The sequence below is a fragment of the Dendropsophus ebraccatus genome, chromosome 8 (assembly GCF_027789765.1).
Source record: "Dendropsophus ebraccatus isolate aDenEbr1 chromosome 8, aDenEbr1.pat, whole genome shotgun sequence".
NCBI classification, from domain to species: domain Eukaryota; kingdom Metazoa; phylum Chordata; class Amphibia; order Anura; family Hylidae; genus Dendropsophus; species Dendropsophus ebraccatus.
Genome location: NC_091461.1, coordinates 59775360 through 59919538, shown reverse-complemented (window position 1 = coordinate 59919538; position 144179 = coordinate 59775360). Strand labels below are relative to the sequence as shown.

The following is a 144179-nucleotide window of genomic DNA, read 5'->3' as shown; positions in this document are numbered from 1 at the left end:
ACAAAAGATGATGATACCAAATGCCAAGCCGCTAGGGATGTGATAAAAGAAAACAGCTGAAACAAGTAATTATATTAACATGTCACATTCCTGAAATATAATAGTGATCCTAACTAAGAGAGGGAATTTGCACTAGAACTAAATGTTGGCAATTTTGAAAACCGAGATTTTATGTATTTGGCTAAGGTATGGAAACTTGTGGCCTGAACTGTGTAATTTACTCATCACCTAAAGAGCTCTTGTACACAGGCGTATTATGTCTCCGTACAAGCTCAGAGTTGTAAGGACATGTATAATGACAACCATAGCAGTCTGTGGAGCCAGTCTGTATTTCCATATATCTCCAACGTCAGTATGTTGAGAACAACCACATTAGGCCTTAGCTATCAGGTGTTAATCCATCTGGATTCCTTGCTTAGACTTTTAGCATTAATACATTTTAGTTTCCTTTTCTTTTCATTGAGCAGTTCAGTAAATGACATACAGTCACTTAGGATAGAACGTTGATCTAGGGATTTATTCTGATTTCCATTTTGGAGCCGGGAAAGCATTTTTCTCCCTGTGATGGGGCAATTGGCATCTGTCTCAATTCAATTAGATTTTTTTTAACCTTATTAAAGTGTTACCTATCGTAAAAAAAACTTTTGACATGTCATAGAGACATTTCAAAAGTTTTGATCGGGAGAAAGAGCTCTGTGTAAAAAGCTCCATAGACTTACATTATGAACCTGACTCTTTTTTTTCTAACACAGAGCGGGAGTTGACTGAGTTGCAGCGCCGTCCCTTCCCGTTCTGTCTCCCAATCGGTACGGGTCTGAACACCCTGAACTGAACCGATCAAACTTGTGACATGTCTTTATGATATGTCAAATGTTTTTACAAACGATAGGCACACTTCAACCCTGTTACTATGTTACTTGCATGGCATAATGTAAGATGAGTGGACGTGAGTACTTTTCTGGAATTGACCTCAAAATGCTCTATGTATTAGTTTACCTTATGCTGCGTTTACACGGAACGATTATCGTGCAAATTTGCACGATAACGATCGAATTTGAACGATAATCGTACGTGTAAACGCAGCGAACGATCAAGCGACGAGCGAGAAATCGTTCATTTTGAACTTTGAACATGTTCTAAAATCGTCGTTGGTCGTTCGCAAAAAATTTGCAGATCGTTCCACGTAAACAGTCGTTCACTGATTTAACCTATGTGCGAGATAGGCTTAAACGATTGCAAAATGATTTTTCTGTACGATATCGTTCCGTCTAAACGCTGATCGTTATAAAAAAAAAATTGTACGATCGGGCGAATTATCGCTCCTTGTAAACCCAGCATTACAGACACAATTGCGTTTTCATATTCAAGTTAAGGTTGGTTGAAGGTCTTTAGAGCAGCATTATGGAGACATCTGTTTTGTGGTTGTGTGGAGATTAGTCAGAGCACATTGGACATTGGAGCACATATGGGCTTCACTTGATGACATCTCTGTTACTCTGCTTCAGAACTTGTCTCTTGTCTTAACATGAGGTTCTATCAGTGTGAATTCTAGCACGTAGAACTGTATCTATTAGATAAGGCAGCTGATGTTTTCTCTTTGACATGTACAATCTAGTAGCCCAGTTATATTGTCTTTATAATCATCAACCTACTGATCATGTTTATCACACTAATATTAGTGGTTTTGAATAGGTCTGGTAAAGCAAAGGCATATTCGTCAGTCAAGTGAATTAATTAGACACCAGAGTGTTGATTTCACTGCAGTTTTGATGCGTTTTCTTATTCCTAAGTGAACATTTTTTACAGAAATATTGCCAAAGGACAAGAGTGATTTGACCTATAATAACAATTGAGGTGTTTTATGAAGACTTTTGAAGTCTTTAGGCTGTGTTTACATATTGATTTGGATTTATAGGCTTATTGATGACCCTTTTAAATGGGCTAGTTATCAGGAACAGTACTTCATGTAACAGCTGTGCGTTTAGCATCAAACACTGGAACCAATGGATTATGAGAAACCTTTCCCAGAAACTGTTGAGAAAATTTTCCCAATCTCCTTGAACAGGACCTGATACTGTAGCACCTGTCTGTCCAGTCAGTCAGTGAACACATCACTGTCTAGTCTTAGGGTGCTATTACACGGGCCAATGGCGGCCCGATCAATACTGTAAACAAGCGCTGATCTGCTAGATCGGCGCTCATTTACTGGGCCTATTACGCAGCCCGAAGATCGTTTAGCAAGGTTGCACGGACATCACTAGCAATGCAGCCTTTGTCCAAACAGTTTTACATTACCTATGCACATTCTCAGTGTTCTCCTTATTCACCCAAAAATTGGCCCATGTTAAAGGGCCTTTACATTTTGAGCCTATGTTCCCACAACGTCTTTGTGATAAAGACGGGCTTTTTTAATTATCATGATCAATAAAAATATCAGTCCTTATCACAAGGTAGACAATTTTCAAAAAAAAAAGATGCTGAGGGAACACAGCCTATGATTAAAAATAAATTTCTTAAAGGAGTCTTACCCAGACAGCCATGGTCCATAAGGTGTACAAACCCTCCCCTGGTTGCACATACAGTATGTATACTCTGTCCTCAACTAAATAAACAACTTGTACCTATTGTGTCTCTCCTCCCATTCCATTTACATTGTTATCCGGGACCTTTTGGCTCATTGTTTGATGCTCATTTGTTCACATCACTTGTTGTTTTACTTGTTTGTTATATCTCCAATTGTAAAAGGCTGCAGAACATATTGGTGTTATAAAGAGATTGCTACTGTTATCTATACTGTGTTCGGTGAGTATGCACTTACACTGCGGCGCCTATTAAACTCAATAGATGACCATATAATACAATCCCCATCGTTCTAATAGAGTGAGAGGATGGTTAAGAGCAGGGGACCTATTCTTTCCATCTTTATACCTTAATGTTCACACACCATACTTTTTATGAAAAATTGGCTATTGTTTACTATTAAAATGCCGGCTGTTCTTTTCATAGTGCCATGATTTGCATTGAAGTCAATGCAAAGAACGGTCATTGTCTTACGCAATAAATTGACCAACAGACGCTGTTTGGCTTGGGCCATGGAAATAATGTTCATGATTTATTTCCGGCGGTTGTCTATAGACTTCAATGCAATTTTTCATTTAAAACAATGGCCGTCGTTTGAGGCTATGTTGACATACAGTATTTCTGTCAGTCTTTTTTTTTTTAACCAAAACCAGGAGTGGGTTGAAAACACAGAAAAAGGGCAAACTTATAATGGGAAGATGTGCACAGTCAATTCCACCCCTGGATTTGGCTACAAATACTGACCAAAACATGACCAATATGATGTGTGAAAATAGCCTGATACTCAAAACAACGGCCGTTGAGTGCCAAATTACAGACGCTGACTATACGAAGTGGAAACAGAGCCTAAAGGGACCCCTTTAGCTTAAGGAAGAAATTTCTAAAAGCTTTAATGTAGAATGAAAAAATTGCAAATAACAGCAACCCCCCCATGGAAATAAGTGGATGTTTCCTGTAAACAAGGGGAAAACAACTTGTGTTACTCTAGATGTATATTGCAGCAGCTAATAAACAGTATGCTTCTTCCAAGAATCTGGGATCGAGTGCAATGGAAAGAAACATACAGGTCAAGTATATCACGTTTCCATGCAATGTTAGTGGACCAAGGAGTTTACAAGTGTCTGCCTGCAAGGTCTGTAGTTACAAGCAGGGCCGCTTTAACCAGAGGGCACATGGTGCACGTGCACCGGGCCCACTGGTTAAAGGGGCCCCCCCCGAGCAGGCCGGCCGTTGCTATGTGCGACCAATGCGGTCGCACAGGGCTCCGGCCACCAGCCTGTCAGGGGGGAGCGCCATGGATGGGTAATCTACTTACCCCTCCATGGCGCCCCCTGCAGGGCCCCCCCGTCCGCCGCTGCCCCCGTCCGCTGCTGCTGCGGCGCTTCAGCGCTGCAGCAGCAGCGACACTGACAGAGAGAGAGCCATTGGCTCCCTCCCTGTCAGTCACTCTTGTGGCCGCACTTCCTGCGGTCACAAGAGGCCGCACTCTCCCTCTAGCGGCCGACGTCACTGGAGCGTCGGCGCGAGGGTAAGGGGAGTGCAGCCTCTTGTGACCGGAGGAAGTGCGGCCACAGGAGGGAAGAGAAGAGGAACGCGTGGACCCAGGTGAGTAACAGTGTTTGTTTTTTTCAATGTTATATGGGAGGGGGAGCTATATACTACGGGGGGGGGGGGGTTAGGGGGGGCACAGGGGGCTATATACTATGGGGGGGCACAGGGGGCTATATACTATGGGGGAGGACGGGGCTATATACTATAGGGGAGGACAGGGGGCTATATACTATGGGGGAGCACAGGGGGCTATATACTACTGGGGAGCACAGGGGAGCTATATACTATGGGGGAGCACAGGGGGGCTATATACTATGGGGGAGCACAGGGGGCTATATACTATGGGGGAGCACAGGAGGCTATATACTATGGGGGAGCACAGGGGAGCTATATACTATGGGGAGCACAGGGAAGCTATATACTATGGGGGAGCACAAGGGGCTATATACTACTGGGGAGCACAGGGGTCTATATACTATGGGGGAGCACAGGGGAATATATACTATGGGGGAGCACAGGGGAGCTATATACTACTGGGGAGCACAGGGGAGCTATATACTACTGGGGAGCACAGGGGAGCTATATACTACTGGGGAGCACAGGGGGCTATATACTACTGGGGAGCACAGGGGGCTATTTACTATGGGGGAGCACAGGGGGCTATATACTATGGGGGAGCACAGGGGAGCTATATACTGTGGGGGAGCACAGGGAGCTATATACTACTGGGGAGCACAGGGGGCTATATACTACTGGGGAGCACAGGGAGCTTTATACAATGGGGGAGCTTAGGGGGCTATATACTATGGGGGAGCACAGGGGAGCTATATACTATGGGGGAGCACAGGGGGCTATATACTATGGGGGAGCACAGGGGAGCTATATACTATGGGGGAGCACAGGGGACCTATATACTATGGGAGAGCACAGGGGACTATATACTACTGGGGAGCACAGGGGTCTATATACTATGGGGAGCACAGGGAATCTATATACTATGGGGGAGCACAGGGGGCTATATACTATGGGGGAGCACAGGGGGGCTATATACTATGGGGGAGCACAGGGGGCTATATACTATGGGGGAGCACAGGGGAGCTATATACTATGGGGGAGCACAGGGGAGCTATATACTATGGGGGAGCACAGGGGAGCTATATACTACTGGGGAGCACAGGGGAGCTATATACTACTGGGGAGCACAGGGGAGCTATATACTACTGGGGAGCACAGGGGGCTATATACTACTGGGGAGCACAGGGGGCTATATACTACTGGGGAGCACAGAGGGGCTATATACTATGGGGGAGCACAGGGGAATATATACTATGGGGGAGCACTGGGGAGCTATATACTATTGGGGAGCACAGGGGACTATATACTATTGGGGAGCACAGGGGAGGTATATACTATTGGTGAGCACAGGGAGCTATATCATATTGAGGAGCACAGGGGTCTATATACTATGGGGGAGAGCACAGGGGGGCTATATATTATGGAGAGCACAGGGGGGCTATATACTATTGGGGAGAGCACAGGGGGCTATATACTATTGGGGGGAGCACAGGGGGGCTATATACTATTGGGGGAGAGCACAGGGGGGCTATATACTATTGTGGGAGAGCATAGGGGTCTATATACTATTGGAGAGCACAGGGGGACTATATACTATTGGGGGAGAGCACAGGGGGGCTATATACTATTGTGGGAGAGCACAGGGGGGCTATATACTATTGTGGGAGAGCACAGGGGGGCTATATACTACTGGGGAGAGTGCACAGGGGGGCTATATACTAATAGGGGAGCGCACAGGAGGGCTGTATATAACTGGAGGAGCACATGAGGGTCTATATACTACAGGGACACCTTAAAACTATGGAGGCACAGAGGGGTGTAACTATGTCGGAGTACAGAGGGGTGTAACTACTGTATAGGGGTACAAGGGACCTAACTACTGGATGTGTTGGAGCCTAAAATATTTGTCTGGCAGATTCTGGAGAGAAGATTCACAGCCAGGAGAAGACTTCAAGGTGGCCCAGGCTGGATGGAGAGAAAAAGAAAAGGTGACAGACTCTGATTGGAGAAAACACCCCCGGTGAGTCACTGGATGTAACTGCACTCTGTTATAGGATTGTAGTGTTAGGGGTCATGATGTGGCGGTATTATGTAATGGTATCATTGGTAATATCTTTCTGTTTTGTTTAGTGCAGTTTTTATGTAATAGTTAATCACTGTATTGTGGAAATAGTGTTATAAGGTAACTACTGTATGTATTGGGGCTCTTGATACAGTGTGGGGGCAAATTCAGTACATTATACAATGTGCAGAAAGGTAAGGGGGGGGCCACTCTTGAGGGCTGTGCACTGGGCCCACCAATGTATTAAAACGGCTCTGGTTACAAGAGCAATAAATAGAGTAGCACTTTATTCAGCTACAGGAATACAAAATGTGCACAGCGTCTTTCCCACTGCTATCTCTTTCTCCGTCTGTTCTGTAGTGCTCTGGAGCCGCCCCATCCCCCACTTTTCATAATTCCTGTCTTTTTCAGCTCACAAGGAAGGGCTGGCCTGTTTGCTTATTGGAACTGGTTCTGGCTGCTTCTGTCTTATGTAGGAAGCTGCCAAAAAGGGGATTTGTATGGTAACAGAAAACAAAAAAAAGTACCCATGGCAAAGCTGTTATCAATCATCTGGAAACTTGCTGAGTGTGCAGTTATGTGATCTCCATCCCATTCAGAGCGGGGGCAGTTTTCATCCTGCATGTGATAAAGGACGGGCAGTAATTGCTCATAGAGTTTTCTGCGCTCGGTAACCTGAGCCAGTGTTTAACTCTCTCAAAAATCTGCACCTCTGTTTATGCGAATTTACATTTTACAGGCATTTCTTCACTTTTTGTGCTAGCTTAGTCTGTTATTATGGAGCTGGCTGAAGTTGCAGCATGTAGTGCACCATGTCCTATAGATCCAAGTGTTTTGTTGTCCTTTGTTGTTACGTATGTAAAACAAGGAAATGAATAATTCTAATCATATTTTTTTGCAGTTGAACATGATTTAGTGCTCTGTGCTGTCGGTCTGGTTTCTTGGACCTCTGGAAATTAGTTATACCAGTTCAAGGATTTAGCAGAAATACTTAAAAAAAACTGTTGCCATAGCTATTGCAGTATCCAGCATGCATATGAGCATCTGTTTATTCAATATGTTCCAAGTTTTTTTTTCCCTTTTTCTTTTTGGGTGTTTTTATTCAAATTTGTTGTTTTTGGAGCATTTGAAAAGGTGTTTTTCATGCATTTTATAGAATTTTTTTTTTTTTTGTGATTTTCCACTGTTAAAGGACAACTCCCACGAAAAATTTTTTTAGCTTATTTAACACACATTACAATATATATAATTATATAACTTTGTAATGTGGTTAAATACCCGGTCTGGCCCCCTTCCCCCACTTTCGGACCCCCGACCCCCTCGCCCGGAAGTTAAAGAATATATACATTACGTATTACGATCGTCACGGTCCTCTTCTCCCAGGCGGCGACGACGTCAGAGCCGGGGGGCGGTTCGGGTCTTCTTCCTCCTCGGCGTCTTCATAGAGAGTGAATGAGACGGAAAAGGCTGCTGGTGCACATGCGCACCAGCAGCCTTTTCATTGGCTGGAGCGCATCACATGGCTTCCAGCTTCGTCAGCCCTGATTGGCTGAGGTTGCTGGAAGCCATGTGATGCGCTCCAGCCAATGAAAAGGCTGCCGGTGCGCAAGCGCACTGGCAGCCTTTTCCATCCCCAGGACCCGGAAATCAGAGACATCGCTGAACGGCGGTGACGGTGAGGCGGACGGCGGGCGAATGGAGTGGCGATCGTCACCGGAGGGATGGTGAGTATGGTGTCTGTGTGTGTCTGTGTTTTTTTTTTTTTGGGGGGGGGTCCCGCGGGAGTTGTCCTTTAACTTCAGACAACTACTGGACAAACATATTCATGCTAAAAAACAAAACAGTCTAGATCCAAAATAAGTATGCCACTTTTTATTTATTTTTATAAACTATTTATGAGCATAGTGTTTTCAATATGTCTATTCGCTATGCCAATTCGCGAATGGCGCAAATGAAAAGAGGGAAAAAAGTGCCAGGATTGCAGATTTTTTGTTACATTATATATAAAAAAATGTTTATAAAAAGTGATCGAAACAACCGGTCTACACAAGTATGGTATTAATAAAAACTAGAGATCATGGCGCAAAAAAAGTAAATTTTATTACTAATTAATTGCAAAAAAAATAAAAATAACATAAGAGAATCTGTGTAAACCTGCATATGGTTGTGTTCGGACTGACCTATAGAATAATGGTATCATGTCGCTTTTATCGTATAGTGCATTACGTAGACACAGGAACCCTCCAAAAGTTACCATATTGCATTTTTCTTTTTTTGAAAAAAACAAGCCCTTACATGGCCCTGTAGATAGAAAAATGAAAGTGCTAGAGCTCTTAAAAGGGGAGGAGGGAAAAATGAAAAACGCTAAAATGAAAATTTGCACAGTCCTCTGGGTCATTTTGGGCCTGGTCCTCAAGGGGTTAAGGAATTGCCTTTTTTTGCAAACACCTTTTAAAAAAAATAAATAATAGTTCAGTTTACATTGTGTGCAAAGATGGCTTTACCTTTAGTAGAAGGCATATAATCCACACACACATCACCATGGATCTGTCTTGCAGAATGCACACAGACTTTGAATAGCTCATTCATAATGTGAACATTTTGTGCTTCGATCCTAAACACCTGCACTATCCCGGGGACAGGAAATATGGGACACCTGGTGTAAACACGCAGCTCTGCTGAACAGTATGTGCTTGTGTAGGATAGCAATTGTATGGATGTGTGCGCACTTGTCAGTCAGTTTTGTAAAAGTAGAGGAAACTTAAATAAAGGATACATTCTGACTGCCGCTTAGTGGTGCTCCTTTGTTCTATAATGGAATACCTGAGCCTCTGACTGTGGATTATTGTATCGGGGAGACTTATCATTAGTGGTGCAGAAGTAATGAATCACATTCCAGCTCGCTGTGTTCCAAGACTTACCTGTGGTGTTACTGTCGTTAGCTTCTCCCAAAAAAATATTGTATATATATTTTTTTGCACGGCCCTTCATTGTTTTTTTTCACCCTTACCTTGTTCATGTTATGTGAAGAATAATTACAATAAAAGGCCCATTTACACACATGTCACAAAAATCATTGATCACTCACACTTACAGACTACCTGTCTTTTTAAAAAAACCTTTGAAATTTTGTCAAAAGTTTTGATCGGTCATGGTCTGGGTGTTCAGACCCATACCAATCAGAAGAACGAGGCGGGAGAGGACCACGCTAGGTGTCATGTGTCACATGATTAGTTGGGCTTCACTGTACACGTGACACAGAGCAGGTAGCAGATGTGCTGTAGTGCGTTCTTCTCCCAGCTCGTTCTCCTGATCGGTACAGGTCTGAACACTCAGACCCAGACCAATCAAAACTTTTGACATGTCTCTATTACATGTCAAAGGTTTTTCTAAACGACAGTGACATTTTAAAACTTGGTACAGTTTGTGAAGCTGATAAATGACATAGTAATTGTGTTTGTATTATATTGTGTTTGAATGATAAATGTAAGGATTTGATTGGTAGTTTGAGTGTGTAATAGGTGGCATATGCTCACCGTGTCCACAGGCCAATTACTGAGGCACCCTGTCCTTCCCCCACGTCCTGTTTTCAGTATGATAAAGCTTGAAGCCCTGCAGTCTAAACAGTGCGAAAATCCCAGAACATACATTGTTCTGTTTGTTGCAAAGTGTTTACGCCACATGTGAACAGACCTAAAACAGTCCACAGCCAAAATACGAGAGATTAAGAGGAGATGAAGCCCTGCTTTCTGTATCAGATTGCTACAAGACTGTTTTATGAGCTAGCTGTAAATCCAGTGGGTATGAGTTAGTTTAACCCCTTCGTGCTGCAGCTAGTTTGGGCCTTAATGACCAGGCTAATTTTTCAAAATCTGACCTGTCTCACTTTATGCTCTTATAGCTCAGTGATGCTTTAACGTATGCTAGCGATTCTGAGATTGTTTTTTCGTGACATATGGCACTTTATGTTAGTAGCAAAATTTGGTCACTACTTTGTGTGTTTTTTGTGAAAAACATCAAAATATCATGAAAAATTTAAATTTGCATTTTATGAACTTTGAAATTCTCTGCTTCTAAAAAAAGAAAGTCGTAGCACATAAATTAGTTACTAAGTCACATTACCAATATGTCCTCTTTATTCTGGCATAATTTGGTAAACATATTTTTACTTTTTTAGGTTTTATGGGGCTTAGAAATTTATCAGCAAATTATCACATTTTCGTGAAACTGATTTTTTTAGGGACCAGTTCTTTTTTTAAATGGATTTAGAAGTCTGGTATTCTGAAAACCCCCATAAGTGACCCCATTTTGGAAACTACACACGTTAAAGAATTAATCTAGGGGTATAGTGAGCATTTTAACCCTACAGGGGCTGGAGGAAAGTATTCACAATTAGGCAGTAAAAAAATGGAAAATTTAAATTTTCCAATAATATATACGTTTAGATTAAAGTTTCTCATTTTCAAAAGGAATATGAGACAAAAAGCACCCCAAAATTTGTAATGCAGGTTCTCTTGAGTACAACGGTACCCCATATGTGGGCGTAAACCACTGTATGGGCACACAGCAGGGCTCAGAAGGAAGGGAGCGCCAATTAGCTTTTCCAATGCAAATTTTGCTGAAGAAGTTTCTGTGCGCCAGTTTGCAGTGCCCCTGTAGTGTCAGCAGAGAGAAACCCCCCCATAAGTCACCCCATTTTGGAAAGTGCACCCCTCAAAGAATTCATCTTGGTGTGTGGTGACCATTTTGACCCCACAGGTATTACAGGAAAGTATTCAAAAGAAGACAGTAAAAATGAAAACCTCGAATTCTTCCAATAATATGTTTGTTTAGTTTGAAATTTCTCAATTTCACGAGGAACAAGAGGAAAAAAGTACCCCAAAATTTGTAACGCAGGTTCTCCTGAGTACAATGGTACCCCATATGTGGGCGTAAACCACTGTATGGGCACACAGGAGGGCTCAGAAGGGAAGGAGCGCCAATTAGCTTTTTCAATGCAGATTTTGCTGCAGAAGTTTCCGAGCGACAGGTGCGTTTGCAGTGCCCCTGTAGTGCCAGCGGAGTAAAATCTCGCCATAAGTCACTCCATTTTGGAAAGTGCACCCCTCAAAGTATTCATCTTGGTGTGTGGTGACCATTTTGACCCCACAGGTATTAGAGGAAAGTATTCAAAAGTAGACAGTAAAAATGAAAAACTCAAATTTTTCCAATATTATGTTCTTTTAATTTGAAATTTCTCAATTTTATGAGGAACAAGAGGAAAAAAGTACCCCAAAATTTGTAACGCAGGTTCTCCTAAGTGAAAAGGTACCTCATATGTGGGCATAAACCACTGCATGGGCACACAGGAGGGCTCAAAAGGAAAGGAGCGCCAATTAGCTTTTTCAATGCAGATTTTGCTGAAGAAGTTTCTGAGCGCCAGGTGCGTTTGCAGAGCCCCTGTAGTGTCAGCAGAGTAAAATCTCCCAATAAGTCAACCCATTTTGGAAAGTGCACCCCTCAAAGAATTTATTTTGGGGTGTGGTGAGCATTTTGACCCCACAGGTATTTGAGGAAAGTATTCAAAAGTAGACAGTAAAAATGAAAAACTCGATTTTTTCCAATAATATGTTCCTTTAGTTTGAAATTTCTCAATTTCACGAGGAACAGGAGAGAAATGTCACCCCAATATATGTAAAGCAGGTTCTCCTGAGTAGAACGGTACCCCATATGTGGGCATAAACCACTGTATGGGCACACAGCGGGGCTCAGAAGGAAGGGAGCGCCAATTAGCATTTTCAGTGCAGATTTTTCTGAAGAAGTTTCTGAGCGCCAGGTGCGTTTGCAGTGCCCCTGTAGTGTCAGCAGAATAGATTCCCCCCAAAAGTCACCCCATTTTGGAAAGTGCACCCCTCAAAGAATTCATCTTGGGGTGTGGTGACCATTTTGACCCCACAGGTATTAGAGGAAAGTATTCAAAATTGGCCAGTAAAAATGAAAAACTCGAATTTTTCCAATAATATGTTGGTTTAGTTTGAAATTTCTCAATTTGACGAGGAACAGGAGAGAAAATGTACCCCAAAATCTGTAACGCAGGTTCTCCTGAGTACAACGGTACCCCATATGTGGGCATAAACCACTGTATGGGCACACAGCAGGGCTCAGAAGGGAAGGAGCACCAATTTACAGGAGCAAAACCGCAGCTAGTAATGGTTATTAGAATAGCGCAGTTACTAAAATAAAATAAAAAAAATGAGATTACAGGTAATGTGGGGGGGGGGGTTACGGGCAACCAGGGGTGGTTATGGGCAACCTGAGGTGGTTACAGGTAATCTGGGGTGGTTACGGACAACATGGGGTGGTCACGGGCAACCTGCTGTGGTTACGGCAACCTGGGGTGGTTACAGGCAACGTGGGGTGGTTACGGGCAACGTGGGGTGGTTATGGGCAACGTGTGGTGGTCACGGGCAACCTGCTGTGGTTACGGCAACGTGGGCTGGTTACGGCAACGTGGGCTGGTTACAGGCAACGTGGGCTGGTTACAGGCAACGTGGGCTGGTTACGGGCAACCTGCTGTGCTTACAGACAATCTGGGATGGTTACGGGAAACGTGGGGTGGTTACGGGCAACCTGCAGTGCTTACAGACAATCTGGGGTGAATACGGGCAACGTGGGGTGGTTACGGGCAACCTGCAGTGCTTACTGACAATCTGGGGTGGTTACGGGCAATGTGGGGTGGTTACAGATAAACTGAAGTTCTTATAGGCAATCTGGGGTGGATACCTGTAATCTGGCATGGGCACCGCAATCTGGAGGGGGTCATTGGCAATTTGGGGTGGTCAGAGGCGCTGTGGCGTGGTCAGAGGCAACGTGTGGTGGTCAGAGGCGACGTATGGTGGTCAGAGGCGACGTGCAGTGGTCAGAGGCGACGTGCGGTGGTCAGAGGCGACGTGCGGTGGTCAGAGGCATTGTGGCGTGGTCAGAGGCATCGTGGCGTGGTGAGAGGCAACGCGCGGTGGTTACGTGCAATCTGGGGGGGTTACATGTAATCTGGCATGATTACGGGGAACCTGGGGGGGTTATGTGCAACCTGGAAGGGTTACAGACAATCTGGGATTGTTACTGATAAACTGAAGTGCTTATAGGTAATCTGGGGTGGGTGCATGTAATTTGGGGTGGTTACGGGCAATCGGGAGGGGGTCACTGGCAATTTGCGGTGGTTACGGGCAACTTGCGGTGGTTACGGGCAACGTGCGGTGGTTACGGGCAACGTGCGGTGGTTACGGGTAATCTGGGGAGGGGTTAGGGGTAATTTGGGAGTAAACTGCAATTATTACTATAATAAAAAGTGTGTGTTTTATTTTTTTGTATGTTTGTCACTTTTTGTACTTTACATATTCATTTTCACTGTATTACTATGATTACTGTGATATTTTCTATCTCAGTAATCATAGTTCAGTGACAGAGACCAAATTGGTCTCTGTCACTTTAAATTTTCAGAGTTGGCTGGTTGTGGAGCGCATGTGCACTTCATAACCAGCCAGGACGTCGAGGAGGACGGAGCTCCAGGATCAGGTGAGTATATGGGGAAGGGGGGGGGGGTGACTGGGGGACGGGGGTGACAGGGGGGGTGGGGGGACATCACTTTTTATCCCCTGTCACCAATCATTCATGGTGACAGGGGATAAAAAGTGCCTGGAGCACATGGTACAAGCGATCAGCGGTATATAGTATATACCGCTGATCGCTTGTACCGGGACCCAACAGGGGGGTCCCCGATGACTGCCCCATGCTCTCCGCTACCTCCGGTGGCGGAGAGCATGGGGCTTTCATTCATTTTAACTTTTCCATCGCTGTGAACAGACATTAGTCGGTTCACAGCGATGGCGGCGGCCATCTTGGAAATGATGGCCGCCGGGGGAGAGGGGGTTAGTGATCGCCCTACTAGGGGGGGCTGATCTGAGGTCTGGGGGACACTTATTTCATCTCCCCCCGCCGTAGATTCACGGCGGGGGGAGATGAAAGGCGGCGGCAGCACCGATAATCCCCTTTACCGACGGCCGCCGCTATAACGTTAATAGTGGCGATCGTCGGTTGGGGGGGGGGGGCCGGGACGGACCCCACACACTGCCCCAACCCCTCAGCTACCTCCGGTAGCCGGGGGGATGGGGTGGGGGCCGTCCCGGCCCCGCAGCCTTATTCTCTGCCATTGCCGTAAAAAGCCGTATCGGCGGTCACTAAGGGGTTAATTTAGTTTTTGCAAATTTATAGTTTCTTGTCTCCTATTAGCTGGAAATATACACTTATTGGTATGGGCAATATGAAAGATATACTCTTGTACTGAAAATCTGTTAATTTTCATTAAATTAGAAAAGTGTGTGAAAGTGTGTAAAAGAACGTTAACACTACAGAATCCATGTGGATAATATCCCGCGGATGCCGCCGCTTGCCCCCCTCATTCCCACTTGACTCTCTGCCTGTGCCATAGATTCCATTCTATGCTCGGGCAGATTCCGCTGGCTGCCCAAAAAATTTACATCTGCCTGAGCATATTTCCGAACTGCCTGCACTGCGCAATTTCCGGCAAAAAGCCATATGTGAACACTATAAATTTTATTCGTTTTATCGAAAAATTATCTACAGAAACAGTCATAATATCCTCCACACAATAAAATTCTAACCCTTATTAGGGGCCAATACTTGTATTACTGTGGAAGTAACATTATTAGTGTTTAGGAGGCACAGAAAGAGAATTCATACTATGTAAGAAAGCAAAGCTGGGCACCTTCAATAACTCAGTTCAGGGGTGTAGCTAATGTCTCCTGGGCCCTGGTGCGAGAGGCCAACTTGGGCCCCCCCCCCCCCTCCTTTCTCCTTTGCTATTGGTGTGTGTATATATATATATATATATATATATATATATATACACATACACACACCAAGACAGATATTACCAATAACACCAGCATATTGGAAGAGAAAGTATTATCACCGTACATATTACCGCCATACTGTTACCGACCAAATCCTGGAAGGAAGGAAATGTTACCGCCACACCACAACCACTACCATCACCACCATATTGTTACTGACCAAATCCAGTATACTAAATCACCTCATCCAGTCATATAGAGGTGGCCCCAGCTCTACACAGGTTCTATACACCATATACATTACAGTGCAGTTATATCAGGTGACTCACAGGAGACGTCTTCTCTAATCGGAGTTCTTTCCTTTTCATCTTCTCCATCCGTCCTGGGCCTTTATGAGAACTTCTCTGAGCCACGAATCCACAGAATCTGCCAGACAGATAGTTGGCCCCTTTTCCCCCACCCTCATAGCTGCCCCCCTTTCCTTAACTCACCTGACAACGCGCTCCCACGTTGATCCTCTCTCCTCCTGGTCTGTCCCCGGCTGCTGCGCGGCTGCCGGTGGTGTCGCGTCTTATCCCCGAGCTCCCTACGCGCCGGAACTGGAAGTCAGGGCCCAAGGCGCGCAAGGAGCTCTGGGATGCGCGCGCTGCCGGGGATAAGACGTGACACCCCCGGCAGCTGCGCAGCAGCCGGGGGAAGACGGAGCCGGACTCTTGTGACCGCAAGCAAAACAATACTTGTGGTCACAAGAGTAATTGATCGGGGGGCCCCGCGGTAGCTACGCCACTTACTCAGTTATCTCACCCACCCGCCACCTGTCCTCCCCATACAGAGGAACCTTCAGCACAGCTCAGTGGTCCTGTTTTTGCTATGGGGAGAGTTAGGGTAGTATTACATGGGCCGATGGGGGCTAGATCGTCGCTCGTTTACTGGGCCTATTATACAACCAATTATCGTTTAACAAGGGCTGCATGGACAACATTACCCTTGCTAAACTGGCATATATTACCTATGCATGGTCCAGGGCTCCTCTTGTGGTCCACTTCTCCCCGGGTCCTGCGCGCTGCAGCTTCAGAGCGTCCTGTCTTAACTGACAGGCCCCTCAGCCAATCACTGGCCGCGGTGGTCCCGGCCTGTGATTACCTGAGCGGCCTGTCAGCTAAGACAGGGCGCTCTGAAGCTGCAGCGCACGGACCTGGGGAGAAGCACAGTGCAGGAGGAGCCCTGGACCATGGATAGGTAATGTATTTACTTTGCTAATCGTCAGCCGCTTGCTACACGTAGCAGTGCGTGGTCGGTGGCTGACAATTATAGGTCCAAACCTATATCAACGATCAGCTGATGACAACGATCATTGGCTGATCATTGTGTTTATTACACGGAACAATAATTGGCCGGATAGGGCCGATTATCGTTCAGTGTAATAGTACCCTTACTCTGCAGCGAGATAGCTCTAGATGTGGCTTATCTTTCCCAAGACAAAGGGGTTGGGTGTGATTTTCCATCAAACCTGATCTCTATCTTCACTGACCTCATCTGTCAGTGGATGGTAGGGAAAGCATCATACACCTTAGGGTACTATTACACGGAACGATAATCGGCCGAATCGGCCCAATTCGGGCGATTATCGTTCTGTGTACTAAAGACAACGATCAGCTGATGATCGTTGTCATCGGCTGATCGTTGATATAAGTTCAGACCTATAATCGTTGGGCGCCGACCGTGCACCGCTACGTGTAATAGCGGTGCGCGGCCGACACTGACGATTAGCAAAGAAGAATACATACCTAATCCATGGTCCGGGGTTCCTCTTCCTCAGAGCTTCTTACCGGGTCCCGTGCGCTCCGGCTTCTCAGCGGCCTGTGTCAGCTGACAGGCCCCTCGGCCAATCACAGGCCGGAACCGCCGCAGCCAGTGATTGGCCGAGCGGCCTGTCAGCAGAGACAAGCCGCTGTGAAGCTGAAGTGCGCGGACCCGGGGAGAAGTTAAGAAGAAGAGGAACCCTGGACCATGGATTAGGTATGTATACAGTTTAAACAAAGGCTGCAAGGACATCGGTAACGATGTCCCTGCAGCCCTTGTTTATCGATTATCGGGCCGTGTAATAGGCCAAGTAAACGAGCAACGATCTAGCAGATCGCTGCTCGTTTACAGGTATTATCGGGCCCCCATCGGCCCGTGTAATACCACCCTTAGACTGTCAAATCTGCTGCGACTTTTTTTAGTGGTACAAGAGACTCTATTACCTACAAAACACCCACTAAAGTTAAGTTATCATTTGATTATACACAGTAGAGTACATAATGCAAGCAACATTGGCAAAATTGTGAAGCTATTGAACATCATGTGCAAGCTTGGTTTTGCCTGGACTCGATTATTGGGATATACATTGGCACCTTCAAATCTTGAAAGGTATATACTTCCAAAATGTGGAAATACAGGAAGGGATCACCAAGGAGCAGATGGCTTGATGTCTTTTGCTCCATAGACAACCCCTCTAATGAAGATAAGTTTACCTAGAGACGCTGGAGTTCATTTGTTCTTTATGGCTGTCTGGGTTAAATAGAAAAGACGGGAAATGTAAATGACCCCCATAAGAGAAGACATTATCTGTGAATGACTGGATACTGTAATCACTTATAAGATTTGCAAAGTACCTTTGTCTAGGGCTGGTACCTACCACTGTATGGTGGTAATATTGTTTTTTATGGTGTTTTTTATTCATTTATTGTATGGTAATATTGTGTCGCTGTAATGTTAGAGGTTGTAGTGTGACAGTATTATATTGGTTATTGGAGAGGAGCAAATTTACAGTACGTTTGTCTGAACCCGAACCTGATCACTCGGCCGTTGGATCCTGCTGCTTGGGGAAGATGGATGCAGCCCTTCGGCTCCCTGGAAAACTACCTAGGGCTGTATCCATCTTCTGCAGGCAGCAGGAGTCAACAGCCGCGTGGTCAGGTTTGGGTTTGCTTATCTCTATTGGTAATTCTCTTTGTATAGTTTGTTTTGTTCCGTAACAATATGGCGGTAGAATGGTACAGTAGTATTATTAGTTAATAACAATATATGTATATAATTCTTTTTTTTTCCAAGCACAGCACCAAGATGTCTCCATTCAGGAGATCCAACATTATGAAATACAGTGAGGCACTGTACATCTCAGCTAGAAAACTCCTTCGATGAAATGGTTTGGGTGTGAACAGTGTTGTCCCGAGCTCTTAATCCCCTTAGCCACAAACAAGTCTGTTTTGCCATAGCAGAGAGCTGTTAATGCTTCCACATGCTCTCTGCCAAGTGCTTTTCATCCACATTGTTTGTGTTCCTCGGAGCAATGAGTGACAGGACTGAAAACAGAGCACACCGCCACGCTTCACCGCTCCGTCTTGTTTAATAGGGCAGCCCTATTTCAGCATTAATGTAATTATATGGCAGCCAGCATCAGGTGACGACACTGGAGAGTTCTATGAGGAATGTGGCATTAAACCTGATGTTTATTGCAGTTCTATCATTTTCCATAAGGCAATGTTTTTCCCAGAATGTTTTGATGCTGTCTTCTTTAGTAGAGTGCCAGTTGGCCATTGCATTGATACAGCTGACAATCTCATTTCCTTCACATGTTCATTTAAGGCAGCGGATTCTGATCTCACCAAAAGCACTGTGGATTTGGGATAGAGCGGAGGCCACATGGACGCCCAAGCGGACCTGAATGTCCTCGGAACATAGGAATAAGACTGTGCTGTGGGAATGTGATCAGTCTCGGTGAGTATGCGCACAAACTTACTGGTGGGGGTGTATTAATCTGTGTGCATTGCCTGATAGAATACAGAGGGTCCAGTACTGCTTGCAATTGCGGACAGTAAGCAGACTGAATTCTGTGGTAGTAGGCTGGTTTTACACAAACAATATAGACACATTTTTCTTTCCACATTAGAGAGGCCCTGCTCCAGGCCCAGTCACAGGTCTAATGACCCCAAATTATGCTGCGTTTACACGGAATGATTATCGTGCGAATGTGCACGATAAAGATAAAATTTAAACAATAATTGTACGTTTAAACGCAGCGAACGATCAAGCGACGAGCAAGAAATCGTTCATTTTGATCTTACATGTTGTAAATTCGCCATTCATCGTTCGTAAAAAAATAGCAGCTCATTCCGTGTAAACAGTCTTTTACCGATTTTTCCTATGTGCAAGATAGGCTTAAGCGATCGCAAAACGATCGCAGAACAAATTTTCCATACGATATATCGCTCCGTTTAAACGCTGATCGTTATAAAAAAGAAATCGTTACTTCGAAATCTTTAATCGTACAATCGGGCGAATTATCGCTTTGTGTAAACGCAGCATTACAGCTGTCAATTTGGGTCATCAGACACACAGTTGGGGCGTGACATGCCACCATAATACTGATGCATTACTGGTGATGCATATGCAACAATGTGTCCCTATTACGCTCATGTGCAACTGGCCTTTGGCACATTTGATGAGGTTTTTGCAGATAGTGACATTTTTGCTGTGGGTGTTCCAATAGATCCAGTTAGCACTGAAGCTAACCCATGGTTTTTAGCTGCAGAATCTATGGCAATAGTGAACTTGAAGACTTTGCACAAAAAACGAAATGTGCTGCCGATTGTAGTTTTTCTAGAGCATGTGAATGGGGTATAAAATAACTATGTTTATGACAAAATAGGAACAAAGCTCTGAAAAGAGAAGTGAGGGACGCTCTCTTAGGGCCCTATTCCACCGGGCGATTATCGTTCGCATAATCATTAACGATCTCAAACTACCGCTATTGCGAAAGACCTGAAAACTTTCACTCATTTCCATGGAACGATAATCGTTACTTATGATCGTATTTGCTTCGCTATTTCTTCACTATTGCGTTAGTATCTACTGCGAATGACCGAACGACGTCTTATTTAACGTGAACGTTTGGCGAACGAGCAACGATAAAAATAGGTCCAGGTCTTATAAAGCGATCATCGATTTCTCATTCGGTTGTTAAGCGTTAACTGCATTTCAACTAAACGATTATCGTTTAGATTCGAACGATTTAACGATAATCTGAATGATAATCGTCCGGTGGAATAGGGCCCTTAGTGTAGTAGGCTCCTGTAGCAAAGTGATGTGTGAACACTCCCCAAACCAAACACACTCACCTGGTGTGATTGTGCATTGGATAGGCGCAATGCTACAGTACATAGAAATGGAGAAATGGGTCAAATTGCAGCCCTCAAAGGGTCACCAGCGGTGTGTCCTGCGGTTGTAAGTCTGTGGAGAAGGCTCACCTGGACCAGGTAAGTATGAAAGAACAAAACCTTCTAGGATCCAGCACATATGAGCAGCTGATTCTTACAAGAAAAGCTGCATCGCTGTGAACAGAGCAGACAGGACCAGAGAGGCAATATACTCATCGGATGCCTGAAAAAGGCTTGTAACCCTCCAGCCGAAATGCATTGCTTTTTAAGAAGAATTTGGTTCTGATATTGCCTGTGTGGCCCTGTCGGCTCTGGTTCACACCTTAGCGGCTTTTCTTGTTAGAATAGTCTGTTCATATGCGCTGGATCCTAGGAGGTCTTGTTCTTTCATACTTGTCTATCCTGGTGTGGGTAAGCCTACTCTACAAAATAGGAACAAAGCAATATGGAAACTTTTCCCATAAAGTTGTTATTTTAACTCCACTAATAATGGTGATTACGTTTACCAGCTATTTGTTTAGCCTCCACCTTTTAATAAGCAGGTACTGTATGAAAGAAGATTGTGTTTCATGCCCAGGATTGTTGAGACAGTTACTTGCCTGGTGTGGAAAACAATGACTGGAGAGCTGCAACCCATGGAAATCCCAGCCCAAGGCATTCTCTTCTAGTTGAGGATTTGTGTGTGGGGCGTGCCCTAGACTTTTACTTATTAAAGACAAATTATACTGAAGTATCAATCTAAACCCACATATGTAATTTTATTTTTTGTAGTGCTTTTATGAGTGCTGACATATGTGCCTCCAGACTCTCTATTCTCCCCTAGTGACTTGTCCCAGATCCATGTTAAGTTGGAAAGTGCATTGTAGTAGTTATTTAGGATTTTACAGAGGTCCCATCCATCTTTGCTGATGCTAAGCATGTATAGATTGGTGCCAATATTCACATGTATGCACACTGTATCTTGCTATGATTGACCTACATGGGGGCTAGGGCTGTTTCACTTATGTGCACACAGTACATTGCACTTGACTCTGCACTATGCTTTGGCCTCTGGATCTGGCTCAGATATCTTCCATCAACAAGCTCAGGGGACGCCTTAATGCTTTGCAGACCTCAGTGTATTCAGTGATTAGCTGGTTACACACACCATGTCATGTATGTTGTGTTTAACAACCACGTGAGTCAAAGCGATGTCAGACCACCTCTACAGTATCCACTCCAAAGGTGGCTCTTAAAGGAAAAGTCCATTATTATTTTTTTTTTATTATTTTTTAGATACCAGATCACAGAGCACCACCGGCATAAAATGCTTCATAGAGTTGTAAACGTGTTGCCATCCATTAACCCCTTCAAGACCAAGCCTATTTGCACCTAAAAGACCAGGCTCATTTTTCAAAATCTGACCTGTCTCACTTTATGCTCTTATAGCTCAGTGATGCTTTAACGTATGCTAGCGATTCTGAGATTGTTTTTTCGTCACATATGGCACTTTATATTAGTGGCAAAATTTGGTCACTACTTTGTGTGTTTTTTGTGAAAAACATCAAAATATCATGAAAAATTGAAAAAATTAGCATTTTATGAACTTTGAAATTCTCTGCTTCTAAAAAAGAAAGTCGTATCACATAAATTAGTTACTAAGTCACATTACCGATATGTCCTCTTTATTCTGGCTTCATTTCATAAACATATTTTACTTTTTTAGGGTGTTACGGGGCTTAGAAATTTATCAGCAAATTACCACATTTTCGTAAAAGTTTCCAAAACTGATTTTTTTAGGGACCAGTTCTTTTCTTAAGTTGATTTAGGAGGCTTGTATACTGGAAATCCCCATAAGTGACCCCATTTTGGAAACTAGACACCTTAAAGAATTAATCTAGGGGTATAATGAGCATTTTAACCCTACAGGGGCTGGAGGAAAGTATTCACCATTAGGCCGTAAAAAAATGAAAAATTACAATTTTCCAATAATATATACGTTTAGATTAAAGTTTCTCATTTTCAAAAGGAACATGAGAGAAAACACACCCCAAAATTTGTAACGCAGGTTCTCTTGAGTACTACGGTACCCCATATGTGGCCGTAAACCACTGTATGGGCAAACAGCGGGGCTCAGAAGGAAGGGAGCGCCATCTAGCTTTTCCATTGCAGATTTTGCTGAAGAAGTTTCCGAGCGCCAGGTGCATTTGCAGTGCCCTGTAGTGTCAGCAGAGAGAAAAAACCCCATAAGTCACCCCATTTTGGAAAGTACACCCCTCAAAGAATTCATCTTGGGGTAGGATGAGCATTTTGACCCCACAGGTGTTAGAGGAAAGTATTCAAAATTAGACAGTAAAAATGAAAAACTCGAATTTTTCCAATAATATGTTCCAATAATATGTTCCTTTAGTTAGAATTTTCTCCATTTCACGAGGAACAGGAGAGAAAATTCACCCCAAAATCTGTAACGCAGGTTCTCCTGAGTAAAAAGGTACCTCATATGTGGGCATAAACCACTGTATGGGCACACAGCAGGGCTCAGAACGGAAGGAGTGCCAATTAGCTTTTTCAATGCAGATTTTGCTGAAGAAGTTTCTGAGCACCAGGTGCGTTTGCAGCGCCCCTGTAGTGCCAGCAGAGTAAAATCTCGCCCATAGTCACCCCATTTTGGAAAGTACACCCCTCAAATAATTCATTTTGGGGTGTGGTGAGCATTTTGACCCCACAGGTATTAGAGGAAAGTATTCCAAACTAGACAGTAAAAATGAAAAACTCGAATTTATCCAATAATATGTTCCTTTAGTTTAAAATTTCTCAATTTCACGAGGAACAAGAGAAAAAAAGTACCCCAAAATTTGTAACACAGGTTCTCCTGAGTAAAAAGGTACCTCATATGTCGGTATAAACCACTGTATGGGCACCCAGCCAGGCTCAGAAGGGAAGGAGCGCCAATTAGCATTTTCAATGCAGATTTTGCTGCAGAAGTTTCTGAGTGCCAGGTGCGTTTGCAGAGCCCCTGTAGTGCCAGCGGAGTAAAATCTCGCCATAAGTCACCCCATTTTGGAAAGTGCACCCCTCAAAGAATTCATTTTGGGGTGTGGTGAGCATTTTGACCCCAGCGGTATAAGAGGAAAGTATTCAAAAGTAGACAGTAAAAATGAAAAACTCGAATTTTTCCAATAATTTGTTCCTTTAGTTTGAAATTTCTCAATTTCACAAGGAACAGGAGAGAAAATTCACCCCAAAATCTGTAACGCAGGTTCTCCTGAGTAGAACAGTACCGCATATGTGGGTATAAACCACTGTATGGGCACACAGCCGGGCTCAGAAGGGAAGGAGCGCCAATTAGCATTTTCCGTGCAGATTTTTCTGAAGAAGTTTCTGAGCGCCAGGTGCATTTGCAGCGCCCCTGTAATGTCTACAGAATAGACCCCCCCCCCCCAAAAGTCACCCCATTTTGGAAAGTACACCCCTCAAAGAATTCATCTTGGGGTAGGATGAGCATTTTGGCCCCACAGGTATTAGAGGAAAGTATTCAAAATTGGCCAGTAAAAATGAAAAACTTGAATTTTTCCAATAATATGTTGGTTTAGTTTGAAATTTCTAAATTTCACAAGGAACATGAGAGAAAACGTACCCCAAAATCTGTAACGCAGGTTCTCCGAGTACAACGGTACCCCATATGTGGGCATAAACCACTGTATGGGCACACAGCAGGGCTCAAAAGGGAAGGAGTGCCAATTTGCTGGAGCAAAACAGTAGCTAGTAATAGTTATTAGAATAGCGCAGTTACTAAAATAAAATAAAAAAAATTAGATTACAGGTAATGTGGGGTGGTCCCGGGTAATTTGGAGGTGGTTACGGGCAGTCTGGGGTGGTTACGGGCAGTCTGAGGTGGTTACGGGTAATCTGGGGTGGATACCGTCAACATGGGGAGGTCACGGGCAACCTACTGTGGTTACGGCAACCTGGGGTGGTTACAGGCAACCTGGGGTGAATACGGACAACCTGCTGTGGTTACGGACAATCTAGGGTGGTTACAGGCAACCTGCTGTGGTTACGGGCAACGTGGGGTGGTTCCAGACAGTCTGGGGTGGTTACAGACAATCTGGGGTGGTTACAGGAAACCTGCTGTGGTTACGGATAAACTGAAGTGCTAATAGGTAATCTGAGGTGGGTACCTGTAATCTGGCGTGGTTGCGGGCAATCTGGAGGGGGTCACTGGCAATTTGGGGTGGTCAGAGGCAAGGTGCGGTGGTCAGAGGCGACGTGCGGTGGTCAGAGGCGACGTGCGGTGGTCAGAGGCGACGTGCGGTGGTCAGAGGCGACGTGCGGTGGTCAGAGGCGACGTGCGGTGGTCAGAGGCGACGGCGATGTGCGGTGGTCAGAGGCAAGGTGCGGTGGTCAGATGCGACGTGCGGTGGTCAGATGCGACGTGCGGTGGTCAGACGCGACCTGCGGTGGTTGCGTGCAATCTGGGGGGGTTACATGTAATCTGGCATGATTACGGGCAACCTGGGGTGGTTATGCGCAACCTGCGGTGGTTACGGGCAACCTGGAGGGGTTACAGACAATCTAGAATTGTTACGGATAGACTGAAGTGCTTATAGGTAATCTGGGGTGGGTACATGTAATTTGGGGTGGTTACAGGCAATCTGGGGTGATTACGGACAATCTGGAGGGGGTCACTGGCAACGTGCGGTGGTTACGGTCAACGTGCGGTGGTTACGGGTAATCTGGGGGGTTGCGTGCAATCTGACGTGATTACGGACAACCTGGGGTGGTTATGGGCTAGCTGCGGTAGTTGCGGGTAATCTGGGGGGGTTAGGGGTAATTTGGGAGTAAACTGCAATTATTACTATAATAGAAAGTGTGTGTATTTTTTTTTGTATGTTTGTCACTTTTTGTACTTTTCACATTCTTTTTCACTGTATTACTATGATTACTGTGATATTTTCTATCACAGTAATCATAGTTTAGTGACAGAGACCAAATTGGTCTCTGTCACTTTAAATTTTCAGAGCTGGCTGGTTGTGGAGCGCATGCGCACTTCATAACCAGCCAGGACACCGAGGAGGAAGGAGCTCCAGGATCAGGTGAGTATATGGGGTAGAGGAGGGTGACTCGGGGACGGGGGTGACTGGGGGGGTGGGGGGCGACTGGGGGGGTGGGGGGACATCACTTTTTATCCCGTCACCAATCATTCATGGTGACAGGGGATAAAATGTTCCGGCGGCACATGGCACAAGCGATCAGCGGTATATAGTATATACCGCTGATCGCTTGTACCGGGACCCCACAGGGGGGGGTCCCCGATGACTGCCCCATGCTCTCCGCTACCTCCGGTGGCGGAGAGCATGGGGTTTTCATTCATTTTTACAAAGAGATCACTGTGAACAGACATTAGTCTGTTCACAGTGATCGCGGCGGCCATCTTGGATCTGATGGCCGCCGCGGGCACTAGGGGGGCTGGTCTGGGGTCTGATTTTAACTATTTCATCTCCCCCCACCGTGGATTCACGGTGGGGGGAGATGAAATATAGCGGCGGCACCGGCCCATTAGTGACCGCCGTTTCGGCGGTCACTAAGGGGTTAATGGGGGTCAGCTGCGGGATCGCAGCTGATTCTCATTATCTCCGGTGCCTCACTCAGATGAGAGCGGGATCGCTGTCCCTGCAGCGATCCTGTTCTCATCACAAACCCCCGTCAAAGCAGGAACGTATATGTACATTCCTACTGCACGGGGCATGTGCAATAAGAACGTATATATACAGATGGCTGACGTGAAGGGGTTAATGAAGACATTTTTGCAGCTGTCCTGTTCATCAGAAATATCTCCGTTCAGATGAGTTTCAGTCACTTAAATGTCTGCAAATTGGCCAAAATTCTGGTGAATTTGTACTAGAGATGAGCGAACCGGGTTCGAGTTCGAGTCCATCCGAATCCGAACGTTCGGTATTTGATTAGCTGGGGCTGCTGAACTTGGATAAAGCTGTAAGGTTGTCTGGAAAACATGGATACAGCCAATGACTATATCCATGTTTCCACATAGCCTTAGGGCTTTGTCCAACTTTAGCAGCCACCGCTAATCAAATGCCGAACGTTTGGGTTTGGATGGACGCGAGCATGCTCGAGGTTCGCTCATCTCTAATTTGCACCACTTTCACAACTCTCACTTGGTCTGACAAAAGATGAATGGTCTCTAAGTGCTAAAAATGCTCCTTAACTATGGCATACAATTCTAGTTTGAAACAGGACAACTAATCAGTCTAAGCTGAGACTTGGCTGTCTTCAGATACATGGTAATAAATATGGTGGAGTTTAAGGGTGCCTTCACACCTACCGACTCGCAGCGTTAATAACGCTGTGAGTCGGCTAGGTCCTGGCAGATCACTGTCAGTACATACACGCAGCGGTCTGAACGACCGCTGCGTGTATGTAAATCCGCCGGCCACTTAACCCCTTCTGATGCCGGCCGTCCGCCTCCCGCTCAGCTCTGTATACATTACCTCCTCGCTCCACGGGGTCCCGGCGTCCTGCTCTCCCGCCCGGCCAATCAGTGGCTGCGGCAGGGCAACACACTGATTGGCCGGGCGGGAGAGCAGGACGCTGGGACCCCGTGGAGCTAGGAGGTATGTATACAGAGCGGAGCGGGAGGCGGCCGGCTGGCATCAGAAGGGGTTAAGTGGCCGGCAGATTTACATACACGCAGCGGTCGTTCAGACCGCTGCGTGTATGTACTGACAGTGATCTGCCAGGACCTAGCCGACTTGCAGCGTTATTAACGCTGCGAGTCAGTAGGTGTGAAGGCACCCTAAGAATAGTTTGCACAAAGAATAGGGTGGTTTTAGTAAATGTGGACCTATTTATTTTACCATTAGAGATGAGCGAACCTTGAGCATGCTCGAGTCCATCCGAACCCGAACGTTCGGCATTTGATTAGCGGTGGCTGCTGAACTTGAATAAAGCCCTAAGGCTATGTGGAAAACATGGATATAGTCATTGGCAGACAACCTTAGAGCTTTATCCAAGTTCAGCAGCCGCCACTAATCAAATGCCGATCGTTCGGGTTCGGATGGACTCGAACCCGAACCCGGTTCGCTCATCTCTATTTACCATCCATTCTCCACACGATTTGGTGATGTTGAGGATCTTTAGCTGTGGAAAATCTGCAGCATTTATAACATGTATGAAGACATCCTAAATAGAGAAGAGCGAACCTCTAGCATGTTCAGGTTTGTCCAAACCCAAGTGTGTGGCATTTGAATACCAGTGGCTGAAGAATTTGGATGCAGCCCTAGGGAGTCCTATGGCTGTATCCATGTTTTTTAGGCAGCCTTAGTGCTGCATCCAACGGTAATCAAATTTTGCACGCTCGGAAATTTCCCATTCTCCATAGCTGGTTTTCCTCTGGAGGTGCCAGCATTAATCTTTATGCTGTTTCAAAACTTACAGTACATTTGTGTGATAAATGTGTTTCAAGAGTATGAAGATCTACATGTTTTGCTGCTAAAGAAATAGTTGTTTGGTTTTCTGACAAACTTTTTTAAAACATTTTTTTCTCTTTACAGAATATTTTGTTTGAGATGCAGAACCGAATACTGCAGACTTGATAACTGGGCATGGTTAGTATGAAATCTATTGACCTTCTGTTGGTCTTATCCAACCCCAGAAGAAACTCTGCACGGCCTGTAGCTGGTTCTATTTTCAGCCCATCTGGCTGGTGGATAAAGTTATTTGAGACCAGACAATGCATTTGTCTGAGTGATCTGCTATATACTATTCTGAAGTCTTCACTATGTGTTTACAATAAGATGAATGTTGGGCATGCTGTGTGGACCAGCTGTCAACTAACCAAGAATAGGAGTCCAATAATAAGAGAGATTGAAATACATTTCTTCATCTACGCATTCCCCATGAAACATAGTTGTAATAAATTATGTGCATGAAAACATCCAAAATACACAGGTATTGGTAAATGTAAACAAAACTATATTATACATTATATATATATATATATATATATATATATATAACTATATATATATATATATAGTTATCACCAATAGTACTTGGCTTTAGCATGCTTTTACGTGATTCATGACCAATACTGACAGGAAGTTGAACATAGAAGAATTACAAGATGTGTATTATCCCCAGCTCTACCTTCGCTGTAGAAACACAGCATCTTTTGATGTCGCAGGAGGTGTGGTTGGTAACTGCTCAAGCAGAAACTATAGAACCAAGACCCCCAAAACATATAGAAGAAAAAATATATAATTTTGCGTGACCATAAAAATCATAGTTATTGGCCACACATCTCTCTTCTTAAACTGGAGATGTGCAGTTGATTAACAATGTACTTAAATGGTTCCACAAATAAAGCGATTGTTTGTGCGGCCCAGTCACACGATTAATTGATGAATCAGCTTGTTTGTCTGCCCTCCGTACAAGCTTTACTATAGCAATCACTGGATGACTCTGCTAACATTGTATGCCCTGTTGCAAGGTTTTAGTAGGAAAAGCATTTATTTTTATAGTTGTGTGAATGAAGCACCGCCTGGGAGAGGCAGGATCTGTGGCAAGCACGTCACCCATGCTGCCTTGGCTGATAACTTTAGTGAGCAGGGAGGAAATAAAGGTGTTTTACACATGAAAAACTTCTGCGGCCATATGCTAGCTAAAGGTCAATAGGCAAATATTCAATGCTAATACCTACACTGCTTTTTTTTTTTTTTTTTTTTTTTCCTACAAAATGCGGCATGCTGTAACTAAGGTTTATTTATTTATTTTTTCACCCAGTTTTATGTTCCTGCATTGTTGCAGTAACATAAGGGGCTTTTTTTGCCATACTTTTATAAAAATCACTGAAAACATGTGTAGATATAAGTGTACATTGCTGCTTGTGATTTGTGAACCAAGGGTGTTAAGGGAATGGGTGGATCTGTGCACTAAAGAATGCAGTCCCATGCCCAATGCACCAAACTGTCAAATTTGCATATTAGTAAAAACTCTTCTTTCTATTCTTTCACAAAGACCAAAGTACCAAAACATGATGTATTCATTTCTGAGAATTGTGATATTACCAGCCTGAGGGCTCTATTACGTGGAGTGATAATCGGTTGTATCGGGCCAATTCAGACGATTATCAATCCGTGTAATAGAGACAACGATCAGTTGATGAAACGATCATCGGCTGATCATATGTTTAGGTTTGGACCTAAAATTGTTGGGCGCCGACCACACATTGCTACTAGAGATGAGCGAACCGGGTTTGGGTCCGCGTCGATCCGAACGTTCGGTATTTGATTAGCTGGGGCTGCTGAACTTGGATAAAGCTCTAAGGCTGTCTGGAAAACATGGATACAGCCAATGACTATATCCATGTTTTCCACATAGCCTTAGGGCTTTATCCAACTTCAGCAGCCACCGCTAATCAAATGCCGAAAGTTCGGGTTCGGATGGACTCGAGCATGCTCGAGGTTCGATTATCTTTAATTGCTACGTATAATAGAGATGCGTGGCCAACGATTGCCCAAACACCTGATACCTTACCTCTCCCCGCTTTCTCTCCTGTGCTCCACAACTTCCTGGTCCCCAGCATCAAGTCAATTGCAGGCCAGCACCGCCAGAACCAAGAAGCTGCGGAGCCATGAGAGAAGACCAGGAGCAGGAAGAAGTAAGGTATCAGGTGTTTGGGGAAGGGCTGCATGGACATCGCTAACGATGTCTATGCAGTCATTGCTGCAAGATTATAGCGCCGTCTAATATGTCCAGTAATCAAGAGTTTCGTTTACGAAAGTGATTGGGCCGTAGTCCCAATCGGCCAATGAACTAGTACCCTTATATTGTTATCACTGCATACCTTGTCTAGCTACAGTATTCACAAATTATGAAAGTCAATGAAAAAGCTGAACAACTTGTATGAAGTTTGAAGATGAATTGTGTTGTAAAAAGTTGTAATCTGCCTTTGTAAGAGTTAACTACACAATCATGAAAATGTCAAAAATAATGCCACATCATCACTTACAGACAACACTGACTATTTCCTAATCCGGGGTAGTTATGCTCTATCTATAGTAGTGTTTCTTGATTTTAGTCTTAATGGCCTCCGCACAGGTCATGTTTTGAGGATATCCCCCGTGATTTTAAGTACAAGGACCTCTTAATCCCCACTGAATGGAGCTGTGGGTCGCAGTACCATTCACTCTCTATAAAACAGACAAATGGCTGTGAGCTTTCTTGAGTGGGCCTGAAGGGAATGGCCTACAGTGGGAATTTCTGTGTCAGCAGCATGTCAGCAGGTTAAAAGTTTCCTTTAATATCAAATAAAGAATCAAAATCTGCAGCACCCTAAAGCTTCCAGTACAAAGGGCAGCATTTCAGGCACCTGACTGTACAGTGCTAATGGTCAGATATGTACATGATACGGCATAAGGAAATCTCCATGTAAATTTGGGTTCATGACAGTGAAAGTTTAAAAACCAAGGGACATGCACTGGACCAGAACTGTTGTGAAATACATGCTTGGGAATCATATGCAGAATCTGAGATTTGCCTTAGCATTAGAGATGATCGAACAGCGGAAAATCTTGGGTTCTATAGAACTCGAACCTTGTCGAACCTTCCGCATTTGATTCCCGATGCCTTCCCAGTCCGTGGGGAAGGAGGAGACAGCCAGGGTACCGCCTGGAATTCTGGGAATCAGCCTAGGTAATAGGCTGAATCTAAGATTTTCCGCTGTTCGATCATTTTTACTTAGAAAATGATCTCCTATACTTTCTCCTAAAAGCAAACCTTGTGAAAAAGTACACATTCAAATTGTCTCTAAATTTATTAAATATACTTCGGTCAGATGCAATTATCTTAAATATGAAAGACTCAGCTTTTGGCCAACGCCAACACAAAGATTCACACAATGGTTTAAATAGAGGAGCAGAGACCGGCTAAACGAATTCATCCAATATCTGCAGAATTAATTCTCTTGAAAAGTACAACATATATACAGCTATAAATTAATTCTAAATAGATTTTATCTTTTCATCTCTTTGTTCTAAAAGTCTTCAGATTCTGGTACGGTTAGTTTGAATGATCAGGCCACAGTCCTGGGGATCCGGCTTGTTGGTGCACAGACTGTCAGTTACATCCCAACTGCAGCACAGCTTATATTATCCTAGATGAGAGGGTAATGTCTATGGGCAATGTATTGGGGATTGTGGGAAGAAGCCGAGAGGAGGTTGAGTCCTGCTTCAATAGCGGCCAGTGCCCAAAAAACGTCAAGAGGATTGTGCATTGACGTTTCTGAATTTTGAAATCACGTTGAAGAGTCAGTAACGCACTAGGAAACAATGCGCTCCAGGCCCCCCATCAGGAATCGAGGCCACGTGTCTCTTGGAACATGGTATATTGCCAAAGATTTCCAGCTACTTCGAATATCTGCAAAGAAGACAAACCGCTTAGCATGTACTCAAAATGGCTGACAGCACCTCACTTTAACACAGTGTAAGTACATTTGTAAAAGTAACCTGTCACTAGTTTCACACTGCCAGAACAGGAGGCAGCATGAAACCCCCAGGCTTCCTTATAGCACAGATGACTCTGAATGGCCATGCTATGCACAGTAATCATTGCTGAATCTTTGAGAAAAGTCATTTATTCATGGTGGGTGGTCTTACTCAGTGATTGACAACTGTAAACATAAAGAGAGCTGTCAATCACCGAGTAGGATAACCCACATGGATTACTTAGGGTCCTTTTACACATACAGAAAAATCACTTAATCGCTCGTTTAGCGAACAAGAAGTGTTTTTTTTTTTTTAGATGAGAAATCACTGTGAAAAGTCTTTAATGTGATCATAGTTGCATTTGTATATATAATCTGTGAATATTCTTAATTGTGTTCATATCTATATACTGTGAACGATGAGTGTTTACACCAAAAGACATTAACAATGATTTTGAGGTCAAAAAGATGCGATTAACGACATACAAATTTTTGTTGGTAGTTTGATCATTGCTGTATTTACCTCAGAAGATTATCACTTAAATTCAAACTATTTTTTCGTACGATAATCATGCTGAGTAAAAGGCCCTTTAGCCTGGAATAACGAGGGATTTACATAAATAAATGATAAGTTATCTAGGAACCTGTCCTGCAAAAAAAAATAATCTGTCTGCAGATTACAAATCATGTGATAGGTTCCCTTAGAAAAAAATATAATAATAATTTCCTGAAAATATATTTCCTCCAAAGAAGATCTAAAGAGACTATAATCTCTGGAAAAACTAACGGAAGCCAAAACTACCTAAACTAGATTCCAAATCTGCAATTTTGATACATGCTACATGCATTCCCATGCTGCATAAGCAGATGCGCAATTACAGACAAATTTGGGGCACATTGATTTCTATTGGAATATTCCACAATCCGTGCCGCAAAAAATAGGACATGTCCTAGTACGGGCTGTAATTACAGCATAGATTCACCCATAGAAGTCTATGGGAGAGAGTGTAATTTTTACAGAAGAAACATCCGTTACATCTGCAAAAAATATGGATTCTGGATGCACTACAGACAAATTTTTTGTGGATAGTGGACAGCAATTGCAGACATAATATACGGTCCTTGAAAAATGCTTTGTCGTATTTGTCAGATGAATTAGAACTGTGTGAGCATGGCCGTAGTGATTCTAGCCAGTCAGTGTGTACGCACCTGTGCTTATTCCATTGTGCTAAGCAAACACTAGCCATGCATTGAGGCCTGGACTTCAGATAGTCTGTTACAACTGGGGGTACCCATCCTTTGTGCTCTCTGGTACAGGTCTGAGTCTCCAAAATACCGAGCTCTGTACAGTAATCCTTCCTCTGAAAGTAAAGGAGAGAAGAGTCACCCACACAAAGAATTACACAGCTGAAAATATTAGAGAATCTGTTAACAAAATATGGTCTATATATCTAGCCAAAGCTAATGTATCACACAGTTTACCTTGCAGACAGGTCTGTCATGTGACCTTACATTTGCAACTCTGCAACAGTAAACTTGACTTGTGGGATCTGTCACTTTTAAGGCCCTATTACACAAAGTGATTATCTACCAAATCAGGCAGATATATTTGTGTGTAATAGAGCCAGCAATGAACTGAAAAGTAACCATTATTTTTTGCTTGTTGGCTGATCGTTGTCTTTTAGGGTAGCTTCACACGTACCAGATCCCCAGCTGATTTCACACTACGAGTTTGCAGCAAAATCCGCTGCGAATCCTGGAACAGTGAACTTCACTAGGATTACATACCCACAGCGGAATTTTCATTCCGCTACGAGTATGTAACCTGGCCCCTTAACCCCCCGCAGCATACATTATGGCCTATGGGATCACATACCTGCAGCGGAATTTTCATTTCGCTGCAGTTATGTTTATCCCTCGGCTGCCCGCAGCCCCAGCCCGAAGCAAGCAGGAGCCTGGAGCAGGTGATGTATGCTCCAGGGCTGCCCCCGGCCCGGAGCATAGATTATCTGCTCGATGCGGCGGCTGTGTGATGCTCCTGGCTCCCTTTGCTCCTCATCGGCCAATCAGTGTGACCGTGCCACCGCATCGAGCAGGTAATGTATGCTCTGGGCCGGGGCTGCGGGGGTTAAAGGGGGGTTATCAGCTGCGGATATGTTATCCATAGACCTTCATACTACATGGATCCGCAGCGGATTTAGATGCAAGCCCGCAGCATAAGATCCGCTGCTGATCCGGTACATAAGAAGGCACCCTCAAACATGTTAAAAATATTTGTCCACCAGCTGTGCATGGCTCTGTGTAATAGCTGATACCCAGCCGTCTGCACAATTTTTGATCTATGTAATATAGGCTCAGTAAGTGAGCGCTGATTTGCTAGACCCCACGCGTTGGGCCGTTTATTACGGCCTTTAAAGTGTCATTGTCCTTATAACTTTCTAAATCAACAGTAGATGTGATATAAAGAAAGTTTGCAATATATATTTGTTTTTTTCAGTTATCATGGAAAACACGTCACTTTCTGGCTTCTAAAAACATGAAGTCTTGTGTTTTTCAGGCCATCTGAGTGCTCACAGAGAAGGCAGTTATTTGATTGACGGACACATTGAGGCGTGACTCTCTGTACAGGTCAGACTTTTTCTGTTAAGTATGTTTTTTTCAAATCAGCAAAAGTCTAAAAATCTGCCTTCAGGAGACTGGACCAGAGTTTCTAGTAAGTACAGCTTTGTTTTATAGCATGATAACAACAAAAAAAAATGTACATTGCAAACTTGCTTTATTGCACATCTACTGTTGAATTAGAGAGTGAAAGTTATAATGACAGTGACACTTTAAGCTCTTGGAGCTCTAGCCATGTCTTCACTTGTACAGTACTTACTCTGTTGCTTCTCCTTCCAGCAGTTATTCCTTAGATTGGCTATAAAGTCTTCTTCTACGCTCCTTTCTACATTTCTTAGATTATTGCCAGTATATTCCTCTTCAAAGCTTTCAGACACAAAATATGGGACCTTAAGGTGCTCAGTGATCCTCTTGTGTATATGACCCACAGACCTGCATATAAAAGAAATAGCACAATGAGTTTATAGCATTAAAGATGATCCCAACAAAAACTTAACCATCCCTGTACCCCCAACTTATTGTCTACCGCACTCAACTTCTTTTATGTATATTTCACTCCCTTCCATAGAGTTCAGCAATCTTGAATTTTAGATTTCACCCTTCTGCTATACTATCAATTTTATAATAGCTCAGCACAGCATAGGCAGAAATGCCATCTCCTATATTATAACTGTGTGACAGGAGGAGCCAGAGTGGTGCAACTTTTCTCCCTTCTCCTGCGGACCGTGCTGGATAATATTCTTTCGTCATGCACCACCTGTAGAAGGCCTGCTGCTCAAGCACAGACTGTCACCTCAAGCTGGAGAGCGGGTACGTTATGTACCCGGCTCTTCTAGCTGCAACATCACAGCCTGTCTGAGAGATTGCCCACTCAGCTAGTCAGTGACTGGAGTGGGTCATTAGCTGAGCGGGCAATCACTGGGAATTGACTTTGCAGCTAGGAGAGCTGCAGGACACCATAGGCTGTTAACAGGACCCCAAAGCGGTGCTACAGGGCACAAAGTTAAGTTTACATTGTTTATTATTTTCCTGCTTATTTTTTACTTTGGTGGGACTTATCCCTTATGTATAATGCAGCACTAATTTTTTCAGTACAATGAAGAACAAAACTTGGAAACTCATGAATTTCATGGTCCTCGGGTCTTGGGGACTGTTGTGTGACAAATCCAGCACACTTGTTTATTGTCCGAACTGATGATGGAATTATGAGCAGAACTCAACTGGCATAATTTTTGTACACCTCAACCCTAGGTCTCTTTCCTTTCTTATGAATTTACTTTACAATAAAGAAGCTCTCCACTTGTTCTTTAATTGCAGTTGGCAGCAAGCTTGTGTATGTATATAACATAGTGACTTCAGACCTATATAGCCTCTGGACAGTCAGATGAGTGGCCACAGTGGTGCCATCAGGACCTGAATGACCTCGGAGCATGGACATAACGCCGCACTGCAGGAATGGGATCAGCTGGGGTGAGTATACTTACATGCTTGCTGCCAGAGCCCCAATGAAAAAAAAAAAAAAAAACACAGCGGACTGCTTCTGTAATTAAAGACGTATACAGATACCTTTATATTTAGGCAGAAGAATGAGTTTATGTTTTGTCAACAACAAAAAGAAAAAAAATTGCTACGTTTGTTTCTCTCAACAGGAACCTGACTGACCGAATCAAGATAAGCTGGATCCATGTCAGTGTGAACAGGTTCTTAAAAATGTTGTCTATATTGATGCATACAAGATATGCTGACATCAGCAAATAAGAGAACCCACTGTATGTACTTACGGTCTGTGGCTCAAGCTGTAAGGCGGATTGGACACCATCATCTGACTTAGGGCAGACACAATTATCAGGATCAGAATGGGCATCAACTGGACAAACATTCCCAGACTTCCCTGGAGAGAGAGAGATCAAATGGTATATAGCATATGAACAATGTGGTCTGCTCATACAGGCAGTCATTATGTTTAGCGCCTAAGGGCCCTATTACACGGGATGATTGTGTGAAAAATCATTATATCGTTCAAATCTACACAATAATCGTTCTGTGTAATTGCAGGCAGCGGTCGAAATATTGTTCGTATGTCGTTGATTTAGATCTGAACCTAAAATTTTTGTAATCGTTTGCTGTAATTCCACATTCGTTCACTCAAGTTCCGCATTTGTTCACTCAAGTTCCGCATTTTTCACTAATCGTTCAGTGTAATTGCACATTGTTTAGCTGGGATTAGAAGGAGTAAATGATCATACTAACGACCGCGATAACGATCGCAGTAACTATCGTAACTAACGACCACCGCTCTGTGTAATATGGTGAACCATTTCTGGTTAACGATAAACAATCTCGTTTGCGATCGTTTATCGCAAGTCGTTAAATGTTAAACATCGCTCCGTGTAATAGGACCCAAGAAGCTGCTTTGATTCTAGCCGTGTCACAGAGGGGAGAGGACATTGTCACACTGGGGGTGGCGGGCGCATCTTGATGCATAGAGACAAAACGGTGCACGGCAAAAGAACAGTGTTTATAAAAAAAAAAAAAAAAAGGACTGCGCCAGTGGCAATTTGCCTATGTAAAAAAAAAAAAAAAGTGATGCACCTGATGGTACATTTGCTTTAGGGCACCTGCCTATGATTTAATTTCATGGCTGAGACACAGCTGTTATACTGGAAGTGAAGGATGAGATTACAGTCTATCCTGACCATCTAGCATTAGTATATCTGTGCTGTTTTCTATGCCTGTCATTGAGCTCCCCCTAGTGGCAAAACAACTGACTTAACCCAATTCCTGAAAATTTCATCATGGTAGGTGAATTCAACACACAATACTTACATCCCCCTGGTGTTCTCGTCTGTCCTGTCTCTGAGAGTATGTGTAATGCATTCGGCCATTGCTGTATACATGAACATTACCTGAAAGCAAAAAATAAATGATTAATTCTCTCTACACAGCCATTATGCACTATGGGGGGAATGTATCACTGTAATTAGGTTTTTTTGTTTTTGTTTATAATTGTTAATAATTGTATAAAAACTCTTTAGGATGAAGTCACCTTAGCTTTGACTTTACAGTGGGAGACAACTTATGAAATGTGACACTTTTAAATTGTCGCACAGTTCTGCACAACCTCACTCCAGCCCAGATGATTGCTCGGACGATAGTTTTTGAAGGGGTATAAGCACATTAACTTAGCTCTAAGCCTTTTGGTTATTTATGTATTTATATAAATGTGCGCCATTTTGATATGTCTTCCCACGCCAAACTTGACATATGGCTTAAAAAACACTGGGAAAAATTACTTCAAAACACACAAACAGGCATAAATACCCCTTATACCTCTATACAGCTAGACATTGTACAAAAAAAATAGCTTACTAGAAGGAAAGCCTCCCCCAAAGAACATATTGAAGAGGTCCTCAGGGGAGATATCAGCCTCAAAGCCTCGATGGAAGTCGGAGTGTCCATGTCGCGATGCGCTGACCTTCTCGTCTCCAAACTGGTCGTACTGCTTTCTCTTTTCTGCGTTGCTTAACACTGCATAGGCATTCCCAATGGCTGAAGATAAAAGCATTAGAAATGAGCGAGAGCAGATATGTAGAGAAAACAATACAACTACCTGTACAGCACAATTTAAATATTAAACATCAATGACCAGATGTGCAGATATCTCCATAATGGAGTCAACACCAGTGGTTATAGTCTTCTCGAGTCATACTTAATCACAAGTCAGAAATCAAGATCTACAAATTTCTAATAAGGCTGAATGCATCAACAAGAAAGTACAAAGTCCGGTATCATGGTTCTTCATCTCGCAGTCACACACTTCATTATCTATGTATTTTATCTTAACTTTCTACTATACAGCCACAATGGTGGACATCACTGATCCTCCATGCACATGGTCGCCAGCTATCTATTTATTATCCCATATCTATCATCTGCTCAGAAGTGACTGGAGTAACATTGAGTCGTACATGTAAAATGCTCAGGAAACAATAAAGGACATAGGAGGGCCACAGGAATAGAAGCTCAGCCACCCCCATAGAAGGCATATGTTTATCAAGCTAAACATACAACTAAACATACAACTAATATATCCATTATGGGTTATCTAATGAGTGGGATTAATAAATAAATCTTCACTCACAGGACCTGTACATACAACACGGATCTCTTTTTACTAAAATTGCCAAAGCTGCCAGAAGTGGACAGGAAATCAGACACCACAAAGGCAGATACAGTGTGCACAACGCCCATTGAAGATAATGGGATTTTCACAAAGAGCCGCATACTGTATGCTACACTGTTTTCCCTAACTCCCAAGTTAGTACACTATTTCTACAACTCCTTTCAACGTGAATGGGAGGTATACAGACTGCATAAAAGACTGACTCTGCATGGAACTGGGCTGTGACAGATCTATGGTAACCTAACCTTATGGTGATAGGTGGGGCTGCATGCCAATGAGAGCTAGCTGTAATGTGACAGGTACCTTTAAGTACCTGCATCTATCTCCAGAATGGTGGACCCCAGTTATGAGAAAGGAGACCCTCCTCAAATGTTCTTGATGCTAAATCTATCTGAACTAAATATAACCGCGGGCTCGCTCTCTGAGAAAATCATTTAAAGGATGTAAAAGGGCATAACTTTTTTTCCCCCAATAAACACAGTGGTATCTCTATGAGCTGAGCCTCATATGGAAGTTCAGCTCTATTCACTTGGCTGGGATACTAGATATGGCTCATGGAGAAGAGTAGCACTATTTCATCCCTGCGTTGAAATCTTTTAAAGGAAGACACTTGTGAAAAATGAAAAATCTTATCTGTACCTGGCACATGGCAGTGATATTACTGTTTTACCTTTTCTCTGATGAGTAGCAGCTACAATTTGTAGTCATATATTGACCTCTAGGGCTGCAGTGGGTGACAGCACTAATGTTGTGTGTTCAACCATTGTTACTCATTCTTCAGAGTGCTTTTTTTTTTTCTTTTTTTTTTTACACAACTTTGGTACATCTTAAACGTACAGTGTAAAAAACAACAAAAAACAAAAAAAAAACAACAACTGATACTCACCTACCACTATCCTACGCAGCTGCTGTTTAGATGACTTCTTGCCCCCGCTGACTGAGGCGGGTCACTACTGCGGCCGGTGATTAGCTGAGCAGGCAGTTCCTGCTCAGGCAACACGTCATAGAAACAAGGAAGCAGCAGTCAGAATAGCATCTGCGGATCAGGGTAAGCGAGTATCACTTTATTTTTAACATTCTCATCTATCTATCTATCTATCTATCTATCTATCTATCTATCTAGAGAGAGAGAGAGAGAGAGAGAGAGAGAGAGAGAGAGAGAGAGATAGAAAGAAAAAATATACATGCCCACTCTATATTGTTTTAAAAAATTTTTTATACAATAATATTCCTGTAGTCTACTTATGAACATAATAGAGCAACTCTTACTATATGTGAACTCTTGGGATAAAATGGATCCAGTAAGACATACAGTAGCTATTTTCATGTGACTAACACCTCTGCCCATTGACATTTTCGCACTGATATGTCATGAGCCTATGTAAACCTATTGCTTGCAGTAACCCTTTCATGGTTACACATCCTAACACATTATGCTAGTGGCTCCATGTAAATACACGAGTAAGATAGACAAGGTTTACCTCTGGATTACAATCTCATACTACGTCAGAGTAAGAGAAGAGTAAACACCTTCGCTAAGCTCTTTAAACACTTCCCTATCTCTAGCATTAACTGGCCTGCACAGGGAGAACTGGCTTGCACTGGGAATACCACCACATGTGTTCAAAATGGCTTAAAAATTGCATACCAGGACAATACTACCTAATCCTCTTGTTTACCATCAATCCACCTAAACCCTCAGCAAACAGACCTAATGCAAGCAAGAGGAACACTACGCGCCAGTTGCCAGTCTGCACCCTTCAAGGCCCTGGATATGGATAAGGACCTCGAACTGCTTTGGATGATAAACTGATGATGTGGAATACGGCTGCCAAAACTCCAGTGACCAACATGGTGCAGAGTGGTGGTACTGGGGAGTATTGGCAAGTATTGGCAGACACTTTTGGTGTTCAGGACCGGGCTGTATATTTTAAAACTGACCTTTCACTGTATGTTGTAATAACTGCAAGACGGTTAAACTTCACTTTAAACTCCAAGTGATTCTGAGATTGTTTTATCATGGCAAAATGTAATTCAGATTAGTAGTAAATTTTGGCCTATACATTTACCCTTTTTTTGTAGAAAAATTCTAGAATGTCATAACAATTTGAAAAATGTGTTCCGCTAGATTTAAAAATCTCTGTGTGCAACAAGGATAGTCACACAATACAAATGAGATGATAATTCACATTTACAATTTGTCCACTCTTTGTCACTATATTTAGTAAAGGCCTTTTTACTTTTTAGTATGTTAAAGGGCTTTAAAATTCAGCAGACAATAGCAGTGGCAACAATCACGTACAGTAACAGAAGCGACAATCAGATACACTAATGGGGTAAGGATCATGTACAGTAACAGCTGCGAAAGTTTAACTCCTTCATGTTCACATACATGTACATGAGGTTACACTCAACAGTCCATGAATGTGAATTTGCAGGAAGGCGTTAAAGAGGAACTCTCACCACTCCTGGACTGTTTGTTTTAGCCAATACATATAATGCCCATAAAACAACAATTCTAAAATATCTTTTCTCATAGCTGTGCAATGTGCCATTTCTGTTATTCCTACGAGAAATGTATGATTGAATAGCCACCTGGGTGTCCCTACACTGTCTGGAGTGGTCATCTCTGACTAGATAGTGTCACACAGTAGGTAGAAACACGCCCCCAACTGGTAACACAGAGTTGGTTATTCAGCTACACAGAGGAATGGTACATGACAGAGCTAGAAGAAAAGATATTCAAGAATTATGGGCATTGCATATACTAAAACAGACATGCCAAGAGTGGTGACCAGTTCCCTTTAATCTGAATGTTTGGGTAGTGGTAATCAGAGACCTTTGCTAATGGTCACTGTATTATAGACAGCTAGTATGATTCATTGTCTTAGTTATATACCATCATGTTCTGGTCTTCGCTATATACAATCATGTTCTCATTCTGTTCTAGCTGTACTGTCAACACTACATAACACTACATGATGGTGGCCAGTAGTTGTTCACTAACGGCTCTGTCAATCCTATAACATGAGAGTAAGTAAATCTGCTGTACTACCAGCTGAGAGCTCACTAAGCAGATTTATGCTGGACTTTATCCTGAGATCATGCCAGGCGCTTATCCTAGATGGCAAAACTACAGCTTATGGGTTATATGCAGATGTCCCAGAAGGTACGTCCCTTAAGGAAGCAAACTATCGCGAAACATGCATCGGGGTTCCAGTCTGAAGTGACAGTGATGTGTGAGAAATGATGGTATTTATGTAGGAGCCGTGCAATGATTGATATGTGTAATAAGTATACTTAAGTGCAATATGGGAACCACCGAGTTGATATATGGTATCTGAATGTCATTTAGCTCTGCACATGCAGCGCCAGTGGCCAATTATGATATAGAGATTGTAATGTGAATTATGTCTGGCAGCTCCAGCACTATCCACTGTTTCTGCCGTCTGATTCTTGTTTGGGGTTTGCTTCTTTATTTTATTTTAATAGTTTCATTGAAGCACTTAATAAAAGCATTAATTTTATACGGCTTTGTATCCAATTTTTTGTTGTGGTTGAGCTTATGGGTTAACTGAGAACTAGATCTGGATAAAACACTGCAAAGACCTGGTGATACAGTAGTGGAAACAAAAGAAAAAAAACACACAAAATATATCAACAATTGGTATATTTTATTGTACAGTCTCTATAAATTTACCATCAAGCCACATTAATCCATGAGCTGTGACTGGCAGCTCATGCCCATCTGAGTGACTGAGCTACAACATTAGGCACAATCCATAGACCGCAGTGGCACAGTTCCTGGATGGGACCTTTTCTCTATCCTGATCACTATTATCTAATAGCTTGTAAATTGGATGCAATTCCCTTACAGATAAATAAAAATAATTTTAAAGTTCTTTAACGCAGCATCAAGGGGGAACATCTAAAAGACATGCAGCGCAAAAAAAGGACTCGGGCTTCTATTTGAGGTAGGCCTTATTCTGTTCCATAAATAACAATCCCATTCTTGTATCACACAGAATAGAATTTCCTTTTTGAACTCATGTTATCTGGGAGTAAGAGATGAGCAAATCTATTTGTAGATTCAGCCCAAATCTGCGGACTCTGGGAGCTACAGTATGCCTGTTCTCGGTCTCTGTTATGTCAGTGACTTCACGTGACATAACCTAGCACTGGAGGCATTAACTGTAACTAGGGCTTATATTTCAAGCCTACTCCAAAAACCCTGCAAAATAAAGCTTATTCTCAGGGTGGGGCTTATTTTTGGAGAAACAGGGTAGATTTTCTTGTCCATCAAAGTTTCTGCTATGTCTGAACTTGTGTTTGTGTATATACCAAAACATGTTTTGTTTACAGCTCTGTGTAAAATACATGAGTAACCATCAGACTATGTTCAGCCATTGCTGATGCTGTGAATTCAACACCAAGGGTCTGCAATGAATTCACAGTACAATGCTAGTCAATGGAGAACTACAAAACTCCATTCTTATATAGTGAGTTTTCTGCTGTGGAAGGAAAGGTTGCAGTGTTTTTTTCCTGTCAAGTATGTCTTCTATTACAGTACCTGGCAATGCAAAGAAAAACCATGCAGATTTATTATACTGTGTCTGAACCTACCCTAGCAGCAGGCACATTTTAGGATAACTATGTGATAGGCGCTGCTAATGGGAGTTTCTGTCTTCCTCCTGTGAAGAGTTTGTGGGGGATAGTCAATATAGCTTCATTATATATGAAGTTCTGATGGCTGAGATGACCCATTAAGAGCACAGAAACACATATAACCTCCAGAGTTTACTATGAGATCACATGAGCCAACTAAATAAAATGACTCCAGGAGCTAAATGGGGTAATACTAGCTGGTTTTCAAGACTCCTTAGGGCTGCATCAAACTTCATCTACTGGTATTCAAATGCCAAGTAATTGGACTCAAGCATGATTAAGTTACGCTCATCTGTAGTTTTGGACACCCAGAATCAAACCAATTAAAACTTTTAAAATGATCATGTGCTCATTTAAAAAATACATTTAGTGCCCTACCTTTAAATGCTTCAGTAGCGCCAGGAGCATGGTTTTTATCAGGATGAAACTTTAATGCTAGCTTTCGGTATGATTTCTTCAAGTCTTCTTCTGATGCTTCTCTTGTTACTCCTAAAATTTCATAATAATCTTTGCACTGTTTTATCCTAAGTAAAAACAATATATACATATTAGGCAAGTTAAGCACTCTTGTACTTTTCTACACTAGATGCTTCCAGTAGCTTTGAATGTGCTTTGCTTTGTCTCTAAATGCTGTCAACACAAAGAAACTACAGTGAAAAGCTGTGGAACATGATAAATATACCCAGGACAAGGTGTCACTAACTTAGAATCAATAACCATTTCTTTTGACATGACATCAGGCATGTGAAAAGTTACTGATCCGGTGGGTCTCACTGCCGAGCCCTGCTGTGATCAGGAGATATAGTCGGGGAGAGAGCACTGTAGCCATGTCATCCGGGCAGTAGATTTCACAACCGCCATGCTCACTCCCCAACTACATCTCCTGATCGCAGCAATCAGTAACTTGTGTGGCTACCTCCTGTTGACTTGCACTTCACCCATCTCCTGTGGGTGTTTTAAACAGAGTTTAATTGGATCCTTCCGGGCCAGTTTTGTAGGCTTAGGCCTCAGTCACACATCCAGTGATTTTTAAGGACCGTGATTTAGTCCCACTAGCTAGATCCAAGATCCCTGGAAAACCATCTGTGAGTGCATCCATTTTTACATCCGTATCTACGTTTTCCATTAATGTGCATTTGCAGGCCCCCCCACAGACATCAACACCATGAACAACCCCTAGGACAGCACCTGCGCCTCCTGACCCTTAAGCCCTGTGTATACAGAGTAGGGGTGTATATGCTACTGCAGTGTTCCCATCCTGTGCAGAGGAGTGCTAGGTACCACCTTTATATTGCCCTCCCTTCTGTCTAGACCAGCATGGGAGGTGGCAGTCAGGGCTCAAGTCTTGTTAAGTGTGTCAGGCAAGGAACCGACATACGCATATTGACTTCAACCAGCGTAGTCCCCCAGCTTTGTTCTCTAAATATTTCCAGGCGCCTGTACCTGTAGCACATTGTAGAGGAGCTGGTGAATGCAGCTGAGTGCACCCGACTGGGGCTTTGCGCTGCCAGTTCTCCCTACACCGCTAGAAGCGGTGACCGTGACATGGGATCCCTGTTCTTCACGGACTCCATGCCGCAATCCACCTCCGTACTATGACCCGTCCTATTTTCCCCCAGAACAAATGGTATAAATAGACTAAAATGAAGACCCTAAAATTGTCCATGGTTGTGGATCTGCGACCACAGACAATTTCACGGGCCATGTGAATAAAGACTTATCCTCACTCACACGTCCAGTTATTTTTAAGGACTGTGATTTAGTCCATACTAGCTAGATCCATCGTAAAAACCCTCCATGATTGCAGTATGCAGTATGTATTCTACTATGTGTAGGCATCATGCTGAGCCCTGTAGTCCCCCTCTATGACATACTGAGCCTTGCTGTCCCCTCCTCTGTCATGCTAAGCCTTGTACCCTCTTCCATGGCATACTGGTGCTTGCAGTCCCCTCTAACGCTGCGTATCCAGCAAACCAGAAACCCCCCTCCTAGACAGCTGCCGGCAGTGCATTGTGCACAGCAGTCGGGGCTGTCAGGTTAGGAGACATGGAGTTGGCATACCCCCAGCATCCATTCTCCCAACTTACGGCATACGTGCGACATCATTCAGGCGCTGAAGTGCCGGGAGAAGCAAGCAACGGTGGACAAAGCTGGTTCAGGTCAATATGTGTATGCCTGCTCCAGTGACAGAGGTGCGACAGTGAGGGAAGGGAAGAGCAGACCAAAGGACACATAAGGAAACTGGTGCAGATTGCGGGAACCAGGCGGTATATATTTTTTTTTTTTAAATGGACTGTGCCACCTTGATGTACGCGCCGGCGCCGACTAGGTAGTATAACAAAAAAAATTGACTAAGTAAAAGGTGGTACATTTGCTTTTAGAATTTCCTGTTGCTTCAAAGTCTTTAACCCTTATAATAAGTAGGTGTGCAGAATTCAGTAGAGCCAAAGGCATAAAAACCGTTGCCCCAGATCGACAGATGAGCGCAGCTTGCAGTTACGTCTGTGTCTAGTTGAAGGTTATCACAGGCACAGCCACTGGCTCTCTGCTCCACAACCACCACTTGTAGGTCACTGGTGCAAAACATGGGCATATTAGTAGTGAGGGAAGCACAGTATAGAGGCATATAAACAGCGTGAGGGTGTGTGTGTGTCTTTCACCAGTTTCCATTCACACTAATATAATCCGTTAGACTGTTTTATGGTTACTACAATCTTTTCTTGCAGCGTTTCCATTACCTGTGTGCCCATCCCTCATAGTGTTACAATTACTACCATATTTTATTATTAAATAAAGGACATATATAACCGCAGAAAGTCCCTGTTACACAATGTACTGAAAAGACTGGAAATCTCTTCAAAGATCTAAGTGATCTAATAACTTTTGTTATAAACTACAAATGTTCCTTCTGAAATGCAGCGTCTACCGCAGTACCATCCACCTACACACTGTTCTGTACTAGTGTGTGTTACTGTGTGCACAAGTCACATATAGCTGAGCTATTAACTGATGCTAGCTGCCTGTGCATCTGCAATTTCTTCATCAGATCATAATACATTATGGAGATGGGTCATCTTGAAGAAAGCTTAAAGCAAATAAACTAAGATCAGCCGTTTTGCATCTACAGCCAGGCACGTCCACCCACTGCCAAATACATGGAGCTGGAAGGCATCACCTGTCAAGCACACATCAGCTGTCACATAATGATAGCTCCTCTGCTATTCACCTCTGTAAAAGATTTTCAAATTAAATGGTGTCAGAAAGTTATACAGACCTATGAATGACTCCTATTAAAAAAAAAAAAAAAAAAAAAACCTCAGGTCTTATAGTACTTATCAGCTGCTGTATGTCCTGCAAGAAGTAATGTATTTCCAGTCTATCACAGTGCTCTCTGCTGCCACCTCTGTCAGTGTCAGGAATAATCCAGAACAGGAAATGTTATCTATGGGGATTTGGTCCCGCTATGGACAGTTCCTGACATGGATAGAAATGGCAGCAGAGAGCAGACTCTCGCTGATCACTAGGATTACAGGCAATGTGGTTTTGACATACAGTGAGGCTATAACTCCCCTTCAACTTAATTCACAAAAAATGCCAAGGTGCAACAAGTCACAGCCACTTGTCTCTGGTGCTTTGTGGAGGTCTCGGCTAATGGACCACGATAATATATTCTGAAAATGGCTTAAGTCAGGGTTAGTCACCTCTTAACAGCATCGAGCTGGTCTTGTGTGTAACTCTTTGCAGTTTCCCCTCCGGCCTCTCCGTTTGCAGATGGACTTGGTTCGGCTACATTCTTCCGGTGGCGAGGATTTGGGGTCTCTGTGCCGTTTGGCTGGCTGTTTTTTGAGAGGGAATCCATTAGCGCTGCATAAGACAAAAACAGAACAAGATCAAGTAAAAGAAACCAGTTCACAGAAACAAAAACTATAATACAGTCCATACAGAGACTGAACATGCCAGGATTCTGTTTCTTTCAGACTGATAAGACCTCAACACTAGAAACCTCCATATAAAATCAGGGCTATAAGTAGGTACAATAGAGGTCCTATCTACTTATATGGCAGCCTTATTATGGCTCAAAATGGAGCTGGAATAGAGATACAAGATAGCTGGATCCTTGACCTGGCCTATATGATAATATTCCTCTGGTTCTCTCCTGAGAACAAAAGAATCAGGCAGATAACATCCAACGTGCCTGACCCTGCTGTACCCCAACATCTGTCAGGGACAGCTGAGTGACTCCCCACATACACATTAGACAGTCGCTTGGTCAAAGTCGATAGTTTCAGTTGACACCTCAAAGTGTATAAAAGCTTAGGCCTCATTCACAGATCAGTTTTTCTTCTGAGACCTTAGAAACCAGGATCAGTAATGTCCAGGAGAAATTAGTTTTTGCAGATCAGCAAAGCAAATAGGAGAAGGATAATAAAATGACAGAGGGTGGAGCCTGCCTACTGTTTGCTAGGCAATGCGCCAGTAAAAAACGGACGGCAAAGGATGGTGCATCCATGTGTTGTCTGTTAAAAATGGATGTGTGGATGACCACAGTGAAATCAATGGGTGCTTTCTGCCCTGAATTACGGACAGAATATACTGATGTGTGGATGAAGCCTTAGACCAGTGCTTCTCTAACTGTGAGGCGGGCCTTACCAGTAAGACGCCCCCAAGTTGCTGGTGAGGCACAGCTTGGGAGGCAGTTCCCACAAAAGTGACCATAAGCTGCACATCCCTTTGCCTGACTGCAACAATCTCTGCTTAAAGCCCCTATTCCATGGGCCGACTAAGAGGAGCAAATGAGCGCTATCAGCGCTTGTTTTCTCCTAGTGCCCTGCTCGCTGCCGCGACTATTCCACGCGGCAGCAAGCAGGTCCGGGTGGGGCTGCCCGGGTGAGAGCTAGCTTATATCGGCCGAATACGGCCGATAATTGTTCCGTGGAATAGGGCCTTTAGGAATATCATTGACTCATTTTGTACTTATTTTATGTTATACAGAGATTAGGAGACAAATGGAAGGTAGACTGAGCATTAGTGTTTATATTTGCATGTACTTCTACCATAGATGGAGAGGCCCCAAGAGGCCCAGGCATCATTTTGTCTGTTGGGTGAGGGTCCAGTAGAAAAAGTTTCTTAGACGAAGGATTGCATATACTGTACTTGTTCTATACAGAAGCTGGGAAATATCATCATAGCACCTGTACAATGTATGTACTATAAATGCAATAAGAAGTACATACAATACAAAAAATACAAATAATGACATTAAAAACATACAAAAAAAACCTATTCAATTAATAGCATAAGCCAAAAAACTGAAAAATACAGTAATAAAGTGCAAATGTCCTGATTGTCAGTATGTTAATCTAGATTATCCATTAACATGCAGGTTCAGCTTGACCAAAGGTACATGTTATTAATATAGCAGGATGCGTGGGTGAGTGATTGTTCAGCTCCTTCACAGCTGCTTTTCCTCATGTTAATATCATTTGACTTTTCAGATCAAGTACAGTTAAAAAAAAAAAATGGGATCCCATGTTAGAAAGAAAAAAAATTATGGAATCAGCAAACAAACAAACAAAAAAATCCCAATAAGTAATTTATTGCCCCTCCTCAGCTTATATGACACTTTGAGGAGTTGTCAATGCAAAGTAATATGATGCATCAAGTTTCTATATCTAGCTGTTAAGGTAACGTTCTTCATCTCTACTGGTCTACAGCATAATTTATCATATAAACCTATCATAAATAAAGTCATCTCCTTCCCAATACTGATTGAGAATTCCTCACTGATGATCCTTTTCATCCAATCCTCCACACTCCATGATCGCTTCTCCTTCTCCTGTATAGATGTTAGCACTGGTTTTTATTTGGCTTTTCTATAGGTAAATCTCATTAATTCAGCCTAATTCTTAGCGAAAGAAGAGCCCATGGAGCCTCATCAAAGAGTCTCGAAACACAGGACTAGACAGATATCCCTCTGGGAAGGACCCAGCCAAGGGGTGGCTCCTGTAAGGAAACCACCCAAACCACCCAGGGGGCAATGCACCTAGGACTTCACTGCATTGAGCGCTTTCACTAGCAGCCGGCAGTGTTGTCGTTGGCTGGTCTCCCTGAGGTCAGCGATTTGTTTCCTGTATGGCTCTACAAGGCATTGCTCCTACCTAGCCAGAATCCTGCTCCACACTGATGAGGGGCAACACCCCGAAACAGCTGTATGTGGATGGATACCTAGCCTTGGTTTTTCCCTTGTCATTACATTGACTTATAGGTCCACTTAATATGGTGGTTTTGGTGGTTTCCTTACAGGAGCCACCCCTTGGCTGGGTCCCTCCGGGAGGGATATCTGGCCAGTCCTGTGTTTACGAGACTCTTTGATGAGGCTCCACGGGCTCTTCTTTTTCATGTTTCCCAGGGGGCAATGCACCTAGAACTTCACTGCATTGAGCACTTTCACTAGCAGCCGGCAGTGTTGTCGTTTGGCTGGTCTCCCTGAGATCATCGATTTGTTTCTCTTACAATTCTTAGCGAGGCACTGTTGCAAAAAAAAAAAAAAAAAATTTTTAAGAAATCAACAGGGGTTGTGATCGCAAGCAGTTTTACAATAAACTCTCTCTCACTCAACATCACCCTCCAACTTCCATTTGGACAATCCCTGCCTGGTCCCGGCTTCCCTTCTCTCCTGGGGCTGGTATTTTGGTAAAGAATTTCTTTTATTTTGGCAATGAGACAGGGCCTGAAGCATCTGTGCCCTTAGCCTGCCTGAGATAAATAACCAGCCCAGGGGCGTGCCAGAGAGGTACCGCAGGCCTAGGGCACAGATGCTCCAGGCCCTGCCTCTGACACCATGCTACCGGAATAAAAGAAGTTTATTTTCCCTGAATACCAGCTCCAGAAGACAAGGGAAGACCGGGACCAGGCATGGATTAAGAAGAACTACCAAACAGTACTGGAGGTTTGGGGGGCGGTGTTGGGCAATACAGATTCGCTTTAAAGTGTCACTGTAGTTATATTGTTCAAAATCTAAATCAACATATATAGCAAGTTTGCAATTCACATTTAATATATATATATATATATATATATATAGTTATAATAGGAAACATGGAACTTCCTGTGTTTCGTCTCTTTGACCCTGTCATTATACACTCACCGGCCACTTTATTAGGTACACCATGCTAGTAACGGGTTGGACCCCCTTTTGCCTTCAGAACTGCCTCAATTCTTCGTGGCATAGATACAACAAGGTGCTGGAAGCATTCCTCAGAGATTTTGGTCCATATTGACATGATGGCATCACACAGTTGCCGCAGATTAGTCGGCTGCACATCCATGATGCGAATCTCCCGTTCCACCACATCCCAAAGATGCTCTATTGGATTGAGATCTGGTGACTGTGAAGGCCATTTCAGTACAGTGAACTCATTGTCATGTTCAAGAAACCAGTCTGAGATGATTCTAGCTTTATGACATGGCGCATTATCCTGCTGAAAGTAGCCATCAGATCTTGGGTACATTGTGGTCATAAAGGGATGGACATGGTCAGCAACAATACTCAGGTAGGCTGTGGCGTTGCAACGATGCTCAATTGGTACCAAGGGGCCCAAAGAGTGCCAAGAAAATATTCCCCACACCATGACACCACCACCACCAGCCTGAACCGTTGATACAAGGCAGGATGGATCCATGCTTTCAAGTTGTTGACGCCAAATTCTGACCCTACTATCCGAATGTCGCAGCAGAAATCGAGACTCATCAGACCAGGCAACATTTTTCCAATCTTCTACTGTCCAATTTCGATGAGCTTGTGCAAATTGTAGCTTCAGTTTCCTGTTCTTAGCTGAAAGGAGTGGCACCCGGTGTGGTCTTCTGCTGCTGTAGCCCATCTGCCTCAAAGATGCTCTTCTGCCTACCTTGGTTGTAACGGTTGGCTATTTGAGTCACTGTTGCCTTTCTATCAGCTCGAACCAGTCTGCCCATTCTCCTCTGACCTCTGGCATCAACAAGGCATTTCCGCCCACAGAACTGCCGCTCACTGGATGTTTTTTCTTTTTCGGACCATTCTCTGTAAACCCTAGAGATGGTTGTGCGTGAAAATCCCAGTAGATCAGCAGTTTCTGAAATACTCAGACCAGCCCTTCTGGCACCAACAACCATGCCACGTTCAAAGGCACTCAAATTACCTTTCTTCCCCATACTGATGCTCAGTTTGAACTGCAGGAGATTGTCTTGACCATGTCTACATGCCTAAATGCACTGAGTTGCCACCATGTGATTGGCTGATTAGAAATTAAGTGGTAACATGCAGTTGGACAGGTGTACCTAATAAAGTGTCCGGTGAGTGTATATTACAATACCTAGGGTACACAACGAATACAGTTACAAGTAGACTACATCTGGTGTTTTTCACAAATGTATGTATTATATCTGTGGAACATAAAAACATAGTAGACTTCGCTTAGTTGCAGTGCTGAAGTGCTTATGTTCTGACTGAGAGCATATTGTTAGTATTTGCCTTCTATATTGGCAGCTGGACCTCTAGCAATTACTAGAAAACATGGCAGCGGGACTAGGGGACATCCATACCATTTTTACTCCTCTGCTTTCCTTGTCTAGAGGCTGCAATGCTGGCCTAATAAAGTCAATGGGTCACCATTTTAAAATGGCAAATCCAACCTGTTGATAGCTTTCTTTTGCACAGGAGGTGCTGAGGATGAAGGTAGGTCTCTTACCTTCATCCTTGGCGTTGTTCCAATGCACTTAGTCATTTACTCCACGGTCCAGTAAGACCGTTTGGAGCACTGAAACACCATTAGGACCACTGTCGCGCCCCCACAGCGTTGATCAGCCCCCGGAAGTGCTCCTAAAGGAGTAAACATCTAAGTGCAGGGGAACAACGCTGAGGATGAATGTAAAAGACATACCTTCATCCTCTGTGCTCAGCAGGTTAGGAAATCTCAGGAGTCTAGAATTTTGTGCTTATTACTGCTTTCTTTTCAAAAGGGAACCTGTCCCAGTGAGAATACAGTCCAATCTGCAGGCAACATGTTGTAGAAAAGAAGGAGCTGAGTACGATGACAAAGCTTTGTGGGAATACTAATAATTTATTCATGTAAATTCCTTCTCATTCTTGGGTAAGTAGTCAAGTGGGTGACCCTGCTCAACAACTGACAGCTCACTGTAATACAGATGGCTGTCAATCACTGAGTAGGACTGCCCACTTGACTATTTAGCCCTAAATGAGATTTAGAGATTTACATAGATAAAACATAAAAAATAAAGCATTGATGAAAACAACACTGTGTTACATATCCAAAAACAGATGTCTCAGCACAGATGAAAACAACAAAATAATGGAGTGGACTGTAGAGGAAACCACATAACGGACCTCTCATGTGCTAGAGTCATGTGCATGGGGTGGAGGCATCCATTTACTGGGCTGGGCTGTTATTTTTAGACTGCAGCCTATAATTTCACTGGGAGTCATGAATCTTAACCCACACGCAGCTATGTGATGATGCTTCTGCTGATGTAAAGGAAACTAGTGGCTCACATACTATTCAATTAGGCAAAGTGTCTATACGTCTATTTCTTGCAATGGCAGAATAAAGTGAAGATGCTGTGGAGACGGCGCTGAGCATCCTTTTATTCACGTACCTGCAAAAAGACAAGAAGAAAAACTGCAGGCTGGATACTTTGGTTTTCCAGCCCGAGTTATGATCTTTTTTTTGGAAAGAATATAATTGGAGGAGGACCCATTGTCCCAATAGCTTGTCTACGCCTCTTATACACTAACAGACTCTTCCTGGCAGACTTGAGATCACAGTATATACAGCTCATCTGTAGACTTTTGTGATGAAAGTGGTAGAAACAGGTTACAGAAACTTGGCCGATTACCGGACGTTCCGGATGATAATCGTTTGATGTAATAGCAAGGTTATGGCTGATCGTGTTCTTCAACAGGTTGAAAAATTACGATAATGTCAGTGACGGTCTGACGCGCGTCGCTCTTTGTAATAGGAGTATCGGCAGCAGACCACCACTGACTTCAATGGTCCACCCGAACAATCTAAGGATTGTCCGAAGAGTGCCTTTTGCAGTTCACTGTGTTACAGTTTACCAAAACATCCCACTGCTAAAGCAGAATAATAAGGCTGTAGATCCTAGTAAGGCAACACTTTCAGGTGTTAGAAGGAGGAAATGGTTTTCTTTGTGTTTTTTTTTTACAGGGAACAAATCACTTAAAAACGGCAGCACCCAGCACACTTCCTAAACCTGCTTCTACACCCCCGTCCCTGGAGTGTACAGCCCGAAAACTTACTTTATAAAGTTGGAGCTCTGTTTGTAAATTACCCCCAAGTAGTCACAGTGGGCGGTGAGCTGCGGCAAGTAGTCACAGTCCCTGGGCGTCCCGGAGCAGTAATCACGCCCCTCTGGGCGTGATTAGCCTGCATAATTTTGGCGACGTCACCGAGAGGCGTGCTGACGTTAGGGACAGAAAGAATGACGTTAGGCACAGAAAGAATGTAGGCGTGCTGACGTTAGGGAGAGCACGGCTCTCTGTGACGTTGCCACAATTATGCAAGCTAATCACGCCCTTCGTGTTCCAGAACACCCAGGGACCTTGACTACTTGCCGCAGCTCACCGCCCACCGTGACTACTTGGGGGTAATTTTCATACAGGGCGCCAACTTTATAAAGTAAGTTTTCGGGCTGTACACTCCAGGGATGGGGGGGTGGAGAAGCAGGTTTGGGAAGTGTGCTGGGTGCTGCTACAGCACATTCCCATAGCAATATAGCTGTTTTTTAAGTGATTGGTTCCCTTTAAGTGTTTGCCATCAGAAGCGTTCCAGACACAAATGCTAGAAGAACAATATGAATATCAAGTGAATATGATGAGGTGGTACAATTGTTACATTATTGGCACTGGCATTATCACACCAAGCAGAACATATTATAAAAAGCTTAAAGTATGCCCTTTGTCACTCCAGGCCAGCGAGGTGGAAAGCAGCTGTGGGAACCAACCCTGTGACCAGTTACCCTGTTCCTGGCCGCTTTTGAGACTATGATTTCTCGGGAACACTCCAGCACTTCTGAGTAAATCCTAGTATGTGTCCCTGTGTACCCTTTCTGCCAGGGAACCTGTCATGTTAAAAATGCAGTCTAATCTAATCTGCAGATACACAATGGAGTAGAAGCTGGCACTGCTGAATATCATGGCCCACAAGAAATAAGATAAGTCCCAATCTGCATGGAGTGGCTGATGTGCCGTTACATTTAGGGATGCTCTCCAGAACAATCCTCAATATTAGTCTCAATAGAGAAATAAGAACATAAGAGGCACTCACCAGTCAGGAAAAACTTTTTTGGCAACATCAAATGAACAGCAGTAGAGAAAGGAGATGATCACCACAGAGCGTTGGTCGTTCACCACTCAGATGAAGCATACGTGAAATGGCCGTCGCTCTGTGGGTTCCCACTTGCCTACTTAGCCCAAAATGAGTAGAGGCTAGTTTCCTCCAAAACTATACATGAATCTGCTCAGCTCCTCCTGCCCTATAACAAGATGCCTGCAGATGTGACTGCTGTTTACATGTGACAGGTTCCCCTTAAGAAAAATAAACACACAGTAAACAGACCAAACTGAAAGAAAAAAACCTGTCTGCCAAGATAGATCCAGAAGCACAAACATAGCTGCCCACTGGGACTCAGCCACATGACTTGCTGGTATCTTTAATGTTGCAGTACTTTTACACTTGCTACAATAGTTGAAAAGAGAGAAGCAGTGTACTAGTGCTGTACTAGCTACATAAAAAAATAAATTAATGTCTAGTGACATACTGGTATACTGTATGAACCAGATGGAGTCCTGGTATTATGACTTGTCATGAACACTAATGTTTTTTTTGCAGAAATCAGGCGATTTTAAGAAACTTTGTAATTGGGTTTATTAGCCGAAAAATGCATTTTTATCATGAAAAAGCAGTTTGAAGCTCTCCCCTGTCTTCATGGTTCTCTATGGAGAGGGGAGGGGTGGAGGGAAATGAGGCACCAAAATAGAACAACAAAGTTTATTTACAGCTTCATCACCAGGCTCTCTCCTCTGACGTCAGCACTGACCTCTCTGACCTCTGAATAGGGGCTCCAGCGGCTCCCCGCTGTGTAATCCCTTGTTCTCTGCTCTCTGCTGCTGACTAATCTCCCTCCTCCCCCTTCCATAGAACACGCAGGGCTCGACTGATGTAAAAGAGTAGAGATTTTCTGATAATGAGCAGTGGAAGACAGAAAGGAGAGGGGGGGGGGGGGAACCTAGGGAAAGTCTTTTTAAATGCAAAAAAAAAATTGCATATCTGCCTAGTAAACCCAATTACAGAGTTTCTTAAAATCGCCTGGACGACAGTGACTCTTTAAGAGGGTGGTTTATGACATAAGGATTCACAAATCATTAAAGAATACAGGTTTCTTAACGTGGGCCAATCATCAACCAACAGAGCATAGATATGTTCCCTATCACTACTACTCCATGTAACAGGCACTATGATCAGCCGGCAAATATGCAATTGCTTGTTCGTTGGAGGATGAATGGCTGCAAGAATGACCATAGGTTACAAATGATTGTTTGACCAACAAAACACAGTAATCACTGAACTCAAGGAGAACAGTGAAAAAAAAAAAATCCAATGAAGTACTCAATCAAGAGTCTCCACTGATGCCCCTAAAAATTTAAATATGCAAAACAAGAGTCCGTGGAGTCACGGTTGCGAGTCTCAAAAGACGGGATAGCCAGATATCTCTAGCCTGTTGCCACGGGGTGCCTCCATGATGGGGAGAGCACCACACCACCCTGATAAATAGCCCCTTAAGTCCCACTCAGTTGCGAGTATTGGAACACAAACAGGGAAATACCATTGGAGTTTTTTTCACGGTTCTCCTTGAGTTCAGTGATTACTGTGTTTTGTTGGTCGATTTGTTATTGCCCCTACTAGCCAGAATCCTACTAGCCAGAATCCTACTCCACACTGACGAGGGGCAAATACTCCGAAATGGCTGTCTGTGGATGTATGCCTGCCTTGGCAAGCCCTTGTCATGATCGCAATACTCGTACCTTGAGTTAGACATTGACAAAAGGGGCCACCCTGGTATTTCCCTGTTTGTGTTCCAATACTCGCAACCGAGTGGGACTTAAGGGGCTATTTATCAGGGTGGTGTGGTGCTCTCCCCATCATGGAGGCACCCCGTGGCAACAGGCTAGAGATATCTGGCTATCCCGTGTTTTGAGACTCGCAACCGAGACTCCACAGACACCTGTTTTACAAATGATTGAGCAGCCACTTAACTGTCCAACAGCTGCCCAGTGTAAATGGTTCTTTTACCAATTGCTATGATATGGACTCATAGTTGGGCCTGTATAGAGTATGTGGATTCGCAGATTCTGACTTCTGCAGATGCAGATTTTGTTGATGCCATGGTGATCCCCTATCAGTGTGGGGCACAACAAGTGCGGAGACAATTAACATACTTTTGTGGATAACATAAGGTGCCTCCTTATATCTTGTGATGGATGCCTGAATTTATACCATAAGCAAAGCCATCACATTTACAGACAACATACTGAGAGTCCGGCTCTAATATACAGCTTACTGTAAAACTACCGTACGTTTCCCATGTCAGCAAATAGTTAATGTATTGCTTCACTATGAAGAAATACATGAAACATCCCAGAAGGAACGCCTGATGGATGAGAAAGTCCCCAAGGAGATGCTCTGAAACCAGTCTACCCGGCTCAGGCGAATGATACAGCAAAGCTGTGGGATGAGAGCTGGTAATGTGGGCCATAAGGTCTATATAGCAGTGAAGTCACCAGATCTGTCAGACTGGTCTGTATGGCTGTGGTTGGGATACTTAGGTGGGGGTGAAACCCATGAGATATAATTGTAGTATAATGTACAGGGACAGCCCTGCCTAGAAAATATCATTCTATAATAACTGCCCTTTGTGGACCGCTGTTGCCACCTGCAGTTTAAAGCCTCCAATCCGATGATTTATGCCCCGCTAAGGGTGGCCAGAGTTGTTGGAAGGCACTTCTCTTCCCAACATGGACAGAACAAGCAGATTTGCCTGCTGGTTATGGTCTATTGTAAGTCTATAGGCTGGACATGGTAATATAACCAGGCACTTTCAGCATTATATAAAAAGACTGCTTTGCACAAAAAATGACTGTACTGTGTAAACAAGGTCTAATGGGTTCCTTAGGCAGATCTCAGATGGTTCCTACACACTAGGATTGCCAGTGAGCATTTGTACTAGTACACAGCACTGTCAGCAGAATACAAGCCTTGTCTGCAGCAGAAGGTGGTGTTGGACGGCTCATGTGCAGTAAGGTGGCCTAGGTGAGAGTTACAGTGACAGAGCACACTGCTGTACACATCTGGATCTTGCTGAGCTCAGCGTTCAGTTTACCAAAGCCATATGAGAAGAGAAACCTGAGCAGTAATTGGACAACAAAGAGAATCTTACTATAGGGCAGCACCAAATTTATTCCCTAAATGGTTTTTTTTCATCACCTAAACTTTTGTAAGGGGATAGAGAATGCGAACAAAAATGGTATTTTGCAAAAATGCTTAGCATTAGCAAAATTGTTTTTCTTTGTAGTTTGGCCCCTTTATCTCCCTGTATTGTGACAGCTCGTTGGCTAGATTTCCGATTACCGCTCCGAGAGCAGTGGCCAGGCTGTGACAAGGTGGCCGGGATCCTCTGAAGCGGTAGGTATGTACTTATACTCCCGCCTGTGCGTGAAATTCTCAGCATCTGAAAAAAACCCTTTAGGTTAGATTCACACATAACGAAATCCGCTGCGGATACCTCTCCAGTAATTTCCAATGTGATTACATAATCGCAGCGGGATTGTCATCCCGCTGCGGGTTAGTGCCGGCCCTATGAACTCCCCGCTGCCGGGAAGATACTTTACCTGCACGGCCAATCAGTTACTGCTGTGGGGCCCATGCACTGATTAGCTGCGCAGGACCTATGGTGGCCGGATTGTGGAGCAGGTAAAGTATCTTCCCAGAAGCGGGTGGTTAAGGGGGCTGGCACTTACATACTCCCAAGCAGGATCACAATCCCGCTGCGAGTATGTAATCACATTGTAAATGACAGGAGAGGTAACCTGCTGCGGATTTCACTGCAAACTTGCAGCGTGAAATCTGCTGTGGATATGTTACGTGACAATCTAGCCCTAAAGGGTAAGTTCACACAGGACGGCGAGTTTGACACGTGCAGGTAAAACTACAGCAGAACACAGCACCATACATGTGGATGATGTTATCCTTCACCCAGTTGGCATTTTTGCTGACGTTTTGTACAACAATTCCATCCAAAATACACAATAAAATCTTCACAAAAAACCTGCACCTAATTCTGCAGATTTTCCAGCAGAAAAGAGCAGAGCACCTAAACACCCCACTATACACAGCTCCTAAAACAATAAAAACCTGGTCCCCCGCTGGTCTCTATACCCATGTGTTGATTTTACATATAGACACGATTTACATAAAAAGTATAAAAGTATCTTGACAAAATTGTGCAAAGGGAAGGTATATTACATGTCTGATTATGTAAATTCTTAAAGTGTCACTGTCGTGAAATTTTTTTTTGCAGAAATCAATAGTCCAGGCGATTTTAAGAAACTTTGTAATTGGGTTTATTATCCGAAAAATGCATTTTTATCATGAAAAAGCAGTTTGAAGCTCTCCCCCCTGTCTTCATTGTTCTCCTATGGAGAGAGCTAAAGAAAAGACCAAAACAGGACAACAAAGAGTTAATCTACAAATCCCTCACGGGATATCTCCTGTGACAGTCACCAGTGACCTGTCTGAGCTCGGATTACAGCTGTCACCCAGCTCCGTGCCTGTAATCCTCTGTTATCTGCTTTCTGCTGCCGGCTAACTCCCTCCTTCCTCCTCCCCCCTCCCCTCTCCCTAGAACAGACAGGGGACGTCTCCTGCAACAAGTCACAATTTTCAGATATTTCAGAGTGGATGAAAAAGAGGAAGGAGGGGGGGACCTGGGAAAAGGCTTTTTACATGCAGATAATGGCAGATTTGGCTAATAAACCCAATTAAAAAGTTTCTTAAAATCGCCTGGACTATTGATTTCTGAAAAAAAAAAAAAAAAAATACGACAGTGACTCTTTAACCTCTTAAGGACCCATGACGTACCGGCACGTCATGGATCACTGTCACTTAAGGACCCATGACGTACCGGTACGTCCGCCCTTTAAACGGGCGCCGCGGCCGGCCGGGTCCCGATCGGGGGAGATAGCCTGCTATAATACATAGCAGGCCATCTCTCCCTGTCGGCATGGAGGGTTGTTAACCCCCCCCATGCCGACGATCGCCGCTATTGGCTGATAAGCCCATAGCGGCGATCGGAACCTTTCCGGGCCATCGGTGGCCCGATGACCCGGAAAAAAATGGCGGTCGGTGCTGTCCGAGGACGGCACCGACCGCCATTACTGTAAAAAGTAATGGTGGTCACGGTACCACCGTCCCGATCGCCGTGAACGGCCGGCCAGCCGGCCGGCCGTTCACGGCGATCAAAGTCCCCACAAGTAATAAATACCTGCTCCGGACCCCTCAGCTAGGTAGCTGAGGGGTCCAGAGCAGGTATTTGTACATTACTCACCTGTCCCGGGGTCCTGATCGGCGTCTTCCGGGTTCCCGGCGTCCTCTTCATCTTGTCGGGACTTCGGCTTCTTCCGTGAGTCCCGATCGGCTTTTTCCGGCTCCAGCGTCGTCTTTTTTCGTATTTTTCCGGCTCCAGCGTCGTCTATTTTCGGATCTTGCGCTCTGCTGCCCCCTAGCGGCTGATAAGTGTAATACACGTATCAGCCACTACAGGGATGTTCAGAATGTAGTAAAAAAAAAATTTTTTTTCCCAATTTTTTTTTTTCTATTTTCCGCACCCTATCGCCGCTGAGTGTTGATCAGCATCGCACGAAAGTGCGCTGCTAATCATCAACTCCTCCTTTTTGGCGTAGGGTGTTTTTTTTCTATATTCTACTGCCACGGTCTGCTGATAAGTGCCGAACATAAGTGCGGCATTTATCAGCAACACCATTTTTGGCGTAGGTTTTTTTTGTATACTTACTGTAAAAAACACGTAAAAAAAACACTACATTACACCACACTACATCGAATAAAGTTTTACACTACACCACTACATACCCTATATACCAATCCCCATATAAAGATGGCCCCCAGGGTGTTTTCGGTATCGGACGCATACGTTATTATTGCCTCCGACACCGAAACAGCCAGTGAGGATGAATGGGGGGTCCTTTGTTCCTCCATTCATCCTCATCCTCCTCATCATCCAGTGACGTGTCTGGGAGTAGCGTAGCGTACGCTGCCCCCCAGACACGTCTTTTCTGCCAGTACCGTCCCAATAAGAGATCACGGTATGGTGTGAAATTCTACAAACTCTGTGAGAGTACCTCAGGGTACACTTACAGATTTAGGGTACGTGCACACTGCGGAATGGCGAAGGATAACCCTTCGTGCATTCCGCAGCTGGCACCCGCCGGCGGACTGATGCAGGGGCGCGTCTCCGCCCGTGTCATAGACTGTATCCTATGCACGGGCGGATTCCATCATCCGTCATTCCATCAACACGTTGGACGCAGAGCGGAATCCGCCCGTGCATAGAATGGAGTCTACGACACGGACGGAGACGTGCGCCTGCATCAGTTCGCCGGCGGGTGCCAACTGCGGAATGCACAAAGGGTTATCCTTCGCGATTCCGCAGTGTGCACGTACCCTTAGAGTGTATGAAGGAAGGGACCCCCCCATCCTCGGAGTTAGTGGGGACATCGTCCGGGAACTGATCTTCCCACTGCTGGATAAAGGTTACCACCTGTACGGGATAACTTTTATACCAGCACCCCCTCTTCTGGTCCCTCGCTGCCTGAGCTACTGTAGCTTGCGGCACGATCTGAACATATCAGAAGTAGTAATAGAGCCCTAATATTTAGCAGCCATGGAGCGGACCCAGCGCTTCTGGATATGAAGGACCCCGTATCGCACCAGGACAACATTCTCCAGGTGACGTCCCCCACACTGGAGAACAGGAGACCCCAGAAGAAGTGCAGAGTGGGGTGTAACAGGGGGATCAGGAAGGACAACATTTTCCAGTGTGACACCTGTCCTGATCCCCCCGGCCTCTGCATACTGGATCGCTCCAAGGCGCACCACACGTCATTGGGGTTCTACATTATCTAAATTCTGTCCCTTATTCCTATTTCAGGGGTCACGTTGATCCAGGGATTATTCTGATCGCCATTATGGAGTCGGGAAGGAATTTTTCCCCTGTGATGAGGCTACTGTCGTCTGCCTCACGAGGGGTTTTTGCCTTCCTCTGGATCAACACAGGTTGAATTTGATGGACACCTGTCATTTTCAACCTTATAAACTAATAATTGGCCTAATACCCCCAAATAAATTAGAATTGTCCCTTTTCCACAGCTAAGTAGGTATGGCCGCCATTCCCATTAGAGGATGCCACGATGGAATTACAAAGCCTCTGTGCTGCCAGGACAGTAGAAACCCCCCACAAGTGACCCCATTCTGGAAACTACACCCCATAAGGAATCTAACAAGTGGGGCAGCGGGTATATGGCCCCCTGGTGACGGCCACATTTGGGACGTGAAAATGAAAAAAATGGTATTTTTTATTTTCACGGCACATGTTCTACACATGTGCCCATCACTAGTGGGGTCCATATGCTCACTGCACCCCTTGTTAGATTCCTTATGGGGTGTAGTTTCCAGAATTGGGTCACTTGTCGGGGGTTTCTACTGTTCTGGCAGCACAGGAGCTTTGTAATTGCGACATGGCCTCCATCCCCCATTCCAGCCTCTAAATGGCGCTCTGTCCTTTTGGTGACTTGCCCTGTGCCCATATGGCAAATTATGTCCACATGTGGGGTATTTTCGTACTCAGGGGAAACTACCCTACACGTTTTGTGTTCATTTTCTTTTTTAACCCCTTGTGGAAATGGGAAAAAAAATCAAGGCTAGACCAACATTTAGTGTAATTTTTTTTTAATTTTTACTCTAAATCATTGATCTTGTCTTGATTTTTTCATTTTCACAAGGGGTTAAAAGATAAAAAAAAACACAATGTGTAGAGCAATTTCCCCTGAGTACGGAAATACCCCACATGTGGACATAAAGCGCCATGCGGGTGCAGGGTAAGCCTCCAAAGGGAAGGTGCGCCATTTGGTTTTTGAAGGCTGGATTTGGATGGAATGGATTTCGAGGGGCCATGTTGCATTCAAAAGGCCCCTGTGTTGCCAAGACAGTTAAACCCCCCACAAGTGACCCTATTATGGAAACTACACCCCTCAAGGAATGTAACAAGGGGTGTAGTCAGCATATGGACCCCACTGGTGACGGGCACAAATGTGGAACAATGTGGCGTGAAAATGAAATATTAAATTTTTTACACTATAATGTTGGTCTAGCCTTGAATTTATCATTTTCACAAGGGGTTAAAAGAGAAAAAAAAACACAAAATGTGTAGAGCAATTTCCCCCGAGTCCGTAAATACCCCACATGTGGACATAAAGCGCCATGTGGGCGCAGGGCAAGCCTCTGAAGGGAAGGAGCGCCATTTGGATTTTAGAGGTTGGATTTGGCTAGAATGGATGATGAACGCCATGTCGCATTTACAGAGCCCTTGTGCTGCCAAAACACTGTAAACCCCCCACAAGTGACCCCATTCTGGAAACTACACCCCTCAAGGAATCTAACAAGGGGTGCAGTGAGGATATGGACCCCTGGATGACGGGCACATTTGTGCCATGAAAGTGAAAAAAATGAAAATTTTCACTTTCACGTCACATTTTTCCACATTTGTGCCCGTCACCAGTGGGGTCCATATGCTCACTGCACCCCTTGTTAGATTCCTTGAGGGGTGTAGTTTCCAGAATGGGGTCACTTGTGGGGGGTTTCCAGTGTCTTGGCAGCACGAGGGCTCTGTAAATGCGACATGGCCCTTGAAATCCATTCCAGTGAAATCCAGCTTCCAAAAGCCAATTGGCGCTCCTTCCCTTTGGAGGCTCGTCCTGCGCCCGCTTGGCACTTTATGTCCACATGTGGGGTATTTCCGTACTCGGGAGAAACTGCGCTACATGTTTTGTGTTTTTTTTTTTTCCTTTTATCCCTTTGTGAAAATGAAAAATTGAAGGCTAGAACAACATTTTAGTGTAAAAAATACTTTAGTCTTTTTTCAAGCCATATTGTTTGGAAAAACTGTGAAGCACCTGTGGGGTCCAGATGCTCACCGCACCCCTTGTTACATTCCTTGAGGGGTGTAGTTTTCTAAATGGTGTCCCTTTAGGGGTGTTTTTTAGGTTTTGGCACCCCAGAGCCTCTGCCAACCTGAAGTGGTACAGTCAAAAATGTCCAAAAATAACGGAGCCATTGAAATTCACTAGGCGCTCCCTTATATCTGAGGCTTGTGGTTGCGTCAAATAGAGCAATAGGGCCACATATGGGGTATTTCTATAAACTGCAGAAACGGGGCAATCAATATTGGGGTGCATTTCTCTGGTAATAGGTTTATAATTATGAAAAATATTGGATTACAATAAAATCTCTGCACAGAAAATTAAAATTTTCAAATTTCTTACACACTTAGCTTTTATTTCTGTGACTCCCCTAAAGGGTTAAAAAACTTTCTGGATGTGCTTTTGCAGAGTTTAGGGGGTGCAGTTTCTGAAATGTGGTGCTTCGTGGGGCTTTCTAACACACAGTCCCCTCAAATACACTTTAAACCTGAACAGTTCCCTAAAAATATCTGATTTTGAAATTTTACAGAAAATTTGGAAATTTGCTGCTAATGTTTTAAGCTTCCTATTGTCTAGAAAAAATTAAATATAGTTTAATAAATGCCGCCAACATAAAGTAGACATGTTGCTAATGCTATTTAATATATAATTTATGTGGTATAACCACTTTCTGTATAAGCAGAAAAGTTTTAAAGTTGGAAAAATGCATTTTTTCACAATTTTTCACGCTATTTTGGGTTTTTTCATAAAGATTCGTTAAAGTATCGACTCCAATTTACAAGAAATGTGAAGTACAATATGTCCCGAGAAAACAATCTCAGAATCAGCCGGATAGGTAAAAGCATCCCGAAGTTATTAATGAATAAAGTGACACTGGTCAAATTCATAAAATTTGCTCCGGTCCTTAAGGCCATTTCAGGCCCGGTCCTTAAGGGGTTAAAGTGACTCTGTACCCACAATCTGACCCCCCAAAACCGCTTGTACCTTCGGATAGCTGCTTTTAATCCAAGATCTGTCCTGGGGTCCGTTCGGCAGGTGATGCAGTTATTGTACTAAAAGACAACTTTTAAACTGGAAGCCCCGTGCCCAATGGCTGGGGCTTAGATTTTCTGTGCATTAGGCTGGCACACCCTCTCTGTCCCTCCTCCCCGCCCTCCTCATCATTAGGAATGCTCCAGGCAGATTGTCTCCTAATCATCAGCTGTGTGAATACTGAACATGGGCTGGATCGTTAAGACACCTGTGCAATGTTCAGACAGGATAAAATGTGGCATTCCTGATGATGAAGAAGGTGGGGAGGAAGGATGGAGGGACTGAGAAGTTGTGCCAGCCTAATGCATACATTTAAACTGCTGCCAGTTTAAAAGTTGTTTTTAGGACAATAACTGCATTTCCTGCCAAATGGACCCCAGGACAGATCTTGGATTAAAAGCAGCTATCCGAAGGTACAAGTAGTTTGGTGGGTCAGATTGTGGGTACAGAGTCACTTTAAGCGTCTTTTCTTACCATGCAAAAACAAACACCCAAACATTCACATATAAGTCTATAGGCTTATAAGTCTATAAATGTCACAAAGAAGGTGAAAAAAACATAACACCATAGCCAAGCATGACCCAGAAAACACCACTCAAGGGAGAAAAAAAATGGCATACACAAATAAGCTTGTAGGCAAAGCATTTCATATTTCACTACTGACTCCCTAAATAACATCTGGACGCAGCATTTTTGAAAGAAAAAACGAATGATTTACAGGGCTCCTTAAGTGGCTGGGAAAAGCCTGTAGTAACGGGAAAGGAACCGACCTTTACAGTGGCCAATGCTGGGTCTGGTACTGTCCTTTCTAATCATCAATCTACAGAATAATTAACATAATGTTGACACAGAAACAGCAATGAGCAGAAGTAAATGAGGCAGCACAAAGGCTCCGCACAGCATGATGTAAGAATCGGCAATGTCTCCCATATAAACACGTGTAAACAATGCAAAGGGTTAATATGGAAATTAAAGGTGTCTGCTATAATGGAACCAACACAATGACCAACCATAGGGCACTAATTTAGCTGATCGGTGCATGTTTTGGCTGTGTGCACACATTAGCAGTTTTTTGTGCTTGTTTCCATAATTAGAGGCTATCTGATTATGTGGGATCTCCAATTTACTTTAATCTGACTGTCTGAGCTTTACCATGTGACCAGTACTACCGGGCTTCATCACTGGTGTTTTTCTTGTCATAAACATGATTAAGTGGGTTTTTGAGGTGAGAGAAACTGATGCGCTATCCACAGGATAGGTCACCTGTTAATGATTGGCACCAACACTGCACAATGAACGGGGTTGTAAGCAGCAGTAGCTGTATGTTTAAAGGGGTTATCCAGCGCTACAAAAACATGGCCACTTTTGCACCACTATTATCTCAAGTTGGTTGGGGCTTTAAAACGCAGTTCCATTGAAGTAAATGGAGCTTAATTGCTAACCAACACCTGAACTGGAGACAAGAGTGGTGCAAAAGTGGTCATGTTTTTGTAGCGTTGGATAACCCCTTTAAGTAATTGGCAGCTGAGCTGCAGTAACCAGGTCCGGCCACTACACAGTGGATGAAGTCTGGTAATGCTAGTCAAATGGTAAAGCCCCAACAGCCAGTTTAGACTAAGGGCTGTATTACCTGCCCAGTTAGTAATGTAAACAAGCGTTGATCTGCTACAATGGTGCACGTTTACTGAGCCTATTACACAGCTCGATAATCATGCAGCAAGGGCTGCACAGAGAATATAGATGTCCGTGCAGCCCTTGCTTTAAAAGTATAAAATAATAAAGTATATACATACCTCTCCAAGTTCCCTGATGTCTTCCTGGCTTCTCCCCGCAGCCCCCACTGCAAATTCAGAGCTGGTCTCTGAAGTGACAGGCCGCTCAGCAACTTTATAGAAAAATAGTTCAGTGTACAGTATTAGTAACTGTACTCACTTTATATACTGACAGTAGCTCCCTGTGTACCTCATAGAGCTAAAATCAGACTCCCCTCATCCAGGCTGGGCTGTCCTGCTCTGTGGTGTTTCTGTCCATAAAATGGCTGACATGGAGGAGCATGTGACCATGCCCTGCCCCCAGTGTCCACCACTGAGCCTGTATATGTCTATGGAGGACACTGGGGGTGGGGCATGATCACATGCTCCTCCATGTCAGCCATCTTACGGACAGAAACAAAACAGAGCAGGGCAGTACAGCCTGGAGGAGGGGAGTCTAATATTAGATCTATGAGGTACACAGGGAGCTGCTGTCAGTATATACAGTAAGTACAGTTACTAATACTGTACACTGAACTATTTTAATATAAAGTGGCCAACCCCTTTAACACACATACTTTATTATTTCCTTAACATATTCATTAGCCGTCGGCCACGCATCGCTATTACATGTAACGATGCGCTGTCATGGGCCAAAGATTTTCGGTCATGACCAAAAGACATGCTCAGCCAGTGATCGCTGTCATAAGGTTAATTTATTTTAATGGGATTTTAATATACACTACATAAATGTTTTTATATACTCTCTTATTGTCCTTACACATGCTTTTCCTTTTGTGTATGCACGTTTGTATATACACACACACACGTGTACATAAATGTATGTGTATATGTATATAATTGTGTGTATGCATAGGTATGCTTACTTAGATGTATGTATATGTATTAATGTATGCCTTTTCCCCCTGTACTTCACTTGATGCGTTTCAAGGTGGAACGCATGAACCACAATCCATCCTTGCGGTCTACGGATGGTGCGGACCGACATGTCCCCCTGTGCGTTCCAGGGTGGAAAGCATGGGGCACCCCTCAATGTGACATTTGCGGTCCAGCATGGCACGCACGCAGCGGAACATTACCTGGATGACGCAGAGGGGACAGGGCGGTCCAGAGTCACATGGCGGAGAGAGCAGAGTCACATGGAGTTACAGGGGGATGATGTTCATGTAATTTTGCTTGTATATATTCTTGCTATGCCTGCATTGTTGTAAACCCTTGGCCTGAGAAAGGTGGCCGCTACGCCACTGAAATGCTTCACCTGAATTAAAGTACTTCACTTTGGAAGTTCAGCCTGGACGTAGTGTGGAGTAAGGGCCGTATTACATTGGACAATTATCGTGCGAAAAATCGTTAAATTGTTCGAATTTAAACGATAATCGTTCTGTGTAATTGCAGGCAACGATCAAAAAATAGTTTTTATGTCCTGGATCGTTTATTTAGATCTGAACCTAAAATTATCGTTAATCATTCGCTGTAATTCCACGTTCGTTTGCTCAAGTTCCGCGTTTTTTCACTAATCGTTCAGTGTAATGCTGCGTTTACACAGAACGATTATCGCTCAAATTTTTGCAATAACGATCGCATTTCAGCGATAATTGTTCTGTGTAACCACAGCAAACGATCAACGAGCGAGAAATCGTTCATTTTGATCTTTCAACATGTTCTCAAATAGTCGTTCGCTAAAAATTCGCAGATCGCTTTGTGTAAAGAGTCTTTCAAAGATTCATCCTATGTGAAAGATGGGCTTAAGCGATCTTACAAGCGATCGCAATAATGATTTTTCTTACGAATTTTCTGTTTATTCGTCTAAACGCTGATCGTTATAAAAAACCAAATTGTTGCTTCAAAATCGTTAAACGATGGATTGGGCGAATTATTGCTCCGTGTAAACGCAGCATAATAGCACATTGTTCATTGTTTTTCTGGGATCAGAAGGAATAAATGATCATATTAATGATCGCAATAACAATCATAGTAACGATCGTAACTAACGATTATTGTTTAGTGTAATATGGTGAACGATTTCAGGTTAACGATAAACAATCTCGTTTGTGATCGTTAGTCGTTAATTGTTAAAGATCGCTCATAGACACTTAAGTACTAGCTGAATTGGTTTCTTTGCATCACTTGGCTCACTTGAGCGCTGGTCTTCCTTTTTTGCCTTATCTTTATCTTCACAGATTTATCTGACAGATTCTTGAAGCCAAAGCCAGGAATGGATTTGAAAAGAGGAGAAATCTTGGCCTTTCCTTTATTACCTGTTCCCTGTTTATAGTCTGTTCCTCGCTTTGGCTTTAATAATCTGTCAGTGTAATAGGGCCTTTACACAGACAGACACACACAGCTGACTAACAATGATTTATAGGGCTGCATGATCGCAGTGATCAGCCAATGAACGGATGATTACACTTGGCTGGTCTTAAGGTGACCATACACCTACATCATCATTCAGCCGTCAGTTATCTCTCCCACTAGCTGCCAGTCCTACCCATACACAGGAACAGCTCTGGTGAGCGCTCCTGTATTCTCTATGGGGAGGATTAGAAGAGCTGTAGCTGTGGCCCTTTTCTCGCTGAACAAAGGCGTCAGGTGGTCATTTTCCATCACGCCCTAACCCCTATACCAACATCATCTGTCAGTCATCTTTCACCCAAGATTGACAGGCAACAATAATCTAAGGGTCCTTTTAGAAGTGCAGATTTCTCATCCGTGGGGGCAACAAACGAATGCTGATGAGTAGCTTGTTTGCTTTGCCTTTACACAGCATGGAAAATCGCAGATGGTCTGCATGAAGGAGGCTTGTAATGCTCAAGCAGCCCTGGAAACTGACAGCACAGATATGTATTTAACTGTGCTGTCAGTTTCCACATCACAAGCAGCAGTCTATACTTACCAGTCACATTGCATTTGATCCGTTATCTGGTTCTCTGGTCCTCATGCCAGCTGTATCTTCAGGCTGCCATCTCCTTCAGAATGAGTGACAGCCGGAGGCGGGGCCTGAAGATACAGACTTTCCAAGAACTGGAGAGAGAGATGCTGGATCGTAAAGCAGCGTGGCTAGTAAGTATAGACTGCTTGTGATCTGGAAACGAACAGCCCATATATATATATATATATATATATATATATATATATATATATATATATATATATATATATATATATACACATACATATTTTGCTGTCAGTTTCTATCTCGGCTGCACAAACCCATTTACATAGGATTATGTGCAGCCAATAAAGATAAATTTTTTGAGGTTCAAAAGATGTGATCAGCCGATAATTGGGCGTTTGCCTGGTCTTGAGCTGATTGCTGCCCCTTTTACCCCTTTTTAGCCGATAATCAGCCAGCGTAGAACGTCCCTAAGGAGTATGGGGACCTTTAGTCTGGGTTCCCACATACGTGCTCATAATGTATTCCGAATGCAGTGGAGACCAAACCCCTATTTCTCTCCCAACAGCCGTGTGATGTTGCCAATGATCCTGGGCGCATGAGGAAGGAGGAGCTTATCCTTCGAAACGTCCGCCGCGAGGTTGGATGGTTTGGACTGAGAGGAAAGCACGTATCAGCCTGTGAGCACCTTACTATGTCCTGTACGAGAAACCGAATTAAACTGTAAAATTTACAAGTAAAGCCTGCACTCTTGTGAGTATATGTTCTTGCGACTACGGAGAGAAAACATTGAAGAGCTGCAATACAAGGTATCTCTCGTACGCTATACACATCTTATTACATATCGTTGCTGAATTACTACGGACCGAGTGGGGGTCCGGTATGATGTGGATGGACGGTTATATGCAATCTGATTTAGTGCGGTGTTGGTTATTTATTGTGCCAATGATCCTGGCCACATCCTGTGGCTACTGGGGGAGAAATTAGGGGGTGGGGTTTCCATGGCATTCAGAAAGCATATCTGGAAACCCAGCATGAGGATGTGTTTCTACATGTGCAGCTATAAGAGAAGAAATGGTGGCATGGAAACACAGCCCAGTTATCATACTGAAAAGCATTTCTAGGAACATTTGTTGCCTGCCTGCCTATGTAAAAGCGCCTGCAATCAGCCGCCAAATAAGTGTTTGCTCATTCGTCCACTGATTTATATCTTTTGTGTGACCCATAAAATCGTTGTTGACAGCACATCACCTTATCTAAACACGGGATGTGTAGCCAATTTTGTGAATGTGAATTTCTGCGCCACTGATTGAGCCTTGTAAATGCTATAGGCCCTAAGGGTGCGTTCACACTGAGGAATCCGCACAGAGAACATCCCTGGTCCGCATCTCCGCCTGTCCCATAGACTCCATTCTATAGTCAGATGGATTCTGTAATCCGCCCTAAGAACTGACATGTTCGCCGCGCAGATTCCTCAGTGTGAACGGACCCTTAGGCAGCAAGTCTTGTCTACCCTGCAGAATCACCTGCAGTAGCTGCAGCCAGATGCAAGTAAGAGCGTCCTACAAGGTCCAGCAATCAGCCAATGGACGATACAACACTTATTCATGGGCTGATGATATAGTTTACAAAGATCTGTATGTATTACCAACATAATAAAAAAGATAAGTCCACACACCCATTCACTCCTGACAATGGGGCTGTGTTCAGGTTTTTAAATTGCAAATAGTGAATACAAAGCCAGGTGTGAATGTGAAAAGAGACGTTTCAATCTTACCTTTATATGCGCTTCCATTTATGAGCTGTTCTTGGCTTTGTATTCAATTATCACAATTAAAAACCTAAACGTGAGAACACACTGCAAGTGTTTTTGTGAATGAGCACTAATCATCTTGTATACCGATATCGAATGGCCGTAGAAAACACAAAACAATCTGCCTGTGTAAATGGCATTTCACTAGCATATAGTATGAACCTTCTGATCAATTGTATTTCTGTCTACCTGGACTCCACTTCCTTTGGGCTGGTTTGACATATTACATGTACTACCGCTAAATACCTAGCATGTGCCACGTTTCTGATGACCAAAACCTATATTATATAAGATCTAAAGTGATCAGACCAGGACTAACATCCATAATATAGACAAACACCTACATGTAATAGACTAGTCTGGGGGAACCATAGTCTGACTTCCAGCTGCTGTTAGAGCCAGGATGCAGATCTCCACAGCCAGGAGGCAGCTCTGTGCTTTATACTCTGGATCAGCAGCACTCTACATACTATTATACCATACTATTAAAAGATCCTCTGTCTTCCCACAGCATCCAAGTAATAGTGCAGCGCAGTGCTCAGTGTGTACATCACATCTCCCCCTTCCTGCCAAACACAGAAAAAGTACAGGCCGCTCACACATTGCACATTAAAGGGGTTATCCTGCGCTACAAAAACAGGGTCACTTTCTACCAGAGACAGCACCACTCTTGTCTCAAGTTCAGGTGTGGTTTACAATTAAGCTCCATTCACTTCAATGGAACCAAGTTGAAAACACCACCCAAACTAGAGACAAGAGTGGGGCTGTCTCTGGAAGGGTGGGTTCACATAGAGGAATTCTCGCGGATAAACTGCGCAGAATTCCGCCGGCTCCATAGACACCATTCTATGGGCCGGCTGATTCCGCATTCCGCCGAAAGAACTGACATGTCAATTCTTTCGGCGGAATGCGGAATCAGCCGGCCCATAGAATGGTGTCTATGGAGCCAGCGGAAAGGCGCGCGTCCGTGAGCACCTACATCCAGTGGAATTCCGCTGAGTTTATCCGCGAGAATTCCGTAGTGTGAACCCACCGGAAGAGAGTAGCCATGTTTTTGTAGCGCTGGATAATCCCTTTAAGGCTCACCAGTCTGCAGCTATTTAGATCTCTGTCAGTATGAGCAACGTATGGATGACATCACAACAGCAGGTGAGCGGTATACACCAGTACTAGGATACATGGGATATGACTGCTATAACTGCACACATGATCACTGAAATCTAGTGTTATCTGTTATCAGCCAGTCCAGGCTGCTGACTGTGCACATATAACATACACACGTTGGGACTGTCTGTCATACATATACAGTGTACCTATAGGCAGCCGAGCCCGTCACACACACACACAGGCCCAGCACTATCACTGCCTCGGCTGTTTCGGGCTATAACTGTACTCAGCGGTTCACAGCCGCGGGGGGTTGTGGGGGATGTAGTCCCGTCGTCATCCTTCATTTACCACTAGAGCCATAATATGTGACATATGGATAAGTAAGTAAAGCTGCCACCGGGCCAGGCCATAGGCGGAGCACATACACGGGGAGCTGACAGCTCGGCACCCGCACAACACATATTCACCAGAAGATATGATGTGACTGAACCACAGCTCCCAGCATGCAGCTGTCTGTAGCCATGTTTCCGCATTGTAGTCACTCCGGCTGCCATGGACATAAATAAAAGACCTCACGTACTATAAATGACCGCTTCCTTACGGTAGTACAATGCCTGACGACTGACTTTACCGTATATATACTGAGAAACTGAAGCGCACTCACCTAACCGAAATAACGGAGAAGCATAAGTCACCAAGAAACTACGACTCCCAGACACCTTTGCGTACAGTACGTAACCGGCGCATGCGCGGCCAAGACATGTGACGTAACAGCCACCCCAGAACCATCTCTGCCCCCACCCTCGATTCTCCGGTTTCCTTATACCGCCTCTTACATTGTGCTCGATCGGTGGGAAATAACCTCTGCGCTTTCTCCAGGAACCGCAGCGCCTTTTCATTGTTCTGGGCTTTGATGGCTTCCAAGGCAATGCTGATACAGTGCTCCGCCTCGTCCCGGTTTGATTCCATTGCGGAATCACTGGTAATGGGAACTGGTGGGCGGCGCTCCTCAAGCGCGTCATCAGGAGTGTGGCGCTGAGTGATGACGCAATACAGTGCTGCCCCCTGCAGACCAGCGGACAGTCAATAGCTGCAAAGAGTCGTCTGGATGTTTGCTGCTCTTCACTGGATACAAGGGCTTATAAATAAAGTTGTCATAATTATGTGCATGCGCTACAAGAAAAAAAATAGTATAATTATCTTGCATCCCATTCCTGAGCAATGCTGGTGTAGTGCTGGGTAGTGTAAGGGCCCTATTCCACTGGACGATTATCGTTTGCATATCATTAACGATTAACGATCGCAAACGACCACTATTGCGAAAGACCTGAAAACGTTCACTCATTTCCATTGAACGATAATCGTTACTTATGATCGTAATTGCGATCGTTTTTTCTTCGCTATTTATTCGCTATTGCATTCGTATCTATTGCGAACGACCGAACGATGTCTTATTCAACGCGAACGATTTGCGAACGAGCAACGATAAAAATAGGTCCAGGTCTTATAAAGCGATCAACGATTTCTCGTTCGGTCGTTAATCGTTAACTGCATTTCAACCGAACGATTATCGTTTAGATTCGAACGATTTAACGATAATCTGAACGATAATCGTCCAGTGGAATAGGGCCCTAAGGCAGTAACCCATAAGGGTATACATACCTCCCAACTTTTGCTGGAAGGAAAGAGGGACAGTCACGGCAATGGGCCACGCCCCCTATAGTCACGCCCCCATAGCCACACCTCCATAACTGCATCACCTATTACCATTATATAGGAAACAAATCTTACCACCAGATCTTCACCGCATAGTGATTTATCCCCCCCTTATACCATTACTACATAACATCCACTATACACAGAGCAGTACTCTCCCTCAGCATTGACCATATAGCGGTGAGGCTGTACACCTGCAGACCTTATAGGTGATTATAGTGCAGGTATTCAGTGACTCACAGGGGTTGTCTTCTCTTGTTGATCACTTTTGTGGTTCTTCGCCATCATGCACGGCCATCTTGAAAACCTCTCCGGCCATCTGCGAGACAAACATTTTAGGCTCCTCTCTCCAGTATCATCCTCATCTGCTTCACAGTAACTCTCTGTGCCCCATATGGTACAGACCCCTCTGTGCCTCCATATCCCACTGTAGTAACCCCCATCTCCCCATAGGACACACTGTAGTAGCCCCCATCTCCCCCACACACTGTAGCAATCCCCCCTCTCCATAGTAAATCCCCCATAGTAATCCCCCATTTGTTAATCCCCCTGTAGTAATCCCCCCTCACTTTGTTAATCCCAGTGTAGTAATCCCCACTCTTATCATAGGTCCCAGTGTAGTATCCCCCCCATCATAGGTCCCAGTGTAGTATCCCCCCCATCATAGGTCCCAGTGTAGTAATCCCCCCTCTCATCATAGGTCCCAGTGTAGTATCCCCCCCCCATCATAGGTCCCAGTGTGGTATCCCCCCCCATCATAGGTCCCAGTGTAGTATCCCCCCCCCATCATAGGTCCCAGTGTAGTATCCCCCCCCATCATAGGTCCCAGTGTAGTATCCCCCCCCATCATAGGTCCCAGTGTAGTAATCCCCCCTCTCATCATAGGTCCCAGTGTAGTATCCCCCCCCATCATAGGTCCCAGTGTAGTATCCCCCCCATCATAGGTCCCAGTGTAGTATCCCCCCCATCATAGATCCCAGTGTAGTATCCCCCCCATCATAGGTCCCAGTGTAGTAATCCCCCCCATCATAGGTCCCAGTGTAGTATCCCCCCCATCATAGGTCCCAGTGTAGTATTCCCCCCATCATAGGTCCCAGTGTAGTATCCCCCCCATCATAGGTCCCAGTGTAGTATCCCCCCCCATCATAGGTCCCAGTGTAGTATCCCCCCCATCATAGGTCCCAGTGTAGTAATCCCCCCTCTCATCATAGGTCCCAGTGTAGTATCCCCCCCCATCATAGGTCCCAGTGTAGTATCCCCCCCCCATCATAGGTCCCAGTGTAGTATCCCCCCCCATCATAGGTCCCAGTGTAGTATCCCCCCCCATCATAGGTCCCAGTGTAGTATCCCCCCCATCATAGGTCCCAGTGTAGTAATCCCCCCTCTCATCATAGGTCCCAGTGTAGTATCCCCCCCCCATCATAGGTCCCAGTGTAGTATCCCCCCCCATCATAGGTCCCAGTGTAGTATCCCCCCCCCCTCATAGGTCCCAGTGTAGTATCCCCCCCATCATAGATCCCAGTGTAGTATCCCCCCCCATCATAGGTCCCAGTGTAGTATCCCCCCCATCATAGGTCCCAGTGTAGTAATCCCCCCCATCATAGGTCCCAGTGTAGTATCCCCCCCCCATCATAGGTCCCAGTGTAGTATCCCCCCCCATCATAGGTCCCAGTGTAGTATCCCCCCATCATAGGTCCCAGTGTAGTATCCCCCCCATCATAGGTCCCAGTGTAGTATCCCTCCCCCCATCATAGGTCCCAGTGTAGTATCCCCCCCATCATAGGTCCCAGTGTAGTAATCCCCCCCCATCATAGGTCCCAGTGTAGTAATCCCCCCCATCATAGGTCCCAGTGTAGTATCCCCCCCATCATAGGTCCCACTGTAGTATCCCCCCCATCATAGGTCCCACTGTAGTATCCCCCCCATCATAGGTCCCAGTTTAGTATCCACCCCCCTCTTCCAGGCAGACCCATCCCTAATAGAAAATAATAAAAAAAAATATACTCACCTAGTCAGGAATCAGTAACTGAGCTGTCTGTCTTCTCCCAGCTGCTGCTGTGGTCACAGGTAGTCAGGAACAGAGCAGGAGAGAGGCAGCCTGACACACAGCTCCCTGCCCCGCGGCTCCTGCTTTCTTCTTCTCTCTGACCTTTCACTGACCTGTGACGTCACCAGCAGCCGCGGCAGCACACTGGAGATAAGAGGAGAGAAGAGGAAAGCAGGTACCGTGCGGGGCTAAAGCAGAGAGCTTCCGGGGCAGCAGCTGACCTGTGTGTGAGGCTGTGTGCTCCAGATGTTCTCTGCATGTGACTGTCTGCTCCCTGAAGCCATCCGACACTGTCAGCAGCCGCCGACACTGTCAGATGGCTTCAGTGACGCCATGAGGGGGGGGGCAGCGGGACACAGGGGGGCCGTTCCGGGACAGCGTGACATCACCCGAAAATCGGGACTGTCCCGCTTGATCCGGGACGGTTGGGAGGTATGGGTATATATCTAGGGATGAGTACATTACCGAGGCAGTAACCCATAACGGTATATATCTAGGGATGAGTACATTACCGAGGCAGTAACCCATAAGGGTATATATCTAGGGAGGAGTACATTGCCCAGGCAGTAACCCATAAAGGTATATATCTAGGGATGAGTACATTACCCAGGCAGTAACCCATAAGGGTATATATCTAAGGATGAGTACATTAGCCAGGCAGTAACCCATAAAGGTATATATATCTAGGGATGAGTACATTACCCAGGCAGTAACCCATAAGGGTATATATATCTAGGGATGAGTACATTACCCAGGCAGTAACCCATAAAGGTATATATATATATCTAGGGATGAGTACATTACCCAGGCAGTAACCCATAAGGGTATATATCTAGGGATGAGTACATTACCCAGGCAGTAACCCATAAGGGTGTATATATATATATATATATATATATATATATATATATATATATATATATATATATATATATTGTGGACATGTCACAGGAAAGGTGTTCGAGGGGAGGTACATCTCACCCAGGCTTCGGCACATGGTGAGGTGGTAAATCCGGAAAAGATCTCTTACTCAGCAGTATTATGCTGCTGAGTTGTTCTTTACATTTTCCGGGCCGGATTTACTGGAATGGTGGGTAGGTTGGTAGTGGGACCTGCCATTCCCTTCCCCCCGATCCAGTTCGGTTGTTGCAGTCAGGTGTGCCCTGATTAGCCTGCAACAAGTCAAAAGCTCCACAGAGCTACAGGGGATTGCTCTCAGCCAGGGTGAACAGCCTGCATGCTGTGTTTCCTGGGAGCAAGGAGTACTAACACTGCTGGGGTCTATTCACACCCTGCGATACCGCCTCTGGAAGTGTCAGATAGGTGACCTTTGTTAGTAAGTGCCCAGACGGGCAAGACCTTTTTTTGTTTGTTCTGTTTTCAAGCATGGTATTGCTCTATTTACGTTTAATGGACTGTTTATGCCGCTAATAAACGCCAAGTTGACCTTTTATAACTCAAAGCCTGATGTGAACTGTGTCCACACACACCATCCCCCGGGAAGATCCCTACAATATATATATATATATATATACACTCACCGGCCACTTTATTAGGTACACCATGCTAGTAACGGGTTGGACCCCCTTTTGCCTTCAGAACTGCCTCAATTCTTTGTGGCATAGATACAACAAGGTGCTGGAAGATTTTGGTCCATATTGACATAATGGCATCACACAGTTGCCGCAGATTTGTCGGCTGCACATCCATGATGCGAATCTCCCGTTCCACCACATCCCAAAGATGCTCTATTGGATTGAGATCTGGTGACTGTGGAGGCCATTGGAGTACAGTGAACTCATTGTCATGTTCAAGAAACCAGTCTGAGATGATTCTAGCTTTATGACATGGCGCATTATCCTGCTGAAAGTAGCCATCAGATGTTGGGTACATTGTGGTCATAAAGGGATGGACATGGTCAGCAACAATACTCAGGTAGGCTGTGGCGTTGCAACGATGCTCAATTGGTACCAAGGGGCCCAAAGAGTGCCAAGAAAATATTCCCCACACCATGACACCACCACCACCAGCCTGAACCGTTGATACAAGGCAGGATGGATCCATGCTTTCATGTTGTTGACGCCAAATTCTGACCCTACCATCCGAATGTCGCAGCAGAAATCGAGACTCATCAGACCAGGCAACGTTTTTCCAATCTTCTGTCCAATTTCGATGAGCTTGTGCAAATTGTAGCCTCAGTTTCCTGTTCTTAGCTGAAAGGAGTGGCACCCGGTGTGGTCTTCTGCTGCTGTAGCCCATCTGCCTCAAAGTTCGACGTACTGTGAGTTCAGAGATGCTCCATTGCCTACCTTGGTTGTAATGGTTGGCTATTTGAGTCACTGTTGCCCTTCTATCAGCTCGAACCAGTCTGCCCATTCTCCTCTGACCTCTGGCATCAACAAGGCATTTCCGCCCACAGAACTGCCGCTCACTGGATGTTTTTTCTTTTTCGGACCATTCTCTGTAAACCCTAGAGATGGTTGTGCGTGAAAATCCCAGTAGATCAGCAGTTTCTGAAATACTCAGACCAGCCCTTCTGGCACCAACAACCATGCCACGTTCAAAGGCTCTCAAATCACCTTTCTTCCCCATACTGATGCTCGGTTTGAACTGCAGGAGATTGTCTTGACCATGTCTACATGCCTAAATGTGTAACGCCTGGACTAGTGGATCCACTGGACCGTCACCAGCGATGGCACTAACCTCACCAGGGAGCGGAGTCTAAGGGGCCGCTGGTTTTCACCAGAGCCCGCCGCAAGGCGGGATGGACTTGCTGCGGCAGGCGACCCCCAGGACGCTACCCCTGGCTTGGTTGCTGGTGATGGCAGGCGAGGCGTGGCAAGAGCAGTAGGCAGGAGATGGTACTGGCAATGGTCTGTAGGTGAGACCGCACGTGACAGACTGAACACAGGAACTAAAGTGTAACGGGAAAGCAGGAACCAGGAGCAAGGAGTGGGGACCAGGTAGCGGACAGGAATCAGGAACAAGGACTAGGGACCAGGTAGCGGACAGGAATCAGGAACAACAGGGAGCTGGGCCAAACGCTATGGGAAGCATGTAGAGGCTCCAACACCTGCAGTGGGGCAGGGCTGGAATTTATAGGGAGTGATTGCGTGCATGACCAATTAGGAGCGCACTGCCCCTTTAAATCTGAGACAGCCGGCGCGCGCGCCCTAGGAGGCGGGGACAGGAGCGTGGAGAGGTGAGGCGCCCCCCGGGGCCGAAGTAACAGCAGCGCCGGGTCCCTGCCTATGGACACCGGCTGCTGCATGGGGAAGAGAGGAGTCGCGGCGGCGGCCCCGAGCACGGGACGCCGCCGCGGCCGTGACAAAATGCACTGAGTTGCCGCCATGTGATTGGCTGATTAGAAATTAAGTGGTAACGTGCAGTTGGACAGGTGTACCTAATAAAGTGGCCGGTGAGTGTACATATATATATCTAAGGATGAGTACATTACCCAGGCAGTAACCTATAAAGGTATATATGTCTAGGGATGAGTACATTACCCAGGCAGTAACCCATAAGGGTATATATCTAGGGATGAGTACATTACCCAGGCAGTAACCCATAAAGGTATATATCTAGGGATGAGTACATTACCCAGGCAGTAACCCATAAGGGTATATATCTAGGGATGAGTACATTACCCAGGCAGTAACCCATAAAGGTATATATTTAGGGATGAGTACATTACCCAGGCAGTAACCCATAAAGGTATATATCTAGGGATGAGTACATTACCCAGGCAGAAACCCATAAGGGTATATATATATATATATATATATATATATATATATATATATATATATGGATGAGTACATTACCCAGGCAGTAACCCATAAGGGTATATATCTAAGGATGAGTACATTACCCAGGCAGTAACCTATAAAGGTATATATGTCTAGGGATGAGTACATTACCCAGGCAGTAACCCATAAGGGTATATATCTAGGGATGAGTACATTACCCAGGCAGTAACCCATAAAGGTATATATATCTAGGGATGAGTACATTACCCAGGCAGTAACCCAATAAAGGTATATATCTAGGGATGAGTACATTACCCAGGCAGTAACCCATAAGGGTATATATCTAGGGATGAGTACATTACCCAGGCAGTAACCCATAAGGGTATATATCTAGGGAGGAGTACATTACCCAGGCAGTAACCCATAAAGGTATATATCTAGGGATGAGTACATTACCCAGGCAGTAACCCATAAGGGTATATATCTAGGGAGGAGTACATTACCCAGGCAGTAACCCATAAGGGTATATATATATCTATGGATGAGTACATTACCCAGGCAGTAACCCATAAAGGTATATATCTAGGGATGCGTACATTACCCAGGCAGTAACCCATAAGGGTATATATCTAGGCAGGGTCGGCGTTAGGGGGGGGCAAGCAGGGCAAATGCCCAGGGCCCCCATCCCCCAGGGGCCCCCTACCGTAGTTCCAGTAGGAGAGGAGAGCACAGACAGGGTCCTGCAGCATCTGGCAGTGATCCCTGGCTGCTGCTATCAGGGGGTCACGCAGAGGCTGCAGGACGCTGGGCTCCGTGTCTGCTCCCCCTCCCCCTCCCTCCAGCTCCTCTCACTGCATGTGACTTCCTCCTCTGGTGTGGAGCTGTCGGGACGATGGAGGAGAGGGCTGCCGGGAGAGGATGACAGCCTGCTGCATGGTACATGAGGGGGATTCACCACTACACCCAACATGCTAGACAGAGTAAGTATACTGTATATGTAGTGTGTAATGTGTATAAATGTAAGTGTATAATGGATGAATGTAGTGTGTGTTACATGTCCTGTGTATAGTGTGTGGACTGGATGGTTTGTATCTGTATAATAGTGATGGGAAATCTAGTTCGTTTTGGTGATTAGTTCACTATGAACTAGTTCACTGAAAAGAATAGTTCAAAAGATGAGTTCATTTAGTTCAGTATTTCTCTGGATTCTGCTGAGAAGATATTGAACAGTTCTAGTTCATTACACAGAAGCTGTGGCTCCTAGGAGGAGTTATAGTCTTGTTAAAATGATCAGATATAGTTAATACATCTGATCATTATATAACAAACTTTTGTTAAAGGGGTACTCTGGAGAAAATAAATTCAAAAGTTATTTATTCAAGTTAGTAATTTCCTTTTTTTTCTTTTTTAAATATTCAAGCCTCCCAGTACTTATCAGCTGCTGTATGCCCTACAGAATGTCATGTTGCAAGGAGCTCTGTGCAGGGCCGGTTTTAGACTAAATGTGGCCCTGGGCAAAGTTGAAGGTTGGGCCCTAAATGCTTAAATATTGTAGCAGCAATTTAATTTTTACACTTTTGTTGGTGATACCTGCTGCTCGTGGTGGGTTCAGCCATCAGTGTAAGGAGTATGAGGCTCTCTGGACAGTCCTCTGACAGATGATATCAGTGGGCATAGGGGGTTAGGCTTGATGGAAAATCAATGCCCAACCTCTTTGTTCTCAGAGAGACAAGCCGCCATCAGATCTATGTGGCTATGGCTTACCCCTCCCATAGAGAACACAGGAAAACTCAGCTGTGCCGAACATTCCTGTGTATTAGGAAGACAGGGCCAGATGATATATATATATATATATATATATCATTAGTGATGTGTGTGCAGCTCTTGCTGTATATAGTGAACAATAAAGATATATACTACGTGATCACGTCCTCAGACCTTGTCTGTGGGATCCCCCAGTCCCAGCTCTCACTTCTGGTCCTCTCTCTGAAGTTATAGGCCGTTCAGCCAGTCACTGGCCGTAACAAACAGACAAGGTCTGAGGACACCGGAGAATGTGATCAGGTAAGTAACAGCTTTATTATGTTATACGCACAGCAGCCAATGATTTTTACACTTGCCAAAAGACAATGATCATTTGATTACTGTTGTCTCTATATACACAGAGCGATTTCGGCCGGATTTGGACAATTTTCGTTCCGTGTATTATGGCCCTTAGTCAATTCAGAAGGTTACATGCCAGGACCGCCACTACATGTCAGGACTGCTGCTACATGCCAGGACCGCCGCTACATGCCAGGACTGCCGCTACATGCCAGGACTGCCGCTACATGTCAGGACTGCCACTACATGCCGGGACTGCCTCTACATGTCAGGACTGCTGTTACATGCCAGGACCGCCGCTACATGGCAGGACTGCTGCTACATGCCAGGACCGCCGCTACATGGCAGGACTGCTGCTACAAGCTAGGACCGCCGCTACATGCCAGGACTGCCGCTTCATGCCAGGATCGCCGCTACATGCCAAGACTGCCGCTACATGCCAGGACTGCCGCTACATGCCAGGACTGCCGCTACATGTCAGGACTGCTGCTACATGCTAGGACCGCCGCTACATGCCAGGACTGCCGCTACATGCCGGGACTGCCTCTACATGTCAGGACTGCTGCTACATGCCAGGACCGCCGCTACATGGCAGGACTGCTGCTACATGGCAGGACTGCCGCTACATGCCAGGACTGCCGCTACATGCCAGGATCGCCGCTACATGCCAGGACTAACGCTACATGCCAGGACTAACGCTACATGCCAGGACTAATGCTACATGCCAGGACCGCCGCTACATGCCAGGACTCTCACTAGTGGTGTAAACACAAAAACTATTTATACTCACCTGACTTTTGAGTGCAGCGTCTTCTCTAAATGTGTAGATAGATAGATAGGAGATAGATAGATAGATAAATAGATAGATAGGAGATAGATAGATAGATAGATAGATAGATAGGAGATAGATAGATAGATAGATAGATAGATAGATAGATAGATAGATAGATAGATAGATAGAGAGTAGAAAACAAGCCGCACATCCAATTCCAATTTGGCGGGTGCTCAGGGAATAGAGAAAGATAGCGAGAGGCTATCGAAACCTTGCATCTGTTTGTTCACCATTTTTTTGGAATAAACTACACATTTTCTACTACCTGAGCTGGTGTGCTGTGGACTCTCCATCTTCTAGATAGATAGATAGATACATCGATAATATTTGAATGTTTTTATCATTTGCAGATTTCGGCTGTCCTCAGTATCCCATTCTGGTTTCTACAAAGATTTGGCAAAAAGATGGCAGCTTTTGGAATCTCTGTAAGTATTACTGCAGAACATGGCGCTCAGCGGCGTAGCTAATGTCTCCTGGGCCCTGGTGCGAGAGGTCAACTTGGGCCCCCCCCCTCCTCCTCCTTTCACGACCAAGTGATGCTATTGGTGTGTATATATATATATATATATATATATATATATATATATATATATATATACACACCAAGACAGATATTACCAAGAACACCAGCATATTGGAAGAGAAAGTATTATCACCGTACATATTACCGCCATACTGTTACCGACCAAATCCTGTATACTGAGACCAATATTACCAGTAATACCAGTATATAGGAAGGAAACATTACTGCAACACCACAACCACTACCATCACCACCATATTGTTACTGACCAAATCCAGTATACTAAATCACCTCATCCAGTCATATAGAGGTGGATGCAGCTGTACACAGGCTCTATACACCATATACATTACAGTGCAGTTATATCAGGTGACTCACAGGAGACGTCTTTTCTGATCGGAGTTCTTTCCTTTTCATCTTCTCCATCCGTCCTGGGCCATTATGAGAACTTCTCCGAGCCACGAATCCACAGAATCTGCCAGACAGACATATTAGTCTCCTCACACTGGCACCATCCTCATCTTTATACACTCTGCACATCTGTATTGTCCCCTTTACACCCTCATTTAGTGGGTAGCCCTGACTCTATGTGACCCCCTAATAATATATGCCCCCCTCTGTGTATCCCCTCTCCCCCCATGTTGCCCTCCTTATAGATGGCCCTCTCTCCCCCCACCCTCCCTTATAGATGGCCTCCTCTCCCTCCTCCATATAGATGGCCCCCTCTACCCCCTCCCTTATAGATGGCCTCCTCTCCCCCTTCCTTATAGATGGCCCCCTCTGCCCCCTCCCTTATAGATGGCCCCCTCTCTCCTCACCCTCCCTTATAGATGCCCCCCTCTCTTCCACCCTCCCTTATAGATGGCCCCCTCTCCCCCCACCCTCCCTTATAAATGGCCCCCTCTCCCCCCCTCCCTTATAGATGGTCCCCTCCCCACCCTTATAGATGGTCCCCCCCTTATAGATGGCCCCATTCCCCCCCTCCCTTATAGATCGTCCCCTCCCCCCTTATAGATGGTCCCCCCCTTATAGATGGCCCCCTTCCCCCCCTCCCTTATAGATGGCCCCCTTCCCCCCCTCCCTTATAGATGGTCCCTCTTCTCCCCCTCATAGATGTCCCCCTCTTTCCTCCCACCCTCATATACCCCTCTTTCCCCCCACCCTCATAGATGCCCCCCCTCTTTCCCCCTGAGAGGAATGAGTTAATCCATCCAAAGTTTGAAAGAAAAATAAATCCTTTTCCATCCAAAGTTTGAAAGAAACAATAAGACTTTTTCTCATGGAACTTTCACTGAACTTGTTCAAGGATATACAGCTGGTTTCGAGATTATGGAACTCTCCTATGTGACTGAACCTGTTCCCAGCAGATAATAAACCTGTTCCCAGCAGATAATAAATGTTATTCTATAATTCTCATAAGCAGATAACAAATGTTTTTTAGCATCCTTATGTATGTATCAACATCCTTATGTAAACAATTTATCTGTCAAAATATATCCGTAGTTATTAGTTTTTTGAAGTTGATGACGTATATATTGTATGACTTTGCATTTTACATTCATATCCATTGGTTTTTTCTGTATAAACAAAGGTGGGTTCTCAGAGATAGTTGGAACATTGCTTACCTAAGAATGTTTTGTCTCAAGAACTATTTCCCTCAGAGACATGTTTATCAGCGTCTAAGGCCGTTCTCAGAGGAAAGTTGCCTGTCTGTTACAGTGGGAATAATGTGAAAGTATCATTGCACAGAATGTGTTATTCTAACCTTTTTGAATAATAATAATGGATACTAATATAGATGCTATTGCGCATGACTGAATATCTAAATCACTAGCACCGCCTCATCTATGTCTTATTAGCATTTGTTACCACCCTATATTTTATCTGTCTATAAAATGTGATCGCCATAATAAAACTGGGCCCATTTACACCAGACTTGTTTGCAAGATACGTTGTCTGTGTCTTCATTCTAAGTGCATGGTGTGGGAGAGGGGATCCGGACCCATTCTCCAACTTAATTAGGAGACAGCCAACAACAGTAGGCCTTCTTTGGGAAGGCACCTCGACATTATTGGCGCCCGAACAGGGACTCGCCCATTACATCGGGAGATCGGATGACCTGCACTGCTGTACCAGGGGAGAGAGAGGTGAACAAGGAGACCACAAAACCTGGCCAGGTAAGAGTAAAAAATTTGTTTACTCTTTTCTGTGCTCTCCTCCTTCACATCTTTCTTACCTACCTCTGCAGAGTAAGTTATCAAAGTGAACTCACGATAGGCGTGTCAATTTGAACTTTGTTCTCCTCTTGTTGGCTGTTCTATGTCTGTTTGTCCTAGCCTGTGAGGGTTAGTATATAGTAGGCGAAGAATTGCTCATTCAGGCTAAAACTGTTACCCAGAGCCCGGCCGTGGTTGTCACAGGTCCTCATAGACACGGAGCGTTGTGCGGTGGGAACAGTGCCAGTGCTAAAACCACTTTGGAATGAGCCTAGTAGCCTAACTATACAAGGACGCTGGACAGTGGTCTGGTTGTTTCCAAGGGAAAGATCTGTAATATGCTAATTACTGTCCTCTGTATACTTGGGGTAACTTGTTTTGCAATCTACATAGCAGCAAGAGTGTATTTCAACATAAGAGAAGGAAGCCCTGAACCGTGGAATATTCTAAGTCCCAGCTTTTGGTAGTGATCCGTGGTCATAAGTGTACAGGACACAAGAAAGAAAATCATCAGTTGATCATTCTGGGTGCCTCCTGTTATACGATCACGAAGTAATTGATCCGTGGTCACAAGTGTACAGGACACAAGAAAGAAAATCATCAGTTGATCATTCTGGGTGCCTCCTGTTATACGTACAGGACACAAGAAAGAAAATCATCAGTTGATCATTCTGGGTGCCTCCTGTTATACGATCACGAAGTAATATAAAATGGGACACACAGAATTAAAAGGGGTTTCTGCAACCCACATAGTGACCTGCCGATATGGCAAAGAACAAGCAAAAAGGGGTTTCTGCAACCCACATAGTGACCTGCCGATATGGCAAAGAACAAGAGAAAAAGGGCAAAAGCAATGTTGAAATATTTTAACATCCAACACGATGCTGTTTTTTAACCCCAATACTTGGACTAAAGTCCAAGAAACAAGGGGAGGATTAATAATTGATAATGGGTGGACATGTCATGTGCCGGTTACCAGCAATATCTAGATAAGACAGAATATTGTAGTTTGTGTGGCAGACCCAAGCCACATCATTATGTTACACCATTGTACCCAGTTTATATCTGTATACAAACCCCAGATCCTGCGAAAAGCCAACCTACCTCCAATGGTGGCGTATAGACCCTTTGTTCTGCAGGAATCTTCCCTTTGGTCGGCTGTTGAAGTAGTTACTTTGATTTAAAGTGCCCCTTACCTGATAGTAAGACCAATGCCTTTTGTGGAGGTGGCAGCCTAACCTCAAATAGTGTACAGTGCCATGTAAGTGTCTAAGTACAAAGCCACGTACTCAGACAAGGAGAACAGTCCAGCTCATTGCTAGATACAGTACTGAGAGAGCTGAAAAGAGGTTAATTAATGCTGCGTAGTGAAGCAGCATACAAAGTACATAATGTGTGTTATTTGTTATGCTTTGTACAAGGCCATCAACCAGCTCTGAGGGCTGCAGATCACATGCAAGCAGCATTAGGGAAAAAAAGAATCAGAGCTGTTAGTGTAATGTAATGTACGCTCCTACATTATATACGGTTGTATTTCAGCCAGTCTTGCAAAGCTGGTGTTCCCCTTTAGTAGTATGTGACTTGTTACAAAATGTTGATCATTTTCTGTTGTCCCGACCGTGGAACATTTGTTTATTTAGCTACGCCACTTTTCTGTAATCAGCCCTCAAAGATGGCGACTGAAAGCCAACCACTCCCCATATCATCCACGTCTGTATTATAATTGTGACGTCTCAAAACCATGCCCTAAGCCAACACCCCTATATCCGGTTATCTAGTCCGGTGGCCATTTTAACTCCTGGCATTTCTGTCCTCCGCCCATACTGCTTAGTGTCACTGAGGGGGCGGGCACAGGACTCTCCGATAGAGTCTAACAACTGTTTTGCACATTTATTAATGAATATTATTACCTGATGGTGAGGAAAGTTAGACAAAGGTTTGTAGGAAGGAAAAGCAATGAGACTGTTTGAAGGAGCCAGGTCTAGTAGATCTATTAGTGTATAAGATTGTTATACGGAAGTGTCAGTAGGAGGAGTCAGAGAGAAAAAGTATGTTGTAGGTATATATATATATCCCAATATATATATTGTAAGCAGTTTTTATTTAAGTGTGTGTCCTCAACGTATGATATTTCAAAAAAGAAGTAGTTCACTACAGTAAAATATATATATTTCTAAGGAGTAGTAACTTACTACTGTAATATATATTTCTATGTAACTTTATTGAACAAGTGTTTATATATATATATATATATATATATATATATATGTGTATATATGTGTACACATCTATCCTAATAAGTTCTACGCAACTTGTTTTTTTCCTACTAAGTAATAAGTATGTGGGCCACTGTCCAAGGTTACAGTCTGGTGCATAAGAGCACAGCGCTGATATCTTCTGTAACTTCAAGGATGTTAGAAAAAAAAAAAAAACTTCCAGTTTTAACTCTTGTATCTATGATTTCACTGCTCAAGGTTAGAAGTGAAGTGAGGTTACAGAGTGTTCTGTTTACTGATAAGAGCAGCGGATTGAAGGAATATTCATTTCAGCTGATTTATTTACTTTTTTTAATCAAAAGAAGGTTAATATGGGACAAGTGTACAATGTTTAATTGTTTTTTTAATGTCTTTATTTTTAGGGTTATGGCAGACTAGCTCATGAATATATATGTATTGTTTTATCCCTAGTAAAGCCAAACCCATATCCATGGCTCCAGTCTGCACTCCTTATGCCCCCCAATATATATAGCAGCCCATTTTGATGGAGTAGCCAATTTTGATATTTTAAATTGTGAAAGATGAAAATGTAATTGAAAGCTCAAATATTAATGAAAGTTTAAAAGTTTTCATTGTAGATTATCTCAGACTTTTCAAGATGGATGACACAAGACGCAAGGATATATGTTACCGCCATGCAGAGTGACGTTCCACTGCAGAAACTGCTCCTGCCATAAGCTGGAGGTGAGGACAATCACTAAGACATGTAGGATGGTTGAAGGTAACTGTGCAGATGTCTATATGAAGCCCACCATTATGGGTTAATTGGCAAATTAGAGATTTGTTTGGTCCCTGGGCTTACCAAAAGCACTTGAAAAAAAGCTGCCATAGAGTGGCTGACGCAACGTTCACGCAGACAAACCCTAATGCCAAAAAGGGTGATGGATGAAGCTGGTGATGCTGTGGTTTCTGTGCTCTTCCCAAGGTAACAGCGTACAAAGCGTACAAGGGAATGGGGAGATGTTTCCAGTCTCTTCCTGAGGTAACCGTACATAGTGTACAGGTGGAGGAGGAGATGTGGATCTGTTTGTTTTTAAGTCTTTTCCAGAAACAATCAGCAACAAGCTGTGAGACCAGCGGATGGAGAGGAGGTACAGGGTAAAGATGGCAGTCAGACAGTAAGTAAGTAACTGTGTTTGCCGCCTGCCTTGTATCCCACTGTAAGTTGTCTGACAAAACCAGCAGAAGGAAGCCATGTGTAATGTGGTGTAGTATCCTCACATTGGGCGGCCCAGGGGACAACAAATATAGCAGAGAGGGTTGTGTACGGCTGTATTGTCTACACCTGCCATAACCTACTGTAAGTAACACGGTAAAGTGCCTGTCTGCATAGTCTGTCATCTTCCTGCCTGTTTCAGGGAATGTAAGTGGACGTCATCCACCTGCTACAGGTGGCCTATATAGGTGTGTCCTTGTTTGTATTGGTGTCTTCTTTACAGGTCAGCCAAAGCTATGGGAGACAACAAAGCCAATGTCTGAGGTGATACTAGTGGCCTTAAAAGAAGCGATATAACTGAGGCCAAGAGTCCAAGTGTCTGTAAAGAGGCCTGTCAGTCAAAAGATGGGTTTAAGGATAAAGGATCCATACCAATGCTACTATTACAAAAAGGATCATATGATATATTATTCTAAAAAGGCTTTGAAACCTTAGGTGATGTATCGTTTACACTTTGCTTTTATTTCTATGGTGGTTATTTTATGTGTAATATGTGATGATCTCAGTCAGACAAGAGACAATTCAGTAGGATCCAAATATTATATCGGTAATAAGAGCCAAGTTACTTCATATTATTGGTGTATGTATTATACTATATGATTATGTACAGGAAGAGATGTGACCATGCGACCAGTCATTAGACCTGTGTGATCTAATCATAAAGATGTTTTCTAGGTACAAAATGAAGTAAAAAGACTAAAAAGAAGTGGAAATTTTGAGAATCCCGTACTGAAGATTGTGAATTCACTATCTAGTTATTATAAGTGAATCTAGTGGTTACATAGTAGGTCACATTGTGGAGATTTTATTGCATTTACCTGTTGTGCTGTTTTTAGTTTATGTGTCAATCAACTTTTTATTTTAATTTTGCCATGAGATAAGATTTGCTCACATCTAAACTTTCCTTTTTCAGAAACTCTTTAAAGTTAGTTGTTGTGACTTTCCAATACCCACATGATACCGAAGTGGTAAAGTCCTTGTTATAGAGTCACGTCTGTTATATACAGTGATAAGACAATAAGGTTTGGTTATTTTGATAAAATCCGGAGAGGTATTTGTCATATATATATGTTATTTTGGGTATTGATAATAAGCTTTTATTTGTTTTGTTGTAACTAAGCTGTATATTTATGTATACTGTACAGACTCACCCATTGTTTAGTATTTTCTTTCGGTTATTGCAGACCTACCTATCTCATCTGCTGTAAGTTTGTTCCGCCATCTATAACTCTCAACAAATTTTTTAGTACTTTATTTCTGTATCTTATGGTGATGCAAACTTGGGACAAATTAGTTGGAGCCACAGACTATTTAGATGATCAGATATTTGACATACTGGATATACTCAACACCTCAGTAGCAGTACAGAGGCAACTTATGGTAGTTACTAACCAGCACACTGTGGTGCTTGATTTTCTGACTGCTGCTCAAGGGGGGATGTGTCAGGTAGTTGGCCCTACATGTTGTCATTATGTAAATGATCAGGGAATAGTGCAAATCACAGCAGGACTGGATAAAATTGCACAACTAAGGAAAAAACATGATGAGATGATTCTGTCAGACCAGGATAAATGGTGGTCAGGGGCATTAGCTAGCTTAAATCCTGCAAATTGGTTCAATGGTATGGGAGGATGGTTCATGGGAATACTACAAACAGTTTTTCAGATCATGATGTTTCTTTTATTGGTCTATTGTGTAATCAAAGGATTATGCTGTTGTTGTCAGCAAGTTACAAAGACTAAATCTTATACTCTATAAGATATGATGTTTGTTTCTTTTCCTTCTAGATTGGCGTTATGATGAGGAAATTTCTTGGAGGAGGATATGCCCATGTGGCTCTAGGTGATGGTGTTGGACCCAGAAGCATCCGCACCCTGGCAACCCTCGCCGGTCAGAGAGTGTTTAGGGTGCATACTGGGATTTAATCCTGTCCAGGACCCAGATTTCTTCATCATCGCCAAAAAGGGGGGACACTGAGAGGAATGAGTTAATCCATCCAAAGTTTGAAAGAAAAATAAATCCTTTTCCATCCAAAGTTTGAAAGAAACAATAAGACTTTTTCTCATGGAACTTTCACTGAACTTGTTCAAGGATATACAGCTGGTTTCGAGATTATGGAACTCTCCTATGTGACTGAACCTGTTCCCAGCAGATAATAAACCTGTTCCCAGCAGATAATAAATGTTATTCTATAATTCTCATAAGCAGATAACAAATGTTTTTTAGCATCCTTATGTATGTATCAACATCCTTATGTAAACAATTTATCTGTCAAAATATATCCGTAGTTATTAGTTTTTTGAAGTTGATGACGTATATATTGTATGACTTTGCATTTTACATTCATATCCATTGGTTTTTTCTGTATAAACAAAGGTGGGTTCTCAGAGATAGTTGGAACATTGCTTACCTAAGAATGTTTTGTCTCAAGAACTATTTCCCTCAGAGACATGTTTATCAGCGTCTAAGGCCGTTCTCAGAGGAAAGTTGCCTGTCTGTTACAGTGGGAATAATGTGAAAGTATCATTGCACAGAATGTGTTATTCTAACCTTTTTGAATAATAATAATGGATACTAATATAGATGCTATTGCGCATGACTGAATATCTAAATCACTAGCACCGCCTCATCTATGTCTTATTAGCATTTGTTACCACCCTATATTTTATCTGTCTATAAAATGTGATCGCCATAATAAAACTGGGCCCATTTACACCAGACTTGTTTGCAAGATACGTTGTCTGTGTCTTCATTCTAAGTGCATGGTGTGGGAGAGGGGATCCGGACCCATTCTCCAACTTAATTAGGAGACAGCCAACAACAGTAGGCCTTCTTTGGGAAGGCACCTCGACACCCCCACCCTCATAGATGCCCCTCTCTTTCCCCCCACCCTCATAGATGCCCCCCTCTATCCCCCCACCTTCATAGATGCCCCCCTCTTTCCCCCCACCCTCATAGATGCCTCCCTCTTTCCCCCCACCCTCATAGATGCCCCCCTTTCCCCCCACCCTTATAGATGCCCCCCTCTCCCCCCCCACCCTCATAGATGGTCCCCTTTCCCCCCATCCTCATAGATGCCCCCCTTTCCCCCCACCCTCATAGATGCCCCCCTCTTTCCCCCCACCCTCATAGATGCCCCCCTTTCCCCCTACCCTCATAGATGCCCCCTTCTTCCCCCCCACCCTCATAGATGGTCCCCTTTCCCCCCACCCTCATAGATGCCCCCCTCTTTCCCCCCACCCTCATAGATGCCCCTCTCTTTCCCCCCACCCTCATAGATGCCCCCCTCTTTCCCCTCACCCTCATAGATGCCCCCCTTTCCCCCACCCTCATAGATGCCCCCCTCTTCCCCCCACCCTCATAGATGGTCCCCTTTCCCCCCACCCTCATAGATGCCCCCCTCTTTCCCCCCACCCTCATAGATGCCCCCCTCTTTCCCCCCACCCTCATAGATGCCCCCCTCTTCCCCCCCACCCTGCAGGCTGATAAAAAACAAAACTTAACTCACCTGACAACGCGCTCCCACATTGATCCTCACTCCTCCTGGTTTGTCCCCGGCAGCGCGCGCATCCCAGAGCTCCCTGCGCGCCGGAACCGGAAGTCAGGGCCCAAGGCGCACAGGGAGCTCTGGGATGCGCACGCTGCCGGGGATGAGACGCGACACCCCCGGCAGCCGCGCAGCAGCCGGGGGAAGACGGAGCCGGACTCTTGTGACCGCAAGCAAAACAATGCTTGCGGTCACAAGAGTGATTGATCGGGCGGGTCCGGTCGCGGCGGCGACCGCCGCGACCGCGGTACCTACGCCACTGATGGTGCTGTATAAGTGTGTAAGTTCTAATAAAAAACACATGCTGGGTACAAAAAGCCACACGACTAACATGTAAATGATCTAGTACTTACCATTCTAAGAGTAATTAAAGAGTTTGTCTCCCCTAACCACGTCCATATACTCAGGATGTCACGCTGACAATAACCTCTATGGGCAGGAATGTAGAGCCGCTAAGTAATTGTGGTACTCGACCAGTGACGTGCTGTGGTGTTACTGGTGACGCCACTTCTGTGGTGGTTGGTCGGTTGTGTTGTACACCTCAGCCAGCGATAGTAATGTTGTGATGCCAGTGATAGTCCAGCACACAGGTGCGATGTTGGTACCTGCTTTAGTGTTGTGGCTGGCTGTACTTCCCCCAAATGGTCGGTGACCTGCCAGGCTGTGATGGGTCCCTTGGGCTCTTGTCACGGCAGTCCTGACTACAGTAGAGGTAGTTGTAGCGGTGCTTGTATAGTTGAGAGCAGAGTGGAGCAGTGTAGAGGAGAGCAGTTTGTCAAGGGAGAAACCTCCTGAATTCCCCCCCCCCAAATCAACTGGTTTTTAGAAAGTTATACAGATTTGTAAATTACTTCTATTTAAAAATCTCAGGAACTCCTCCAGTACTTATCAGCTGCTGTATGTCCTGCAGGAAGTGGTGTATTCTCTCCAGCCTAACACAGTGCTCTCTGCTGCCACCTCTGTCTATGTCAGGAACTGTCCAGAGCAGCAGCAAATCTCCATAGAAAACCTCTCCTGCGCATCTACCTATCCCCAAAATGTTCTCTCCCACAGTGGTCGCTGGATTTAAGATGTGGATTATCTCGTACACATCAACAGGGACACGACATAATATTATATTGCCGAAAACTCCACTAGATATATTACATGTCGCATTACCCAAAACCGACCTTTCTGAGTGGGTTTCGAAGGGTTTATCAGAATTAAACCAGTTATTCCGGGAAGGTGTTTTATGTTCTTTTTTAGATTTACAAAATGAATATCGCCTCCCAAAAGAAGACCTACACAAATATCTAAAATTACGACAATTTCTACTAACTAGGAAACATACAAATGTGAAATGTAATTTGGATCTTAGAAAAATCCTTAAATCCCAACCAAAAGGTCTTAAACCTATTTATGAAATATTAGGGAAAACTACCTCATTTGAAGCAATTGGACCATATGCTAAATGGTCCGCAGAACTGAATATTTCCCCCTCCGAGAAGACTGGAAACATGCTTTCTCATGGTCACACAAGGCCCTACAATGTATAGTTCATGTAGAGGCTATCACCAAAGCAAGGTTACAGTGGTACTACACCCCACTTAGACTTCACAAGATGTTCCCCTCATCCTCTAGTTTATGTTGGAGGGAATGTGGGTGTGAAGGATCATTACAGCACATTCTATGGTATTGCCCACGGATAACACAATATTGGAGTGAAATCTCTAAATTAGTGGACAAATTATTTAAAACTCAAATCCCACTAACACCCCAATTAGCACTTTTGCTCTTAGGGATCCATATGATTCCACCACCGTTTCGCATTTTGTTTTGTAAAATAGTAGTAATTGCGAAACTATTCTTAACAAGAAGATGGAAATCTTCTTCTATTCCTAAAATAGAGGACACAATCCAAGAAATTAATACCACTTACAAATATGAGGAGGCTATAGCCTTTGGTAATAACTCTATTAAAAGGTTCAGAGAGAATTGGTCACCATGGACATCAAGCTCCTATTTTTCATCTTAACATTTTCTATTTTGTTAAACAAGGATTATGACTATGGATGGTTTCCTGATGTATAATCAGATCCTTGTCTACTATAATACTCTTCTTTTCTTGTTGAAATGTATGTATAATTGTTTGGAAATTATGTATGTTTGTTGGAAAGTTGTACGGTTCTAAGTTGTACAACTGTTTTTATTTGGAAAAGTTTGTTAAAACCTAATAAATATATTGAAACAGAAAACCTCTCCTGCTCTGGGCAGTTCCTGACATGGACAGAAGTAGCAGCAGAGAGCACTGTGTCAGACTGGAAAGAATACACCGGTTCCTGCAGGGCATACAGCAGCTGATTACTACTGTAATTTGCAAATCCATATAACTTTCTGGTACCAGTTGTTTTGAAAAAAATTCCTAGAACGAGCTTGGAGAAGTGCTTTGCTGAGTCCTTCTCTCTGTCTTTCTTCAAGGGACAGATTCTGTAAAAAGTCTATGGAGCCCTTCTCTTACAGTGAGATGGGGAGAGAAGCACTCAGCAGAGCGCTTCTCCATACTTGTTCTTGACATGTCAGTTATTTGCAGGTCCGCATGGGATCCCGTCCGGAGCGTATACGATGTGTATACGCTCCGGCCAGGATCCCATAGCAGATAAGGCTATGTTCACAGGCGCATAAAGTACGGCCGTTGTTGTCATCGGCCGTACTTTTACGTAGCGTGAACATAGCCTTACTGTGAAAATAATAATAATTAGTAAACCAAATTTTATGTGATTCCTCGTCAAGCACCAACACAGTACACACACACTCATCTCCCCTTTCTGTGGGTGACAGTACCAATAGTCCGGGTGGGTCACTATTCCACTCCGGACCACCGTGATAAGCACCCAAGGGACCCTGCAACAACCCGGCAGGTCACTGTCCATAGGGGAACAAGGTATAACCGGCCCTTTAAAATAAAAGCAGGTGTGTTACCATATCTGTGTACCCAACCGGCACTGGCGTAACAACATAGCATCACTGGGCCCGGCTATATCTCGGCCAACCACCATAGAGCTGGCTTCACACTTCACCACCTAGCAAGTGACAGGCCGTACCGACACACCGGGGGTCAACCCAGTATACAGTAAGGTGAGGACCAGCTACTTCTTAGGGATCGCATGCACATGGCTATTTTGGCATTTACATATAAGATGATGATGGTGTTATAAGGAATGAGACATTCTTTGGAGTTTACCTCCTCCTTTATTGGCCCTAAGAACATGATGACCTGTCATGTCTCTCCATTTAGCGGTTTTTATTTGTTTTTTAAGTAAAATCTTTTTGGGGTGTTTTTTTGTGTATTTAATGAATTACAAATAAAGATACTTTCTACATTTTGATACCTTGGTGTGCCAGTGCCTTAATTACATACTTTATATATAGTTGGTTTTTGTTGTCTTCTTGTATGTTGGCTTTGTAGCCGCCGCTTTTTACCCAAAAGCTGCGCATCTTCTCCTTTGGTAGTTTAACTCTTTCTCCAAACCAGTCACAGTCCTGGGCGGTAATCGCACCTTTTGGGGCATGATTGACAGTCAGGGAACCTGCTGGGACACTGGGAAGCCGGATGACATCTTGGGGATACGCCAACACACCGGTGACCAAGCAGGTTGCCTGACTGTCAATCATTCCCCAAGAGGTGCGATTACAGCCCAGGAACTGTGACTGGTTTGGAGAAAGACACTGCCCAGATACCTAGATAAAACTAAATCACATACAATGCCAGAAAAGATAAAACAGTGACTTTGGGCGTTTTGAAAATACAGATGACCATCACAATATATGGTGGGAACTATTGCAGCTTGCTTTATTATGCTATTTTTGGGGGTTTAGAACTCAAAAAAGGTGGTGAATTGTTCCATTTAACCTCTTAAGGACATATGACGTACCCGTACGTCATATGTCCTCATTAGCACTTCAAAGCGGGGCCGCGCGGCGACCCCGCTTTGAAGCGCCACGGTTCCGGGTGCCGCGTGTAGCCCGGGACCGCCGCTATTAGCGGGCACGGTCTGATCGCCGTGCCCGCTAATTAGCTAATCGGAGGCAGCTGTCAAAGTTGACAGCTGCCTCCGATTACCGGAGGCAACCTTTCCCTAAGGTCTAGTGGGGGGCTTCTAGTATATGTGTAAGTGTTGTTTATAGTAAAAAGCCCCCTCCCCTAATAAAAGTCTGAATCACCCCCTTTTCCCAGGTTTTAAATAAAAGTAAACAAATAAATAAATAAACATGTTTGGTATCACCGCGTGCTTAATCGCCCGAACTATTAATCACATTCCTGATCTCGCACAGTAAACGGCGTCAGCGCAAAAAAGTCCCAAAGTGCAAAATTGCGCATTTTTGGTCGCATCAAATCCAGAAAAAATGTAATAAAAAGCGATCAAAAAGTCGTATATGCGCAATCAAGGTACCGATAGAAAGAACACATCATGGCGCAAAAAATGACACCTGACACAGCCCCATAGACCAAAGGATAAAAGCGCTATAAGCCTGGGAATGGAGCGATTTTAAGGAACGTATATTTGTTAACAATGGTTTGAATTTTTTATAGGCCATCAGATACAATATAAGTTATACATGTTATATATCGTTTTAATCGTAACGACTTGTGGAACATGCATAACAAGTCGGTTTTACCCCAGGGCGAATGGCGTAAAAACACAGTTCCCCCAAAGAAAAGAAATGCGTTTTTTTTTTCAATTTCATCACACTTTGAATTTTTTCTGGTTTCGTAGTGTACCAAATGCAAAAATTCAGCCTGTCATTGCAAAGTACAATTAGTGACGCAAAAAATAAGGGCTCATATGGGTTTCTAGCTGGAAAAATGCAAGTGCTATGGCCTTTTAAACACAAGGAGGAAAAAACGAAAACGCAAAAACGAAAATGGGCCCCGTCCTTAAGGGGTTAAAAGGTTTATCCAAGCTCAAGAAAACACAGCTACTTTTGTTAGCAAAAACAGCGCCACCCCTGTCCTTAGGTTGTGTGTGGTATGGCAATTCAGCTTAATTCATTTGAATGGAACTGAGCTAAAAAACCTACACCCAAACTGAGGACAGGAGCAGTGCTGTTTCTATAAGAAAGCGGCCATTTTTTTCTAAGCCTGGGTAACCCCTTTAAGTGTATAAATAACAATCCTTAGTGCAAAATACCATACATGCCTATGTGTAAGTATAGAATCCCGTCTGCTCCCCTTCTTCCATCCATACCCCTTCTCTATATCCCTCTTCTCACCTCTCCTGATTGAACCTGATGGGCCTTTTTTGATGTGTTTTTTTTTTTAACCTTACTAACTATGTGGTCTGTTGGCTCCTTACCCTTGTACTGTTAAAGGAGTGCTCCAGGCAGGGTTTTTTTATTATAATACTGCTGGGTGGGGGGATGAAAACAATGACATCCATTCACGTCCCCGCTGGAGCTCTGGAATTGGGGAGATAAGTGGACGTCATTGATTTCATCCACTCCCTCTTCGGCGATACTGAAAAAAGGCCTCCCGCCCCGGAGTACCCCTTTAGATAAGATGATGGAAGCAGGGCCGTTTTAATACATTGGTGGGCCCAGTGCACAGCCCTCAAGAGTGGGCCCCCCCTTTCCCTTTCGGAACATTGTATAATGTACTGAATTTGCCCCCACACTGTATCAAGAGCCCCAATACATACAGTAGTTACCTTATAACACTATTTCCACCATACAGTGATTACATATTACATAAAAACTGCACTAAACAAAACAGAAAGATATCACCAATGATACCATTACATAATACCGCCCTAACACTACAACCCTATAACAGAGTGCAGTTACATCCAGTGACTCACCGGGGGCGTCTTCTCCGATCAGAGTCTGTCACCTTTTCTTTTTCTCTCCATCCAGCCTGGGCCACCTTGAAGTCTTCTCCTGGCTGTGAATCTTCTCTCCAGAATCTGCCAGACAAATATTTTAGGCTCCAACACATACAGTAGTTAGGTCCCTTGTACCTCTATACAGTAGTTACACCCCTCTGTACCCCTACATAATTACACCCCTCTGTGCCTCCATAGTTTTAAGGTGTCCCTGTAGTATATAGACCCTCATGTGCTCCTCCAGTTATATACAGCCCTCCTGTGCGCTCCCCCATTAGTATATAGCCCCTCATGTGCTCCTCCAGTTATATACAGCCCTCCTGTGCCCTCCCCCATTAGTATATAGCCCCCCTGTGCACTCTCCCCAGTAGTATATAGCCCCCCCCTGTGCTCTCCCACAATAGTATATAGCCCCCCTGTGCTCTCCCACAATAGTATATAGCCCCCCTGTGCTCTCCCACAATAGTATATAGCCCCCCTGTGCTCTCCCCCAATAGTATATAGCCCCCCTGTGCTCTCCAATAGTATATAGACCCCTATGCTCTCCCACAAAAGTATATAGCCCCCCTGTGCTCTCCCCCAATAGTATATAGCCCCCCTGTGCTCCCTCCAATAGTATATAGCCCCCTGTGCTCTCCCCAATAGTATATAGCCCCCCTGTGCTCTCTATAATATATAGCCCCCCTGTGCTCTCCCCCATAGTATATAGACCCCTGTGCTCCCCAATAGTATATAGACCCCTGTGCTCCCCAATAGTATATAGCTCCATGTGCTCCCCAATAGTATATAGCCCCCTGTGCTCCCCCATAGTATATAGCTCCCCTGTGGTCCCCAGTAGTATATAGCCCCCTGTGCTCCCCCATAGTATATAGCTCCCCTGTGGTCCCCATAGTATATAGCCCCCCTGTGCTCCCCCACAGTATATAGCCCCCCTGTGCTCCCCCATAGTATATAGCCCCCTGTGCTCCCCCATAGTATATAGCTCCCCTGTGCCCCCCCATAGTATATAGCTCCCCTGTGCTCCCCAATAGTATATAGCTCCCCTGTGTTCCCCCATAGTATATAGCTCCCCTGTGTTCCCCCATAGTATATAGCCCCCTGTGCTCCCCCATTGTATATAGCTCCCAGTGGCGGATTAAATGTACCCTGGGCCCCGGGCTGTCCACCCAACCTGGGCCCCCCCCCCAGTCAATCTGCCCACATTATGATCCTCTACTGCCCCCCCCCCCACGCTGTCCCCAAAAAACACTGCCTGCCTCCCCTCCCTGCTGACCCCAATAAACATAATGTTTGGTCCCTTGCTGCTACCCCCAGTAAGCATTGTCCACCTCACTTCCGCTGCCCCCAATAAACATATTGCCAACTCACCCTGATGTTGCGCACCCCCCCCCCCCCAGGTCACAGCAGCACAGAGGATGTCAGGAGAGGAGGGGGCTGATCTTATAGGGGAGGTCACAGCAGCACAGAGGATGTCAGGAGAGGAGGGTGCTGATCTTATAGGGGAGGTCAAAGCAGCACAGAGGAGTTCAGGAGAGGAGGGTGCTGATCTTATAGGGGAGGTCACAGAAGCACAGAGGATGTCAGGAGAGGAGGGTGCTGATTTATTAGGGGAGGTCCCAGCAGAACAGAGGATGCCAGGAGAGGAGGGTGCTGATCTTATAGGAGAGGTCACAGCAGCACAGAGGATGTCAGGAGAGGAGGGTGTTGATCTTATAGGGGAGGTCACAGGGTCCCAGCAGCACAGAGGATGTCAGGAGAGGAGGGGTGCTGATCTAAGAGGAGAGCTCACAGCAGCACAGAGGATGTCAGGAGAGGAGGGGGCTGATCTTATAGTGGAGGTCAAAGCAGCACAGAGGATGTCAGGAGAGGAGGGTGCTGATCTTATAGGGGAGGTCACAGCAGCACAGAGGATGTCAGGAGAGGAGGGTGCTGATCTTATAGGAGAGGTCACAGCAGCACCGAGGATGTCAGGAGAGGAGGGTGCTGATCTTATAGGGGAGGTCAAAGCAGCACAGAGGATGTCAGGAGAGGAGGGGGCTGATCTTATAGGCGAGGTCACAGCAGCACAGAGGGTGTCAGTAGAGGAGGCTGCTGGTCTTATAGGGGAAGTCACAGCATCACAGCAGCACAGAGGATGTCAGGAGAGGAGGATGCTGATCTATAGGGGAGTTCCCAGCAGCACAGAGGATGTCAGGAGAGGAGGCTGCTGGTCTTATAGGGGAGGTCCCAGCAGCACAGAGGATGTCAGGAGAGGAGAGTGATGATCTATAGGGGAGGTCACAACAGCACAGAGGGTGTCAGGAGAGGAGGGTGCTGATCTATAGGGGAGGTCACAGCAGCACAGAGGCTGTCAGGAGAGGAGGGTGCTGGTCTATAGGGCAGGTCACAGCACCACAGAGGATGTCAGGAGAGGAGGGGGCTGATCTTATAGGAGAGGTCACAGCAGCACAGAGGATGTCAGGAGAGGAGGGGGCTAATCCTATAGGAGATGGTCCCCCTCTTCCCCCCTTATAGATGCTCCCCCTCTTTATAGATGCTCCCCCTCTTTCCCCCTTATAGATGGCCCCTCTTTCCCCCTTATAGATGCTCCCCCTCTTTCCCCCTTATAGATGATCCCCCTCTCTCCCCCTTTATAGATGGTCCCTCTTTTCCCCTTTATAGATGATCCCCCTCTCTCCCCCTTTATAGATGGTCCCTCTTTTCCCCTTTATAGATGGTCCCCCTCTTTCCCCCTTTATAGATGGTCCCTCTTTTCCCCTTTATAGATGGTCCCCCTCTTTTCCCCTTTATAGATGGTCCCCCTCTCTCCCCCTTTATAGATGGTCCCTCTTTTCCCCTTTATAGATGGTCCCCCTCTTTCCCCCTTTATAGATAGTCCCTCTTTTCCCCTTTATAGATGGTCCCCCTCTTTTCCCCTTTATAGATGGTCCCCCTCTTCCCCCCTTTATAGATGGTCCCTCTTTTCCCCTTTATAGATGGTCCCCCTCTTTATAGATGGTCCCTCTTTCCCCCTTTATAGATGGTCCCTCTTTTCCCCTTTATAGAGGGTCCCCCTCTTTATAGATGGTCCCCCTCTTTTCCCCTTTATAGATGGTCCCCCCCCTTTATAGATGGTCCCCCTCTTTCCCCCTTTATAGATGGTCCCCCTCTTTTCCCCTTTATAGATGGTCCCCCTCTTGTCCCCTTTATAGATGGTCCCCCTCTTTTCCCCTTTATAGATGGTCCCCCTCTTTATAGATGGTCCCCCTCTTTTCCCCTTTATAGATGGTCCCCCTCTTTTCCCCTTTATAGATGGTCCCCCTCTTTTTCCCTTTATAGATGGTCCCCCTCTTTTTCCCTTTATAGATGGTCCCCCTCTTTATAGATGGTCCCCCTCTTTTTTCCCCTTTATAGATGGTCCCCCTCTTTTTTCCCCTTTATAGATGGTCCCCCTCTGCTCCCCCCCCCCCCCTTATATATGGTCCCCCTCTACTCCCCCCCTTATAGATGATCCCCCTCTCTCCCCCTTTATAGATGGTCCCTCTTTTCCCCTTTATAGATGGTCCCCCTCTTTCCCCCTTTATAGATGGTCCCTCTTTTTCCCTTTATAGATGGTCCCCCTCTCTCCCCCTTTATAGATGGTCCCCCTCTTTTCCTCTTTATAGATGGTCCCCCTCTTTCCCCCTTTATAGATGGTCCCTCTTTTCCCCTTTATAGATGGTCCCCCTCTTTCCCCCTTTATAGATGGTCCCTCTTTTCCCCTTTATAGATGGTCCCCCTCTTTTTCCCTTTATAGATGGTCCCCCTCTTTTCCCCTTTATAGATGGTCCCCCTCTTTTCCCCTTTATAGATGGTCCCCCTCCTTCCCCCTTTATAGATGGTCCCTCTTTTCCCCTTTATAGATGGTCCCCCTCTTTATAGATGGTCCCTCTTTCCCCCTTTATAGATGGTCCCTCTTTTCCCCTTTATAGAGGGTCCCCCTCTTTATAGATGGTCCCCCTCTTTTCCCCTTTATAGATGGTCCCCCCCTTTATAGATGGTCCCCCTCTTTCCCCCTTTATAGATGGTCCCCCTCTTTTCCCCTTTATAGATGGTCCCCCTCTTTTTCCCTTTATAGATGGTCCCCCTCTTTTTCCCTTTATAGATGGTCCCCCTCTTTATAGATGGTCCCCCTCTTTTTTCCCCTTTATAGATGGTCCCCCTCTTTTTTCCCCTTTATAGATGGTCCCCCTCTGCTCCCCCCCCCTTATATATGGTCCCCCTCTACTCCCCCCCTTATAGATGATCCCCCTCTCTCCCCCTTTATAGATGGTCCCTCTTTTCCCCTTTATAGATGGTCCCCCTCTTTCCCCCTTTATAGATGGTCCCTCTTTTTCCCTTTATAGATGGTCCCCCTCTCTCCCCCTTTATAGATGGTCCCCCTCTTTTCCCCTTTATAGATGGTCCCCCTCTTTCCCCCTTTATAGATGGTCCCTCTTTTCCCCTTTATAGATGGTCCCCCTCTTTCCCCCTTTATAGATGGTCCCTCTTTTCCCCTTTATAGATGGTCCCCCTCTTTTCCCCTTTATAGATGGTCCCCCTCTTTTCCCCTTTATAGATGGTCCCCCTCTTTTCCCCTTTATAGATGGTCCCCCTCTTCCCCCCTTTATAGATGGTCCCTCTTTTCCCCTTTATAGATGGTCCCCCTCTTTATAGATGGTCCCTCTTTCCCCCTTTATAGATGGTCCCTCTTTTCCCCTTTATAGAGGGTCCCCCTCTTTATAGATGGTCCCCCTCTTTACCCCTTTATAGATGGTCCCCCCCTTTATAGATGGTCCCCCTCTTTCCCCCTTTATAGATGGTCCCCCTCTTTTCCCCTTTATAGATGGTCCCCCTCTTGTCCCCTTTATAGATGGTCCCCCTCTTTTCCCCTTTATAGATGGTCCCCCTCTTTATAGATGGTCCCCCTCTTTTCCCCTTTATAGATGGTCCCCCTCTTTTCCCCTTTATAGATGGTCCCCCTCTTTTTCCCTTTATAGATGGTCCCCCTCTTTTTCCCTTTATAGATGGTCCCCCTCTTTATAGATGGTCCCCCTCTTTTTTCCCCTTTATAGATGGTCCCCCCTCTTTTTTCCCCTTTATAGATGGTCCCCCTCTGCTCCCCCCCCCCCCTTATATATGGTCCCCCTCTACTCCCCCCCTTATAGATGGTCCCCCTCTTTTTCCCCTTTATAGATGGTCCCCCTCTGCTCCCCCCCCCTTATAGATGGTCCCCCTCTGCTCCCCCCCCCCTTATAGATGGTCCCCCTTTTTTTCCCCCCTTTATAGATGGTCCCCCTCTGCTCCCCCCCCCCCTTATAGATGGTCCCCCTCTGCTCCCCCCCCTTATAGATGGTCCCCCTCTGCTCCCCCCCCCTTATAGATGGTCCCCCTCTTTTTCCCCTTTATAGATGGTCCCCCTCTGCTCCCCCCCCCTTATAGATGGTCCCCCTCTGCTCCCCCCCCTTATAGATGGTCCCCCTCTGCTCCCCTCCCCTTATAGATGGTCCCCCTCTGCGCTCCCCCTTATAGATGGTCCCCCTCTTCTCCCCCCCTTATAGATGGTCCCCCTCTCTCCCCCTTTATAAATGGTCCCCCTCTATAGATGGTCCCCCTCTTTCCTCCTTTATAGATGGTCCCCCTCTTTCCCCCCCTTTATAGATGGTCCCCCTCTTTCCCCCCCTTTATAGATGGTCCCCCTCTTTCCCCCTTTATAGATGGTCCCCCTCTTTATAGATGGTCCCCCTCATTTTTCCCCCTTATAGATGGTCCCCCTCTTTTTTCCCCTCTATAGATGGTCCCCCTCTTTTTTCCCCTCTATAGATGGTCCCCCTCTTTTTTCCCCTTTATAGATGCCCCCCCCCCCCTTGCACAGCAGTCAGCCTGGGCCCTGAATTCCGCTGCAGAGCGTCTCTAACGTGCGCTCTTAATACCGGAAGTCAGGGCTTAGGTGGCACAGTGAGCTGTGTGATGCGCGCGCAAAACACCCGCGGCAGCCGCACATCAGCCGGAGGCAGCCGGGGACTCCTGTGACCGCAAGCAAAATAATGCTTGCGGTCACAAGAGTGCAGTGGCGGGCCGGGTTGCAGCGGCGTGGGTGGATTATAATGTGGGCGGCACGGCATGGGCCCCCCCGGAGCCTCGGGCCCCGGGCGGCCACCCAAACCGCCCACATTATAATCCGCCACTGATAGCTCCCTGTGCTCCCCAGTAGTATATAGCCCCCTGTGCTCCCCAGTAGTATATAGCCCCCTGTGCTCCCCCATAGTATATAGCTCCCCTGTGCTAACCAGTAGTATATAGCCCCCTGTGCTCCCCAGTAATATATAGCCCCCTGTGCTCCCACATAGTATATAGCCCCCTGTGCTCCCCCATAGTATATAGCCCCCTGTCCTCCCCCATAGTATATAGCCCCCTGTGCCCCCCCATAGTATATAGCCCCCTGTGCTCCCCAATAGTATATAGCCCCCTTTGGTCCCCAATAGTATATGTGCTCCCCCTCCCATATAATATTGAAAAAAACAAACACTTTTACTCACCTAGGTCCACGCGTTCCTCGTCTCTTCCCTCTTGTGGCCGCACTTCCTGTGGTCACAAGAGGCTGCACTCCCCTTACCCTCGCGCCGACGCTCTAGTGACGTCGGGCGCTAGAGGGAGAGTGCGGCCTCTTGTGATCGCAGGAAGTGCGGCCACAAGAGTGACTGACAGGGAGGGAGCCAATGGCTCTCTCTCTGTCAGTGTCGCTGCTGCTGCAGCGCTGAAGCGCTGCGGCGGACGAGGGGGGCCCTGCAGGGGGCGCCATGGAGGGGTAAGTAGATTACCCATCCATGGCGCTCCCCCCTGACAGGCTGGTGGCCGGAGCCCTGTGCGACCGCATTGGTCGCACATAGCAACGGCCGGCCTGCTCGAGGGGCCCCTTTAACCAGTGGGCCCGGTGCACGTGCACCATGTGCCCTCTGGTTAAAGCGGCCCTGGATGGAAGTGATATTATTTTACACAATACATTTCCTCAGGTTGCAGACGCGACGCTCCACCCTCATTGTCATCTAAACCTCATGTCCAGCTATGGAGAGACAAGTCTACAACACAGGAATATCAGCCGAAAAACCATCAGCTGCATCTGCTCCATGTAGCATCCGGAGTCCGGGAACCATCAGCTGCATCTGCTCCATGTAGTATCCGGAGTCCGGGAACCATCAGCAGCATCTGCTCCATGTAGTATCCGCAGTCCGGGAACCATCAGCTGCATCTGCTCCATGTAGTATCCGCAGTCTGGGAACCATCAGCAGCATCTGCTCCATGTAGTATCCGCAGTCCGGGAACCATCAGCTGCATCTGCTCCATGTAGTATCCGCAGTCCGGGAACCATCAGCTGCATCTGCTCCATGTAGTATGCGGAGTCCGGGAACCATCAGCTGCATCTGCTCCATGCATTATAATGTGGGCGGCACGGCATGGGCCCCCCCGGAGCCTTGGGCCCCGGGCGGCCACCCAAACCGCCCACATTATAATCCGCCACTGATAGCTCCCTGTGCTCCCCAGTAGTATATAGCCCCCTGTGCTCCCCAGTAGTATATAGCCCCCTGTGCTCCCCCATAGTATATAGCTCCCCTGTGCTCCCCCATAGTATATAGCTCCCCTGTGCTAACCAGTAGTATATAGCCCCCTGTGCTCCCTTATAGTATATAGCCCCCTGTGCTCCCCAGTAATATATAGCCCCCTGTGCTCCCCCATAGTATATAGCCCCCTGTGCTCCCCCATAGTATATAGCCCCCTGTCCTCCCCCATAGTATATAGCCCCCTGTGCCCCCCCATAGTATATAGCCCCCTGTGCTCCCCAATAGTATATAGCCCCCTGTGCTCCCCAATAGTATATGTGCTCCCCCTCCCATATAATATTGAAAAAAACAAACACTTTTACTCACCTAGGTCCACGCGTTCCTCTTCTCTTCCCTCTTGTGGCCGCACTTCCTGTGGTCACAAGAGGCTGCACTCCCCTTACCCTCGCGCCGACGCTATAGTGACGTCGGGCGCTAGAGGGAGAGTGCGGCCTCTTGTGACCGCAGGAAGTGCGGCGACAAGAGTGACTGACAGGGAGGGAGCCAATGGCTCTCTCTCTGTCAGTGTCGCTGCTGCTGCAGCGCTGAAGCGCTGCGGCGGACGGAGGGGGCCCTGCAGGGGGCGCCATGGAGGGGTAAGTAGATTACCCATCCATGGCGCTCCCCCCTGACAGGCTGGTGGCCGGAGCCCTGTGCGACCGCATTGGTCGCACATAGCAACGGCCGGCCTGCTCGAGGGGCCCCTTTAACCAGTGGGCCCGGTGCCCTCTGGTTAAAGCGGCCCTGGATGGAAGTGATATTATTTTACACAATACATTTCCTCAGGTTGCAGACGCGACGCTCCACCCTCATTGTCATCTAAACCTCATGTCCAGCTATGGAGAGACAAGTCTACAACACAGGAATATCAGCCACAAAACCATCAGCTGCATCTGCTCCATGTAGTATCCGGAGTCCGGGAACCATCAGCTGCATCTGCTCCATGTAGTATCCGGAGTCCGGAAACCATCAGCAGCATCTGCTCCATGTAGTATCCGCAGTCCGGGAACCATCAGCTGCATCTGCTCCATGTAGTATCCGCAGTCCGGGAACCATCAGCTGCATCTGCTCCATGTAGTATTCGGAGTCCGGGAACCATCAGCTGCATCTGCTCCATGTAGTATCCGGAGTCCGGGAACCATCAGCAGCATCTGCTCCATGTAGTATCCGCAGTCCGGGAACCATCAGCTGCATCTGCTCCATGTAGTATCCGCAGTCCGGGAACCATCAGCTGCATCTGCTCCATGTAGTATTCGGAGTCCGGGAACCATCAGCTGCATCTGCTCCATGTAGTATCCAGAGTCCGGGAACCATCAGCTGCATCTGCTCCATGTAGTATCTGGAGTCCGGGAACCATCAGCTGCATCTGCTCCATGTAGTATCCGCAGTCCGGGAACCATCAGCTGCATCTGCTCCATGTAGTATTCGGAGTCCGGGAACCATCAGCTGCATCTGCTCCATGTAGTATCCGGAGTCCGGGAACCATCAGCAGCATCTGCTCCATGTAGTATCCGCAGTCCGGGAACCATCAGCTGCATCTGCTCCATGTAGTATCCGCAGTCCGGGAACCATCAGCTGCATCTGCTCCATGTAGTATTCGGAGTCCGGGAACCATCAGCTGCATCTGCTCCATGTAGTATCCGGAGTCCGGGAACCATCAGCAGCATCTGCTCCATGTAGTATCCGCAGTCCGGGAACAATCAGCTGCATCTGCTCCATGTAGTATCCGCAGTCCGGGAACCATCAGCAGCATCTGCTCCATGTAGTATCCGCAGTCCGGGAACCATCAGCTGCATCTGCTCCATGTAGTATCCGGAGTCCGTGAACCATCATCATGGCAAATAGCTGGAAAGAGAGGCAACACACTGTATCCACCTATGGACCATGTATCACTATGTTCTTCCCAGAATATGGGCGCAAATATTATCTATCAAAGACCCAAAACTGTTACATTCAGATTTATTTTGTACGTGTGAAGTAATTTTATTCTAATAAGATGTAATTATAGTTATAGATTAGTAACACAGGTCTGCAGGTTATCAGGAGAAATGTCTCTTTCACTATGGGCTGTAATATAGCAGGTACAAGCTCTCAGCCACCTGGCACTGATGGTACAGGAGCTTCAGTCTTTGGGCATTGATAATATTATGGGGGTTACCCGGCTTCGCCTCCTCATTAGACACAGTAAGTGTCATTTATCATTATAACCTGTTGGAGGTGCTCCGCAGAGGCGGATCCAGTTTTCCTTTTTCTAGGACATCACTGAGATCTGGGCTAGAAATGAACGTCCCTATTATTTGCCCTGATATAAAACTACAGATTTGTGGCTATTAGAACCAGAAGGAAAATACAGGAAAAAAAGGTCAAAATATCTATTAAACCTTTTCTTTATTTGTTTCTATCCCAAATAAAACTGCCATGTTCCTTATTTCCTTGCTCTTTTCTTCTTATAATTTCCATAGCCGGCACTCACAGACTGATGTATTGTAAACTTTACTCTATGTGTATTCTTTCCAATCTGACACTGTGCTCTCTGCTGCCACCTCTGTCCATGTCAGGAACTGTCCAGAGCAGGAGAGGTTTTCTATAGGGATTTGCTACTGCTCTGACAGTTCCTGACATGGACAGAGGTGGCAGCAGAGAGCACTGTATCAGACTGGAGAGAATACACCACTTTCTGCAAGGCATACAGCAGCTGATAAGTACTGGAAGAGTTCTTGAAATTTTTAAATAGAAGTAATTTACAGATCTGTTTAACTTTCTGAAACCAGATTATCTAAAAACATTTTCTTCTCCAGAGTCCCCCTTTAATATGTACATCCAGGAAGCAGCAAATGTGCAATAAAGTAAAGTGGAAAAAGTGTTATTTTTAAATTACCTATCTGAGCGCCGGCCATGTTCTCTGTGTCGCCCCCTGGTGTCACCTCCTCCGCCCGGCACTGTCCGCTCCCAGAGTCGCCAGGTCGGTATTTTTTGATCTGGAGAGAGGGATCCTGAGAAGCTGAGCGCACACACACCCTGGAGAACATGAGGACTAGGATGAGTGGAGAGCGGGGGAGGAGTGCCCTGTTATCAGTGACAGCAGGAGAGAGACAGAGCACACACACAGGAGGCACAGAGGGACGGAGCGCACACACAGGAGGCACAGAGAGAAAGAGCGCACACACAGGAGGCATAGTGAGACGGAGCGCACACACAGGAGGCACAGCGAGACGGAGCGCACACACAGGAGGCACAGCAAGACGGAGAAGTAACACACAGGAGGCACAGCAAGACGGAGCGCACACACAGGAGGCACAGCAAGACGGAGCGCACACACAGGAGGCACAGAGAGAAAGAGCGCACACACAGGAGGCATAGTGAGACGGAGCGCACACACAGGAGGCACAGCGAGACGGAGCGCACACACAGGAGGCACAGCAAGACGGAGCGCACACACAGGAGGCACAGCAAGACGGAGCGCACACACAGGAGGCACAGAGAGACGGAGCGCACACACAGGAGGCACAGAGAGACGGAGCGCACACACAGGAGGCACAGAGGGACGGAGCGCACACACAGGAGGCACAGAGGGACGGAGCGCACACACAGGAGGCACAGAGAGACAGAGCGCACACACAGGAGGCATAGTGAGACGGAGCACACACACAGGAGGCACAGAGAGACGCAGCGCACAGAGAGACGGCGCGCACACACAGGAGGCATAGAGAGACAGAGCGCACACACAGGAGGCACAGAGAGATGGAGCGCACACACAGGAGGCGTAGAGAGACAGAGCACACACACAGGAGGCACAGAGAGATGGAGCGCACACACAGGAGGCACAGAGAGACGGAGCGCACACACAGGAGGCGCAGAGAGACGGAGCGCACACACAGGAGGCATAGAGAGACGGAGCGCACACACAGGAGGCATACATGACCCGAGAGGAAACCAGGGGGGGACACTGCCTGGACTGCAAGTGAGGAGCTATGTGTACTGCCCCTGAACCTTTGACAGTGGCTGCGTGGTCTGCCGGGAGAGGAGGGTGCTGATCTTATAGGGGTGGTCACAGCAGCACAGAGGATGTCAGGAGAGGAGGGTGCTGATCTCATAGGGGAGGTCCCCGCAGCACAGAGGATGTCAGGCGAGGACGGTGCTGATCTTATAAGAGAGGTCACAGCAGCACAGAGGATGTCAGGAGAGGAGGGTGCTGATCTTATAGGGGAGGTGACAGGGTTCCAGCAGCACAGAGGATGTCAGGAGATGAGGGTGCTGATCTATTAGGGGAGGTCCCAGCAGAACAGAGGATGCCAGGAGAAGAGGGTGCTGATCTTATAGGAGAGGTCACAGCAGCACACAGGATGTCAGGAGAGGAGGGTGTTGATCATATAGGGGAGGTCACAGGGTCCCAGCAGCACAGAGGATGTCAGGAGAGGAGGGGTGCTGATCTTAGAGGAGAGCTCACAGCAGCACAGAGGATGTCAGGAGAGGAGGATGCTGATCTTATAGGGGAGGTCACAGCAGCACAGAGGATGTCAGGAGAGGAGGGTGCAGATTGCGGGTGCAGGGCGCTGTCAGTTTGCTTGGTGCTGTACACATTGTGCAGTGTGTGCAGCCACTCTGTGAGGAGGAAAAAGATGAGAGCGGCTGAAAGTTACTAAACTTTAGACAGTGTCTGCATGGCCTGCCGGGAGAGGAGGGTGCTGTCACTGCGTGCGGCTGCAGCCATGGCAACATGCACAGTGTGGGGCTGTCAGGACTACAAGTCTCAAGAACCCTGATGCTGAGAGTTGTTGTTATATTGGAAGGCTGCTGCTGTAACACTGCAACTCCCAGCATACCTCATTGTGCACTATAACTCCCAGCATACCTCCTTGTGCACTACAACTCCCAGCATACCTCCTTGTGCATTACAACTCCCAGCATACCTCATTCTGCACTACAACTCCCATTATACCTCATTGTGCACTACAACTCCCAGCATACCTTCTTGTGTACAACAACTATCATAGCCGCAGTCTGGGGGCCCTCCCCACAGACTGCGCCTATGATTGTTGTGCACAAGCAGGTATATTTGTATTTTTTTGAGGTATCGAACTGGTATTGAGTATCAAAATAAAAAAGCTGGTATGGTGACATCACTAGCAGGGCCTAGGCCTGTAATGCCTCTCTGTGCTTGCTCCCCACCTCTCTGCATTTCAGTAACGGTCCAGGGCTGGATTGTGTCCTCCTTTAGCGGAAGAATATTGAGCTTGCGCCACTGCTAGCGGGGTGGTTCAGCCGCACTGGGGACCCAGGTTGGGCCCAAGTTGGATTTAATCCGCTGCTGCTTCTAGCAGGACATACAGCAGCTGATAAGTACTGGACTTTTTTTATACAGAAATAGGTTACAAATTAGTTTAACTTATTGACACCAGATAATTTAAAAACTATTTGTTAAAGATGTGAAGCAAGGACTAAACATATTATAAATGCCATTTTTCCTATTGTCCTGGGGTCCTCAGGGTTTTCAGGGCTGCATACGCCTTGTAATGTATACTCAACCAGGGTGGATATACAGGATGCCAAGATCAAGGAAATCTGTCTGGTCCGTAGCAGGTAGAGAGCTGCATACACAAGCATGTGGACGGGTTGTACAACCGCTAGTCACAGCGCCGGCGTCAGCACCCGGCTTACCTGGGCAAGTGACGGGCCCTGTTAGCAGCTAGCAGAACGTGATGGCAGGTGTATTTTGGCAACAGCTTAACAGTCGCTTGTTAGAAAACAGTCACTTGTGGGACAGTTTCTTTAGTGCAGCGCTCTCTAACATGTGACTTTCCAGTTGCTGCAAAACTACAACCCCCATTGTGCACTGCTGGCAAGGTATAATGGCCGTTATAGTTTGGCAGCAGCTGAAAAGTCACTGACTGGGAAAGAAAGATTTAGGAAAACTGTTTATTTAATCCAGTGTTCTCCAACAAGTGACTCACTCTCCAGTTGCTGCAAAACTACAACTTCCATCACGCACTACTGGAAGGACATGATGGGAGTCGTATTTTGGCAACAGCTGAAGAGCCAGTGGTTGGGAAACAATGATTTAGGAGGACAGTGGCCCAATTTATCTAGGGGTGCAGTGACGGGGGGCATTGTCACAGTTCATAAGTGCAAAGGTTTTTTTGCACCAAGAGAAGAGCTAACTACAGACTGAAGGACAAGGTGCAGCTCACCTACAGATGGGGGGCACAAAGAGGGTCCTGTTACTGTTTGGGAGCTCTATGCCACCATGTATTGGGCTGTAAAAATCTGCAACATATCCTCCATGTCTGAACTCACCCTACATCATTCTGAGAGGCCATAAAAGCCTATTTCACATCTGACATTGTATAGTGGGGGACATGGCTAAGGCTAGGTTCACAATGTGTTTTATCCTATACGTTTAACGTATACATTTTATGGAAAAAACGGATGCAACTACCGATGCAATTGTGTGCCAACCGGTTGGATCCGGTTGGAACCGGTTTGAACCGGTTGGATCCAGTTTTTCCATTGACTTGTAAACAACAACAACAACAACAACCTGACAACGTGTCTGGGCATGCTCATGACATCACTACGACAAGCAGTGACATCACGTAAGGGACATAATTGGTGATGTCATCCAAGGGCCCTATAAGAGAAGGTGCACAGCCCCAGAATCTCTGTTCTTAGGGACTCACTAGCGATCACACTTTTGGTATTACCTTGCTTTCTGCCTGTGTATACTGATAGTTATTTCTAGTGTTTTCGATTTTCGTCAATCCATGGAGAGAGAGGAGAGGATTGAGAGGGAGCTTGCCATTTTTGGCAACCTCCTGTGCTATCTGGTTCCAATCCTAGTGGGCTGTCTTTCCACCAGACAGCCACTCAGCATGATTGAACCCTTCATCAACCCGCTGAGCTGGGGCAATTCCATCAGTGACCCGCTCAGCTGGGACAATATCACCTTGGGCCTGGGGCCAAACAGCACCATCACAGACCAGACCAGCTGTAAGATTACCCCCATCCTGCAGAGGCCCAATTACACCACCAGAAACCTGCAGCGTCCAAACACCACCTTTGAAGACCTGCCCGACTGTGACCTGATGTCCATCACCAGTCATGTCCAGAGCGCAGCAACCGCCTTCACTGACCTGCTTAGCTGGCTGACTGCTGTTAGCGATGTGCTCAGCTGGACATCCACTACCAGTCGCCTGCTAAGCTGGACTTTCAGTGATAGCGCCCTGCTGACCTGGATCACAGCTGCTGTAGAGAGAGTGAGTGTGATCACCACCATCTGTGATTACATCAACTGGATCTGCAGCACCAGAGACCTCATCATCTGGACCACCACCCTCACCCGCAGCAGCTTCCTGGACATCTGGACGACCACAGCCACCTGGATCACCAACACCACCACCGGTGAGCTGACAACGTTGATTTCCACCGTCACCACCAGCGATCTGCAGAGCGCACTGAGCAGCATAAGTGAGAAGCTGGTGTGGATTGCCACAACCCTCCAGCTTCTCACTTGGCTGACCAGTCGCTGCAACAGGTGCGCTTGGCTGCTAACTGCGGGTGAGGCGTTGTCCTGGATGAACACTACAAGCAGGATGCTGATCGGCGCCCTACAGGGCATCAGACTTATTGTGCGATGTCTGTCCAGTACCGAGGAGCTGAGGAAATGCCTGGCCATCATATCCGAAGAAGTGCTAAGCGGCTTCCCCGCCACCACCACCACAGCACGCTCCGAGGGACATCCCTACCGCCGACAGCGAATCATTTGAAATGATGGGACAACATCACCAGGGGCCTGAAGTTCCATCAGAGAGCAGCCCAGCTGGAAGATTACCACCAACCTGCAGAGGCCCAATTCCACCACCACCAACCTGCAGCGTAGCAACTCCAGCACCATCAAAATGCAGAGCCCAAACAACACCATTGGAGACCTGCCCAACTGGAATATGACCACCTGTGACCTCATTTCCATCAGCAGCCATCTCCAGAGTGCAGCAACCACCTTCACTGACCTGCTTAGCTGGACATCCACCACCAGCCGCCTGCTGAGCTGAACTTTCACTAATAGTGACCTGCTGACCTGGATCACAGCTGCTGTAGAGCCAGTGAGTGTGATCACCACCGCCTGTGATTTCATCACCTGGATCTGCAGCACAAGAGATCTGATCATCTGGACCACCACCCTCACCAGCTTCCTGGAGATCTGGATGACCACAGCCACCTGGATCACCACTACTACTGCCGGTGAGCGGATCACGTGGATTTCCACCATCAGCACCAGCGATCTGCAAGCAATCACATCGAGTGAGACATTGTCCTGGACTACAACCACCAGCAGGATGCTGATCGGCTTCCTACAGAGCATCAGACTGATCCTGCGATGCTTCACCAGTACCGAGGAGCTGAGGAAATGCCTGGCCATCATCTCCAAGAAATTGCTCAGCGGCTTCCCCGCCGCCACCACCACAGCACGCTCCGAGGGACATCCTGACCGCCGACAGCGAATAATTTAATAACTTAAATAAAGGTTTTTCTTGTTGCCAAAAATGTGTACTTTTTTATGTCACTATACATTGTAGTAAGGTGTGCAAGGGTGTAAGTGTGTAATAATGATAATGTGGGGCACTAAAAACACCATACACCACCTCTCTTACACTGTACCTGTCAGCTCTGCCCCCCCCCAAAGATGGCCGCTCTGCCGTACTCACCGTTATTGTGTGAGGTGAGGAGGAAAGGGGAACTACAACCATGGTGGACGGCACACAGGAGCGCCCCCTGCTGGTCACTCTCCTTCTCCAGCTCTTCCCTCTGCCACTGGCTGTAGGAGTATACACTGCCCAAACAAAAACACCCGGTGGGGTCTCAGTAGATTTATCCTTGTTTCCAGATAGTAACCAATCACAGCTCAGCTTTCATTTCTCACATTGCTCTGGGAACATGAAAGCTGAGTTGTGATTGGTTGCTATGGGCAACAAAGAGACTCTTACCATTAGAAAGCTTAAAGAGGTATTCCACACAAGAGCTAAAATAATGTAATGCTCCCAAACCTAGCTGGCCTTACTCACCAAGTCCCTCTGAGTATTTTGAGCCGTCTCCCATCTTTCTAGCTGCTGCCGTTCCTGAGTTACAAGTTTTTCTAAAAGCCGATCTATATCCAAGATAGGAAACTACATTTCCCATCATGCAATGCTTATGCCTGATAATGGTGAAGTAGCAGAGCTGAGATGGCACTGACCGAGTAGCAGAGCTGCGTTGGGCGGAAGGTTTAGCAGAGCTGAGTTGGCGGTGACGGTGTAGTAGAGCTGAGTTGGGGATGAAGGTGTATCAAAGCTGACTTGGCGGTGACTGTGTAGCAGAGCTGAATTGGCGGTGACGGTGTAGCAGAGCTAAGTTGGCGGTGACGGTGTAGCAGAGATGAGTTGGGGATGACTTTGTAGCAGAGCTGAGATTTTGGGTGACAGTGTAGCAAAGCTGAGTTGGGAATGACGGTGTAGCAGAGCTGAGTTGGCGGTGACGGTGTAGCAGAGCTGAGTTGGCACTGACCGTGTAGCAGAGCTCAGTTGGGGGGAAGGTGTAGCAGAGCTGAGTTGGCAGTGACTGTGTAGTAGAGCTGAGTTGGGGATGACCGTGTAGCAGAGCTCAGTTGGCGGTGACGGTGTAGCAGAGCAGAGTTCGGGGTGATGGTGTAGGAGAGCTGAATAGCGGTGACGGTGTAGCACAGCTGAGTTGGGGGGACAGTGCAGCAGAGCTGAGTTGGGGGTGACGGTGTAGCAGATCTGAGTTGGGGATGACGGTGTAGCAGAGCTGAGTTGGCGGTGACGGTGTAGCAGAGCTGAGTTTGCGGTGACGGTATAGCAGAGCTGAGTTGGCGGTGACGGTGTAGCAGAGCTGAGTTGGGAATGACGGTGTAGCAGAGCTGAGTTGGGGGTGATGGTGTAGCAAAGCTGAGTTGGGGGGGACGGTGTAGCAGAGCTGAGTTGGGGATGACGGTGTAGCAGAACTGAGTTGGCGGTGACAATGTAGCAGAGCTGAGTTGGCGATGATGGTAAAGCTGAGCTGAGTTGGGGGTAATGGTGTAGCAGAGCTGAGTTGGCGGTGACGGTGTAGTAGAGCTAAGTTGGGGATGACGGTGTAGCAGAGTTGAGGTGACGGTGTAGCAGAGCTGAGTTTGCGGTGACGGTGTAGCAGAGCTGAGCTTGGGGGGACGGTGTAGCAGAACTGAGTTGGGGGGACGGTGTAGCAGAGCTGAGATGTCACTGACCGAGTAGCAGAGCTGAGTTGGGGGGAAGAAGTAGCAGAGCGGAGTTGGCGGTGACGGTGTAGTAGAGCTGAGTTGGGGATGACAGTGTAGCAGAGCTGAGTTGGCGGTGACGGTGTAGCAGAGCTGAGTTGGCAGTGACGGTGTAGCACAGCTGAGTTGGCACTGACCGAGTAGCAGGGTTGAGTTGGGGGGAAGGTGTAGCAAAGCTGAGTTGGCGGTGACTGCGTAGTAGAGCTGAGTTGGGGATGACGGTGTAGCAGAGCTGAGTTGGCGGTGACAGTGTAGCAGAGCTGAGTTGGGGGTGACAGTGTAGCAGAGCTGAGTTGGGGGTGATGGTGTAGGAGAGCTGAGTTGGGGGAAAGGTGTAGCAGAGCTGAGTTGGCGGTGACGGTGTAGTAGAGCTGAGTTGGGGATGACGGTGTAGCAGAGCTGAGTTGGGGGTGACGGTATAGCAGAGCTGAGTTGGGGGTGACGGTATAGCAGAGCTGAGTTGGGGGTATGGTTTAGCAGAGCTGAGATGGCACTGACCGAGTAGCAGAGCTGAGATGGTTAGTGCTGCGGGTGAAGGTGGTGCCCCGTGGCTGATCACGAAGGGAGGGTGCCACTTGGTGATCGTGCGTTGGTGGGGTTGGAAGGTGATTGTGGGGTCGGGTGCCGCTGGTGATAGGGAAGGCTTGCTGCGGGCGATTTTGGGGGGGGGAGCTTGGTGAGTGCGGAGGCTATGCCGTGGGTGAGTGAGGGATGCCACGGGTGATGGTGGGGCGGTTGGTTGTGGGGCGGGGGGCTGTGTGCTGCGGGTGAGTGCTGGACAGTGCGCCGGGAGGCTCTGGACACAGGGGGTGAGCTCTGGGCTGGGGGTGACCGGGTGGCTGCTGTTAGTTAGCTGCGCTGATCACTGTCTCCCTCTCTAACAGCCACCCCATCAGTGTTCTCAGTCACTTCACTGTGCTGGGACTGAGGACACGTGGTGCCGACTCCGAGGGTGGGGGCCAGGAGCAGGGAGCGTGTCGGGTTGGACTGAGGTCTGATTATTCTATGCATTCCGTGGGGGTGAATGCAGCTGGATAACAGCAAAACTGTGCAGAATCCATAATAACTTTATATTGGAAAGATGAAAAGCTACGGGTGGGCAACGTATTAATGCAAAAATAATTTTGGGGGGGAATACACCTTTAACAAATAACCCCCATTCTTAGTAAAAACACAAGACAAAGGAGATTTTATACATAGCGGCACCGACCTGCAGCTGCCTCATATGTTCTGTGGCTGCAGATGGCAGCAAGTGACAAGTTCAGGTGCCGCCCCTGATTAGTGGCCACTCACCCCTCATATGTGGCGCTGTATTATAAATTGGGGGTGGTGGGGGGGCGCTGCTTAATGCTCATATGTGGCGCCATATTATATATGTAGGGAGGTCGCCCATCTATGCTCATATGCGGCACTGTATTACAAATGTATGTGTGTGTAGGGGGGGACACCTATCAATCCTCATGTGTGTACTCTGCAGGTTAGTTAGCGCTAGTGATGGGTAGTTCGTGAGTGATTAGTTCAAAATGAACTAATCTTTAGAGTGAACTAGTTCATCTAGTTCACCATCCTGACAGAGATTAGTTCATTATGAACTAAACAGAAAGTGGGAGGAGCCAGTGATCCCTCATCCAGCTCCAGGAAACAAGCTCCCTGCTCTCACACTTGCTCTATAGCTCCTGAAGCTGTAAAATAAGGTAGTAAAACACTATACCGCACACATCACATACAAATATAATAGTAATAATATTAATAACATTGAAATTGCACAGTAGACAGACACAGCCCATATGTGTGTAAGAGAGAGAGAGAGAGAGAGAGAGAGAGAGAGAGAAAGAAAGAGAGAGAGAGTTAGTTTCTATATGTGGTTCATGTCCCTCACCAGTCTTTGGGATTAGATCAGCCTCCTGGAGCCTAGAAGATCAGTCTTGCTAAAATCTTTACCCCCTGGCTCCTGTTCTGTACTCAAAATGGTGGCTGCTGATCTGCTTCTCAGCTCCCTCATACACATTCATTATGAGTCAGTCCTCTACACTACCACAGGGGGCAGTGCTGGGCTCAGTGATATGCATCACATTGAACTAGACCTGATTCCTGATTCACTCTCAAACCATTTCGTTCAGCAGTTCATCTAGTTCATTTAGTTCACAGGTCCCATGATGCCTCTCTCTATCAGCTCCTCATAGGATATGGCTGGAGAATCAGCAGGCTGTTTTAGAGAAAGATTTTTTTGCCCCCATAGCAACCAATCACAGCTCAGCTTTCTGATATTGCTCTGACAAGTGAGAGAACTGGAGAATGATGAAAGTTAAACATTTTTTAAAAAAAGTAAGCTTTCCAGTACTTATCAGTTGCTGTATGCCCTACATGAAGTCATGTAATCTTCCCAGTCTGACACAGAGCTCCTTGCAACATGACATTCTGTAGGGCATACAGCAGCTGATAAGTACTGGGAGGCTTGAATATTTAAAAAAGAAAAAAAAGGAAATTACTAACTTGAATAAATAACTTTTGAATTTATTTTCTCCAGAGTACCCCTTTAACAAAAGTTTGTTATATAATGATCAGATGTATTAACTATATCTGATCATTTTAACAAGACTATAACTCCTCCTAGGAGCCACAGCTTCTGTGTAATCAGTAGCGGTCTTTGGCACCAAGCACCCCAAGCGATCGCTTGGGGCCCCCAACATCCAGGGGGGCCCCCACGTCCTGCTCTTGTGCTCAAGACCACTGGACAGGGCCGCTGCCCCGCTCGCTGCTGCGATCTGAACTGAAACTGTGAGCACTCGTAATGAGCGCTCAAAGTTAAATGCAGCAGCACTGACAGGGCGGAAGCCATTGGCTCCCTTCCTGTCAGTCACTCTTGTGGCCACAGAAAGTGTTTTCCCTGCGGTCACAAGTGGCCACTTTGTCCTTGTGGTGCCGGCGCTCCAGTGACATCACTGGAGCATCAGCGCCAGAACAAGGGGAGTGCAGCCTCTTGTTATCGCAGGGGAAACCCTTCCTGCGGCCACAAGAGTGAAGAGAAGAGGAGACGCCCGGACCCAGGTGAGTATAAGTGTTTGTTTTATTGTGTTATATACTATATGGAAGGGGGAGCACACAGGGATCTGTTTAACTGGGGGAGAGCACAGCGGGGGAATATATAAATGGGGGGAGCAAACAGGGGGGTCTATATAAATAGGGGGAACACACAGGGGGGCTATATATAACTGGGGGAGCACACAGGGGGGCTATAGACTACTGTGGCTTCACAGAGGGGTCTATATACTACTGGGGGCAGCATACAGGGGGTCTATATACAGTACTACTTGGGGCAGCAGAATGGGGTCTATATACAACTGGGGGAGCACACAGGAGATCTATATTCAAGTGGGGGAGCACACAGGGGGTCTATATACTACTGGGGGAGCACACAGGGGTCTATATACTACTGGTGGGGCACACAGAGGGTCTATATACAGCTGGGGGAATATACAGGGGGTCTATATACTACTGGTGAGGCACACGGGGTCTATATACTGCTGGGGGCAGCACACAGGAAGTCTATATATAACTGGGGGAGCACACAGGGGTCTGTATACTACTGGGGGCAGCACACAAGGGGTCTATATACTACTGGAGGAGCACACAGGAGTCTATATACTACTGGGAGAGCACATAGAAGTCTATATAATACTGGTGGGGCACACAGGGGGTCTATATACTACTGGGGGAACCACACAGGGGGTTTATATACTACTGAAGTAGCACACAGGGGTCTATATCCAAGTGGGGGAGCACAGAGGAGGTCTATATACAAGTGGGGGAGCACAGAGAGGGGCTAAATACCACTGAGGGAGCACACAGAGGGCTATATAGTAGTGGGGGAGCACACAGGGGGTATATACAACGGGGCACCACACAGTGGGTATGTACAACTGGGGGCAGCACACAGCGGGTCTATATACAACTGGGGCAGCACACAGGAGGTCTATATACTTCTGGGGGAGCACATGGGGGGCTATATATAACTTGGGGAACACACAGGGGTCTATATACTACTGGGGGCAGGACACAAGGAGTATATAATACTGGGGGCAGGACACAAGGGGTATATACTATTGGGGGCAGCACACAAGGGGTATATACTACTGGCGGTAGCGCACAAGGGGTATATACTACTGGGGGCAGCACACAGCGGTCTATTGTTGTGGAGTGCATGTCGAGGGGGGGGGGGGGGCAGACATAACTTCGCTTGGGGCCCCAGAAATGCCAAGACCGCCCCTGTGTGTAATGAACTAGAACTGTTCAATATCTTCTCAGCAGAATCCAGAGAAATACTGAAGTAAATGAACTCATCTTTTGAACTGTTCTTTTCAGTGAACTAGTTCATAGTGAACTAATCACCAAAACGAACTAGATTTCCCATCACTAGTTAGCGCTGCGGTGGGCGCCGGGGGCGGGGCTTACCGCGATGGGGGCGGGGCTTACCGGGTCATACTGTTTGCAACTACGGAAGCCTGCACCAGAAGCTCCACGAGATTGAGTACTAAGGGGCGTACTAAGGGGGTACTAAGGGGCATACTAAGAGGGGTACTAAGGGGCATACTAAGGGACATACTAAGGGGCATTCTAAGAAGGTACTAAGGGACATACTAAGAAGGTACTAAGGGGCATACTAAGGGACATACTAAGGGGCATTCTAAGAAGGTACTAAGGGGCATACTAAGAAGGTACTAAGGGGCATACTAAGGGACATACTAAGGGGCATTCTAAGAAGGTACTAAGGGGCATACTAAGAAGGTACTAAGGGGCATACTAAGGGGGTACTAAGGGGCATACTAAGGGGGTACTAAGGGCAGTGGCGTCGCTAGGCAGTTTTATTCGGGGCTCATGCCCCGAATAAAATGCCTGCTGCCCCGGATCTCTTCTGCCCCGCTCTTGCGAGCCAGATGCGGCTCTTTTGATGGCCGCATCTGGCTCGCAGATTGCAGCTGCTGCTGTCCTCCTTACCTACTCGGCGCCCGCAGCGCCCGGACACGCTCCTCCATCCAATCAGCGGAAACCGGGAGTGTGGGGCCGCTGCGGTGGGCCGTGGTGCACGCATCCAATTAACGCGTGCGCCACGGCCCACCGCAGCGGCCCCACGCTCCCGCTCTGAGCTGATTGAGTTGTAGGAGCACCTCCGGCCGCTACGGTAGGTGAGGCGGACAGCAGCAGCCGCGATCTAGAAGGAGGTGAGCAGGCACGGGGGGAGAGAAACGGGCGAGAAGCACAGGGGGAAAGAAGCAAGGGGGGAGAGAAACGGGAGAAAAGCATGGGGGAGAGAAAGAGTGGAGAAAAGCATGGGGGAGAGAAAGAGGGGAGAAAAGCATGGGGGAGAGAAAGGGGAGAAAAGCATGGGGGAGAGAAAGAGGGGAGAAAAGCATGGGGGAGAGAAAGAGGGGAGAAAAGCATGGGGGAGAGAAACAGGGGAGAAAAGCATAGGGGAGAAAAGCATGGAGGAGAGAAACAGGGGAGAAAAGCATAGGGGAGAAAAGCATGGAGGAGAGAAACAGGGGAGAAAAGCATGGAGGAGAAAAGCATGGGGGAGAGAAACGGGAGAAAAGCATAGGGGAGAGAAACAGGGGAGAAAAGCATGGAGGAGAGAAACAGGGGAGAAAAGCATGGAGGAGAGAAACAGGGGAGAAAAGCATGGAGGAGAAAAGCATGGGGGAGAGAAACAGGGGAGAAAAGCATGGGGGAGAGAAACAGGGGAGAAAGCATGGGGGAGAGAAACAGGGGAGAAAAGCATGGAGGAGAGAAACAGGGGAGAAAGCATGGTAGAGAGAAAAATGGGGGAGAGAAACAGGGGAGATAAGCATAGGGGAGAAAAGCATGGAGGAGAGAAACAGGGGAGAAAAGCATGGAGGAGAGAAACAGGGGAGAAAAGCATGGAGGAGAAAAGCATGGGGGAGAGAAACAGGGGAGAAAAGCATGGGGGAGAGAAACAGGGGAGAAAAGCATGGGGGAGAGAAACAGGGGAGAAAAGCATGGAGGAGAGAAACAGGGGAGAAAAGCATGGAGGAGAGAAACAGGGGAGAAAGCATGGGGGAGAGAAACAGGGGAGAAAGCATGGTAGAGAGAAAAATGGGGGAGAGAAACAGGGGAGATAAGCATGGGGGAGAGAAACAGGGGAGAAAAGCATGGAGGAGAAAAGCATGGGGGAGAGAAACGGGAGAAAAGCATAGGGGAGAAAAGCATGGAGGAGAGAAACAGGGGAGAAAAGCATGGAGGAGAGAAACAGGGGAGAAAAGCATGGAGGAGAAAAGCATGGGGGAGAGAAACAGGGGAGAAAAGCATGGGGGAGAGAAACAGGGGAGAAAGCATGGGGGAGAGAAACAGGGGAGAAAAGCATGGAGGAGAGAAAGAGGGGAGAAAAGCATGGGGGAGAGAAACAGGGGGGAAAATCATGGGGGAGAGAAACAGGGGAGAAAGCATGGGGGAGAGAAACAGGGGAGAAAAGTATGGAGGAGAGAAACGGAAGAAAAGCATGGGGGAGAGAAACAGGGGAGAAAAGCATGGGGGAGAGAAACAGGGGAAGAGAAAGAGGGGAGAAAAGCATGGAGGAGAGAAACAGGGGAGAAAAGCATGGGGGAGAGAAACAGGGGAGAAAAGCATGGGGGAGAGAAACAGGGGAGAGAAACAGGGGAGAAAAGCATGGAGGAGAGAAACAGGGGAGAAAGTAACAGAGGAGTGAAATGGGGGAGAGAAACAGGAGAGATAACCATGGGGGAGAGAAACAGGGGAGAAAAGCATGGGGGAGAGAAACAGGGGAGAAAAGCATGGGGGAGAGAAACAGGGGAGAAAGCATGGTAGAGAGAAAAATGGGGGAGAGAAACAGGGGAGATAAGCATGGGGGAGAGAAACAGGGGAGATAAGCATGGGGGAGAGAAAAATGGGGGAGAGAAACAGGGGAGAAAAGCATGGGGGAGAGAAACAGGGGAGAAAGCATGGTAGAGAGAAAAATGGGGGAGAGAAACAGGGGAGATAAGCATGGGGGAGAGAAATGGGAGAAAAGCATGGGGGAGAGAAAGGGGAGAAAAGCATGGGGGAGAGAAACTCAGAGGGCCCGGGCCCCGGATGTTTTAGGACCCTAGCAACGCCCCTGACTAAGGGACATACTAAGGGGGGGTACTAAGGGGCATACTAAGAAGGTACTAAGGGGCATACTAAGGGGGGTACTAAGGGACATACTAAGAAGGTACAAAGGGGCATACTAAGGGGGGTACTAAGGGGCATACTAAGGGGGTACTAAGGGACATACTCAGGGGGGTACTAAGGGACATACTAAGAAGGTACTAAGGGGCATACTAAGGGGGTACTAAGGGACATACTAAGAAGGTACTAAGGGACATACTAAGGGGGTACTAAGGGGCATACTAAGAAGGTACTAAGGGGCATACTAAGGGGGTACTAAGGGACATACTAAGAAGGTACTAAGGGACATACTAAGTGGGTACTAAGGGGCATACTAAGAAGGTACTAAGGGACATACTAAGGGGGTACTAAGGGGCATACTAAGGGATATACTAAGGGGCATACTAAGAAGTTACTAAGGGGCATACTAAGGGACATACTAAGGGGCGTTCTAAGAAGGTACTAAGGGACATACTAAGGGGGTACTAAGGGGCATATTAAGAAGGTACTAAGGGGCATACTAAGGGGGTACTAAGGGACATACTAAGAAGCTTCTAAGGGGCATACTAAGGGGCATACTAAGAAGGTACTAAGGGGCATACTAAGGGGGTACTAAGGGGCATACTAAGAAGGTACTAAGGGGCATACTAAGGGGGTACTAAGGGACATACTAAGGGGGTACTAAAGGGCATACTAAGGGGCATACTAAGAATGTACTAAGGGGCATACTAAGGGGGTACTAAGGGGCATACTAAGAAGGTACTAAGGGGCATACTAGGGGGTACTAAGGAACATACTAAGGGGGTACTAAGGGGCATACTAAGGGGGTACTAAGGGGCATACTAAGGGGGTACTAAGGGGCATATTAAGGAGCTTAGTAAGGGGCATACTAAGGGGCATACTAAGGGGCATACTATGGGGCATACTAAGGGGCGTACTAAGGGGCATACTAAGGGGGTACTAAGAAGGTACTAAGGCATACTAAAGGGGTACTAAGGGGCATACTAAGTGGCATACTAAGGGGGTACAATGGGGCATACTAAAGGGGTACTAAGGGGGTAGTAAGGGGCATACTAAGGGGTTACTAAAGGGCATACTAAGGGGCATCCTAATTGGGTACTAAGGGGCATACTAAGGGGGTAGTAAGGGGCATGCTAAGGGGGTACTTAAGGGCATACTAAGGGGGTACTAAGGGGCATACTAAGGGGGTACTAAGGGGCTTACTAAGGGGCATACTAAGGGGGTACTAAGGGGCATACTAAGGGTACTAAAGGGCATACTAAGGGGGTACTAAGAAGGTAAAAAGGGGGGTACTACAGGGCATACTGAGGGGGTACTAAGAGGATACTAAGAGGCATACTAAGGGCGTACTAAGGGGCATACTAAAGGGATACTAAGAGGCATGCAACATGGGGCATGCTATATACCATGTGGGGGCTAAAAGGGAGGGGTTATATTATGTGGGGGCTATACTATGTGCTTTTTGGGGGCTCCTGCACAGGATTGGGTCCTATACTATATAGGGGCTGCTACGGGGAGGGCTATACTCTATGGGGACTGCTGCACAGGGGGAGGGAAAAGTTGGCAAGAAACACAAAATAGAAGCAGAGAAGACGTCCCCTGTGAGTCACCGAATACCGGCAATACAATCACCTATAAGGTCTGCAGGTGCACAGCCTCATCTACCGCTATATGGTGACTGCTGAGGGAGAGTACTGCTCTTTGCACAGCCTCATCTACCACTATATGGTGACTGCTGAGGGAGAGTACTGCTCTGTGTACAGCCTCATCTACCGCTATATGGTGACTGCTGAGGGAGAGTACTGCTCTGTGCACAGCCTCATCTACCGCTATATGGTGACTGCTGAGGGAGAGTACTGCTCTGTGCACAGCCTCATCTATCGCTATATGGTGACTGCTGAGGGAGAGTACTGCTCTGTGCACAGCCTCATCTACCGCTATATGGTGACTGCTGAGGGAGAGTACTGCTCTGTGTACAGCCTCATCTACCGCTATATGGTGACTGCTGAGGGAGAGTACTGCTCTGTGCACAGCCTCATCTACCGCTATATGGTGACTGCTGAGGGAGAGTACTGCTCTGTGTATACTGGATGTTATGTAGTAATGGTATAAGGGGGGGGTGGCGTCTCTGATCAATGCTCAATTGTGGCGCCATATAAATGTGTGTGTGGGGGGGAGCCTATTAACGTTCATACGTGGCGCCACATTACAAACATAGGGTGGTGCCTATCACATATGTGGCGCTATATTGTAAGTGTGTGTGTATAAAATGCTTTCCCCATACATTGTACAGGATAGGGACACTTTAGGGTCTATCCTGTTCCTATAATACCTAGAGACCGCAGAGCAGCAACCACTCCTCCTGATCTTTTGCAGCTATGCACTTTTAAGGCCGGGTTTACACAGCGTATGACATCGGCCGTGTCACATAACGGCTGGTGTCAGTGAACTTTAGCCCGGCCGGTACTGCTGTACTGCTCAGAGGCAGGGCCGGTTTTAGACTAAATGTGGCCCTGGGCAAAGTTGAAGGTGGGGCCCTAAATGCTTAAATATTGTAGCAGCAATTTAATTTTTACACTTTTGTTGGTGATACCTGCTGCTCGTGGTGGGTTCGGCCATCAGTGTAAGGAGTATGAGGCTCTCTGGACAGTCCTCTGACAGATGATATCAGTGGGCATAGGGGGTTAGGCTTGATGGAAAATCAATGCCCAACCTCTTTGTTCTCAGAGAGACAAGCCGCCATCAGATCTATGTGGCTATGGCTTACCCCTCCCATAGAGAACACAGGAAAACTCAGGACTGCTGCTACATGCTAGGACTGCCGCTACATGCCAGGACTGCCGCTACATGCCAGGATCGCCGCTACATGCCAGGACTAACGCTACATGCCAGGACTAACGCTACATGCCAGGACTAATGCTACATGCCAGGACCACCGCTACATGTCAGGACTCTCACTAGTGGTGTAAACACAAAAACTATTTATACTCACCTGACTTTTGAGTGCAGCGTCTTCTCTAAATGTGTAGATAGATAGATAGGAGATAGATAGATAGATAGATAGATAGATAGATAGATAGATAGATAGATAGATAGAGAGTTGAAAACAAGCCGCACATCCAATTCCAATGTGGCGGGTGCTCAGGGAATAGAGAAAGATAGCGAGAGGCTATCGAAACGTTGCATCTGTTAGTTCACCATTTTTTTGGAATAAACTACACATTTTCTACTACCTGAGCTGGTGTGCTGTGGACTCTCCATCTTCTAGATAGATAGATAGATACATCGATAATATTTGAATGTTTTTATCATTTGCAGATTTCGGCTGTCCTCAGTATCCCATTCTGGTTTCTAAAAAGATTTGGCAAAAAGATGGCAGCTTTTGGAATCTCTGTAAGTATTACTGCAGAACATGGCGCTCAGCGGCGTAGCTAATGTCTCCTGGGCCCTGGTGCGAGAGGTCAACTTGGGCCCCCCCCCCTCCTCCTCCTTTCACGACCAAGTGATGCTATTGGTGTATATATATATATATATATATATATATATACACACCAAGACAGATATTACCAAGAACACCAGCATATTGGAAGAGAAAGTATTATCACCGTACATATTACCGCCATACTGTTACCGACCAAATCCTGTATACTGAGACCAATATTACCAGTAATACCAGTATATAGGAAGGAAACATTACTGCCACACCACAACCACTACCATCACCACCATATTGTTACTGACCAAATCCAGTATACTAAATCACCTCATCCAGTCATATAGAGGTGGATGCAGCTGTACACAGGCTCTATACACCATATACATTACAGTGCAGTTATATCAGGTGACTCACAGGAGACGTCTTTTCTGATCGGAGTTCTTTCCTTTTCATCTTCTCCATCCGTCCTGGGCCATTATGAGAACTTCTCCGAGCCACGAATCCACAGAATCTGCCAGACAGACATATTAGTCTCCTCACACTGGCACCATCCTCATCTCTATACACGCTGCACATCTGTATTGTCCCCTTTACACCCTCATTTAGTGGGTAGCCCTGACTCTATGTGACCCCCTAATAATATATGCCCCCCTCTGTGTATCCCCTCTCCCCCCATGTTGCCCTCCTTATAGATGGCCCCCTCTCCCCCCACCCTCCCTTATAGATGGCCTCCTCTCCCTCCTCCATATAGATGGCCCCCTCTCCCCCCCCTCCCTTATAGATGCCCCCCCCCTTATAGATGGCCCCCTTCCCCCCCTCCCTTATAGATGGTCCCCTTCCCCCCCTCCCTTATAGATGGTCCCCCCCCCTTATAGATGGCCCCCTTCCCCCCCTCCCTTATAGATGGCCCCCTCTCCCCCCACCCTCCCTTATAGATGGTCCCCTTTCCCCCCACCCTCCCTAATAGATGGCCCTCTCCCCCCACCCTCCCTTATAGATGTTCCCCTTTCCCCCCTTCCTTATAGATGGTTCCCTCCCCCCCCTTATAGATGGTCCCCTTCCCCCCCTCCCTTATAGATGGTCCCTCTTCCCCCCCTCATAGATACCCCCCTCTTTCCCCCCACCCTTATAGATGCCCCCCTCTTTCCCCCCACCTTCATAGATGCCCCCCTCTTTCCCCCCACCCTCATAGATGCCCCCGTCTTTCCCCCCACCCTCATAGATGCCCCCACTTTCCCCCCACCCTCATAGATGGTCCCCTTTCCCCCCACCCTCATAGATGCCCCCCTCTTTCCCCCCACCCTCATAGATGCCCCCCTCTTTCCCCCCACCCTCATAGATGCCCCCCTCTTTTCCCCCACCCTCATAGATGCCCCCCTCTTCCCCCCACCCTGCAGGCTGATAAAAAAAAAAAAAAAAAAACTTAACTCACCTGACAACGCTCTCCCACATTGATCCTCACTCCTTCTGGTCTGTCCCCGGCTGCTGAGCGGCTGCCGGGGGTGTCACGCCCTATCCCCGGCAGCGCGCGCATCCCAGAGCTCCCTGCGCGCCGGAAACGGAAGTCAGGGCCCAAGGCGCGCAGGGAGCTCTGGGATGCGCGCGCTGCCCCGGATGAGACGCGACACCCCCGGCAGCCGCGCAGCAGCCGGGGGAAGACGGAGCCGGACATACATTTCAACAAGAAAAGAAGAGTATTATAGTAGACAAGGATCTGATTATACATCAGGAAACCATCCATAGTCATAATCCTTGTTTAACAAAATAGAAAATGTTAAGATGAAATATAGGAGCTTGATGTCCATGGTGACCAATTCTCTCTGAACCTTTTAATAGAGTTATTACCAAAGGCTATAGCCTCCTCATATTTGTAAGTGGTATTAATTTCTTGGATTGTGTCCTCTATTTTAGGAATTGCGAAACTCATCCCAGAGCGTCGGATGAGACGCGACACCCCCGGCAGCCGCGCAGCAGCCGGGGGAAGACGGAGTCGGACTCTTGTGACCGCAAGCAATCACAAGAGTGATTGATCGGGAGGGCCTCGCGGGCCCCCCTTCGTGGCGGGCCCGGTCGCAGCGCTAAGTTCTAATAAAAAACACATGCTGGGTACAAAAAGCCACACGACTAACATGTAAATGATCTAGTACTTACCATTCTAAGAGTAATTAAAGAGTTTGTCTCCCCTAACCACGTCCATATACTCTATCAGGCATCATACACAGGATGTCACGCTGACACTAACTTCTATGGGCAGGAATGTAGAGCCGCTAAGTAATTGTGGTACTCGACCAGTGACGTGCTGTGATGTTACTGGTGACGCCACTTCTGTGGTGGTTGGTCGGTTGTGTTGTACACCTCAGCCAGCGATAGTAATGTTGTGATGCCAGTGATAGTCCAGCACACAGGTGCGATGTTGGTACCTGCTTTAGTGTTGTGGCTAGCTGTACTTCCCCCAAATGGTCGGTGACCTGCCAGGCTGTGATGGGTCCCTTGGGCTCTTGTCACGGCAGTCCTGAGTACAGTAGAGGTAGTTGTAGCGGTGCTTGTATAGTTGAGAGCAGAGTGGAGCAGTGTAGAGGAGAGCAGTTTGTCAAGGGAGAAACTTCCTGAATTCCCCCCCCCCCAAATCAACCGGTCTCAGAAAATTATACCGATTTGTAAATTACTTCTATTTAAAAATCTCAGGAACTCCTCCAGTACTTATCAGCTGCTGTATGTCCTGCAGGAAGTGGTGTATTCTCTCCAGCCTAACACAGTGCTCTCTGCTGCCACCTCTGTCCATGTCAGGAACTGTCCAGAGCAGCAGCAAATCCCCATAGAAAACCTCTCCTGCGCATCTACCTATCCCCAAAATGTTCTCTCCCACAGTGGTCGCTGGATTTAAGATGTGGATTATCTCGTACACATCAACAGGGACACGACATAATATTATATTGCCGAATACTCCACTAGATATATTACATGTCGCATTACCCAAAACCGACCTTTCTGAGTGGGTTTCGAAGGGTTTATCAGAATTAAACCAGTTATTCCGGGAAGGTGTTTTATGTTCTTTTTTAGATTTACAAAATGAATATCGCCTCCCAAAAGAAGACCTACACAAATATCTAAAATTACGACAATTTCTACTAACTAGGAAACATACAAATGTGAAATGTAATTTGGATCTTATAAAAATCCTTAAATTCCAACCAAAAGGTCTTAAACCTATTTATGAAATATTAGGGAAAACTACCTCATTTGAAGCAATTGGACCATATGCTAAATGGTCCGCAGAACTGAATATTTCCCCCTCCGAGAAGACTGGAAACATGCTTTCTCATGGTCACACAAGGCCCTACAATGTATAGTTCATGTAGAGGCTATCACCAAAGCAAGGTTACAGTGGTACTACACCCCACTTAGACTTCACAAGATGTTCCCCTCATCCTCTAGTTTATGTTGGAGGGAATGTGGGTGTGAAGGATCATTACAGCACATTCTATGGTATTGCTCACGGATAACACAATATTGGAGTGAAACCTCTAAATTAGTGGACAAATTATTTAAAACTCAAATCCCACTAACACCCCAATTAGCACTTTTGCTCTTAGGGATCCATATGATTCCACCACCGTTTCGCATTTTGTTTTGCAAAATAGTAGTAATTGCGAAACTATTCTTAACAAGAAGATGGAAATCTTCTTCTATTCCTAAAATAGAGGACACAATCCAAGAAAGTAATACCACTTACAAATATGAGGAGGCTATAGCCTTTGGTAATAACTCTATTAAAAGGTTCAGAGAGAATTGGTCACCATGGACATCAAGCTCCTATTTTTCATCTTAACATTTTCTATTTTGTTAAACAAGGATTATGACTATGGATGGTTTCCTGATGTATAATCAGATCCTTGTCTACTATAATACTCTTCTTTTCTTGTTGAAATGTATGTATAATTGTTTGGAAATTATGTATGTTTGTTGGAAATGTTGTACGGTTCTAAGTTGTACAACTGTTTTTATTTGGAAAAGTTTGTTAAAACCTAATAAATATATCGAAACAGAAAACCTCTCCTGCTCTGGGCAGTTCCTGACATGGACAGAAGTAGCAGCAGAGAGCACTGTGTCAGACTGGAAAGAATACACTGGTTCCTGCAGGGCATACAGCAGCTGATTACTACTGTAATTTGCAAATCCATATAACTTTCTGGTACCAGTTGTTTTGAAAAAAATTCCTAGAACGAGCTTGGAGAAGTGCTTTGCTGAGTCCTTCTCTCTGTCTTTCTTCAAGGGACAGATTCTGTAAAAAGTCTATGGAGCCCTTCTCTTACAGTGAGATGGGGAGAGAAGCACTCAGCAGAGCGCTTCTCCATACTTGTTCTTGACATGTCAGTTATTTGCAGGTCCGCATGGGATCCCGTCCGGAGCGTATACGATGTGTATACGCTCCGGCCAGGATCCCATAGCAGATAAGGCTATGTTCACAGGCGCATAAAGTCCGGCCGTTGTTGTCATCGGCCGTACTTTTACGTAGCGTGAACATAGCCTTACTGTGAAAATAATAATAATTAGTAAACCAAATTTTATGTGATTCCTCGTCAAGCACCAACACAGTACACACACACTCATCTCCCCTTTCTGTGGGTGACAGTACCAATAGTCCGGGTGGGTCACTATTCCACTCCGGACCACCGTGATAAGCACCCAAGGGACCCTGCAACAACCCGGCAGGTCACTGTCCATAGGGGAACAAGGTATAACCGGCCCTTTAAAATAAAAGCAGGTGTGCCACCATACCTGTGTACCCAACCGACACTGGCGTAACAACATAACATCACTGGGCCCGGCTATATCTCGGCCAACCACCATAGAGCTGGCTTCACACTTCACCACCTAGCAAGTGACAGGCCGTACCGACACACCGGGGGTCAACCCAGTATACAGTAAGGTGAGGACCAGCTACTTCTTAGGGATCGCATGCACATGGCTCTTTTGGCATTTACATATAAGATGATGATGGTGTTATAAGGAATGAGACATTCTTTGGAGTTTACCTCCTCCTTTATTGGCCCTGAGAACATGATGACCTGTCATGTCTCTCCATTTAGCGGTTTTTATTTGTTTTTTAAGTAAAATCTTTTTGGGGTGTTTTTTTTGTGTATTTAATGAATTACAAATAAAGATACTTTCTACATTTTGATACCTTGGTGTGCCAGTGCCTTAATTACATAATTTATATATAGTTGGTTTTTGTTGTCTTCTTGTATGTTGGCTTTGTAGCCGCCGCTTTTTACCCAAAAGCTGCGCATCTTCTCCTTTGGTAGTTTAACTCTTTCTCCAAACCAGTCACAGTCCTGGGCGGTAATCGCACCTTTTGGGGCATGATTGACAGTCAGGGAACCTGCTGGGACACTGGGAAGCCGGATGACATCTTGGGGATACGCCAACACACCGGTGACCAAGCAGGTTGCCTGACTGTCAATCATTCCCCAAGAGGTGCGATTACAGCCCAGGAACTGTGACTGGTTTGGAGAAAGACACTGCCCAGATACCTAGATAAAACTAAATCACATACAATGCCAGAAAAGATAAAACAGTGACTTTGGGCGTTTTGAAAATACAGATGACCATCACAATATATGGTGGGAACTATTGCAGCTTGCTTTATTATGCTATTTTTGGGGGTTTAGAACTCAAAAAAGGTGGTGAATTGTTCCATTTAACCTCTTAAGGACATATGACGCGGCGACCCCGCTTTGAAGCGCCACGGTTCCGGGTGCCGCGTGTAGCCCGGGACCGCCGCTATTAGCGGGCACGGTCTGATCGCCGTGCCCGCTAATTAGCTAATCGGAGGCAGCTGTCAAAGTTACCGGAGGCAACCTTTCCCTGGGGTCTAGTGGGGGGCTTCTAGTATATGTGTAAAAAAAAAAAAAGTGTTGTTTATAGTAAAAAGCCCCCTCCCCTAATAAAAGTCTGAATCACCCCCTTTTCCCAGGTTTTAAATAAAAGTAAACAAATAAATAAATAAACATGTTTGGTATCGCCGCATGCGTAATCGCCCGAACTATTAACTAATCACATTCCTGATCTCGCACAGTAAACGGTGTCAGCGCAAAAAAGTCCCAAAGTGCAAAATTGCGCATTTTTGGTCGCATCAAATCCAGAAAAAATGTAATAAAAAGCGATCAAAAAGTCGTATATGCGCAATCAAGGTACCGATAGAAAGAACACATCATGGCGCAAAAAATGACACCTGACACAGCCCCATAGACCAAAGGATAAAAGCGCTATAAGCCTGGGAATGGAGCGATTTTAAGGAACGTATATTTGTTAACAATGGTTTGAATTTTTTATAGGCCATCAGATACAATATAAGTTATACATGTTATATATCGTTTTAATCGTAACGACTTGTGGAACATGCATAACAAGTCGGTTTTACCCCAGGGCGAATGGCGTAAAAACACAGTTCCCCCAAAGAAAAGAAATGCGTTTTTTTTTTCAATTTCATCACACTTTGAATTTTTTCTGGTTTCGTAGTGTATCAAATGCAAAAATTCAGCCTGTCATTGCAAAGTACAATTAGTGACGCAAAAAATAGGGGCTCATATGGGTTTCTAGGTGGAAAAATGCAAGTGCTATGGCCTTTTAAACACAAGGAGGAAAAACCGAAAACGCAAAAACGAAAATGGGCCCCGTCCTTAAGGGGTTAAAAGGTTTATCCAAGCTCAAGAAAACACAGCTACTTTTGTTAGCAAAAACAGCGCCACCCCTGTCCTTAGGTTGTGTGTGGTATGGCAATTCAGCTTAATTCATTTGAATGGAACTGAGCTAAAAAACCTACACCCAAACTGAGGACAGGAGCAGTGCTGTTTCTATAAGAAAGCGGCCATTTTTTTCTAAGCCTGGGTAACCCCTTTAATTGTGTAAATAACAATCCTTAGTGCAAAATACCATACATGCCTATGTGTAAGTATAGAATCCCGTCTGCTCCCCTTCTTCCATCCATACCCCTTCTCTATATCCCTCTTCTCACCTCTCCTGGTTGAACCTGATGGGCCTTTTTTGATGTGTTTTTTTTTTTAACCTTACTAACTATGTGTCCTGTTGGCTCCTTACCCTTGTACTGTTAAAGGAGTGCTCCAGGCAGGGTTTTTTTATTATAATACTGCTGGGTGGGGGGATGAAAACAATGACATCCATTCACGTCCCCGCTGGAGCTCTGGAATTGGGGAGATAAGTGGACGTCATTGATTTCATCCACTCCCTCTTCGGCGATACTGAAAAAAGGCCTCCCGCCCCGGAGTATCCCTTTAGATAAGATGATGGAAGCAGGGCCGTTTTAATACATTGGTGGGCCCAGTGCACAGCCCTCAAGAGTGGGCCCTCCCTTTCCCTTTCGGCACATTGTATAATGTACTGAATTTACCCCCACACTGTATCAAGAGCCCCAATACATACAGTAGTTACCTTATAACACTATTTCCACCATACAGTGATTACATATTACATAAAAACTGCACTAAACAAAACAGAAAGATATCACCAATGATACCATTACATAATACCGCCCTAACACTACAACCCTATAACAGAGTGCAGTTACATCCAGTGACTCACCGGGGGCGTCTTCTCCGATCAGAGTCTGTCACCTTTTCTTTTTCTCTCCATCCAGCCTGGGCCACCTTGAAGTCTTCTCCTGGCTGTGAATCTTCTCTCCAGAATCTGCCAGACAAATATTTTAGGCTCCAACACATACAGTAGTTAGGTCCCTTGTACCTCTATACAGTAGTTACACCCCTCTGTACCCCTACATAATTACACCCCTCTGTGCCTCCATAGTTTTAAAGGTGTCCCTGTAGTATATAGACCCTCATGTGCTCCTCCAGTTATATACAGCCCTCCTGTGCGCTCCCCCATTAGTATATAGCCCCTCATGTGCTCCTCCAGTTATATACAGCCCTCCTGTGCCCTCCCCCATTAGTATATAGCCCCCCTGTGCACTCTCCCCAGTAGTATATAGCCCCCCCCTGTGCTCTCCCACAATAGTATATAGCCCCCCTGTGCTCTCCCACAATAGTATATAGCCCCCCTGTGCTCTCCCACAATAGTATATAGCCCCCCTGTGCTCTCCCCCAATAGTATATAGCCCCCCTGTGCTCTCCAATAGTATATAGACCCCTATGCTCTCCCACAAAAGTATATAGCCCCCCTGTGCTCTCCCCCAATAGTATATAGCCCCCCTGTGCTCCCTCCAATAGTATATAGCCCCCTGTGCTCTCCCCAATAGTATATAGCCCCCCTGTGCTCTCCATAATATATAGCCCCCCTGTGCTCTCCCCCATAGTATATAGACCCCTGTGCTCCCCAATAGTATATAGACCCCTGTGCTCCCCAATAGTATATAGCTCCCTGTGCTCCCCAATAGTATATAGCTCCCCTGTGCTCCCCAATAGTATATAGCCCCCTGTGCTCCCCAATAGTATATAGCTTCCCTGTGCTCCCCCATAGTATATAGCCCCCTGTGCTCCCCAATAGTATATAGCCCCCTGTGCTCCCCCATAGTATATAGCCCCCCTGTGCTCCCCCATAGTATATAGCTCCCCTGTGCTCCCCCATAGTATATAGCTCCCCTGTGCTCCCCAATAGTATATAGCTCCCCTGTGCTCCCCCATAGTATATAGCTCCCCTGTGCTCCCCCATAGTATATAGCTCCCCTGTGCTCCCCCATTGTATATAGCCCCCTGTGCTCCCCCATTGTATATAGCTCCCTGTGCTCCCTAGTAGTATATAGCCCCCTGTGCTCCCCCATAGTATATAGCTCCCCTGTGGTCCCCAGTAGTATATAGCCCCCTGTGCTCCCCCATAGTATATAGCTCCCCTGTGGTCCCCATAGTATATAGCCCCCCTGTGCTCCCCCATAGTATATAGCCCCCCTGTGCTCCCCCATAGTATATAGCCCCCTGTGCTCCCCCATAGTATATAGCTCCCCTGTGCCCTCCCATAGTATATAGCTCCCCTGTGCTCCCCAATAGTATATAGCTCCCCTGTGTTCCCCCATAGTATATAGCTCCCCTGTGTTCCCCCATAGTATATAGCCCCCTGTGCTCCCCCATTGTATATAGCTCCCAGTGGCGGATTAAATGTACCCTGGGCCCCGGGCTGTCCACCCAACCTGGGCCCCCCCCCAGTCAATCTGCCCACATTATGATCCTCTACTGCCCCCCCCCCCACGCTGTCACCAAAAAACACTGCCTGCCTCCCCTCCCTGCTGACCCCAATAAACATAATGTTTGGTCCCTTGCTGTTACCCCCAGTAAGCATTGTCCACCCCACTTCCGCTGCCCCCAATAAACATATTGCCAACTCACCCTGATGTTGCGCACCCCCCCCCCCCCCCAAGGTCACAGCAGCACAGAGGATGTCAGGAGAGGAGGGGGCTGATCTTATAGGGGAGGTCACAGCAGCACAGAGGATGTCAGGAGAGGAGGGTGCTGATCTTATAGGGGAGGTCAAAGCAGCACAGAGGAGTTCAGGAGAGGAGGGTGCTGATCTTATAGGGGAGGTCACAGCAGCACAGAGGATGTCAGGAGAGGAGGGTGCTGATCTTATAGGGGAGGTCACAGCAGCACAGAGGAGTTCAGGAGAGGAGAGGGCTGATCTTATAGGGGAGGTCACAGCAGCACAGAGGATGTCAGGAGAGGAGGGGGCTGATCTTATAGTGGAGGTCAAAGCAGCACAGAGGATGTCAGGAGAGGAGGGTGCTGATCTTATAGGGGAGGTCACAGCAGCACAGAGGATGTCAGGAGAGGAGGGTGCTGATCTTATAGGGGAGGTCAAAGCAGCACAGAGGATGTCAGGAGAGGAGGGGGCTGATCTTATAGGCAAGGTCACAGCAGCACAGAGGGTGTCAGTAGAGGAGGCTGCTGGTCTTATAGGGGAGGTCACAGCATCACAGCAGCACAGAGGATGTCAGGAGAGGAGGATGCTGATCTATAGGGGAGTTCCCAGCAGCACAGAGGATGTCAGGAGAGGAGGCTGCTGGTCTTATAGGGGAGGTCCCAGCAGCACAGAGGATGTCAGGAGAGGAGGGTGCTGATCTATAGGGGAGGTCACAACAGCACAGAGGGTGTCAGGAGAGGAGGGTGCTGATCAATAGGGGAGGTCACAGCAGCACAGAGGCTGTCAGGAGAGGAGGGTGCTGGTCTATAGGGCAGGTCACAGCACCACAGAGGATGTCAGGAGAGGAGGGGGCTGATCTTATAGGAGAGGTCACAGCAGCACAGAGGATGTCAGGAGAGGAGGGGGCTAATCCTATAGGAGATGGTCCCCCTCTTCCCCCCTTATAGATGCTCCCCCTCTTTATAGATGCTCCCCCTCTTTCCCCCTTATAGATGCTCCCCCTCTTTCCCCCTTATAGATGATCCCCCTCTCTCCCCCTTTATAGATGGTCCCTCTTTTCCCCTTTATAGATGGTCCCCCTCTTTCCCCCTTTATAGATGGTCCCTCTTTTTCCCTTTATAGATGGTCCCCCTCTCTCCCCCTTTATAGATGGTCCCCCTCTTTTCCCCTTTATAGATGGTCCCCCTCTTTCCCCCTTTATAGATGGTCCCTCTTTTCCCCTTTATAGATGGTCCCCCTCTTTCCCCCTTTATAGATAGTCCCTCTTTTCCCCTTTATAGATGGTCCCCCTCTTTTCCCCTTTATAGATGGTCCCCCTCTTTCCCCCTTTATAGATGGTCCCTCTTTTCCCCTTTATAGATGGTCCCCCACTTTCCCCCTTTATAGATGGTCCCTCTTTTCCCCTTTATAGATGGTCCCCCTCTTTTCCCCTTTATAGATGGTCCCCCTCTTTTCCCCTTTATAGATGGCCCCCCTCTTTATAGATGGTCCCCCTCTTTTCCCCTTTATAGATGGTCCCCCTCTTTATAGATGGTCCCTCTTTCCCCCTTTATAGATGGTCCCTCTTTTCCCCTTTATAGAGGGTCCCCCTCTTTATAGATGGTCCCCCTCTTTTCCCCTTTATAGATGGTCCCCCTCTTTCCCCCTTTATAGATGGTCCCCCTCTTTTCCCCTTTATAGATGGTCCCCCTCTTGTCCCCTTTATAGATGGTCCCCCTCTTTTCCCCTTTATAGATGGTCCCCCTCTTTATAGATGGTCCCCCTCTTTTCCCCTTTATAGATGGTCCCCCTCTTTTCCCCTTTATAGATGGTCCCCCTCTTTTTCCCTTTATAGATGGTCCCCCTCTTTCCCCCTTTATAGATGGCCCCCCTCTTTTTCCCTTTATAGATGGTCCCCCTTTTTATAGATGGTCCCCCTCTTTTTTCCCCTTTATAGATGGTCCCCCTCTTTTTTCCCCTTTATAGATGGTCCCCCTCTGCTCCCCCCCCTTATAGATGGTCCCCCTCTGCTTCCCCCCCCCTTATAGATGGTCCCCCTCTTTTTCCCCTTTATAGATGGTCCCCCTCTGCTCCCCCCCCCTTATAGATGGTCCCCCTCTGCTCCCCCCCCCTTATAGATGGTCCCCCTTTTTTTCCCCCCTTTATAGATGGTCCCCCTCTGCTCCCCCCCCCCCTTATAGATGGTCCCCCTCTGCTCCCCCCCCCTTATAGATGGTCCCCCTCCGCTCCCCCCCCCTTATAGATGGTCCCCCTCTTTTTCCCCTTTATAGATGGTCCCCCTCTGCTCCCCCCCCTTATAGATGGTCCCCCTCTGCTCCCCCCCTTATAGATGGTCCCCCTCTGCTCCCCCCCCTTATAGATGGTCCCCCTCTGCTCCCCCCTCCCTTATAGATGGTCCCCCTCTGCTCCCCCCCCTTATAGATGGTCCCCCTCTGCTCCCCCCTCCCTTATAGATGGTCCCCCTCTGCTCCCCCCCCCCTTATAGATGGTCCCCCTCTGCTCCCCCCCTTATAGATGGTCCCCCTCTTCTCCCCCCCTTATAGATGGTCCCCCTCTCTCCCCCTTTATAAATGGTCCCCCTCTTTCCCCCTTTATAGATGGTCCCCCTCTTTCCTCCTTTATAGATGGTCCCCCTCTTTCCCCCCTTTATAGATGGTCCCCCTCTTTCCCCCCTTTATAGATGGTCCCCCTCTTTCCCCCTTTATAGATGGTCCCCCTCTTTATAGATGGTCCCCCTCAATTTTCCCCCTTATAGATGGTCCCCCTCTTTTTTCCCCTCTATAGATGGTCCCCCTCTTTTTTCCCCTCTATAGATGGTCCCCCTCTTTTTTCCCCTTTATAGTTGCCCCCCCCCCCCCCCCCTTGCACAGCAGTCAGCCTGGGCCCTGACTTCCGGTGCAGAGCGTCTCTAACGTCAGGGCTTAGGTGGCACAGTGAGCTGTGTGATGCGCGCGCTGCCGGGGAGAGGACAAAACACCCGCGGCAGCCGCACATCAGCCGGAGGCAGCCGGGGACTCCTGTGACCGCAGGCAAAATAATGCTTGCGGTCACAAGAGTGCAGTGGCGGGCCGGGTTGCAGCGGCGTGGGCGGATTATAATGTGGGCGGCATGGCATGGGCCCCCCCGGAGCCTCGGGCCCCGGGCGGCCACCCAAACCGCCCACATTATAATCCGCCACTGATAGCTCCCTGTGCTCCCCAGTAGTATATAGCCCCCTGTGCTCCCCAGTAGTATATAGCCCCCTGTGCTCCCCCATAGTATATAGCCCCCTGTGCTCCCCCAGAGTATATAGCCCCCTGTCCTCCCCCATAGTATATAGCCCCCTGTGCCCCCCCATAGTATATAGCCCCCTGTGCTCCCCAATAGTATATAGCCCCCTGTGGTCCCCAATAGTATATGTGCTCCCCCTCCCATATAATATTGAAAAAAACAAACACTTTTACTCACCTAGGTCCACGCGTTCCTCTTCTCTTCCCTCTTGTGGCCGCACTTCCTGCGGTCACAAGAGGCTGCACTCCCCTTACCCTCGCGCCGACGCTCTAGTGACGTCGGGCGCTAGAGGGAGAGTGCGGCCTCTTGTGATCGCAGGAAGTGCGGCCACAAGAGTGACTGACAGGGAGGGAGCCAATGGCTCTCTCTCTGTCAGTGTCGCTGCTGCTGCAGCGCTGAAGCGCTGCGGCGGACGGGGGGGGCCCTGCAGGGGGCGCCATGGAGGGGTAAGTAGATTACCCATCCATGGCGCTCCCCCCTGACAGGCTGGTGGCCGGAGCCCTGTGCGACCGCATTGGTCGCACATAGCAACGGCCGGCCTGCTCGAGGGGCCCCTTTAACCAGTGGGCCCGGTGCACGTGCACCACGTGCCCTCTGGTTAAAGCGGCCCTGGATGGAAGTGATATTATTTTACACAATACATTTCCTCAGGTTGCAGACGAGACGCTCCACCCTCATTGTCATCTAAACCTCATGTCCAGCTATGGAGAGACAAGTCTACAACACAGGAATATCAGCCACAAAACCATCAGCTGCATCTGCTCCATGTAGTATCCGGAGTCCGGGAACCATCAGCTGCATCTGCTCCATGTAGTATCCGGAGTCCGGGAACCATCAGCAGCATCTGCTCCATGTAGTATCCGCAGTCCGGGAACCATCAGCTGCATCTGCTCCATGTAGTATCCGCAGTCCGGGAACCATCAGCTGCATCTGCTCCACGTAGTATCCGGAGTCCGGGAACCATCAGCTGCATCTGCTCCATGTAGTATCCGGAGTCCGGGAACCATCAGCTGCATCTGCTCCATGTAGTATCTGGAGTCCGGGAACCATCAGCTGCATCTGCTCCATGTAGTATCCGCAGTCCGTGAACCATCAGCTGCATCTGCTCCATGTAGTATCCGCAGTCTGGGAACCATCAGCAGCATCTGCTCCATGTAGTAGCCGCAGTCCGGGAACCATCAGCTGCATCTGCTCCATGTAGTATCCGGAGTCCGGGAACCATCAGCTGCATCTGCTCCATGTTGTATCTGGAGTCCGGGAACCATCAGCTGCATCTGCTCCATGTAGTATCCGCAGTCCGGGAACCATCAGCTGCATCTGCTCCATGCAGTATGCGGAGTCCGGGAACCATCAGCTGCATTTGCTCCATGCATTATAATGTGGGCGGCACGGCATGGGCCCCCCCGGAGCCTCGGGCCCCGGGCGGCCACCCAAACCGCCCACATTATAATCCGCCACTGATAGCTCCCTGTGCTCCCCAGTAGTATATAGCCCCCTGTGCTCCCCAGTAGTATATAGCCCCCTGTGCTCCCCCATAGTATATAGCTCCTCTGTGCTCCCCCATAGTATATAGCTCCCCTGTGCTAACCAGTAGTATATAGCCCCCTGTGCTCCCTTATAGTATATAGCCCCCTGTGCTCCCCAGTAATATATAGCCCCCTGTGCTCCCTCATAGTATATAGCCCCCTGTGCTCCCCCATAGTATATAGCCCCCTGTCCTCCCCCATAGTATATAGCCCCCTGTGCCCCCCCATAGTATATAGCCCCCTGTGCTCCCCAATAGTATATAGCCCCCTGTGGTCCCCAATAGTATATGTGCTCCCCCTCCCATATAATATTGAAAAAAACAAACACTTTTACTCACCTAGGTCCACGCGTTCCTCTTCTCTTCCCTCTTGTGGCCGCACTTCCTGTGGTCACAAGAGGCTGCACTCCCCTTACCCTCGCGCCGACGCTCTAGTGACGTTGGGCGCTAGAGGGAGAGTGCGGCCTCTTGTGACCGCAGGAAGTGCGGCCACAAGAGTGACTGACAGGGAGGGAGCCAATGGCTCTCTCTCTGTCAGTGTCGCTGCTGCTGCAGCGCTGAAGCGCTGCGGCGGACGGAGGGGGCCCTGCAGGGGGCGCCATGGAGGGGTAAGTAGATTACCCATCCATGGCGCTCCCCCCTGACAGGCTGGTGGCCGGAGCCCTGTGCGACCGCATTGGTCGCACATAGCAACGGCCGGCCTGCTCGAGGGGCCCCTTTAACCAGTGGGCCCGGTGCCCTCTGGTTAAAGCGGCCCTGGATGGAAGTGATATTATTTTACACAATACATTTCCTCAGGTTGCACGCGACGCTCAGGTTGGACGCGACGCTCCACCCTCATTGTCATCTAAACCTCATGTCCAGCTATGGAGAGACAAGTCTACAACACAGGAATATCAGCCACAAAACCATCAGCTGCATCTGCTCCATGTAGTATCCGGAGTCCGGGAACCATCAGCTGCATCTGCTCCATGTAGTATCCGGAGTCCGGGAACCATCAGCAGCATCTGCTCCATGTAGTATCCGCAGTCCAGGAACCATCAGCTGCATCTGCTCCATGTAGTATCCGCAGTCCGGGAACCATCAGCAGCATCTGCTCCATGTAGTATCCGCAGTCCGGGAACCATCAGCTGCATCTGCTCCATGTAGTATCCGGAGTCCGGGAACCATCAGCTGCATCTGCTCCATGTAGTATCCGCAGTCCGGGAACCATCAGCTGCATCTGCTTCATGTAGTATTCGGAGTCCGGGAACCATCAGCTGCATCTGCTCCATGTAGTATCCGGAGTCCGGGAACCATCATCATGGCAAATAGCTGGAAAGAGAGGCAACACACTGTATCCACCTATGGACCATGTATCACTATGTTCTTCCCAGAATATGGGCGCAAATATTATCTATCAAAGACCCAAAACTGTTACATTCAGATTTATTTTGTACGTGTGAAGTAATTTTATTCTAATAAGATGTAATTATAGTTATAGATTAGTAACACAGGTCTGCAGGTTATCAGGAGAAATGTCTCTTTCCCTATGGGCTGTAATATAGCAGGTACAAGCTCTCAGCCACCTGGCACTGATGGTACAGGAGCATCAGTCTTTGGGCATTGATAATATTATGGGGGTTACCCGGCTTCGCCTCCTCATTAGACACAGTAAGTGTCATTTATCATTATAACCTGTTGGAGGCGCTCCGCAGAGGCGGATCCAGTTTTCCGTTTTCTAGGACATCACTGAGATCTGGGCTAGAAATGAACGTCCCTATTATTTGCCCTGATATAAAACTACAGATTTGTGGCTATTAGAACCAGAAGGAAAGTGCAGGAAAAAAAGGTCAAAATATCTATTAAACCTTTTCTTTATTTGTTTCTATCCCAAATAAAACTGCCATGTTCCTTATTTCCTTGCTCTTTTCTTCTTATAATTTCCATAGCCGGCACTCACAGACTGATGTATTGTAAACTTTACTCTATGTGTATTCTTTCCAATCTGACACTGTGCTCTCTGCTGCCACCTCTGTCCATGTCAGGAACTGTCCAGAGCAGGAGAGGTTTTCTATGGGGATTTGCTACTGCTCTGACAGTTCCTGACATGGACAGAGGTGGCAGCAGAGAGCACTGTATCAGACTGGAGAGAATACACCACTTTCTGCAAGGCATACAGCAGCTGATAAGTACTGGAAGAGTTCTTGAAATTTTTAAATAGAAGTAATTTACAGATCTGTTTAACTTTCTGAAACCAGATTATCTAAAAACATTTTCTTCTCCAGAGTCCCCCTTTAATATGTACATCCAGGAAGCAGCAAATGTGCAATAAAGTAAAGTGGAAAAAGTGTTATTTTTAAATTACCTATCTGAGCGCCGGCCATGTTCTCTGTGTCGCCCCCTGGTGTCACCTCCTGCGCCCGGCACTGTCCGCTCCCAGAGTCGGCAGGTTGGTATTTTTTGATCTGGAGAGAGGGATCCTGAGAAGCTGAGCGCACACACACCCTGGAGAACATGAGGACTAGGATGAGTGGAGAGCGGGGGAGGAGTGCCCTGTTATCAGTGACAGCAGGAGAGAGACAGAGCACACACACAGGAGGCACAGAGGGACGGAGCGCACACACAGGAGGCACAGAGAGACAGAGCGCACACACAGGAGGCATAGTGAGACGGAGCGCACACACAGGAGGCACAGAGAGACGGAGCACACACACAGGAGGCACAGAGAGACGGAGCGCACACACAGGAGGCACAGAGAGACGGAGCGCACACACAGGAGGCACAGAGAGACGGAGCGCACACACAGGAGGCACAAAGAGACGGAGCGCACACACAGGAGGCACAGAGAGACAGAGCGCACACACAGGAGGCACAGAGGGACGGAGCGCACACACAGGAGGCATAGAGAGACGGAGCGCACACACAGGAGGCACAGAGAGACGGAGCGCTCACACAGGAAACGCAGAGAGACGGAGCGCACACACAGGAGGCGCAGAGAGACGAAGCGCACACACAGGAGGCACAAAGAGACGGAGCGCACACACAGGAGGCATAGAGAGACGCAGCGCACAGAGAGACGGCGCGCACACACAGGAGGCATAGAGAGACAGAGCGCACACACAGGAGGCACAGAGAGATGGAGCGCACACACAGGAGGCGTAGAGAGACAGAGCACACACACAGGAGGCACAGAGAGACGGAGCGCA

At 46.4% G+C, this 144179-nt stretch overlaps 1 protein-coding gene and 1 long non-coding RNA gene across 9 annotated transcripts; one reads left to right on the top strand and one right to left on the bottom strand.

The window, feature by feature from the left end:
* Positions 1 to 31115: 31115 nt before the first annotated feature.
* On the bottom strand, positions 31116 to 114755 carry DNAJB12 (DnaJ heat shock protein family (Hsp40) member B12). 8 transcript variants are annotated; one of them, XM_069980532.1, is made up of 9 exons: positions 114612 to 114755; positions 46972 to 47134; positions 43649 to 43794; positions 37792 to 37971; positions 37249 to 37328; positions 36204 to 36313; positions 34682 to 34854; positions 33013 to 33164; positions 31116 to 31736 (listed from the first exon to the last, which is right to left on the bottom strand). In XM_069980532.1, the coding sequence occupies exons 2-8, from the start codon at positions 47127 to 47129 to the stop codon at positions 33043 to 33045; spliced, it is 969 nt and encodes a 322-aa protein (XP_069836633.1). In that variant the 5' UTR covers positions 47130 to 47134; positions 114612 to 114755; the 3' UTR covers positions 31116 to 31736; positions 33013 to 33042. The 8 variants fall into 8 exon arrangements, with proteins under 8 accessions (XP_069836633.1, XP_069836638.1, XP_069836637.1 ...); XM_069980537.1 differs by lacking the exon at positions 114612 to 114755 and adding an exon at positions 108788 to 108873; XM_069980536.1 differs by lacking the exon at positions 114612 to 114755 and adding an exon at positions 73068 to 73260.
* LOC138799411 (uncharacterized) lies at positions 84395 to 91640 on the top strand. Its single transcript, XR_011364258.1, has 2 exons — positions 84395 to 89344; positions 90697 to 91640. It is a non-coding gene; the product is annotated as an uncharacterized lncRNA (long non-coding RNA).
* Positions 114756 to 144179: the final 29424 nt, after the last annotated feature.

Bases quoted from the DNA above. Each gene is read 5' to 3' on its own strand.
- DNAJB12 (XM_069980536.1), bottom strand. From the start codon at position 73,200: ATGGAATCAAACCGGGACGAGGCGGAGCACTGTATCAGCATTGCCTTG. The intron at 37,329-37,791 runs GTAAGCTATTTT...TTTTGCTTTCAG, and splicing joins TGGGGGAGGCTTTCCTTCTA to GTAATGTTCATGTATACAGC. The intron at 33,165-34,681 runs GTAAGTACTGTA...CTTTACTTTCAG, and splicing joins CTGGAAGGAGAAGCAACAGA to AGGAAGGATTACTGTACAGA.